This window comes from Oryctolagus cuniculus, chromosome 21 (genome assembly GCF_051225735.1).
Source record: "Oryctolagus cuniculus isolate XC-2025 breed Fujian yellow rabbit chromosome 21, ASM5122573v1, whole genome shotgun sequence".
Taxonomy (NCBI): Eukaryota; Metazoa; Chordata; class Mammalia; order Lagomorpha; family Leporidae; genus Oryctolagus; species Oryctolagus cuniculus.
In genome coordinates this window covers 36,176,177-36,320,355 of record NC_142887.1, presented here as the reverse complement: position 1 = coordinate 36,320,355, position 144,179 = coordinate 36,176,177, and the positions used below count along the sequence as shown (strand labels likewise).

General features: G+C 42.3%; 1 protein-coding gene, 1 long non-coding RNA gene and 2 pseudogenes across 10 annotated transcripts; 1 reads left to right on the top strand and 3 right to left on the bottom strand.

Moving 5' to 3' along the window:
- Positions 1–4,825: 4,825 nt before the first annotated feature.
- LOC149119933 (SWI/SNF complex subunit SMARCC1 pseudogene) lies at positions 4,826–8,240 on the bottom strand (annotated as a pseudogene).
- A 9,003-nt stretch (positions 8,241–17,243) lies between these two features.
- LOC149119932 (uncharacterized) lies at positions 17,244–50,103 on the bottom strand. 6 transcript variants are annotated; one of them, XM_089323611.1, is made up of 5 exons: positions 49,757–50,103; positions 32,612–32,747; positions 23,667–23,793; positions 23,332–23,424; positions 17,244–20,621 (listed from the first exon to the last, which is right to left on the bottom strand). In XM_089323611.1, the coding sequence occupies exons 2-5, from the start codon at positions 32,618–32,620 to the stop codon at positions 17,908–17,910; spliced, it is 2,943 nt and encodes a 980-aa protein (XP_089179737.1). In that variant the 5' UTR covers positions 32,621–32,747; positions 49,757–50,103; the 3' UTR covers positions 17,244–17,907. The 6 variants fall into 6 exon arrangements, with proteins under 6 accessions (XP_089179737.1, XP_089179736.1, XP_089179735.1 ...); XM_089323610.1 differs by having other exon boundaries at positions 49,761–50,103; XM_089323609.1 differs by having other exon boundaries at positions 32,612–32,716; positions 49,757–50,102.
- A 15,211-nt stretch (positions 50,104–65,314) lies between these two features.
- Positions 65,315–110,715, bottom strand: LOC149119931 (ATP-dependent RNA helicase DHX8-like; annotated as a pseudogene).
- A 7,214-nt stretch (positions 110,716–117,929) lies between these two features.
- Positions 117,930–124,449, top strand: LOC149119930 (uncharacterized). Of its 4 annotated transcripts, none has more exons than XR_016227513.1 (3): positions 117,930–118,175; positions 119,648–119,728; positions 122,834–124,449. It is a non-coding gene; the product is annotated as an uncharacterized LOC149119930 (long non-coding RNA). The 4 variants fall into 4 exon arrangements; XR_016227516.1 differs by lacking the exon at positions 117,930–118,175 and adding an exon at positions 119,215–119,512; XR_016227515.1 differs by lacking the exon at positions 117,930–118,175 and adding an exon at positions 119,216–119,554.
- The last annotated feature ends 19,730 nt before the right edge of the window (positions 124,450–144,179 follow it).

Below are 144,179 nucleotides of genomic sequence, written 5' to 3'. Positions count from 1 at the left end.
GCTGGTGTAGCCATATTATTATCAGTCAAGACTTTAATGCAAATCTGTTATAGAGACAAAGAAGGGCCTATATGTTGATTAAGGGATCAATTCAACAGGAAGATGTAGCTATTATAAATGTATATGTACCTAATTAGAGGGAAGTGGGCTATTTAAAAGATTTAAAAGATTATTTAAAAGATTTAAAAGATGTTAAGGGACTTGAAGGTAGACTTAGACTCCAATACAATAGTATTGGGGGACTTCAATACTCCACTTTCAGCAATGGACAGATCAAGGAGACAGAAAATCAACAAGGAAACAGCATATTTAATCGACACTAGGGACCAAATGGACCTTACAAATATCCACAGATCATTTCATCCTATAGTTGTAGAATACACATTCTTCTCAGCAGTGCACGAAACCTTCTCAGATTGACCACATACTAGGCCATAAAGAAAGTCTCAGCAAATTCAAAAAAAAATCAAAATCATACCATGCATCTTCTCAGACCACAATGTAATGAAGCTGGAAATCAGCTACTCAGGAATCTCTAGAACATATGAAAACAGATGGAGACTGAACAACATGCTCCTGAATGAACAGTGGGTCACAGAAGAAATCAAAAGAGAAACCAAAAACTTTCTGGAAGCAAATGAAGATAACAACACAACATATCAAAACTTATGGGATAGAGCAAAAGCAGTGTTAAGGGAAAGTTTATAGCAAAAGGTGCCTACATCAAGAAATTGGAAAGGCACCAAATAAATGAACTGTCAATGCATCTCAAGGATCTAGAACAACTACAGCAAACCAAACACAAATCTAGTAGGAGAAGAGAAATAAGTAAAATTAGAGAAGAAATCAACAAAATGGAATCCAAAGCAGCATTACAAAAGATCGGCAAAATGAAGAGCTGGGTTTTTTTTTGAAAAAATAAACAAAATTAACACACCATTGGCCCAACCAACCAAAAAAAGTAGAAAGCAGACACAAATAAATAAAATTAGAAATGAAAAAGGGAATGTAACAACAGACACCACAGAAATAAAAAAGTCATCAGAAACTACTACAAAGAGTTGTATGCCAACAAACTGGGAAATCTAGCAGAAATGGCATAGATTCCTGGACACACATACAACCTACATAAATTGAACCATGAAGACATAGAAAATCTAAACACACCCATAACCAAGTCAGAAATTGAATGAGTGATAAAGGCCCTCCAAACAAAGAAAAGCCCAGGACTGGATGAATTCACTATTGAATTCTACCAGACATTTAAAGAACTAACTACAATTCTTTTCAAACTATTCAAAACAACTGAAAGAGAGGGAATCCTCTCCAATTCTTTCTTTCTTTTCCTTCCTTCCTTCCTTGCTTTTTTGACAGGCAGAGTTAGACAGTGAGAGAGAGAGAGACAAAGAGAAAGGTCTTCTTTCCGTTGGTTCACCACCCAAATGGCTGCTACGGCCGGTGTGCTAGGCCGATCTGAAGCCAGGAGCCAGGTGCTTCCTCCTGGTCTCCCATGTGGGTGCAGGGCCCAAGAACTTGGACCATCCTCCACTGCCTTCCCAGGCCACAGCAGAGAGCTGGACTGGCAGAGGAGCAACCGGGACAGAACCTGCACCCCAACTGGAACTAGAACCCAGAGTGCCAGCATCACAGGTGGAGGATTAGCCTAGTGAGCTAAGGTGCTGGCCATCCTAAATTCTTTCTAAGAAGCCAGATTCACCTTAATTTCTAAACCTGAAGAAGATGTAGCAGGGAAAGAGAATTACAGACCAAATTCCCTGATGGGGCAAATGTAGATGCAAAAATTCTCAATAAAATTCTGGCCAGTAAACTGCAACAACACATCAGAAAGATCACCAACCCAGACCAAATGGGACTTATCCCAGGTATGCAGGAATGGTTCAACATTCACAAATCTATCAATGCGACACACCATATCAACAAACTGCAGAAGAAAAATCCTATGATTATCTCAATAGATGCAGAGAAAAGTATTTGATAGAATATAACACCTTTTAATGATGAAAACTCTAAGCAAACTGGGTATAGAAGGGATATTCCTCAATACAATCAAGGTAATTTATGACAAACCCATAGCCAGCATCAAATTCAATGGGGAAAAGTTGGATGCATTCCCACTGAGATCTGGTACCAGACAGAGATGCCCACTATTACAATTGCTATTCAATATAGTACTGGAAGTTTTAGCCATAGCCATTAGACGAGAAAAATAAATCAAAGGGATATAAATTGGGAAGGAAGAAAACAAACAATCCCTATTTGCAGACAATATGACTTTTCATTTGGGAGATTCAAAAATCTGCACTAAGAGATTATTAGAATTCACAGAAGAGGTTGGTAAAGTGGCAAGATATAAAACAGGGGCTGGCACTGTGGTGAAGTGGGTTAATGATCTGGCCTCAAGTGCCTGCATCCTATATGGGTGGCAGTTCAAGTCCCGGCTGTTCCACTTTTGATCCAGCCCTCTGCTATGGCCTGGGAAAGCAGTAGAAGATGGCCCAAGTCCTTGGGCCCCTGCACCCATGTAGGAGACCTGGGGGAAGCCTCTGGCTCTTGGCTTCGGATTGGTGCAGCTCTGGCCATTGCGGCCAATTGGGGAGTGAACCAGTAGATAGAAGACCTTTCTCTCTATGCTTCTCCTCTCTCTGTGTAACTCTGAATTTCAAATAAATAAATCTTTTAAAAAAGATATAAAATCAAAATACAAAAATCAAAGGCTTTGTATATGCAGACAATGCCACGACTGAGAAAGAACTTTTTTTTTGTACAAAAAACACATATTATTCTCCCCTCAAACAAACTTGGGTGGCTGTGATACAGAAATAAAATCAGGTTAAAGACAAGAAAAGAAAATGTCACTTATACTGAAACATAACCATGCTGAATTCAGTTATTCTGTAGAATTATTACCAGCATAGTAAAAGCATTTCCACCTGGATCTTGTAAATTGAAAGTGATCACATTAAAGACCTGAGGTTACAAGAGACCACAGTATGAACCAGAATTCCATTTTCCATAGAAGACTCCAGGGAAACAGGTAAGTATTTGGAATGAGTTTCCTTTGGAAAACCCTGGCCATTATCAAAAGGCACTGGGATCTTTCTGGAGGCAAATGTCCAAAACACACACACAACAGAAACAAGGTCTCCTTGGTTCCCGTAGTGCTCTGATGTGGATCAGGGCTACCTGGTTAAAGGCAGACCTGAGGGTTTGAAAGGCAAATCTCAATTGTGGTTTCTTTTTTTCTTTTTTTCTTTGCTTTCTGATATTAAGGAAAAAAGTCCCAGTGTTTTACAAATACCTCCCTATAACCCCTCATTTGTAAAGCTTTAGAAAAGATATTAGAAAAAGATACCAAAACAATATTCCACTTTGCATTCTAAACAATAAAACTGCCACTTCAGAGTGTGATGTGAAGAAGCCAGGCGCTTTGGAAACGAAGCTCTACCAAAAACACCCTTTCCTCATACATGGAAGGACAGAAGGGAAAAAGGACAAGAAGTGAAAAAACCAAGAACTCCCAAGTCAATCATCAGTAGGGGTAGCTCTAGGCTCAAATTAAGGCATCTTGTGGCTCCTCCTCTGGAAAGGCCTTGCACCTTTCCAGCCTGAGCACCCCACGCCTCAAAGCTTGACGTTCTGGCCACCAAGTGAATTCCTTGTTACTCTCAGCATCTCCTTGATAACCCTGTGATGGATGGAATATGAGATCTTCGAGAGAGGCAGGAGAAGCTACAAGAGGCCAATGAACCTGCCCTATTTTTTTTTCAATCCCATCTGGAGCCTGAAGTACCATTTCATGTAATTCCACTCACCCTGGCTACAGCAAGAGGTAGTTTGGGGACTCATACCCCCCACCAGCCATCCTAACCAAGTTCCAGGAGCTAAGGGTTTAACACTATCTACTTATTTTTTTTTCCTCTTTTAAAGTTTTTTTTTTATTATTTTTTGAAGAGAAAGAAAAAGAATGCATACAAGGCAGTGAATCACAGGCTAGATTCACAGAGGGGCCACTGCTCTAGACTGACACTTCAGTCCAGGGAATGAAGGATGCCACCCCAAAACCTAACCCTCAGAGCTCACACTGCCCTCGGAGAAACAAATACCCACCCCTAACCCAACAACCCCTCTGCATAGAAAACCAGAACCAGTGGCCTGGGGAAGGGGTCATGTGTATGGTTTATGCACTCCTCTGCTGTGTACCAGCTAGAGTGGTTGCTCTGCCAGGTGGGGTGGAGACCCTCACTACAGAAGATAATCAGTGGGGTCTCCTTTCCCATTTCTTATAATCTAGTGCGTGTTATGTGTTGCAAAGTCCCATGACACTTCACCGGCAGCATCGTTCCTAGCTCAGATAAGCAGAAATAAGGTCACTTATAATGCCTTCCATTTTATCCCCTGTGGCTACCCCCATCTGCCTAACACCATTTTTGGGGGGTTTCCTATTAACTTCAGGATGCTGTCCTTTACAACAGTAATGACAAGAAAAAAAGAAAGATAATGATTATAGAGCAGTATCTGCAGAAACCTAAGACAAAAACCAAAAACTGCAGGAGAGAGAAGATGATGAAGACACAAGATACCAATGTGGGCAGGACCTGCAGAACACATTGCCAACACCCCCACAGCAGGCAGGGGGACATAGGTAATCTTTAGAATGACCAGGGCACAATGGTACCACCGGCTTCCCTTCGAGGGCAGGCTGAAGCCCTGACACAAACAAGAGGTGTCAGAGCATGGAGGTGGTGACAAGAGGAATGGGAGACATGGACTGTGCTTGGGGCTGCGAGAAGAAAAATCCTGAAAGAAACCCGAGGAAGCTGAGGAACACAAGTCTTGTCTTGTCACCCCCATTCTGTGGCGGTAGGCGTGGGTGTTCCCTGCTTCTTCCACATTAAGGAGCTGCTGAGGCTGGTGGGCCTGGAGCAGGATGTGGAGGGACCCCGTCTGTGGGTGGTGGCAGTGGCTGTTGCTGCAGTGGAGGGGGATACATGCCATTAGGTGCTGTGAGAGGCACCCGGGGTCCTAAGATATTTCCTGGCATTGGAGGCATACCAGGGGGGGTAGGACCACTCCCAGAGGGATGGATGCTGGCTCCCATGGAGGGAATCATGCAGCCTGGCATGGGCTGCCCAGGCATCATGGAACCTGGGCCTGGTATCTGAGCTGGTTGGGGTGGATGAGGTGGTGGCATCTGGTGGTGCATCCGAGGATAGGGCGGGGGCTGCTGATGAGGCATCATGCCGGGGTGCCCTGCTGTGCCCAGTGGGGCCAGGCCAGGCTCTCCTGAGTGCTGGTGTGCCTGCTGAGGGTTCTGGCCATGCTGCTGCTGCTCCATTTGCTGCCGAGCTCATAATTCAGCATATTTCAGCTGTTCCATGTGGAAGTTCTGGCGCTCAGTAAGCAACTGCTGCCTCTGCTGTTCTAGAGCTTCTTTCTCTCTGTCCATGATAGTTTCCAGCTCCTCAAAATGTCGAAGTTTGATCTCTAACTTCTTCATCTGCGTCTCAACCAGGAGAGCTACCAGGGACTTGATCTTTCTCTCTTCCACAGCAGCCAGGTGCTTGGCTTTGGTAGCAGCTGAGGCAAGAGCGGCTGCTGCAGCTGTGGCAACATTTCCTTCAGAAATTTCGTGTTCTACTTTCTTCTTCCCAATCTCATTTTCTCTTTCTTTACATGTATCAGTGAGTTCCTTGTTCTCTTCAGTTTCCTTTTCATCTGATTTGGTATCCTAACTAACTTCACTGTCGGGCTCCTTCTCACCATGTTTCTCATTTTCTCCATCTTTATCACCTTCATCCACTTCATTTTCCACTTCATTTTCCACCTTCTCAGGCTGCTGACTGTCCACATCTGTTTCCACTTTCTCCTCTTCAGCTCCTTCAAGCTTCTCTGGCTCATCGGGCCCCGTGCCTGCAATACAGCTGCTTTCCAAGCCATAGGTGGGGTCCACCTTCCCAGAGACTCGCGTTGCTTCTTGTACTTTTCTGACATGAGCTTCAACCAATTCCAGTGGTACCTCCTTCCGCACCCAAGAAAATTCCTCCAAAGCTGCTTTAACTGCAGCAGATGCCACATGAGGGTCCACCACAGATGCCAAAAAAGCAACAGTACTCATGACTGGATTTCCTGACTGACTGAAGGGAACAGGCTGATAGGCCAGAGGACCAAGAGAAGCATCTGAATTTTCAAGATATGGGTCTTCAATGGGAAGCCTCAAAAAGTGAAGAATGCATTCATCCTGAGTGCGACTTCCAACATGTTCTGACACTTTGTTCCAATCATCGTTATACATCTCCAGAGCCTCCAAGAGTAGCAATGTCTCCTGTTCTGTCCACTCTCTTCCAGCACTAGCACCTTTACTCTTTGCTAATGTTTTCTTGGAGTAAATATCAGTGCGAAGGCCAAAGTTCTGCAAATCAATTGGTTTTTCTTTGTTTTTCTCAGGAAAATTTAACATCTGCTGAGCCGCAGGGACCTGAGGTGACCGAAGATGCAGAGGCACAAACCCAGAGGGGGTGTCAGCTAATACATTGAAAGGAGGGGTGGGAGGAGGCCCCATCACCATGGGTTGGCTTTCTGGATCAACTTGGTAATTAACGAGTCCCCATTGCTCTAAAAAGGCATGAACCCTCATCACAGCACACACATCTCCAGTCAAGTTCCTTCCACAAGCAGTACTGGTTAAATACTCTTGGGGATTTAGGTGGTTTGTGTTGATCATAAAATTTCGATATGCCAAGTAGATTTCTGGTGTCTTGGATTTGTTCTTTCCATTGAAAAACTCAGGAAGGGCATGCTGCTCAATCACATGAGTACAATTGTAATCAAACCATGATGCATAGCTAGGAATAATGATGTGATTGTTCTGCTCTGTTACATTATCTTCACCAGGGTCAACCGAACGACTTGGATCACCTTTGCTAGGATCTTCATCTTCCTTTCCTCCTGTTGTGACTGCTTCTTCATCTTGCTCATCTAGATCTGCTACAGTTCCTCCTTTAACAGGTGTATTTTCACTATCTTTCTTTGGATTTACATTTTTGGGAAGTACTACTTCCTCTATATTGGGTACAGGTGTTGGGTCTTCCATGTCCTTGGTGAGATCTTCCTGCTCATCATCTTGTTGACTTCTGCACTTCCCATAAAGACTAGCTTGGCCTTTCTTCCTGCTCTTCTTCCGTGATTCTGTGGGTGTGGGAGGCGGAGGTGAAGGTTAATGTTTCCTCTTTCCAGCATTAGCTGATGCTTTTCTATCTCTTCTTTCTGGACTTCTCACTGGCTCTTCAATCTTTGTAGAAATTCACTGACGAAAGCTCACTGGCTTTCTGTTGTCATCCACCTCATAATCCTCTTCATTCATCCATTCATTGAAAATGTCAGTGTCCAAAATCCATTTCACATGAACCTTCCATGGCTTTTCTGGAATTGGTGGATCCTCAATTTCAGCATCAACATCACTACTATGCACCCAAGTATCATAGCTGTCTGGGTAAAATCCCCAATGTACTAACACCTGCTTGTCTTTTCTCATCACGGGTCTCAACCACTCCTCATCCTCTTGTGAAGAGGGATATGGATAAATATGGTGGGAAGCTTTTGACTTCTCATCAGTAAATGTCCCCTGATACCGTTTGATGATACCTTTCAACTTGTTAGCCAACATCAGGTCAATGTCTGGAATGAGGTAGATGTTGGGTCTGGTCAGACAATTGTTCTGCACCAATGTTTTTTCAATGTTCATAAACATTTCCACATTACGATCCATTCGAGATGTAGGTCAAACCTTCACCATCCCTGTTCATTTTTATACTTGTATGCAGCCCCAAGAATGTGACACAATGTGCCTCCTGCTTTGAAATCCATGAAACACTTCGCAGGAAGTTTGGTGAAGGCCGGGTTGGTGACATGCTTCCCAAAGGCATCTTCCTGGAACTGGAGAAGCTGTATCACCAGCCCAGCCAGTGTTTTATTCGTAGGAGCATCCACATGAACATACTTCTTGTAGTGCTTGCCCAGCCAGACGCACACCAAATCCAGCTGGGACACTGTCTCCGGGCTCTCCCAAAACCTGCTGGCCAGACCGCCGTCCTTTCGTCGATAAACCGCCAGACCCGCGGCCGCCGCCGCACTCCCGAGCCCGCGGCACCTGCCGCTGCCCCAGGCCCGTCGCCGCCACCTGCTGCCACAGCCAACGTCGCCGTCAATCTTCCCCACCACATGGCCCGGCCCTCACAGCATTCCCCATTCGCACCTGTGCGCGCGCAGCCGCTGCTGCCGCCGCCGCTGCTGCTGCCACTGCCACCACCGCCACCACCGCCATCACCGCCATCACCACCATCACCACCGCCGTCCCTCAGTCCCGCGCAGCCAAGCCCTTTCCGGCGCGGAAGCCCGACCCTGCCCCGAGTTGGCCCCGGCGCCATAACCACCCCGAACAAGCGCCCATGCCTGCACAGTGCTCTGCCAGCGGGCCAGCACTGGAGAAAAGAACTTCTAAGATCAATGCCATTCACTATAGCTACTAAAAAAAACAAATACTTTGGAAACAACTTAACCAAGATTGTCAAAGAATTCTACGATGAGAATTACAAAATTTTTAAGAAAGAAGTAGAAGATACATCTCCCATGTACAATTTGGGACATGCTCAATCTGACTTGCCCCAAATGGTAGAGTTAGAAATGTGCCAGGGAACTCCAATTCAATCCCATCAAGGTGGCATGTATCAATGCCATCTCACTAGTCCAAGTGATCCATTTCAGTTCACAATTGATCATAATGATCGGACTAAGAGTCAATGGATCACATAAACAAGACTAGTGTCTGTTAATACTGACAGTATTAAGGAGAGGATGATCCAACATGGGAAGCAAGATACACAGCAGACTCATAGAATGGCAGATGTCCTAAACAGCACTATGGCCTCAAAATCAGCCCTTAAGGCATTCAGATCTGGCTGAAGAGCCCATGAGAGTATTTTAGGCATGGAAAGCCAAGACACTCTGGCAAAAAAAAAAAAAAAAAAAAAAAAAAACTAAATGAAAGATCTCTGTGAGTGAGATCCCAGTGGGAAGAATGAGCCATCAAAGAAGGAGGTACCTTTCTCTGAAGAGAGAGAACTTCCACTTTGACTATGACCTTGTCTAAATAAGATCAGAGTCAGCTTCCATAGCCTTGGCAACTCATGACAAGAGCCTACAGTGATTACTGATGCCAGAAGCAAGAGTGTCAATTTGTTAAGTCAAGGAGTCACTGTGCACTTACTCCTCATGTAGGATCTCTGTCCTTAATGTGTTGTAGATTGTGAAATAATGCTATAACTAGTACTCAAACAGTACTTTACACTTTGTGTTTCTGTGTTGGTGCAAACTGTTGAAATCTTTACTTAATATATACTAAATTGATCTTCTGTATAAAAAGATAATTGAAAATGAATCTTGATGTGAATAGAATGGGAGAGGGAGTGGGAAAGGGGAGGGTTGCAGGTGGGAGGGAAGTTATTGGGGGGAAATGCCATTGTAATCCATAAGCTGTACTTTGGAAAATTTATTTTTATTAAATAAAACTTTAAAAAAACTTGTATACCCTATAGTTACTGTACAATATTTCAACTCATATTTTCAACATAAAGTGATCAAATAAAAAAAGAAGATACAAAAATATGGAAAATCTTTTATGTTCATGGGTTGGAAGAATCGTTATTATCAAAATGTCCATTATTCCAAAAACAATTTACAGGTTCAATATGATATCATTCAAAATATCAACCATGCTTTTCAGATCTGGAAGAAATGATGCTGAAATTCATATGGAGGCACAGGAGACCCTGAATAGCTAAAGCAATCTAGTACAACAAAAACAGAGCCGGGGGCGTCACAATACCAGATTTCAAGACATGCTACAGGGCAGTAATAATCAAAATATCAGGAAATTGAAGAGACAACTGACAGAATGGGAGAAAATATTTGAAAATTATTCAACTGATAAAGGAATAATAACCAGAATCTACAAAGAGATCAAGAAACTCCATCACAATAAAACAAACAACCCACTTAAATAGAAGGGCTAAGGACATAAACAGACATTTTTTTAAAAGAGGAAATTCAAATGTTCAACAGACAAAAAAATTTTCAGGCTCTCTAGCCATTAGGGAAATGCAAATCAAAACCACTGTGAGGTTTCACCTCACCCTGGTTAGAATTGCTTACATACAGAAATCAACTAACAACAGATGCTGGTGAGGATGTGGAGAAAAAGGCACACTAATCCTCTGCTGGTGGGAATGCAAACTGGTAAAGCCACTGTGGAAGACAGTTTGGAGATACCTCAGGAATCTGAATATAGCTCTACCACATGACCCATCTCTCCTACTCCTCAAAATTTACCCTAGAGAAATTAAAATGGCAAATAAAAGAGCTATCTGTACCTCAATGCTTATTGCAGCTCAACTCACAATAGCTAAGACATGGAATCAACCTAAATGCCCATCAACAGACGACTGGATTAAGAAAATATGGGACATGTACACTGGAATACTACACAGTGCTTAAAAAAAATAATGAAATTTGCATATTTGCAACAAAATGGAGGAATCTGGAAAATATCGTGCTGAGAGAAATAAGCCAGTAACAAAAGGACAAATATCATGTTCTTCCTGATCTGACAACTGACACCTAAAAGGAAACGTGTAGAAGTGAAACTGACACTATGAGAAACAATGACTTGATCAGCCCTTGTCCTGAATGCTGAGGAAAAACTTATTATTGTATTCTTTCTAGTATTTTTTGTTCTACTTAATGCCATTGGTTGCACTCTGTAATTAAAACAGAATTATTTTTAAGTGTTTAAATCCAACTGAAAATTGATCCATTAAAAATAAGAGTGGGTATAAGAGAGGGAGAAAATGTATAGTTCAGCACACACTCCCTTAGACTGACCCTTAAGGTTAAAGCAAAAACTTGCAAGGGACTCCAAATCCCATTATGTTGGCAGGTACCAATGCCATCTTACTAGTTAAAGTGATCGTTTTAAATTCATAACTGATCATAAAGACAGGATTAAGTATCAGTGGGATCACATAAATAAGACCAAGTGTCTGCTAATAATAATAGAATTAAAAAGGAGAGAACCATCCAACATGGGAAGCAGGACACACAGCAGACTCCTAGAATGACAAGTGCCTTAAACATCACTCTGGACTCAATATCTGCCCTTAAGGCATTTGGATCCAGCTAAAAAGCCATTGAATGCATTTCAGGCATGGAAAGCCAAGACACTGTGGGGAAAAAATGACCTAAATGAAAGATCTCTGTGAGATCCCTGGTGGAAAGAAGGGACCATCAAAGAAGGAGGTACTTTCTCTGAAACAAGAAGAGAACTTCCCCTTTGATTATGGCCTTTTCTAAATAATGTCAAAGTTTTTGAACTCAAGAGGCTTCCATAGCCTTGGCAGCTCATGACAAGAGCCTCAGGTTAGCACTGACATCATAATTAAGAGTGTCAATTGTTAAATCAACAGGAATCACTATGCACTTGCTGCTCATGTAGGGCCTCTGCCCTTAATGTGTTGTACTATGAGAATTAACAGTAAAACTAATATTCAAACAGTACTTATACTTTCTATGTCTGTGTGTGTGCAAACTGTTAAAATATTTACTTAGTATACAGAGTATACACTCTGTCAAACACTGCAATGACCAGAACTTGAGAATACCAGACATAGCAAACCTCAGTACTAATGATTCAGACTGGGCTCCTGCTCTGATCCTCTCTAAGGCCATGGGTGCAGGCCAGAGTACTGATACTTAGGGAGAGGTGTGGCAGGCTAAGTGCCATGTACCTGGAATCATCATGGCAGGATCCAGTCTTCAAAAGGAACAACCCTTTACTGTACAAAGGCAATACGGGATAAAAGATCATGGCTTCCCCAGAACAGTGCTAAAATTTATGCTGATCACACTGAGACTGATGCTTAAAATAATGCTATAGCCAGTGTGTATGAGGGAGGAGTGGATCTACAATCTCTAGAGCTCCAGGACATTTTAGGCTATGGAATATCCATAACTAGGAGATGCCACCCATGTCACCAATGCTCTTAGGGTGGTCATGGTCACCTCTGACTCCTGCAGAAGAGCCTGGAAGGGATTTGTGCAGCCTCCTGGCTTCAGGAACATCCTTTGTACTGAATGCTTTTTCTCTGCTAGGGAAGTTTGAGCTGTGTTCCCCTATTGGATCCACCTGTAAACCTTCTGTGTAAAATGTGTGTAAAATCACATATGTGCATGTTCTACTGCTGAAGGTGGACATGTGTACTCCATGCCCAAGGCAAATTTCTTAGCACTTCAACCCAGAGTGCTAGCCTGAGATGCAAGTGGCAGTGGATGATGCCCAGTTTCAACACCCAAGTCTGGTCCATCTTAGGGGTGAGAATGCTGGCAGAGCAGAGAGCCCACCTCTAAAATATGGAATCAAGTGTTGTGTCAGGTGCTTGATGTGCCATGAAAAACAAGAATCTACACATCTGCAAAATGCCATGTCCTTGTGAGAGCTACTATTGAGAATGCTGAGTTAGATGAAGACCTCAGGCTAGTAGAGTTCAGAGACTCCAAGAAGAAAGCACTGACACCACTCACAGGCTATTTAGCTGTCACACTCTAATGGCAAGGTCTTGTGTTCAGTAATTGCAAGAAAGGATGAGTAGGACTCACCACAGGGACATTCTTAAGGCCCCTGGGGTGTCAGGTGGAAGCCCTTCCCATCTGTCAATTCCTCTGCATCTGCTGTGTTTACTAGAAATGAATCAACAGGTTATCAGGTTGAGCTTCTTTATGTGCTCCTTTCTTCCTCCTTCTGAGACCTCAAAATGACCCTTGTACTATCTTTTAATCCTTATCTGTGCTGTATTAACCCCAGAACCACCATTGGCCTAGATAAAGGCACATAGTCCTTAAGGGTTGCAGATAGAATCTTCTCATGTGGAGAGAAATCCAGGGTTTCCAGTCCCTGCTCCTAGTAGATATGTGGTTCAAGCCTTCTGATCCTGCTGTTAGTACTAGATCCCATCCAGCCCAAGCCTGCCACCTTTGTGCCTGTGGTTCCTATTGTGACTTCAAATTTGACACAGCACATGGACCAGTGTCCAGGATCCCGGTGGAAAATCAGTGGTGTTAAACTCTGCTTGATAGAAGCCATCAGCTTCCTCATGCCACAATTACTAGAGAAACTCCACCCTGAAAGGGAGAGAAGCCTCCTGGAACCCTCTAAAACTGCATAATCATTTCTAGCAGACACAAGAGATCCAACCACTTGGGATGTCCCTGAATCATCAGCTTCAACTGGGAGTTGCTGAGAAGAAAGCTTTATTTACTTGTGATAAGGAGAAAATGGTAAGGTGTATTTCCCTAAAGAATCTACTTCCCTGAGAAGCAGTATTCCAGGACTCTGTTAGCAAGGTTTAGGGAGTGTCAGTGTACAGAAAAGTGGTGAGGAGTGCTGTGGGGAGCAACTCGGACTAGACTAAGTTACTGGAATTAAGACTTATTCTATGCATCTGCTCTCCCACAATATGGCGCTGGGAGAGGAGTAAACAGCTTCTACGCAGCTGCCTCCAGTTCGACCAATAAACTGCAGGAGCTGATCCTGCTCCTGATTGGAGGAGAGCAGCGTACTTGGCGTGTGGGTAGCAGAGTTGGGATTGGTGGAAGAGGACTATAAAGGAGGATACAGACAACATGCACCAGGAACATCTAAGGGGAACATCCGGATAACATCTGAGCAGCCCCCGAGAGAGCCGGCCGGTGGTGTGCCGCTCCCCCATGGAAGTGGGGAAAGTGGCAGGGAGAGCCGCCCTTCCACGGAGGTGGGAGGGATCGGCAGCCAACCCGGGAAGAACCAGCAGCAAACCCGGGAAGGGACGAGCAGACAAAAGAACAGCACATGGTCTTGTGTCATTCCTCCACGAATGGGGGAGCAACAGAGTGCTTTGCAATGTAACCTATATTCAGAATGGAGGAAGAGAGAAGCAGTACAGCCCTTCTTATCCAAGCCATAGTTTCATACACTGTGTGTTGAAAGCTCTGGCTCAGAAATACAGCAGCATTCCTTGGTTAACTGATGCTCTGTTCCCAGTGATTACCGTGGTAGCAAGACCAGCCTCCATAGAATATTGTATGAGAAATGAACTCTAAGGAGTAAACTGTTTCAGGATATATGTCCCATTTCCTACATTCCATACCAATGTCTATATCCCACACTCTAGGGTACAATGAATACACTGTGTAATTATCAAAGAATGAGTACAGATAACTTAAACTTCTTCATTTTCCTTTATTTATTTATTATTTATTTGTTTGATAGGAAGAGTTACAAAGAGAGACAAAGGGAGTGGGGAGAAAAGGAATATGCATATTTATCCAAGATGGTGCTGGCAAGCAAGCTCAGGAAATGGTGGCGGATCCAACCTGGCAAAGGATCCTACCTAGCAACAGGCAGCGCTTGGTTATGGCATAAACTGCCCCTTGACTGGATTGGCTACCTTGGCTATATAAGCTGCTGCACCGAAATAAAAAAAATTCTACGAGCTGCTCACCTCTACTCCACTCCCAGTGTCTGTGTCATGATTCCATGCCCCTTGCCCCCATCATGCTTCTCCTCTCAGAATGAATCCACAGAAACACAGAGAGAGAGAATCTTCTATCGACAAATTCACAACCCAAGTTATCACAAAGGTCAGACATGGGCCAAAGCAATGCTAGGATCAAGAAACTTCTTCCAGGTCTCCCATCTAGGTACAAGGACCCAAGGACTTGGGACATCTTTGGCAGCTATCCTAGGCAAATTACTAGAAGTTGGATGGGAAGTAGAGCAGCCAGGACTTTAATTGAGGCCAATATGGGATACTGGTGCTACAAATGTCTGCTTGCCACAACACCAGCCCCTAAATTATTTTGAGGACTCACACCCTTCAGCTCTTTTGTGAAAGCAAGCCTCTGTAAGGGCTATTATGTAAAATTACAAATTAATCTGGAAAACTTACACAGCACATCTTTGCAAAGTTATGGAACAAAACTAAAAGTAATCACCCTTCTCAAAATTATGGCAGAAACACTACTGACCTAGAAAACAGACACTAAGGATAAGTCTACTAGTGATGGGCATTTGGTACATCATGTAACATGTTGTTTAGAGTTACCCCAACCCATACTGCAGTGGCTGTGGTTGGATTCTAGTTCAGCAATCAAATTCACCATCCTGATACTATAGGATTTATCAAATGATGGCTCAAGTGACTGGAAAACTGCCACCTATTTGGGAGAACTAGCTTGAGTTCCTGGCTTCAGGCTTTGACCTAGTTTAGCCCTGGCTACCATATGAATTGTAAATCAGTGGGTGGGAGATCACACTCTTTCTCAAAATCTATCTCTGCTCTTAAACCAAATGAAAAATAAATAATTGAACAAAAATTATTTTAGACTCAAGAAATACATTCAAAAACAAATGAAGGGGGTAAAAAGCTTAATAGTATCTCTTATGGGAATATTCAATGGAAATTCATAGGAAAGGTTAATTTTTTAAAAGATTTATTTGAAAGTCAGAGCTTCACAGAGAGGGAAGGATAGACAGAGAGAGGTCTTCCATCCAGTGGATCACTCTCCAGCTGGCCACAACAGCCAGAGCTGAGCTAACCCAAAGCCAAGAGCCAGGAGCTTTGTTTGGTCTTACCACATGGGTGAAGGGGCTCAAGGACTTGGGCCATCTTCTACTGCTTTCCAAGGCCATAGCAGAAAACTAGATTGGAAGTGGAGCAGCCAGGACTCAAAACGGTGCCCATATGTGATGCTGCTACTTCAAACAGTGGCTTCACTGCTACAGCATTGGCCCCATAAGAGTAATGTTAAAACAGGAATTCTCTACAAAGATTTTCAACCTCATAGATATATGATAGAAAACAGAGAAAAGAAACAATGTATTAATGTGGAGTCCTGGGGCTGGCACTCTGATGCAGTAGGTTAGTTATCCACCTGTGGCATTGGCATCCCATGGGGTACGGTTCTAGTCCTGGCTGCTCCTCTTCCAATCCAGCTCTCTGCTGTGGTGTGGAAAAGCAGGCTGCCTGCACCCATGTGGGAGACTGGGAGGAGGTGCCTAGCTCCGGGCTTCAGATCTGCACAGCTCTAGCTGTTGTGACCATTTGGAGAGTGAACCAATGGATGAAAAGCCTTTCTCTCTGTCTCTCCATCTTACTGTAACTCTACCTCTCAAATACATAAAATCTTTTAAAAAAATGTGGAGTTCTGATGTAAAGGAATAAAAATCTAGTTGAAAGATTGATAAAACAGCACATTTTTGTTCAAATACCATGTTAGAACTAACCCCTGCACCTAAAATCTGAACCAAAACACTAGTTCAGTGAAAACATGGATTTAACATCTGCTTAACTGTTATTTGTAACACATATAAGAAGCTATAAGTTGTTTGTATAATGTTTGTCATAAAGATCTAATGATTTCTGCTAGCTTGAAAAATCAACTAAAATTCAACTGAACACATAAAACAAGATTACTTATGATATTAAACCACTGTGAAGGACCTAAAAGACAGAATAAAAAAGCAAATTGATGAGGATGGGATGGATAAATGATATCATCTGGTCTTAGAAATGAAAGCTGCATTCACATTGCCAGACATCAGGGACTTCCTGGATGAGATTCTGTCCATTGGACTGCAGGAGGAGAAGCCTACAAGCTGGCGAGGAAATACAATGAAGCAGCCACAAGGCTGGGCCATCTCTGAAAACTGCTATGTTTACTGAGGTGATGGCAGTTTCTAGGTGGTGATGGCTTCCAGCACTATCATGATGGAAGTCTCCCTAGAGGTAACCAAGAAGGCTTTCAGAACCAAGGTGGAGACAGTGGTGGAGATGACTACCAAGGAGTTCACCATCAGTGTAGTTAATGAATACAACCAGATCTGCTGGGTCAACAATAGCCAGAGTAACAAGAACTCCAAAAATTAAGGCTGTTGCAATTTGGAAACCACAGCTTTCCAAAGGCATTACAGCCAGGCAACCTACAATCTATATGAATTTCATGGTGAGCAATGAGAGTTGAATTCTGGTATTCTGAGTAATTATATCCATAAAATTAATCCTCATGTGAATTCTCTTATGTTTGAAGAGGTGTGATTTACATCAAAAGGGTTTTTTTTTTATTTTTTGACAGAGTGGACAGTGAGAGAGAGTGAGAGACAGAAAGGTCTTCCTTTTGCCGTTGGTTCACCCTCCAATGGCCACTGTGGCTGGCACGCTGTGGCCGCCGCACCACACTGATCCAAAGCCAGGAGCCAGGTGCTTCTCCTGGTCTCCCATGCAGGTGCAGGGCCCAACCACTTGGGCCATCCTCCACTGCACTCCCGGGCCACAGCAGAGAGCTGGCCTGGAAGAGGGGCAACCGGGACAGAATCCGGTGCCCTGACCGGGACTAGAACCCGGTGTGCCAGTGCTGCAAGGCGGAGGATTAGCCTATTGAGCCACAGCACCAGCTCAAAAGGGTTTTCTACACTTGTTATCCTCCTAAGTTTCTCCCTTGTGTAACTGTGAGGGAAATTCTGTGTGAATTCTCTGATGTCTTAGGAGTTAAAATTAGTAGCAAAACGCTTTCCCACAATCATTACATTCATGAGGTTTCTCCCTTGTATGAATTATCTGATGAAGAGTTTTGACTTACAACCAAAAGATTTTGCATAGTCATTACATACAGAAGGATACTCCTTAACTGAATACTCAGATGCATTATGAGGTTAGATTTCTGGCCAAAGGCTTTTTCACAATCATTGCATTCATAAGGTTTCTGCACTGGGGGAATTCTCTGAATCATAATGAATTGTGAGTTCTAGCCAAAGGCTTTTCCACAGGGATTAGATTTATAAGGCTTATTCCCTGTGTGAATTCTCTGATGTGATCTGAGGTTTGAATTCTGGCCAAGGCTTTTCAAGTCATTACATTCATAAGGTTTCTCACCTGTGTAAATTCTGTGACATATGATTTGCTGTGACTTACTGGCAAAGGATTTTCCACAGTCATTGCATTCATGAATTTCTCCCTTGTGTGAATTCCTCAATATTTTTAAGAGTTGTGACTTACTAGCAAAGGCTTCTCCAGTCATTACATTATAAGGTTTCTTCCCTGTGTGAATTCTCTGATGATTGATGAGTTGTGACTTCTGGCTAAAGGCTTTTCCACAGTCATTACATTCATAAGGTTTCTCACCTGTGTGAATTCTCTGATGTTTGATGAGGTCTGACTTATGGCCAAAGGCTTTCCCACAGTCAGTACATTCATGAGGTTTCTCACCTGTGTGAATTCTCTGATGTCTGAGGAGGACTGACTTCCTGCCAAAGGCTTTTCCACAGTCAGTACATTCATGAGGTTTCTCACCTGTGTGAATTCTCTGATGTTTGTTGAGGTCTGACTTATGACAAAAGGCTTTTCCACAGTCATTGCATTCATAAGGTTTCTCACCTGTGTGAATTCTTTGATGCACTACAAGATATGACCTCTGGCCAAAGGCTTTTCCACATTCATTACATTCATAAGGTTTCTGACCTGTATGAAATCTCTGATGTTTGATGAGGTATGACTTCTGGCCAAAGGCTTTTCCACAGTCATTACATTCATAAGGTTTCTCCCCTGTGTGAATTCTCTGATGTGTGATGAGTAGTGACTTAGCAGCAAAGCCTATTCCACAGTCATTACATTCATAAGATTTCTCCCCTGTGTGAATTCTCTGATGTGTGAGGAGGACTGACATCCTGCTAAAGGCTTTTCCACATTTATCACATTCATAAGGTTTCTCCCCTGTGTGAATTCTCTGATGTTTGTTGAGGTCTGACTTATGGCCAAAGGCTTTTCCACATTTATCACATTCATAAGGTTTCTCACCTGTGTGAATTCTCTGATGCACTACAAGATATGACTTAAGGCCAAAGGTTTTTCCACATTCATTACATTTGTGAGGTTTCTCCCCTGTGTGAATTCTCTGATGTTTGATGAGGACTGACTTATAACCAAAGGATTTTCCGCAGTCATTACATTCATAAGATTTCTCCCTTGTGTGAATTCTCTGGTGTTTGATGAGGTATGACTTCTGGCCAAAGGCTTTTCCACTGTCATGACCTTCATAAGATTTGTCCCCTGTGTGAATTCTCTGATGTGTGATGAGTAGTGACTTAGCAGCAAAGGCTATTCCACAGTCATTACATTCATAAGATTTCTCCCCTGTGTGATTTCTCTGATGTGTGAGGAGGACTGACTTCCTGCTAAAGGCTATTCCACAGTCATTACATTCATAAGATTTCTCCCCTGTGTGATTTCTCTGATGTGTGAGGAGGACTGACTTCCTGTTAAAGGCTTTTCCACAGTCATTACATTCATAAGGTTTCTCACCTGTGTGAATTCTCTGATGTTTGTTGAGGTCTGACTTATAAACAAAGGCTTTTCCACAATCATTACACTCATAAGGTTTCTCACCTGTGTGAATTCTCTGATGTGTCAGAAGGACTGACTTCCTGCTAAAGGCTTTTCCACAGTCATTGCATTCATAAGGTTTCTCACCTGTGTGAATTCTCTGATGTTTGTTGAGGTCTGACTTATAAACAAAGGCTTTCCCACAATCATTACACTCATAAGGTTTCTCACCTGTGTGAATTCTCTGATGTTTGATGAGGTCTGACTTCTGGCAAAAGGCTTTCCCACAGTCATTACATTCATAAGGTTTCTCCCCTGTGTGAATTCTCTGATGTTTGACGAGGTCTGACTTCTGGCCAAAGGCTTTTCCACATTCATTACATTCATAAGGTTTCTCCCCTGTGTGAATTCTCTGATGTTTGATGAGTTGAGACTTACTAGCAAAGGCTTTTCCACATTCATTACATTCATAAGATTTCTCCCCTGTGTGAATTCTCTGATGTATGGTGAGGACTGACTTCCTGCTAAAGGCTTTTCCACAGTCATTACATTCATAAGGTTTCTCTCCTGTGTGAATTCTCTGATGTCTGATGAGTTGTGACTTCTGGCCAAAGGCTTTTCCACAGTCATTACATTCATAAGGTTTCTCCCCTGTGTGAATTCTCTGATGTCTGATGAATTGTAACTTAGCAGCAAACGCTTTTCCACAGTCATTACATTCATAAGGTTTCTCCACTGTGTGAATTCTCTGATGATTGTTGCCTTGTGACTTACTAGAAAAGGCTTTTCCACATTCATTATTTTCATGAGATTTCTCCCCGATGTGAATTCTTTGATGCGTTATGAGGTTTGTCTCCTGGCCAGAGGCTTTTCCACAGTCATAAAGTTTATGAGATTTCACCTCTGTGTGAATTTTCTGATGTATGATGAGGTATGATTTCTTGAAAGTAGCTTTTCCATGTTCACTATTTCTCTTTTCAATAATCAGTTTTGGAATATGGCTTAAACTTAAATTAAGTGTTTTTCTTAATTCAGCTCTCTTGCAAGTTGATGTCTTATTATTTTTCATTACATTCTGATTTAGATTTTTGTCCTGACTTTCCTGGTTGATCCTAGGCAGGCCATCCCTTTTTATGGACACTGAAAAAATTCAAAAAAAAAAAAAATCACTGAATCACATATAACTATTTCTTCCAGTATATTTATTTAAAGGGAATGAAGTTACTTGTTATCCAAGTGGCATAAGATTTTAACAAAATCAGTACAACATACTAATTTATGACCGTTATATTGTTTTTTTCTCCCTAACACATGGATATATTAATTTCTTCCAATACATATCCCAAAGTTCTTCATAATCTTGTTTACTACCTGAATTTTTTTTTTCAAAGTATGGCAGAATGGCTTTTGTGGCAACATGTGTTAAGTCACTGCTTGGGATGCCTGCATCCAAAACAGGCTACTCTGCTTCCAATACATCTGCTTATGTAAACTGTAAGGCAGCAAATGATGGTTCATGTGCTTGATACCACATAATACATAAGAGAAAACTAGAGGAATCCCAGGCTTTTGGCTTCAGACTTGTCACACTTAATTGTAGGCATCTGGGGAGTGAGCTAGTAGAAAATCTCCTCTCACTGACTTTTTGCTGTACACAGATGAAAAAAGTATATGTGATTGTAAAGAATGGACAAATATTTAGTAAAAATATTTATCCATTGTCTAGCAACCAAGTTTTCCCTATTCTTTTTCCTAGTTTATTTTTTATAAAAAATTGTGTATTTTGTGCTTCTCTGATATTGAAAGTATAAATATGGGAAGTTTTATTAGATCATTCACTTGCAGGTGCAAAAGAGTGAAATACATCTTTAAGCAGGAGCACATTTAAGGGACAAGATTTGAATCTATGGCTGTCTCATGTTCATTCTTCACTGGGAAATGGCATTTGTGGGATTTTTCAAATGAAAAACTGTTTTATTTGCACTCTATAACAGCAGACTCATATTCCTAAGGAAACCTGAACATCTTCGGTTTCTCAGAACTACAGCAGGTACAGAAAAATTCCAATGTACCATCTTGGGTACAGACTTATGTTGGGTATAGACTTATCAGAATTGTTTCTGCAACCCAGGTGTGTTTACTTTTTTTAAAAAAGTGTTTTCTAGTTCATTATGAAATTACCATCCTTGGTTATCTCCTCTCAATTCTTTCTATAAACACTCCTTTGTGATAATTTGAGTTTCTAAGGCTCTTGATCAGTTTTCTCTTATTTTCATAGAAAACTTCATTTCCTATGCCTTTCACATCTTTTTTGTTGTTTTTCAATGATAATGAAAAATTAGAAAATTCATACTTCAAGCTCTACTCAAACAAATATGAAACCACTGGGGCTGGCACTGTAGCACAGCAGGTTAACACCCTGGCCTGAAGTGCTGGCATCGATATGGGCACCAGTTTGAGACTGAGCTGCTCCACTTTCAATCCAGCTTTCTGCTATGGCCTGGGAAAACAGTGGATGATGGTCCAAGTCCTTGGGCCCCTACACCCACGTGGGAGATCTGGAGGAAGCTCCTGTCTCCTGGCTTCAGATCAACACAGCTCCGGCCATTGCATAAAATTGGGGAGTGAAGTATTAGATGGAAGACCTCTTTCTCTCTGGCTCTCCTCTCTCTCTGTAACTCTTTCAAATAAATAAATACAATTTTAAAAACATATAAAAATATGAAAACATGAAGTTACTTGACCTTGGGTAACTCAGAATCTCATGACTTTTTTTTTTTACAGGCAGAGTTAGTGTGAAAGAGAGAGAGACAGAGAGAAAGGTCTTCCTTTCCATTGGTTCACCAGCCAAATGGCTGCTATGGCCAGTGTGCTGCGCCGATCTGAAGCCAGGAGCCAGGTGCTTCCTCCTGGTCTCCCATGCAGGTGCAGGGCCCAAGGACTTGGGCCATCCTCCACTGCCCTCCCAGGCCAAAGCAAAGAGCAGTACTGGAAGAGGAGCAATGGGGACAGAATCCAGTGCCCCAACTGGGACTAGAACCCAGGGTGCCAGTGCTGCAGGCAGAGGATTAGCAAAGTGAGGTGCAGTGCCAGCCTCTCATGACTTTCTTAATGAGTCTAGAATCACTGGTTTTCATGCTTAGCTCCATGATTTTCATGTTTAGTTCCATAATTGCTGACATTACAGTATAGAGGCTTACTCCTGACCATCTTGTAACATTTACTTACTTGAGAATCAGAGATACAGAGAATGAGACACAAAGAGAATGAAACAAGGGGTTGTCAGCCACTGGCTCAATTCTCAAATGTTTCCAACAACTTATCATTTTCTTATTTATCTGAGAGTCACAGAGGAAAAAAAAATAAAAAAAGAGACAAAGAAAGAGAAAGCATTTATTGGTTCAGTCCTGAGATGCAAAATAGCAAGTTTCCTGCCTGGGCAAAAACATGATTGGAAACTCAATCTGAGTGATGAGTAAATAACAAAAGTTACCAAGTTAATGAGCACAAAAGGAATTAATAACCTGATGAAGGAAAGTGTATTGAAGAAGAAATTAGCATTTGAGGAATGTATCTAAACTAGAAAAATGCCTTAGTAACATCAGAAGAGGATTGGAAGGGTTTTGTTTTGGTTTGGTTTGGTTTTTTGAAATCAAAGAACATCTTCACCCAAGAACAAAAGAATTGGTGAAATACTGGTACCCCTAGATACTCTGTGTCTGAGTTTCTGGTGCACAAAAGCAGCTGTCACCAGGAGTAAGACTTGGTAATAATTCATGGAAAGAGCACCAGTCAAGACCTGTTGCACTCTTTCTGCCTTGGCCCCCCTGCCCATTATGTGCAAACTGACCTGGAGGGCTCTGATTTAGACATTCTTCCATCATCCATGGCTCTGCACCTTGCTCCAACTTGACGATCAAGTCAGGTTTGCTAATGCATTGTCCTATTAATGGAAACAATATAAGACTTTGTGAAATCTATCTTGGGTTAATTAAAGGAGTACAGCTTGGTCTAAGAGCTATGCAACAGATGTTTGAATATGAATCCTTTCCTCAATGGCAGGTACTCAGATTATTCATGGACTTAAATTCTATACCTGCCCATTATTAAATTTTATGAAGTGTTCACTTATTTGTCAAATAGCAAGAAAATATTACCATTCAGCTTGTGATGGAAGTCACTCACCCAAGGAGAACAGACTGCTGTAAGTCTCTAGCATCACATCCTTGTACAGGATTTTCTGAGCTTTGTTCATATTCTGCCATTCTTCCCAGGTGAAGTACACAGCAAGGTCTTCAAATGTTATCATCACCTGTGATAGAACACTTTTGATCAACATATCAATTCTGTCACATAAAGATATTGACCATTGTATATTTTCTATATGGGTATGAAGGAGGAAGAAAGGACATGGTTTCTTCTTTTTTTTTTTTTGAAAGAGTTATACAGAGAGAGAAAGAGAGGCAGAGGCAGAGAGAGGGGGGGGGTCTTCCATCTGCTGGTTCACTCTCCAGATGACAACAATGGCCAGAGCTGTGCTGATCCAAAGCCAGGAGCCAGGTGTTTCTTCTGGGTCTCCCACAAGGGTGCAGGGACCCAAGCACTTGGGCCATCTTCTACTGCTTTCCCAGGCCATAGCAGAGAGCTGGATCAGAAGTGCAGCCACTGGATCTCAAACTGGCATGCATATAGGATGTCAGCGCTGCAGGTGGTGGTTTTACCCACTATGACACATCACCAGCCCTAAGAATCTGGTTTAATCTTAGGCTTGCTGAGCATTGGGCAGCCACACAGAATCATTCAACAGGGAGTCAATTCTCTACTCTAAAGGCTGTAAAAATTACCCAAAGGAGGGAAACAGGAGTTTCAGGTCACAAACAGCCAGAATCTGTCAAGGGAGATTGCACAGCAGGCTGAAAGAGGCACAATATTGACTCTTAAATGAGCAATGCTAAGGAGAAGAATGTAGAATTATTCAGGGGAAAAGACAAGAAACCTTCATTGAAGCTATGAGGGGAATGAACAATGCTTGCAGCCCATATGTATGCCAGTTTGTGTATTAGTTGCTCCACTTCTGAGCCAGTTCCCTGCTATTATTCCTGGAAAAGCAGCAAAAGATGGCACAAGTATGTGCACCTCTGCCACCCACATGGCAGACCTAGATGCAGCTCTTAGATTCAGCCTGGCTCAACCTTGGCCATAGTAGCCATTTTGAGGAGTGAATCAATCGATGGAAGATCTCATAACTATTTATTTCAAATACACAAATAAATATTTAAAAGTTACTTATTTGAAAGGTAGAGTTCCAGAGAGAGAGAGAAATAGAGATCATCCATCTGCTTGTTCACCCCCAAATAGCTGCCATGTGGAGCTGGGCCAATCTGAAGCCAGCAGCCAGGGGTTTCTTCTGGATCTTTTACATGGATGCATAAGCTTGGACTTGGGACACATTCCACTGTTTTCCCAGACACATTACCATGGATCTGGATTGGAAATGATACAGCTGAGACATGAACCTCTGCATGAGATATACATCAACTTTCCCAGGTTCTCTATGCACTTATTCACAAAGTTTCCTGGTATAATCAGTAGTGTAAACAATAGTCTACCCTGGATTCCTACCGAATTTAAACAGGGTACTCAATACAAATTTTTGATCAGTTCCAAAATATATATCAGAAGAAAAATAATTTACATAGTACTGCCTAATTTCCAACAGTCAAATGCAGTCAAAGAATCTGACAGTTTGAAGAGATAGTCTAAAAGAATGAGTAATAAAATATAATTCATAAGTCAGAACTTGGCTAGGGAAAATAGGAATTCATAGATTCCCAAAATAAACTAATATGGCCTGATAAATGGAAACTCCATGTCTTCATGTATTAAATTTCATTATCTTAAAAATCTACCCAAAATGGATGTTTCTTCTGCATATTCTACATGAGTGCATAAGCTAAAGGACTTGGGACACATCCCATTGATTTCCCAGACACATTACCATGGAGCTAGATTAGAAATGATGCAACTGAAACATAAACCATTGCCCATATGGGAGGCTGGCAACACAGGTGGAGGCTTTAATTGCTACATCACAGCACTGGCCCCAATAAATCTTTTTAAAAATCTAGATAAAGCAGAAAAATGCAAAAGGTATAAACTACACTTGTATATATGTATATATTTCTAAAAAGTGCATAATATGATCCATTTGTAAATCTAAAATTTATTTTTAAATGCTATAATTAAAAAAAAAGAAAGACACTGATTCTTATTCTCAACAGTATGAGATATACATCAACTTTCCCAGGTTCTCTATGCACTTATTCACAAAGTTTCATAGGTGTAATCAGTGGTGTAAACAATAGTCTTATCCTGGGACCCTACTAAATTTAATCAGGGTACAAAATACAAAGTTTTGATAAGTTCCAAAATATGTATCAGAAAAAATAGTTTACTTGGTAGATCTCACTTTAACTATAGTATTGCCTAATTTCCAATAGTCAAGTACAGTCAAAAATCTGACAGTTGGAAGAGATAGTCTAAAAGAGTAATAAAATATAGTTCTTAAGTCATAACTGGTTAGAGAAAATAAGAATTCATAGATTCCCAAAGTAAATTAAGATGGCCTGATTAATGTAAACTCAATGTCTTCATGTATTAAATTTTATTATATTAAATGTCCATCCAAAATGGATGTAAATCTATGACTGTATACCATCAAATAATTAGATAACATTGGGGAAACCCTGCAAAACATTGGCATGGAGAACACTTCTTGGAAAAAACCCCAGAGGCACAGGCAATTAAAGCCAAAACTGATAAATGGGATTACATCAAATCGAGAAGCTTCTGTACTGCAAAAGAAACACTCAACAAAGTGAAGAGGCAACCTACAGAATGAGAGAAATTATTTGCAAACTATGAAACTGATAAAGAATCAATTACTAGAATAGATAAAGAGATCAAGAAACTCAACAACAACAAAACAAACAACCCAGTTAAGAAATGGGGAAAGGACTTAAACAGGCATCTTTCTCTTTTTTAAAAAAGATTTTTATTATATTTTATTTGAAAGAGCTACAGGGAGACAGAGAGAGAGAGAGAGGATTTCCATGGCCAAAACAGCCAGAGCTTCACAGATCCAAATCCAGGAGCCAGGAGATTCTTCCAGGTCTCCCACATGGGTGCAGGGGCCCACAGACTTGGGCCACCTTCTACTATTTTTCCAGGCCATAGCAGAGAACTGGGTTGGAAGTGTAGCTATCAGGTCTCGAATTGTCCATATAGGATGCCAGCACTGCCAGAAGCAGCTTTACCCATTATGCCACTGTGCCAGCACCCAAACTGGCATTTTTCAAAAGAGGAAATCCAAATGGCCAATAGACACATGAAAAAATGCTCAGGATCATGAGCTGCCAGGGAAATCAAATTAAAACCACAAGGAGGTTTCATATCCTCATTACAATGGCTCTCATTAGAAATCAACAAACAAATGCTGACAAAGATGTGGGAAAAAAGGTACCCTAATTCACTGTGGGTGGGAATGAAAACTGGTAAAGCCACTATCCATAGACAATATGAAGATACCTCAGAAATCTGAATATAGACCAGTCATATGACCTAGGCATTCTACTTCTGGGAATTTACCCAAAGGAAATGGAATCAGCATATAAAAGAGTTTTCTGTACCCTCATGTTTATTGCAGCTGAATTAACAATAACTAAGATATGAAATCAATACAAATGCCTTTCAATTGAAGACTGGATAAAGAAGTTATGGGATATTGACACCATGGAGTAATACACAGTGTTAAAAACAAGAACAAAAAAAAAATTGAGTTGCTTGCAGCAAAATGGATGAAGCTGGAAAATATACTGAGTGAAATAAGCCAGTCCCAAAAGGACAAATATATTGTTCTCCCTGACCTGTGATAACAAATAGAGCACCTAAATTGTAATCTATAGAAGAGAAATTGACATTTTGACTTTCAACAGCCCTTTTCTTGACTGCTGAGGAACAGTTAATTTTTTTTTGGTACTATTTGTTGAGCTCTTATGTGTATAAAGCTAATTAAAAAACAGATGTTAGTAAAAATTCAGACTGGGAAGAGGAGAGGGAGGAGGAAGAAGAGTGAGAGAGTGGGATGGTGGGTACAGTGGGAAGAATCAACATGTGCCTAAAGTTGTAATTATAAAATATATCAAATTAGTATTCTTTAGATAAATGTTTTCTGGGGAAAAATTATTACATTAGACTTAATTAATAAAAAGCACTTTACTCCAACTTTCACCATTTGCAAATTAATTTATCTGTTAAATCTGGAAAAATAAATGGCACCTCATGACAGATTACTAATATCTTAGTGTTATATGGCATCTATTATGTCTACAATGCCTCATATCTAATATTAACATATCTGATGCCTCTCAATAAATGACATTTCTTGGCTATTACAAGCATAGCAAATGTGTTTTGCTCAAAGCTTTTTGAAAAGCCCCTCAGGCTCAGTTTGCTTTCACCTTGAAAAGACATTTCTTCTAGGGTATACATGGGCACCTCAATGAGACTGGCATCAGACACAATTTTTACAAAGAATTTAACTGCACCCAACTTTTATTAGGAGCACAAGCATACATCCTTACTGAAGGAGACTATTTGACACACTTGTGAAGAACATACAAGGCTAATACCTTACAGTGCTTCTTGGGTTATGGTGCAATGCATGCCTCATTTCAAAAATTAATTGTCACTAATACTACAGATCAGCCCATCTTTTATGGGACCCTCTCCAATGAAAGGTATACTAAAATCAGTCAAAATAAATTCTATAGGTGCTATCCTTAGTGGTCTCTGTGTATTCTCCATTCTAGTGGCTCACATGGCTTCTAGATTACCTGGGACAAATGTGAAGTCCATTAGTTCTCAAGGCCCACCCATAAAAGGGACTTTGTACCAGATGGGTTCTATATCCTTGAACTACAAGAATACTATCATAGCATTAATGCTCCAAACTGATTCAGCTTCCTGCTAATGTGTTTAGGAAGGCAGCACAGGATGGCCCAAATGCTTGGGCTATTGAACCCATGTGAGAGAACTGGAAGAAGCTCCAGTCTCCTGACATTAGGGAATTCTCTCAAACTCCTTGATGAGACCAGTATTACCTCCATTCCAAAACCAGAAAAAAAATATACAACACAGAAAATATAGAACAATACCACCAATGAACATAGATGTAAAAATCCTCTTCAAAAGTACTTGCTAATTGAATCCAACAACACATAAGAAAGATCACTCACACAGACCAAGAAGGATTTATCACTTTGTATGAGGGAATGGTTCAATATATACAAAACAATTAATGTGATATATCACATTAACAAACTGAATGAAAACCGTATGATGATTTCAATAGATGCATAAAAAGTACTTGATAAAACACAAAATGCTTTCATTATAAAAATTGTAAACATATTGGGTGTATAAAGAACATTACTTAACAAAATCAAGGCAATATATGGCAAATGTTCAACAGCATCATATTGAATGAGAAAACTTGGAAGCATTTCCACTAAGAACTAGAACCAGATGAAGCTGCTCACTCTCACCACTGATATTCTCAAAGTTTTAACCAGAGCAACAATAAAAGAAAAGGAAATTAAAGAAATACAAATTAGAAAAGAGAAACTAAAAGTATCCCTGTTTGCAGATAACGTGATCTTATATATAGGGAAAACAAAAGACTCCACAAAGAGACTATAGGAATACATGCATGAATTAGAAAAGAATAAACAAAATTGAAACCAATAAAAGAACACATAAAAAAATCAGTGAAAGGAGTTGTTTTTTAAAAAACAATAAACAAAATTGATACATCACTGGTGCAACTAACAAAAAAAAGAACCAAATCTATAAAATCAGAGATGAAAAAGGAAATGTAACAGTTATAAAAAGAATCATCAGAAATTATTGCAAAGAGCTGTATGCCAACAAACTAGGAAACCAAGAAGAAATGGATAGAGTCCTAGTAAAATACAATCTACCAAAATTAGTCATGAAGATACAGAACATCTAAAGAGGCCAATAATCAAGATGGAAACTGAATCAGTAATAAAGACCCTTCAAAAAAGCAAAGTCCAGGCCAGCGCTGTGGCTCAATAGGCTAATCCTCCATCTGTTGTGCCGGCACCCCAGGTTCTAGTCCCGGTCAAGGCATCGGATTCTATCCCGGTTGCTCCTCTTCCAGGCCAGCTCTCTGCTGTGTCAGGAGTGCAGTGGAGGATGACCCAAGTCCTTGGGCCCTGCACTCCATGGGAGACCAGGAGAAGCACCTGGCTCCTGCCTTTGGATCAGCACGGTGCGCTGGCCGCAGCGTGCCAGCTGTGGCAGCAATTGGAGGGTGAACCAACGGCAAAGGAAAACCTTTCTCTCTGTCTCTCTGTCCACTCTGCCTGTCAAAAAAAAAAAAAAAAAGTCCAGAACCAGACGGCTTCCCTGCTGAATTCTACCAGACTTTTTTTTTAAAGATTTATTTATTTATTTGAAAGTCAGAGTTACACAGAGAGAGGAGAGGCAGAGAGAGAGAGAGGTCTTTCATCCAATGGTTCACTCCCCAACTGGCTGCAACAGCTGGAACTGCACTGATCCAAAGTCAGAAACCAGGAGCTTCCTCTGGGTCTCCCACACTGGTGCAGGGACCCAAGGACTTCAGCCATCTTCTATTGCTTTCTCAGGCCATAGCAGAGAGTTGGATCAAAAGTGGAGCAGCCAGGTCTCTAGCCAGCGCCCATATGGGATGCCAGTACTTCAGGCCATGGTGTTAAAGTGCTGCACCACAGCACTGGCCCCTCCACCAGACATTTAAAGAAGACTTTTGGAACTTATAAGAGTTTGGTGAAGTGGCAGGATATTTAGGTAACACAAAAAATCAATACACAGACAATGCCATGCATGACAAAAAACTTGTAAGATCAGTATCATTCACAATAGCGCTAAAGAAAATCAAATACTTGAGCCGGCGCCGTGGCTCAATAGGCTAATCCTCCACCTTGCGGCGCCGGCACACCGGGTTCTAGTCCCGGTCGGGGCGCCGGATTCTGTCCCGGTTGCCCCTCTTCCAGGCCAGCTCTCTGCTATGGCCAGGGAGTGCAGTGGAGGATGGCCCAGGTGCTTGGGCCCTGCACCCCATGGGAGACCAGGAAAAGCACCTGGATCCTGGCTCCTGCCATCGGATCAGCGTGGTGCGCCGGCTGCAGCAGCGGCCATTGGAGGGTGAACCAACGGCAAAGGAAGACCTTTCTCTCTCTCTCTCTCACTGTCCACTCTGCCTGTCAAAAAAAAAAAAAAAAAGTCCAGAACCAGACGGCTTCCCTGCTGAATTCTACCAGACTTTTTTTTTAAAGATTTATTTATTTATTTGAAAGTCAGAGTTACACAGAGAGAGGAGAGGCAGAGAGAGAGAGAGGTCTTTCATCCAATGGTTCACTCCCCAACTGGCTGCAACAGCTGGAACTGCACTGATCCAAAGTCAGAAACCAGGAGCTTCCTCTGGGTCTCCCACACTGGTGCAGGGACCCAAGGACTTCAGCCATCTTCTATTGCTTTCTCAGGCCATAGCAGAGAGTTGGATCAAAAGTGGAGCAGCCAGGTCTCTAGCCAGCGCCCATATGGGATGCCAGTACTTCAGGCCATGGTGTTAAAGTGCTGCACCACAGCACTGGCCCCTCCACCAGACATTTAAAGAAGACTTTTGGAACTTATAAGAGTTTGGTGAAGTGGCAGGATATTTAGGTAACACAAAAAATCAATACACAGACAATGCCATGCATGACAAAAAACTTGTAAGATCAGTATCATTCACAATAGCGCTAAAGAAAATCAAATACTTGAGCCGGCGCCGTGGCTCAATAGGCTAATCCTCCACCTTGCGGCGCCGGCACACCGGGTTCTAGTCCCGGTCGGGGCGCCGGATTCTGTCCCGGTTGCCCCTCTTCCAGGCCAGCTCTCTGCTATGGCCAGGGAGTGCAGTGGAGGATGGCCCAGGTGCTTGGGCCCTGCACCCCATGGGAGACCAGGAAAAGCACCTGGATCCTGGCTCCTGCCATCGGATCAGCGTGGTGCGCCGGCTGCAGCGGCGGCCATTGGAGGGTGAACCAACGGCAAAGGAAGACCTTTCTCTCTCTCTCTCTCACTGTCCACTCTGCCTGTCAAAAAAAAAAAAAAAAAAAAAAAAGAAAATCAAATACCTTGGAATAAATTTAACCAAGGAAGTGAAAGATATCTACAATGAAAATTACAAAACATTCAAGAAATAGAAGACATAAAAAAGTGGAAAAATCTTCCATGTTCATATTTACATTGTATCAATTTAAAAAAATAATATTAGAAAAAAAAAGAAGACCTGAAATCAGATTTCTGATTCATCACTAATAAAAGTATTATTCTTCACTTCTGGCTGACTGTATTTAGTTTTATATTTATTTATTTTATATTCTTTAAAAAGACAGATAAATTTAATGTCACCATTCCTAACAAAGCCATCCGGAGTCATTCTTTTAGAACCATTTTCTACAACACTATTAATTTATCATGAATTTATATCCATATCTTCTAAAAAATATGCTATGTATCCTAGAGAAGGGAAGTCAAATTTTACATGGAATTTAGTTATGTTTACATATCACCACTCTCAACAAGAGAACATTGTTGTCCATCCTGTAGCAAATTTGAAATTGGGCATTTGGCCAAGTGTTTAAGATGCTGCTATGGACACTCACATTCCACAATGCAGATTTGAGTGCCAACTCCACTCCTGATTCAATTCCAGTTTCCTGTGAAAGCACACCCTGAAGAACACAATCTGGGATCAAGTTGGTGGGAGCTTTAGAGACATGTTGGAGACTGAGGGTATATTTATTTTTCTAAATAAAATTACTTATTTGAAAGAGAGAGAGAGAAAGAGAATCTTCCCTATCTCCAAGTCTTCCAAGCTAAAGTTACTACAAATGTGATCTGCTCTGTACATATGCTTATTGTGAACATGACATATAATGAAGATGGGATCTATGTGTTATCTTACCAAAGAGCCTCCATCATTCAGAAAGGACAAGACCTTACCTCTCAGCCACACTCACCCAGAACATATTGCTGGCAACAGGTAACTGGAGAGAGAACAAATGAGGACGGATTGCCCCCCAATTGGCAGCTGACAGGAGAGGGGTCCTGGTGTTTCCATTTCACTGTGTCAGGACAGGGGAGAAGAAAGCGGACCTGTTTTTAGAGAGCATCAAGTCTCTTATTCTTATTGAATCTTAAATTTTCTGTGGTATTTCTTTACTTCTTATACATTTTTGGGACATTATTAGCTTCTTGTCTAGATTTTAAGTAATTCTCATAAATTTTACTAACATGTGTCCCTACTGTTATTCACTGGCATGCCTAAATTCTATGAATCATTCAAATTTTTTTTTGACAGGCAGAGTGGATAGTGAGAGACAGAGAGAAAGGTCTTCCTTTGCCATTGGTTCACCCTCCAATGGCTGCCACGGCTGGCGCACTGCGGCCGGCGCACCGCGCTGATCCGAAGCCAGGAGCCAGGTGCTTCTCCTGGTCTCCCATGGGGTGCAGGGCCCAAGCACTTGGGCCATCCTCCACTGCCTTCCCTGGCCACAGCAGAGAGCTGGCCTGGAAGAGGGGCAACCGGGACAGAATCCGGCACCCCAACCGGGACTAGAACCCGGTGTGCCGGCACCACTAGGGTGGAGGATTAGCCTATTGAGCCATGGCGTTGGCCTGAATCATTCAATTTTAATACTTACATGCTTAGCTAATTATTAATTATGCTTGTAATTGCAAAATACTAATGACAAATTAGCTAAACACAATCAAATGTCAGTCTTAAATTTGATTCATGTTATTATTTAGTTGTTTTGGAAACTATGAAGATGTTGACTACATGTATCATTATAATTTTTAAAAGTCCTGTAATAGGCAACTCCATGTTCACTAAACTGGTAAAATCCAATGCATGTGTTAAAAAACATACATAGTGATAAATTTAGAAAAGCTGTTAAGTCTATGAGTTGCTGTCAAAGAGCTGAAAAACCTACAATGACTAACTATGTCATTAATTTAATATATAATGTTGAGAAAAGTATTTGTTAAAATTTCTGCTACAATGCACTAGATTTATTATTTCCAGAATGTATCTTTCCAATGTGTACTGTAGTCCTGTGCAAGATTTTAGTACCAGAATTTATAAAATGTGAAAGGTTTTCTCTTTTGTTTTTTAAAGATTTAGTTATTTATTTGAGAGGCAGAGTTACAGACACAGAGATGAAGAGAGAGAGAACAGAGGTCTTCTACCCACTGATTCACTCCCCAAATGGCCACAACAGTTGGAGGTGGGCTGATCTGACCTAGGAGCTAGGAGGTTCCTCTGCGCTCCCACATGGATGCAGGAGCCCAGACACTTGAGCCATATTCCAATTATTTCCCAGACCATTAGCAAAGAGCTGGATCAGAAGTACAATTGCAGGGACATGAACTGGTGCCCATATGTGACACCAGTGCTACAGGTGGCGGCTTAACTTAGGTCACAGCATTGGCCTAGGAAAAGGTTTTAGGAAGGCATCCTTCATGTAGACTAGTGTGTAATAATGTAAGATAAGATTTAGGTTTTATTTCCCATACATCATTATTTATTCTTTAGCAACTATGAACACTGAATATAATATATATATGTATATACTATGGAACTGTAGATTTTGTTTTCATTCCTTCTAATTTGCTTCTTAATGTCTGCTAATAAGACAATCTTATGGATTATTGTATTGATGCTACCTGTACACAGCCATCAGGCATTTCCTCTGCAGTATGTGTTCATGTATACAAGTTTTTCTGTGTTTGTATAGGTACATGCATGTACAGCTTTTCATGAGATAGTATTGAAAGTAATACTGTGAAAAAGCCTAACATGAATTTCAAATTCTCTGTCCCCTCCAGAAATGGCTGTCTATGATGCAAAGCATAGGGCCCTTTTATGGTCATGGACTGAAATGTGCCTCCTTAAAAACTCATACCTTGAAGTGCTAACAACTAATGCAACTCTAAGACAAAGTGCTTTAAAGCAAATCAAGTGATATCATATGTGTGAGTCCCATCAGGAGAATGTCATATGGAAAAATCATGCCTGTTATGATTTTGATCTTAGAATTGCAAACTCCACAGCACTGAGAAGTAAATTTTCATGATTTAAATCATATCCTCTGTGGTATTTTATTAGTAAATCAATACATCCTCATTGCTTCCACCATGTCCTGCAGTCACATAGAAGGTCTAATTATCAGAAAAATGTAGAAACTAAAAACTACAACTTCAAATGGCCAAAACATCTAGAAACCCAAGAAAGAAATCAGATAAGCAGGTATTATCCTTCTCAAAGACCCAGAAAAAACAAGAATGAGACAAATCCAAGGGCAGTAGTGAAAAGTGAATAATTACCACAACAGAAGTAAATAAGGAAGACTCTTAAGCGTATTAAAATGATCCAACATGGGAAGTGAGATACACAGCAGACCCATAGAATGGCAGGTGTCCTAACAGCACTCTGGCCTCAGAATCAGCCCTTAAGGCACATGGATCTAGCTGAAAAGCCCATGAGAGTATTACAGGCATGGAAAGCCAAGACACTCTGGCAAAAAAAAAAAAATATATCTAAATGAAAGATCTCCGGAGTGAGATCCCAGTGGAAAGAACAGGTCATCAAAGAAGGAGGTGCCTTTCTCTGAAGGGAGGAGAGAACTTCCACTTTGACTATGACCTTGCCTGAATATGATCAGGGTCAGTGAACTCAAAAGGCTTCCATAGCCTTGGCAACTCATGACAAGAGCCTAGGGTGATTACTGATGCCATAAACAAGAGTGTCAATTTGTTAAGTCAACAACAGGAGTCACTGTGCACTTACTCCTCATGGAGGATCTCTGTCCTTAATGTGCTGTACATTGTGATTTAATGCTATAACTAGTACTCAAACAGTATTTTTCACTTTGTCTTTCTATGTGGATGCAAACTGTTGAACCTTTACTTAATATATACTAAACTGATCTTCTGTATATAAAGAGAATTGAAAATGAATCTTGATGTGAATGGAAGGGGAGAGGGAGCGGGAAAGGGGAGGGTTGTGGGTGGGAGGGAAGTTATGGAGGGGAAGCCATTGTAATCCATAAGCTGTACTTTGGAAATTTATATTCATTAAATAAAAGTTAAAAAAAAAGAAAACATTTTAGATAAATGATGATATAGTTATATGACAAAATGTTATGCAATCTTTAAATACAACATTATAATAATACATTATGATGTGGAAAGATATTCTGATGTATTTATGAAAGCAGAAACAATTCAAAAATATTTTGTACAGTGTAACATTGTTTATGATAAAATATACATTTAAAAAAACCAAAAGAATAATATAAAATGTTATCAGTGGATATCTTTGGGTGATAGGATTGAAGTGATTTTTATGTATTTATTTGCGCTTATCTGTACTTTTCAAATTTTCTGCATGAAATACTTTTGTAATAAGAGAAGCACACTAAAAGCATTCTAAATTAAAAAAAAGATAAAACTGAAGAGCTGATTCTTTGAAAAGAAAGAATAATTCTCTAGCTAGGCAAACAAAAATAGGAAATAATTCAAATGAATGAAATCAAAGAGAAGAACGGTATCTATTCAAACAGGAAAATAAGAATTCAAATTTATATTTCTTGTTATAGATAATATAGGTCTATTAGGAGATTGGAGAACTGGAACTGATAAATGGATTCAGTAAAATTGGCAATACAATATAAAAAAATCAGTAGGACTTTTGTACATAACATTGAACTCACTGGAAAAAATTATAAGAATATATTTACAATTATGACAAGAACATAAAATATCTTACAATAAATTCAACTAAGGATTTGAAAGCCTCCTACAATAAAATCACAAAGCAATGATGAAAGAAATTAAATATATAACAATTGGAAAGATGTCCCATGTTCCAATATTGAAAAAACTTGTATTATTGAAATTTTTATACTGTCCAATATAATGTATGCTTTTGATGCAATTATCATCAAAGCATCAATGAAATCCTTCATAGAGGGCTTAGCACCATGGTACAATGTGTTAAACTACCACTTGCAATGCCAATATCCCATAACAAAACAAGTGTTCAAGCCCTGACAGCTATACTTTTATCCAACACCCTGTTGATATGCTTGGAAAAGCAGCAAAAGATGACCCAACTTCCTGGATACCTGCCAACAATGTGGGAGATCTAGGTGGAGTTCCAGATCCTGGATTTGACCTGGCTCAACCCCAGTAATTGTTGCTATTTGGGAAGTGAAATAGCAGATGCAAGAACACTTTTACTGGCGCCGGCAAACTGGTTCTAGTCCCGGTCGGGGCACCAGATTCTGTCCCAGTTGCCCCTCTTCCAGTCCAGCTCTCTGCTGTGGCCAGGGAGTACAGTGGAGGATGGCCCAAGTGCTTGGGCCCTGCACCCGCATGGGAGACCAGAAGCATCTGGCTCCTGGCTTCAGATCAGCGCGGTACGCCGGCCACGGCGGCCATTGGGAGGTGAACCAAAGGAAAAAGGAAGACCTTTCTCTCTGTCTCGCTCTCTCACTGTCCACTCTGCCTGTCAAAAACTAAAAAAAAAAAGAACACTTTTACTATATCTCTGTCACTCTGCCTTTCAAATAAATAAATCTTTTTAAAAAGAAAATAAATTCTTCACAGAAGTAGAAAAGCAAACTAAAAATTCATTTGAAACCAGAAAACCCTCAAATGGTCAAAGCAATCTTCAAAAACATAATAAATCTGAAGGAATTACAATATCTGATTTCAAGACATATTACAGAAACATGAAAGCACTGGCATAAAAACAGACACATAGTTCAGTGTAGTAGAATAGACAGCCAAGAAATAAACCCACATTTCCACAGGCAACTCATCTTTAACAAAGGAATCAAAATGCCCTGGAAAAAGAATTTCTTTAGCAAGTAGTAAAAAACCTGATTATCCATATACGGAAGGCTGAAAATATACCCCCATACCTCTTACATTATATAAAAGTCAACTTATGGTGAGTTAAAAATCTAAATATAATACCATGAGATTCCAAGTTGGCAGAATAGGTAGGGAGCTTACTGCTCTAGTCTAGGGGAAGAAAGTTTAAGAAAAGTAGAGAGAGTACAATCTCAGGGAAGAGTTAAGAAGAAAATTACAACAGCTTGTATCCACAAGCCCAGCAACCAGCTGAGAGGAGGAACCTGAGTCTGGCTGGGAGGACTGACAGGGGATTGGCATACCCATGTAAGACTGTGAGACTGTGAGGTGCCCCAAGACTCCAAGAACATCACAGGCTCCGGGGCTTAGGCTGACTGGGCATTCAAGACGAAAGAAAGACAGAAAGACAGACAGACAGACAGAAAGAAAGAAAGAAAGAGAGAGAAACAGAAAGAGAGAGAGAGAGAGAGAGAAATAAATTAGAAAAATTAAAAAAACAGGATGGAGATTTATGGGATAATAATAAATGACCAAAGATATGGGTCTTAGGAGTTCCTGAAGGTGTGCAAAGACAAAATGGATGACATTTTAGTGAAATAACTATAAAAATTTCCACAATTTGGAGAAAAAAAATGTGCAAGTATAGGAAAAACATAGAACTCCTAATATACATGACCAGAAAAGATGTTCACAACACACTGTAATCAAATTTTACACATTAAACATAAAGATTCTAAAATGTGCACAAGAGAAACACCAGATGACTTTCAAAAGTATTTTCAATTAGACTATCAGCAGAATTCTCATCTGAATCCCTACAAGGTAGGAAACAATGGTGAGATATAGTCCAAATCTTAAGACAAAATAAGTGTCAATCCAGAATACTAGATCCTAAATGCTTTCATTTCTGAATAAAAGTGAAAAAGACCTTCCATTACAAGCAGAAATTGAAACAATATGTCACCACACATCCAGTGTTAAAAAAAGCCTAAGATGTTCTACACACAGAAACATGGTCATCACTGTGAAAGAATGTCCAGGCAGAGGATCTCCCAGTAAAATTATAAGGAAAATCCAAAGTAAACAATGAAAATATTTATGAAAAATGGCAGGGACAAGTCATCACTTATCAATAGTATCCTTGAATATAAATGGTCTCAACTCTCCAAAAGAGGCAGACTGGCCAAATGGATTAAAAAAACAATACCCATCTATTTGCTGCCTACCAAAAAAAAACACATCTCACCAAGAAACCCACAATCAGAAAGTTAAAGGATGCAAAAAGGTATAACATGCTTATGGAAACCAAAAATGAGTAAGTGTAGCCATCTTAATTTCAGAAAAAATAGACTTTATCACAAAAACCATTAAAAGGGAAAAATAGGGGCCAGCGCCATGGCTCACTTGGTTAATACTCCACCTGTGGTGCCAGCACCCCATATGGGCACCGGGTTCTATTTCCGGTTGCTCCTCTTCCAGTCCAGCTCTCTGCTGTGGCCCCAGAGGGCAGTGGATGATGGCCCAAGTGTTTGGGCTCCTGCACCCACATGGGAGACCGGGAGGAAGCACCTGGCTACTGGCTTCAGATCAGCATAGTGCCAGCCATAGCAGCCATTTGGGGAGTGAACAAATGGAAGGAAGACCTTTCTCTCTGTCTCTCTCTCTCTTTCTCACTGTCTATAACTCTACCTGTCAAATAATAAAAAATAAATAAATAAAATAAAAATTTTTAAAAAAAGGAAAAACAAGGGTACTAAGATTAAGGGGTCAATTCAAAAGGAAGATGTAACTATAATATACATACACCCAATTATAGGACACCTGACTATATAAAAGAGATGTTAATGGATCTAAAGGGAGACATTATAAAAATAATGTTTGAGGGCAGAATGGTGATTCTGCAGCTTAAGCTATTGTTTGCAATGCCAGCATCCCATAACAGAAAGCCTGATATCAGTCCTGGCTACTCTTCTGTTCCAGCTTCCTGGTAATCCAGCTTCCTGATGATGCACCTGAGAAGGCAGCCGAAGATGGCCCAAGTGCTTGGATCCTCACTACCTGTGTTGGAGACCCAGATGGGGTTTCTTGTCCTGGCTTCATCCTGGGCTCCCTAGATATTACAACCATTTGGGAAATGAACCAGTAATTGGAGATTTCTCTCTCCCTGTGTCTACCTTAAAAAAATACATGTTTAGCAATAATGCACATACTAGCTATTAAATACTGCAGAAGAGCCTAAAATAAAAACATTACCCCCTTTTTTCTATACTAGTATATATTTCCAAGAACACATTACTCTTTTTTTTTTTGAAAGATCTACTTATTTACCTGAAAGTCAGAGTTACACAGACAGACAAAGAAAGGCAGACAGAGAGAGAGAGAGGTCTTCCATTTCCTGGTTCACTCCCCAACTGACCTCAATGACCGGAGCTGAGCTAATCTGAAGCCAGGAGACAAGAGCCTCTTCCAGGTCTCCCATGTGGGTGCAGGGGCCCAAGGACTTGAGCCATCCTCCACTGTTTTCCCAGGCCACAGCAGAGAGCTGGATCAGAAGAGGAGCAGCTGGGACTAGAACCGGTACCCTTATGGGATGCCGGCACTTCAGACCAGGGCTTTAACATACTGCACCACAGCACCGGCCCCCCAGAACACATTACTCTTAAAAGTCTCCTATATTATCATCTGAGACATCTATATGCATATAAACAAGGGCACTTTAAAGTGTCATGAAAAAAGTCTGTTTTGCTGTAATAAATTTTGAAGTCCATGCATACAAGAAGGTTTCAAAAACATTTATGTAGTATGTGTCATAAAAAAGAATGAATTTCAATATTCACACAAAAATAATGTCATCTTTTAACTCCATTTTCCATGAGCCTTTTGAAGCGCATTCATAATATACACATTCAGGGAGCTGGTATGGTAGTATAATGGGTTAAAATAACTTCTTTGATGCTGGCATTCCTTATGGGCTCTGATTTGTGTCTAGCTGCTCCACTTCTGATCCAACTCCCTGCTAATGTGTCTGGTAAAGCAGTGAAAGATGGCTGAAATCCTTGGTTCCTGTACCTATGCGGAAGACCCAGTTAAAGTTCCTGGCTCCTGGCTTTGGACTGTCCAAGTCCCAGCAATTACATTCATTTTGGGAATGAACTAGCAGGCAGAAATCTCTTCCAGCCTGTCTCTCTGCCATATGAATGAAATGAAAGTAAGTAAATAACATTTAAAATGAGGTATATACACATGTGTCTTTTTTTCTTTAGAAGGGGGCATTTTTTCTGTACCTTGCTTTACATAAGCAATCTGTCTTTAAATCATTTTTCAGAACAATTGCATATTTTAACATTTGATTGTATGGGTTTATCAATTCCTTATCAATATACATTTAGGTTGTTTCTGTTTTATTCCCATCATGAACAGTATTACAAACAACTTACAGTCTTTATGTATTTGACCAAATATATGTAAGATAAGTTTCTGCAGTTGAATCATACTAAGGGACATTTGCATTTCAAGTATTTTGCAGAGAGATCTCCCAAATTATCCTCCAAAGAGACTCTACTGCATTACATTCTTACCAATATGAATGCAAGAGCCTGTGTCCCCACGCCTTCAACAAGTCTGCGTGACCAGAGTCAGAATTCCTTCAGATGCTTCCAATTTCTCATTTCTTCTGATCTCTATCTTCAAATTTCCCTTCCTGCTTTTTAGCTCTCTGATCACACTTGGCTTTCTTACCAAACTCCTCTCTGAATGTGGTCCTGCACTTATTTCCTCTATAATTACCTTCTATGCTGCCTTGTTTCACACCTCCAACCTCAGTTTTCCTGCTCACAAACTGCTTGAATAGCCTCCTGAAGCTCAGCACAAGTAAACAGAAAATAGGTACTCTTTCCCTGGTCTCCCCACCTGCCATCCTCCTGAACCAACAGAGAATGTTAATCAAGAAACATGGAAATAATTCATCTGGGTCACATTATAAGGAGAAATAAATTCCTACTGGTGTAGCCATGGGGAAAAGTCATCTAGAAGAATTCTGTATTGTCTTTTGTTAAAATAGAATCTGGAGCTGCCACCTGCAGTGCTGGATTATATATGGGTGCCTACTCCACTTCTAATCCAGTCCTGGCTAATGAGCCTCAGAAAGAAGCAGAGCATGGCTTAGGTGCTTGGGTCCCTATAACCATATGAGAGACCTGGATGTAGCTCCTAGCTCCTGGCATCAGTTTAGGTGTGCCTTGGTCATTGCGGTCATTTGGAGCAGTGAATGAGCAGAGGGAAGATCTCTTTCTGCCTCTTCCTCTTCCTCTGCCTCTCCCTCTCTGTAACTCTGCCTTTCAAATAAACTAATCAACCTTTAAAAAAGATAAAGAAGTTACAAGTAACTTAAAAATCAATGCAGGGGCCAGTGCTGTGACATAGCAGGTAAAGCTGCCACCTGCAGTACCGGCATCCCCTGTGGGCGCTGGTTGGAGTCACAGCTGCTCCACTTTTGATCCAGCTCTCTGCTATGGCCTGGGAACACAGTGAAAGATGGCCCAAGTGGTTGGGCCCTTGCACCCATGTGGGAGATCTGGAAGAAGCTCCAGGTTGCTGGCTTTGGATCGGTGAAGCTCTGGCCATTGCAGCCAACTGGGGAGTGAATCATCAGATGGAAGACCTCTCTCTCTCTCTCTCTCTCTCTCGCTCTCCCTCTCCCTCTCTCTGCCTCTCCTCTCTGTTTAACTCTTTCAAATAAATAAATAAATCTTTTAAAAAATGGAATCTTTTTCTATATTCCATACTAGACAATATTCCTGTTATTGAGTCAATAGTTCATGATAATCATTCATTATTCCTTCTTTGGAACTGTGAGTAATCAAAAATATGGATGAAAGAAAGGAAAAATTGAAACATCTAAAGTACTAGATTGAAAGTAGGAACAAATGGACAGGAAGGCTGCAGGTAAGAGGGTTAAGAATAAAAGCCAACTTCTTAAATCCTTAAAAACAGAAAGGAAGGAAGAAGGAAGAAAGAGGTAAGGAAGTATGGTTATGTTCTTGGAATTGTATCCATGAAAAATACGGAATCTGTTCTCTTTATATTAATAAAAATAAAACTGTTTAAAAATTAAAAGGTTTTTTTTTGGTCTTTTATTGTGTCACTACTATCTCATCCCAGCACTCTAAAAACAGAATCCCAAGGCAGGCATGAGTTGCAGGTTGGGGCACAGTGGAGGGACCAGTGATAGCCCTATTTCTCTAACAGCAACCTCCACATCCCAGCTTCAGATCTAGCCAAGGTTTACCGACTGCCCAGAATCAGCTTCATAAAATAAACTAGTTAGGGGGAAGGCTCAGAAAAAAATCAATGACCTCACTGTCTCCTTGCCGATGACACATCTTAGGAATTAGCATGCTGCTAAAGGAAGTGAGAGTATGGCCAAGTTATGTATAAAGAACACAAGAATGAAAAGTTGGGAGGCATTTTTGTGGTTTATGAGCACTCGCATTGAACTACAGATGATGAAAGCAGATGGATCCCAGAATGGGAGCTAAAGTAGCCCGCCCAGACAGCAGTGGTCAACCAGCCTTTAAGTTGAGATTTATGAGTATTTGCAAACTGTAAAATGAGTTCTACATACTGTAACAGTAATTTTTCCCCCTTAGGACACAAGGAAAAACATTTTTATCCCAATTTTTATCCATTTATTTTTTCATTTCATTTGATAGGCAGGGAGAGAAGGAGAGGGAGAAGGAGAGGGAGAAGGAGAGAGATTTCCATTTGCTGGTACATCCCAAATGCTCACAACAGCCGGGAACGTACCAGCCTGAAGCCAGGATTCTGGAACTCCATCCAGGCCTGGGTGAGTTCAGCTGATCCTGAAGACACACAGTCCTCAGTGATACCTACTTTTATATAGATACATCTCAGTATAAAATAACATCCCTTCTTGAACGGTTGTGAGATCTCATCACAGATGAGAATAAAACATTATTCCAAAGGCTGATGTGAATCAACAGGTTTCCTACCTACCTAAGAATCAGCCTGATCACCAAGTAAACCAAGGAAAGAGGCCCAAGCAAAGCCACTTGTGACCTGTGCAGAGTCCATCTCTGGAATGAGCAAGAAGGCTATGCCAGTTATGGGCAGTTCTGGGCCCCTTTGACCCTGGAGTGGGTACACAAACTAGCTAACTCACATTTAGGCTGAGGGAACAGACCAGTAGGCTGGCCAAAGATTGTCTCACCAATTCAGGAATCTGGACACAGCAGTGGCCTAAAAAGAACCATCACAAAGAGATGCACAAAACAGGAGTTAGCCAGAGTACTAAGGGGGTAATAAAGGCACAGATTCTAGCCCAAGATAGCAGATAATGCCAACCTTCTCTTTTGTTGTAAACTTCCCATCCGTTAATTTAAAGGCCTTGGGAAACATATCTGTTAACACTTTGTCTGTAAAACATACATGGACTACTCATAATTGGACTATAAATATTATCATTATTTCTCTGAGCAATGACCATCAGGAACTACCTCAAGAAGGGACAGTCAAAGGGGATTATTTCAGTCCCATTCATAGTTATGCATCCCCAAGGAACCTCTTTTTACAAGCAACTTCTCTTATACACTTAACCCAAATTGCTGTATTTCACTCTACACACACACACACAAAATGAAACCTGAAATAAAGAGCTCCAGTCTGTCAGTCCCCTAGTTCAAGTGAAGGGCACATGTGCATTATTCCAGGTCTGCACCCCCTTTGACTGTGCTCACAGGTGGACTATTTGCACAGGAATGTGGAGTGTGAGTCAGGAGTAACTGCAGCAGTGAAAGTGGTCAGTGTTTCCATTAAAACTGATTTCAGTGACCTCAGATGCAATCACAAAACTTCTGCTCCTAGCAAAGGACACACGCACAGCCATATTCAGCCCTTTCCTTACAAAACTCTGTTGCATGCTGTTTATTTAGGATTGTCTTTTCACATTTAATTGCACCAGTTCTTTACTGCTTATAGAAATAGCAATGTAAGAATACTGAAAAGTGAGTCAACTATATCAAACTACTTTAGAAATTAACTCTAAATTTAAACAAATTTAAAAACCCTAAAAGATAGAAGTTTAATTTTGGCAACCTGCACAAATGACCTATGTCTTATCTGTGCTTTTGAATATTCCCGATCTCCCTTCTGACCTTCCCCTCACCTCCTTTCTGCATCAACTGCCCCTCGTTTCCCTGAAGCCTGCTCCCTTTGGAGCAGTCCTGTAGACTGCCATTCAATCATGTGAGAAATGTTACTTATTTCAAAATGACTCAGAAAGACAGGGCTGAACGCCATCTAATGGCAATACGCAGGCCTTCTAATACCCTTAAATATGTTGCCAGCATATGTGGGGCCAGCATTGTGGAATTTTAGGTAAAGCCACTGCCTGTGACACTGGATTCCACAGGGGCTGTGGGTCATGTCCTAGCTACCCTACTTCTAATCCAGCTCCCTAGTCATGAGCCTGGAAAAGCACCACAGAATAGCCCAAGTACTTGTGTCCCTGCTCCTTCAAGGGAAACTTGAATGAATCCTCAGCACTTAGTGTTGTGATCACTGAAGAAGTGAACCAGTGGATGGAAGAAAATCTCTCTCTCTCTCTCTCTCTCTCTCTGAGTGTGTGTGTGTGTGGAGGAGGGTGTCTTTCCCTCTCTTCAACTCTGCCTTTCAAATAAATAAGCTTCTTTAAAAAAAAAAAAACTTTTAGGGCCATCCATGGATCATGCATCACATAAAAGACATGGATGGAGTCCTAGGCTCCAGGCTACCAACGTGCCCAGCCCTGTTCACTGTGGCCATTTGAGGAGTGAACCAGCAGATGCAAGATCCCCAGCCTTCCGTCTTTCTCTGTAAATCTGCCTTTAAAGTAAAAATTTTAAAACTTACTAAAAAAGGGGGAGGAGAGGGTAAAAAGGAGTCACATCCAAATAGCAGAGCCAGGCTACAGTTGTGCTGTCCCTCAGCAGCCTTCTGCTCCAAGTGGGAAGTCTCCAGCTTACAGACACTGACATAAAAGACACACTCACAGCACATTTCAAAATAACAGAGGAGAGGTTTTCAAGGCAGGTTGGTTTTAGGATGCCTTCTAGTGAAAACTTATGCTGAGTGTAAGCAGAAGCTTTTTGGTGCAGCCAAGTTATGCCAGTGCCTAATTCGAGGAGTCAGCCTGTGCTGACAGGGGAGAGAGCTGAATCGTCCCCATTGCTCTTCTTGGCATCATAAAGAGAAGGAGAAAAGTGTGCTCGTGTCTGTGGTTATAAAGAAGGTGGAAGCACAAGAATTTCAGAAGCGAGAGAGCAAAGCTCAGATATAGTTTTCTTAAGAAAATAAAATGAAGTAAGTCTCAGAACATAACGTGGGTTGGAAAACACCATCAGTTCATCTGCTCTCACCAGGATCCAGGAAAGCTGCCTTGTCTACCCTCAGACCAAATATTTTAAAACACATTTTCTGATTAAATGTGTGCAGAAGATCGCTACACTCAGCAATATGAGTCTTCAAATGCCAAAAAAAAAAAAAAGAAAAAAAAAAGTCTTAGTTTCCACTATGGGCAGGGGTAGTCCAACCAGGCTTTTCCACAACAAAGAATGTAAATATGAAGCAGTAACACAGGAAAACAGTTTCTAGAGCTAAATGTGAGCCCCAGAATAAGCACACAGCAAAGCTTGCAGTCCCAAGGAAATCACAACTACTTAAAATGCTTTATGGTAACTGAAAATACTTTTTTCCTTCTCTGAAGAATAGCCTAATGTGGACAAGGGCTGAGAGTTAGGAAAATAGAACCACATGCAGTCTACTAGATGTGAATCAATGGAAAAACCTGAAAATGATCCCAACACTAGACAAGTATAATGAGAAAAGCAATGAAATGAGGGATGGATGAGTTTCTTCAGCCCTTTTCCTCCATCAAATTCCTTAGAAGCCTACATTTGCTAATGTAGTGTCATTCACTCCACTGACAAAGGGTTGGATGGCAGGACAAGTTGTCCACCTTGAAGATGACCAATCAGTCTCTTTCAATGCCCACTGTCACACAATAGTCTTCCTAAGAAGGCAGGCCAAGTAGCATTTTAGATCAAGGCAGTGACTACTGCTGGGGAATCATCCCCTTTGCAGACCAGCAGAAACAGCAAAGAGAAAGAGGGGGAAGAAAGTCCAGAGAAAAATATGGAAACTCCACGTGGTACAGACTCCATCTTTCTGACTTACAAATGCTCAGCCAAGAGCCACCACAGGCCTTAAGAACCACTGGGCAGTAGCAACACTCCACGGTCACTCAGAAAAATCAGACAGCTTCTTGCTATCTGTACATAGCTGACTTGGGTCTGTACACATTCTGGGTGAAATGCACCCAAGTTAAGCAAAGAAAAAGACTTATAAAACCTTCAAATATAATATTTCATGGGAAATGAACTTTGCAAAGCCTAGTCACCCAATAGAGTAGGTGGAGGAATCTATATTTTAAAGAAGCACCGGCCGGCGCCGCGGCTCACTAGGCTAATCCTCCGCCTAGCGGCGCCGGCACACCGGGTTCTAGTCCCGGTCAGGGCGCCGGATTCTGTCCCGGTGCCCCTCTTCCAGGCCAGCCCTCTGCTGTGGCCAGGGAGTGCAGTGGAGGATGGCCCAGGTGCTTGGGCCCTGCACCCCATGGGAGACCAGGAAAAGCACCTGGCTCCTGGCTCCTGCCATCGGATCAGCGCGGTGCGCCGGCCGCAGCGCGCCGGCCGCGGCGGCCATTGGAGGGTGAACCAACGGCAAAGGAAGACCTTTCTCTCTGTCTCTCTCTCTCACTGTCCACTCTGCCTGTCAAAAAAAAAAAAAAAAAAAAAGCACCACTCAGGGCAGGCCTCATATACATACAAAGAACAGTTTTGAGCTATGCAATTTCTTCACAAATGCATTGTCTCTTCTCTCTATATAATGTGCATTTAGAAAAGAATGTCTGTACATACGAGTTGGTACAAATTGTATACATGGATACCTCATGCACACTGCATGCACAAACATGCATCTCCATATGCAACCTAAGACTGTTTCCAGAAACAGATTCTATGTGAGCTAACGGCACATGCCTATCTCATCACACAGGATTCCCATTTCTGTCTTCTAAGAAGGAATAAAGCCATTTCAACAACATGCCTGGCATCTCTGGCAGTATGTAGAAACACAATCGATGTCTGGAATGTGTTGTCTAGAAGTGTCTGTCTTTCACAGGATTGGTAATTGTAGTTATTCATTCACTCTTAAACATATTTGTAAGTTGCCCTGGATTTGCCATTAACATTTTGCAGGGGTGGGAATGTTTTTTCTGCCAAGGCCATTTGGAGATTTATAACATCATTCATGGACTATACAAAACCACTGAATTAAAAATTAGCATGCTGTAGATTGATTATCCAATCCAACATGCAGTTGCTTTGGCAGGTGCAGAACAAATGATTTCATGGACCCCAAATGGCCCACAGGCTTGATGTCCCCATCCCTGATTCAGAGTAAAATACTAACTGAGGTTCTGACTTCTTACTCTTCACTTACTGGCCCGGTCAGAGCTGATGTGCAATAAAGGCCCCTGGAACCAACTGCAGTTAGAAGAAACTGCTTTCCACTTCCTTGTAACTTTAGGTTGTGCATTTTCATAGCCACTGGCCCCACCCAAAATGTCCATTGATGGGCTAGTATTATAGCACAATGTGTTAAGCTATCTCCCACAATGCCAACATCTCATATGAGCACCAGTTCAAGTCTCAGCTGCTCCACTTCCAATCGAGTTCCCTACTAATATGCCTGGGAAAGGCAGCAGAAGACAGCCCAAAACTTGGGTCCCTGCCACCCACATGGGAGTCCCAAACAGTGTTTGAGGCTCTATCTAGGAGTCACTTTCTAGTTTTACTTCCTAGATGGCTGCATTATTCTAAATGAGTTTCATAAATTAGTAATCTGGTGACAAACCATTCTAATAGAACACTTGAATCACTCAAAATTATTGATGTGAAAACTTCATTACACTAAAAGTCAGTCAGCAATAGTTTTCAAGGCCACATCTTCTACTCCATTATGCGGGCAACTCTGTGGGGGGAGAGGGGTACTTCTTTTTATTCCTCTTCTTACCCTCCTCACATTAGTGACTTCCATGGATGTTTCCACAGACCACAGTCATTATGAAAATGTGGAACTAGTATCCTCCCATGTCAAAAGTGTCATGGGCTTAAACACAGAACCCAAAATAAGACAAGGCCCTCTTAATTAAAACCGTGTGGACTGTAAGATAGTCAGCTTGGTGGGGCATTGGGTGACTGTAAAGAACGGGGCAGAGAGTGTTATTTTTTTACACGTATGCTTTCATAGTTCTTCACTTTATGCAAATACAGATTAAACTAACTCCACGTTATTGACACACACAGATCTGCATTAACTTCAGTTCACTTCTCATTTTGCAAAGGGATCAGTGGCAGATAACAGTTGACATCCTTGCTAACAGGAGAACAAAGAAAGCCTGAAGACAGAAGTCGAAAAGCAGCCAAATAAATCATCAACTATGATTCCATGACCTCTAACTCCAGACTGAAAAGTCTGTTAACTTATCAAAGAGGGGTCAATCCACAAAGCTACTGCACACTCTTCACGCTGCTCCCATCAGGAAAAAAACAAACACATAGGACCACAGCTGCCAGATGCATTCGCCAGGGACCCCACAGGGCCAAGAAGAAACAGGATGGGGTCCCTGGAGCAGATCCTAGCCTGATCCTCCTTCCCCAGCCCCCTGCTGCCTCAGGCTCCATGCTTTAGGCTTCGAAGCCCCGCCCCGCCAGAAGCACCCCAGGGACACAGCCAGAGGCTCAGCCTGAAGGCATTCAGCGACCCACCCAAAGTGGGAACTGAGCTTTTTTAATGTAGAGAACTGGAATCTCTGCCTTCCTTCCCGGTCCTCTCGCCTGCCCTGCTAGTGCACTTCCCCCCACCAGCGCCTTCTCTTGTAACCACTAAATAAAGCACATTCAGGAAAACTGGAGCAAAGTAGCCCGCAGGACTGGCTGGGCGCTGGGGGCTGGGAAGCGGCAGTGGGAGACAGGGCAGCAGGGTCCCAGCCCGAGCCTTGCCAGGAAAAGCTGCCAGGATCGCTAAGAAACAAGGGAGCCCCGTCTGGGAGCCGCCAGCCACCTCACACCAAACCCCTCCCCCGCGAACACACCCCTCCATACTTGCCGTGCACAGTCCCGGGAGCAGGTCTCCTTTCTTCAGGACACACGTGGAGTGGAGCGCAGTGTGCGGGGCAGTAAAGTCCCCGGCACGTGGCCCGCAGGCGGCAGAAGCTGCAGCACAGACGCAGCGCGTGGCAGGCTGGGGCTTCGTGCGCTCAAACTGCCGGGTCGGTTACTGCCTGGAGAGACACAGTGAACGCGGAGAACCAGCACCGCGACCTCTTAGGGCTGACTCTGGTCGCTGAATGAACTTCCTCTGGCCCAAACTTGGAGCATGCGCATTCGGAGCACGTAGTTCCTCAGCTCACCTGGCACTCTGGGAAATGGAGTCCAGGGCGGGCTTTCCCAGAGACCAGATGGGCCTCCCCAAGGACTTCTGTCTGCAGCAGATGGAGACAGACAGGAGAACAGGGCATTTGCGTTTGCTTACATCCCTCCTTCCCTTCCTTCCCATCCCAAAAATCTCAAAGATCAGTTGGAGCTCCGTCTTTCCTGAACCAAAATCTTAAGCAATGACACCCACTGCTGCTGACACCCAAATCCTTGCTCCTTCAGAACTCTGTCTCCTTCCAGAAAAATCTTACTGCTGCTTTGTTCCTGGAAGTGACTCTTAAATAATAGATGACTATGAATACAGTTTAACTTTTAGCAGAGGTGTAGAGGGCATAGTGTAACATCCAGATTTGAGAAAATAATTTTAATTTATGTTTTATTGATGCTTATAGTTCCTTGCAAATCATTCCACACAATTCTTAAATCACCAAATACAGAAACAAACAGGGGAATTGGATCCAGAACTAACATTGTTGAGTATCTTCTGGGATTCAGGTTAAGGGACTAAATGCCTTACATTGCATCATTTATACCTTAGATTAATTCTGGAGACAGTATTATCAGGAGTTCACAAAGACAAAACTGAGGTGCAAAAAGTTTAGTGTTTGCCAATGGCAATATCATTAAAAGTCTGTTAACAGAAGTCATTGTGCACTTACTCCCCATGTAGGACCTCTGTCCTTTATGAGTTGTACTTTGAGAATTAACTGCAAAACTTGTTCTCAAACAGTACTTTTTATGTTGTGTGTGGGGATGTGTGCAAACTGTTGAAATCTTTACTTATTTTACAGTTGGTCTTTTGTATAAAAAGTTGATTAAAAATGAATCTTAAAGAAGAATGGGATGGGGGTAATTTAATAGACACTATTGCAGTGGAAACAAAGAAGAGACAAAGCATTACAGTGAGATCTAAAAGGTAGAATCAACAGGATTTCAACATTTTACCATGGTATATCAAGGCAGAAGGAAAAGTCACGTGTAAAGTTTAATTTTTATTTTATTATTTAAAAGACAAGATGTTCTCAGTACACTACTGTTTATCAGTAATAATATTTTATTTCTGGGGCTGGTGCTGTGGTGCAGGTAAATCTGCCACCTGCAGTGCCAGCATTCCATATGGGTGCTTGAGGCCCGGCTGCTGCTCTTCTGATCCAGCTCTCTTCTATGGCCTAGGAAAGCAGTGGAAGATGGTCTAAATTCTTGTGCCCCTGCACCCACATGAAAGACCTCGAAGAAGCTCCAGGCTCCTGGTTTCAGATTGCCCTAGCGCTGGTCTGGCCATTGCAGCTATTTGGAGAGTGAGCCAGTGGGTGCAAGATCTCTCTCTCTCTCTCTCTCTCTCTCTCTCTCCCTGTGTGTGTGTGTGTGTGAGAGAGAGAGAGAGAGAGAGAGAGAGTATCTGTCACTCTGTCACCTCTTTCAAACAAATAAATCAATCTTCAAAAAATAGAATAAAAAAATAAAAAGCTACTTCTAGTCAGTTTATAAATTTTCTGCAAATCCAGGACACAATTTCATGGGTAGATGCTATCAATAAGCCCTATGTCAATCATCAAACCAAGCATTTTTAACTGTGACCAAATACAATAGTCCTCATTATGATGCAGTGACTTAGAAACTAGAAACCATAATCAGTGTCTATAAGGACAATCTAAGTGAAAAAATTAAGTTCAAAAACCCAGAAATCAAAGCTGAATATGGACTACGTCATTAATTCATGGTAGGTGTGTCCACCAACCTGTACCCAAAGCACAATGAATCAGGAAATAAGTAAAAATTTCCCAGAATTGCCAACATACACATTATTAAGTCCAAGTGAGGGGTCCTGCCACTGGCTCAGCATCATGGCTCTAAAATAAACTCACTCTGTGTTGGCTGCTCTGATGCGAGTGGATTCACACAAACAGAAGAAAGTAGTAGGTGTGAACAGTGAATAACTGGAAAGATCAGCAACAATACCACAGAGCTCTGTGGCCCCTAACTGAATGTAATATGGAAGCAGGCATCTTCTTGACGTCTGGGACACTGCCATGCTCTCATTGTCATGAGACCATAAGTACTGAGCACAGTCAGAGCATTCAAAGACAGCACACAAATCTTACTTAGTGATAGTGGAGCACAGAAGCTTGGATTCATGGATGCTGTTAAGCCTCACTCATTTGCTACATCATCCTGTTTGGAGCCACTGGAACTGCAGAGCACATGAGCTCAGGGCAGGTAGAGGAGCATGGTGTGTAGGGTCTCATGCTGGTTGTAGCTGTGCAGGTGCATGGGTGGAGGAGGAGGAGGAGAAGAGCAAGAGCTCTAGCACTGTAGGAGTGAGGAACAGATGATGGAGGAAGTTAAGGGTGACTTGTCTGCATTATGCCTGGTACTCCCCTGGATATAATTGATACAACATGAATGATGTGAATCTAAAGTTTACCCTACAGGCACTTACAGGCATGGAAGACAGATGGCAAGGACATACACAAATAAAAAACAATGTGACAAACGCTGTAGGTGCACAATAGAATCACCTACATCATTTGTGTATACCATGTCTTGAAATCTGGTGTTGTGATGACTCTGGCTTTGCTTTTGTTGTATATAATTGCTTTAGCTATTTGGGGTTTCCTGTTTTTCCATATAAATTTTGGCATAATTTTTCTATGTCTTCGAAGAATGTCCACGAGGTTTTGATTGGTATTGCAGTGAATCTGTAAATTGCTTTCAGTAGAATGGACATTTTGATGATATTGATTCTTCTAATCCATGTACACAGAAGATTTTTCCATTTCTTTATCTTCTTCTATTTCATTCTTTAATGTTTTGTAATACTCATCATAGAGATCTTTTACATCCTTGGTGAAATTTATTCCAAGGAAACTTGACTTTTTTGTAGCTATTGTGAATGAAGTTGATCTTAGAAATTGTTTCTCAGGACCGGCGCCATGGGTCACTCGGTAATCCTCTGTCTGCGGCACTGGCATCCCATATGGGTGCTGGGTTCCAGTCCCAGCTGCTCCTCTTCCAGTCCAGCTCTCTGCTGTGGCCCAGGAGGGCAGTGGAGGATGGCCCAAGTGCTTGGGCCCCTGCACCCGCATGGGAGACTAGAAGAAGCACCTGACTCCTGGCTTCAGATTGGTACAGCACACAGGCCGTAGCAGCCATTTGGGGGTGAACCAGTGGAAGGAAGATCTTTCTCTCTGTCTCTCTCTCACTATCTAACTCTGCCTGTCAAATAAAAAAAATTCTTTCTCATCTGTGACAGTGTCTGTGTATACAAAGGCTATTGATTTTTGTGTGTTATTTTATATCCTGCTACTTTTCCAAACTCTTCTATGAGTTCCAATAGTCTCTTAGTGGAGTCTTTTGGATCCCCTATATATAGACCGTATCATTTGCAAATAGGGATAATTTCACTTCCTCCTTCCTGATTTGTATCTCCTTGATTTCCTTTACTTGTCTAATGGCTCTGGCTAAAACTTGCAGGGCTATATTTAAAAGCAATGGTGAGAATGAGCATCCTTGTCTGGTTCTGGATTTCAATGGGAATGCTTCCACTCTTTCCCCATTCAATAGAATGTTGCCTTTGGTTTTTCATAAATTTACATGATTGTGTTGAGAAATGCTCCTTCTACTCACAATTTGCTTAAATTTTCATTATGAAAGGGTTTTGAAATTTTCAAATGCTTTCTCTGCATCTATTGAGATAATCGTATGATTTTTGTTCTTCATTTTGTTAATGTGATGTATCACATTGATGATTTGTAAATGTTGAACCATCCCTGCATACCAGGAGTAAATCCCACTTGGTCCAGGTGAATGATCTTTCTGATGTGTTGTTGGATTAATTGGCTAGAATTTTCTTGAGGATTATTTTGTGTCTATGTTCATCAGGGAAATTGTCTGTAGTTCTTTATTGTAACTTTTTCAAGTTTAGAAATTAAGATTATGCAGGCCTCATAGAAAGTATTTTGGAGGATTCCCCATCCCTTCAATTGTTTTGAATAGGATGAGAAGAATTGGAGTTAGGTTTTCTCTAAATGTTAGATAGAATTAAGTGGTGAAGCCATCAAGTCCTAGAATTTTCTTTGTTGGGAGAGTCTTTATTGTTGATTTGATTTCTGTCTTGGTTATTGGTCTGTTTAAGTTTTCTATGTCTTCTTGGCTTGGTAGGTTGTGTCATGTTTTGTTGGCATACAGCTCTTTGTAGTAGTTTCTGATGGTTCTTTTTATTTCTGAGGTGTCTACTATTAACTTTCCTTCTTCATTTCTAATGTTATTAATTTGCGTCTTCTCCCTCTTTTTGGGGTTACTTGGGCCAATGGTGTGTCAATTTTATTTTTCAAAAAACTAGCTCTTGTTTTCTTGATCTTTTGTATTGTTTATTGGTTTCAATTTTTGCTAATTTCTTTTCTTATTTCAATTATTTGTTTTCTTCTAGTTGTTTTGGATTTGGTTTGCTGTTGTTTTTCTAGGTCCTTGAGATGCATCAATAGCTCTTTTATTTGGTTCCTTTCCAATTTCTTGATGCAGTCACAAATACCTATAAACTTTCCTCTTAACACTGCTTTTGCTGTACCCCATAAGTTTGATATGTTGTATTGTCATCTTCATTTGTTTCCAGAAATTTTTGGATTTCTCTTTTGATTTCCTCAATGACCCACTGTTTGTTCAGGAGCATGTTGTTCAGTCTCCATGTGTTTGCATATCATCTGGGGATCACTGAGTTGTTGATTACCTACTTCATTCCATTGTGCTCAGAGAAGATGCATGGTATGATTTCAACTTTTTTGAATTTGCTGAGACTTGCTTTATAGCTTAGCATGTGGTCAATTTAGAGAAAGTTCCATTAACTGGTGGGAAGAATATGTATTCTACAGCTGTGGGATGGAAAGCTCTGTAGATATCCATTAGGTCCATATGGTCTGTAGTGCTGATTAATTATGTTCTTTCCTTTTTTGATAATCTGTCCATTGTTGAAAGCAGGGTATTAAAGTCTCTCATTACTATTGTATTTGAGTCTGTGTCTCCCTTTAAATCCATTAACACTTCTTTTAAATAGTCAGAGCCTTGTAATTAAGTCATACATTTATAATTGTGACGTCCCTCTGTTGAATTGATCCATTAATCATTATATAATGCCCTTATTTTTCTCTTTCAACAGACTTTTGTGTTAAAGGCAATTTTGTCTCTTATTAGCACGACTACCCTAGCTCTTTCTGGTTTCTGTTAGCATCTGCAAATATTGTTGGTGAGATGTGTTTTTTGTAGGCCATTTACATTCAGGGTGACTGGTTAAATTACGACATTGCCATGCCATTTTCCCATTAATATTCCTGATTTTTTCCTTTGGATTTCCTTTGCATTTTTACTAGCAGATATTCTGTCTTCACCTTCTTTCATAGTGATGTCCCTGTTTCTGTGTCTGTGTGTAGCATATCCTTGAGCGTCTTCTTGTAGCATTGGTCGAGTTATAATGAATTCTTTCAATTTCTGTTTATTATGGAAGGTCTTTATTTCACTTTAATTCATAAATTAGAGCTTTTCAGAGTGCAGTATTCTGGGTTGACAGTTTTTTTTTTCTCTTAACTATTGGAATATATTTCACCATTCTCTTCTAGACTGTAGGGCTTCTAATGAAAACTCCACTGTGAGTTTAATTGCAGATCCTCTGAAAGTAATCTGGCATTTCTCTCATGCACATTTTAGAATATTTTCTTTATGTTTTACTGAGGAGGGTCTGATTACAATGTGTTATGGTGACGATATTTTTTGGTCACGTCTATTGGGAGTTCTATGTGCTTCATACACTTTAGGGAAGTTTCCTGTTATTATTTTATTGAAAAGGCCTTCTAATCCTTTTTCTCTATCCATGTCTTCAGGAATTCCTGAGACACATATGTTGGGTCATTTGATAGTATCTTACAGATCTCCAATAGTGTTTATTAGTTTTCTAATTTCTTCTTATTGTTTTTGATCTGAATGTAAAATTTCCAGAGATTTGTCTTCTAGCTCAGATATTCTTTCTTCTGCCTCACCTACTCTGTTGTTAAGACTTTCCAGTGCTTTTTCTATTTGATCTATTGAATTCTTCATTTCTAGTATTTCATTTTGATTTCTCTTTATTATCTCAATTTCATGGAAAAATTTTCATTCATATCAAATACAGTTTTCTTTAGTTCATGAATTTGCTTCTGATTGCTTCTAAGTTACCCAACGATTAGTTTTCTAAATTCCATTTCTGGCATTTCCTCAATCTCTTCATCTTCATCTTCTAATATTGATATATTGTAGTGTTCCTTTATGGTCTCATAGTGTCTTCCTTATTCTTATTTTTAAATTTTTCCTTTTTATTTTGCATTTGTGTAGTTTTTTTATTGTATGGTGGTTTTTATCTTTGGTCTGTGTCTCTATAGCTTAGTGGGAAGTCTATAATTTCAGTGATTACCAAGAGGTGTGGGCTGGGTATGGCCAGAGTGCTGTGTTCAGTATTCCAGGGTGGGGAAGTAAGTAAGGTAAGACCTCCACTGGGCTTGGTAGCTCTCCTCTGGTTAATTGGATGGAGAGGAATGGTCATCTCAGTTGGTGTGACCCACCTTTCTCACAGTTGTGAGATACCCTGGTGTTAGTCCCCAGTGTGCTCAGCACTCATCTGCACTGCTTAGTGAACTGCACATTTGATCTTTGGAGTTTTTCCTGTGAGCAGGGTTCCCTGTGTTATGAGCTAGTATACTTAACCAAGGACCTCAGAGGGTACAAAGAAATGTTCTGTAGTTGCCCAGAGCCTAGCCACATTCTGTCTCCTCTTATGTAGTCACTGTTTTCTCAGACAGCTCCCAGGGCTCTCTGAGCTGTAAATTGTCAGTGGTGCCACTCCACCCCACTAGTAAGTCCTGTCTAAGGAAACTAAGGTGTTCCCAGAGCCACTGTCTGTGTGGTCCTCCCAACCAGCTTTGGTGTCAGTGGGAAGGGGTGGGTTTTCTTTTTCTCTTATTAGGTCTGCAGATCACAGGTGCTCAAAGCACCTTCCCACTTCAGCCTCAGTCACTTCTTGATGGTGTTGGGTGGGTAGGAGAGTCCCATAAGTGGGCCTTCCCCTCCATAGGGGTGTCCCCCCTACTCTCCCATTGTTAGGCAACTGGCATGGTGCAACTTTCATGGAGAGGGAAGGAATTCCCCTGAATCATTGTGGCCCTCACCGTTTGGGTGGCGGGTGATGCCTATTATTGCTGGGCATGTGCACAGGAGGCAGGGGCAGGAGCTGCTGCAAAAAATAGCCTGATATTTCCCCTGGCTAGTTGCAGATCTCCACTATAGCAGGTGGGGGAGAGGAGAGAGATGCACACCTTTTTGTTTCTCTTCCTGCCTCTGTTGTCTTGGGGGCCCCTGTGGAGCTCTAAAAGCAGTTCACGAAGCTCTGCCTCCCACTGTGTCAGCAAGTCATGGGCCCATGGATTCCCCCTTCACCTGGTTTGCCCAGGCAGGCACCGTCCTTGCTGGGTCCAAGCTTTTATTGTATTTTTGTTGTGTATTTGCTCTTTTGGCATGGTATGGAACATTTCTCTTGTTTTCACTGGGTTTCCTGCTGAGGCTTTCCCACAATTCTGTTCTAGGAGTGTGCTTTCTCCTCTTTTTAAACAGTGACAGTACTGTCATTATTCTGCCATCTTGGAACCCCCCAGTTATCTGTTTAACCACTGAAATACATCTGGATTCCTTACAAGTTTTAGCCACTGTGAATAAACTGCTGTTTATTTATTATTTTCATGATACTTTGCATATGGGTGTAAGATTTCACACCAGCTGGGTAAATATATGTGGGTATGTTTGCTGTATATCATGTATACCATATTTGGTGTTCTAGTAACATGTCAAGATGCTCCATAAAGTATCTCATTAGCAATTACAGGGTTTCTTGTTATTCTATGTATTTGAAAAATAGTGGTAGTGTCATGTTTTCACTATAACAAACCTAATCAACATGCATTTTATCCATCTCACTGATGTTTAAGTGCTTTTCTAGGATTAGTGCTTAGTGCAGTAGTTAGAATACTATTTGAGATATCCACATCCCATATTAGAGTGTCTGAGTTAAGTTCTGGCTCTGCTCCCTATCTTAGCTTCCTTCTAATACTTCTGATAACTCAAGTAGTTGGGTCCCTGTCACCTGCACAGGAGGCATAGATTTACTTCCTGAATCCAGGATTCATCCTGGCCCATCCCTGGCTGTTGACTCCACAATTGTGGGCATTTAGAAAACGAAGGAACAGATGGTAAATATTCTCCCCCTCTTCTTTCTCTCTGTGGGTTTCTCTGCATTTCAGGTATGTCTCTGCTTTTCAAATAAATCCAAATAAAGCAATTTAAGGAAGTCAATGCTGTGGCATAGCAGGTAAGACCACCGCCAGCATCCTATAAAGGAGACCTGGATGAAGCTTCTGGCTTTTTGCTTTAGCCTGAACCAACTATAGCTGTCGTAGCCACTTGTGGATTGAACCAGCAGGTGAAAGATCTCTTTCTCTCTCTTTCTCCCTCTCTCTCTCTCTCCTTCTCTCCCTCTTTTTCTTCTTTCCATTACTCTACCTTTCCAATAAATAAATAAATCTTTATAAAAAAATCTTAGATGTTTTTGTGCAGTGGATTAAGCTGCTATTTGGTATGCTTTTTCTTAATGCACAGTGCGTTACTTTTTCTCACAATTCCCTAGTGTTCAGTGTTTCAGGTCCTTTTTTTTTTTTTTTTTTTTTTTTTTTTTTTTTTTTTTTTTGACAGGCAGAGTGGACAGTGAGAGAGAGAGACAGAGAGAAAGGTCTTCCTTTGCCGTTGGTTCACCCTCCAATGGCCGCCGCGGCCGGCGCGCTGCGGCCGGCGCACCGCGCTGATCCGATGGCAGGAGCCAGGAGCCAGGTGCTTTTCCTGGTCTCCCATGGGGTGCAGGGCCCAAGCACCTGGGCCATCCTCCACTGCACTCCCTGGCCACAGCAGAGGGCTGGCCTGGAAGAGGGGCAACCGGGACAGAATCCGGCGCCCCGACCGGGACTAGAACCCGGTGTGCCGGCGCCGCTAGGCGGAGGATTAGCCTACTGAGCCGCGGCGCCGGCCTCAGGTCCTTATTTATTTCTGATCTCTACGTATTGTATTTCAGGATTCATATATTTTTTCCAGGTTTTAAACTAGGGGATTTGTTTTTTTGTTGTTGAGTTTTACAAGTTCCTGATAGATTTTGCATGCAATTCCTTAAGATATGTATTTTCTGGGGCCAGTGTTGCATAGAAAGTAAAGTGCTACTGCCTACAGTGCCAGTACCCAATATGGGTGCCAGTTCAAGTCCCAGCTGCTCCACATCTGTTCCTGCTCCCTACTAATGTCCTGGAAAAGCAGCAGAAGATGGCCTAAGTGCTTGGGTCCCTGCACTCATGTGGAAGAAACAGTGCAGAGAATAGGGTAGGAGGTACATGCTCAGAGGAGAAGAGGAGAGAAAGCTGCCCAGGAAGCCCCATGGGAGGAGGGGAAGCAGCTTGAACCAGGTGAGTGTTAACATGCACCAAAAGAACCACAGCCATGGAGAGCTTGAGCTGGTGGCATTTTTGAGACAATGTGCGGAGGTCTGTCTATACCAATCCATGGGGATAGAGCCAGAGAGAGCCTGGTGTGGGTCTGGACTGGAACCTAGCTGCTTGTGGTCATCTGTGGTTTTAGTGGAAGTGGAGGGGGATGGCTGATTCAAACCAACCTCTCTGAAACAGAACCTGCAACCTAGTCAAGAGAAGAAGTGGGAACCATTTTAAATCAGTACTACAACTCAGAAGCCGACAGACATGCACGTAACAGCTCACTGAGATGGGTCACATGAATGCAGCACTGACAGCAGTGTCGGGCAGGCATTAAACCAGGGGTTCTAGTGTGCACGGAATCCAGAGTTAACAGTGGAGAGAATGGCCTGCAGCCCCCACTGCCTCAGAGCTTGGCGGGAAGGTGGCTGGGCAGCTGTGAGAGAGAGGCCCTTGCACCAACAGCACCTTTTGTTCTCAGTATCTATGGGGAGACTTATGTGCTAAGAATGTGGGGCCTCTGTGGCTACACAAAAAAGTATACAGCATAGCTGGCTTTGGAGTTCTACCATGCCCAACCTTGGTGTTACACTGGAAGCTTGTCCCACCCTAGAGAATTGGCCATAGCCACCAGACCACACCCACCAACACCTCCTGGTATTCACTGAAAGGTCAGACATTGAATGAAGCCACAGAAGCATAACCCCAAAGGTGAAAACCAACATTCTCCACAAAGGCCAAAAAAGGGGTCAAAATTCAAGAAACAAGAATAAGAAAGTCAGCATGACTCCCCAGAGGAAGATAATATTTCAGTATTAGAATGCAAAGATGAAGAGATTGAGGAAATGCCATAAGTGGAATTTAAAAAATTCATCATAGGATTACTCAAAAAAATCAGAAGCAAATCCATTACTTAAAGAAAACAATACATTACACACATGAAAACATTTACCAGGAAATTGAGAATATAAAGGGAAATCAAAATGGAAATTTAGAAATGAAGAATTCAATGGATTAAATAAAAATGTGGTGGAAAGTCTTAGCAGACTTGAGAGGCAGAAAAAAGAATAGCCAACGTAGAAGATAAATGTTTGTAAATCTTACAGTCAGACAAAAAAAAAGAAACAAGAAGAAAATAGACAACTTAAAAACAGTGTTGGAGATCTATGGGATACTATTAAACAACCCAACATACAGCTCTCAGGAGTTACTGAAGGAGTGGAAAGAGAGCATAGAAAGCCTATTTAGTGAAATAATTACAGAAAATGTCCCAAATTTGGAGAGAGAAGGGATGTTTAAGTTGAGGAAGCACACAGAACTCCTAATAGACATGAGCAGAAATGACCCTCACCACAACACATTGTAGCCAAACTTTCCACAGTAATACATAAAGAAAACATTCTAAAATGGCATGAGAGAAATGCCAGATAACTTTCAGAGGATCACCAATTGGTCTTAGAGCTGACTTCTCATCAGAAATCCTGCTGGCCAGAAGGGAATGGCAAAATATAGTCCAAGTCTTAAAAAAAAAGAAAAAAACATCTGGGTTGGTGCCACAGCTCAATAGGTTAATCCTCCACCTGTGGCACCAGCACCCTAGGTTCTGGTCCCAGTCAGGATGCCGGATTCTGTCCCAGTTGCTCCTCTTCCAGGCCAGCTCTCTGCTGTGGCCTGGGAGTGCAGTGGAGGATGGCCCAAGTGCTTGAGCCCTGCACCTGGATGGGAGACCAGGAGAAGCACCTGGCTCCCGGATTCAGATGAGCACGGTGCGCCAGCCGCGGTGCGCTGGTCGCAGCGGCCACTGTGGGGGTGAACCAACAGAAAAGGAAGACTTTTCACTCTGTCTCTCTCTCACTGTCCACTCTGCCTGCCAAAAAGAAAAAGAAAAAAAGAAAAAAAAAACCTGCCAACCCAGAATACTGTACCCCACAAAACTTGCATTTATGAAAGAAGACAAAATAAAGACCTTCCATAACAAATAGAAATTGAAAGAATTTGTTGACATCTTTCCAGCCTTACAGAAGATGTTTAAGAATGTGCTTCATGCAGAAACACAGAAAGATAGCTATCATTATGAAAGAATGAGGAGGCAAAAAAATCACCAGTAGAAATACGAAAGAAATCCAAAGTAAACAATAGAAACATTTATGTTAAAATGGCAGGGCCAAGTTTTTAATTATTAAAAATCACCTTGAAACTAAATGGCCTCAGTTCTCTAGTTAAAAGATACAGACTGGCTGAATTGACTAAAAAACAAGGTCCACCTACTTGCTGATTACAAGAAACACATCTCACCACAAAGATACAACAAATGAATATTGTCATATGTAACCTATGGGTTACAACGAAAGCAGTGTTAAGAGGGAAGTTCAGTGTCTACATGAAGAAACTGGAAAAGTACCAAATAAATGAGCTATCAATGCATCTCAAGGGCCTTGAATATCAACAACAAATCAAACCTAAAATGAGTAGAAATAAATAACTAAAATTAGAAAAGAAATAAACAATTGAAACAAAAACTACAGAAAATCAGTGAAATGAAAAGCTGTTTTTTGATAAAACAAACAAAATAGATACACCATTGGTGCAATTAACCAAAGAAGGAAAAGACTCAAATAAAAAACATCAGAGATGAAAAATAAAATGTAACAACAGATACCAGAGGTAAAAGAATCATCAGAAATTATTTTAAAAGCTGTATGCCAACAAAGTAGGAAACCTAGAAGAAATGGATAGATTCCTAGAAAGATTCAATCTACCAAAATTAAGTCATGAAGATACAGAAAATCTAAACTGACAAATAAACAAGATGGAGATTAAAGCAGTAATAGAGCCTCCCAACAAAAGAAAAACCCCAGACCCAACAGATTCACTGCTGAATTCTACCAGACATTTAAAGAACTAATTCCAAATCTTCTCAACGTATTCAAAACAATTTTAAAGGAAGGAATCCTCCCAAACTCATTCTTAAAAGCCTGCATCACCTTAATACCCAAACCTAGAAATGATGTGATACAAAAAGAGAACTATAGAAAAATTTCCATGAAAACATAAACACAAAAATCCTCAACAAAATATTAGCCAATTAAATCCAACAACACGACAGAAGGACCATGAACCCTGACCAAGTAAAATCAAGGTGATACATCACATTAACAAATTGAAGAAAAAAACCATATGATTATCTCAATAGACACAGAGAAAGCATTTGAAAAATTCAACACCCTTTCATGATGAAAACTTTAAGCAAATTTTTTAATAAAAGGAACATTTCTCAACACAATCAAGGCAATTTATGACAAATCCACGGCCAGCCATCCTATTGAATGGAGAAAAGTTGGAGGCATTCCTACTGAGATGTGGAAGCAGATAAAAACGCAGACTCTCGCCATTGCTTTTAAATATAGTCCTGAAAGTTTTAGCCAGAGCCATTAGGTGAGAAAAAAAATGTAAGGGATGCAATTTGGGAAGGAGGAAGTGAAACTATCCCTATTTGCAGAAGACAAGATCTTATATATAGGAGATCCAAAGGACTGCACTAAGAGAGTATTGAAACTCACAGAAGAGCTTGTCAAAGTAGAGGATATAAAATCAATACCCAAAAATCAATAACCATTGTATACACAATGCCGCAGCAGAGAAAGAACTTCTAAGATTAATCCCATTCACAAAAAAATCAAAATACCTTGAAATAGATTTAACCAAGGATGTCAAAGATCCCTATGATAAGAATTGCAAAACATTAAAGAAATAAAAGAAGATATAAAAAATGGAAAAATCTTCCATGTTCATGGATTAAAAGAATCCTGTTGGCCACAGGAGCCTGGCACCCATGCCCGATGGCATCATGCCCAGCCAGGCCGCGCTGGGATGGCAGCCCCCAGCTCCTCATCTGAGCCTCCTGGGTCACAGGGCACTACGGCCCACCAGTGCAGTGGGGCGCTCCCTCACACAGACATCTTGGTGGCCCCCACAACAAGGAAGATTACAGATGCGTGGGGGCAACACCGGCCTCCTTTTCCCGCTTATGCCCTCCAGAGACCCCACTCAGCCCATACCCGCAAGTTGCCACCTGTCTGGGGCAGCTCCAGGTCCCTGGAAGGGGTGCCATCCCAGGCCCCAGGGCCTGATGTGGCAGGGGGTACCTGTGCAGCAGATGTTGGCCTCACCCACTCAGGCCCAAGTTTTCCAGAGGTAGCTGCAGCCAGCAGCCAGCCAGTGGGGCTCTCAGCTACTGAGCCCTGTCGCCCTGCCCACAGTGGAGACTGAGCCTGCTGGATGAGCAGCTGTCCAGCCAGAGTTTGGTGAGATGCCTAAAACTTCGGCAATCTGGACGGCTGTGAGTAGGGCTCTCAGGCAGGCCCAGAGCCAGTCTTCAGCCAGCACGAATACCATGCTCTCCTAGACCTACTGAAGACCTCCCCACTGCAGCAAGTTTAGGGGATGCCAGGCAATATGCGTTTGGGCACAGGGGCCTCTTTCCTGAAAGAAGTGTCCAAGATGGTGGGGAGCGTGTGGCAGGAGGGGTAGGTGGGAGGGTTGTTGGGGTAGGGAAGGGGAGAGAGTCAGACGGCACCAGAGCCTCCAGGATTCTGGGGCTCAAGGAGCCAAAGGCCATGGATGGTGTCACACCTAGGGGGTTCCAAGGTCAGGGAAAATACATGGCCATCTGTGGCCATACATGAGGTCCAGGACCCGGCAGGTGCAGAGCACACTGCCATGTCTCCTGGAATGTCTGTGGGAAGACACACCTTCCTGGGCCCAGGAGGTACCTGGTGTGGAAGCCAGGGAAACCCAGCATGGGGGCAATCAGGGTGTGGAGAGTTGTCAGTGTAGGGTCAAGCAGCGGGAGGACCTTCCCTCTGGTGATGACCACTGCCAGGGGTGTCTGTAGCCAGGATGAAGCCCTCAGAGAACCAGGGAAGGGAGGAAGTCTGCTCGGGCTCGGGCTCCCTCCATCTCTCCCTCCCTCCCTCTCTGTCTGTCTGTCTGTCTCTCTCTCTCTCTCTCCCTCCCCACCCCCCAGACAAACACACACGATCTCCACATCACCCTGAATCTCTTTTCTGGCTCCAGTCCCCAGCCTCCTTCCCAGAGCAGTGGCTGGAAGCCTGCAGGCCCACGTTAAGGCTTGGGCAGTCAGCTTCTGAGTAGGCCGTGGCTTTGCCTTCTTGTGCTACCTAGTGGCCACAAGCAAAGTTCTGAAGCCAGCTGTAGGTTTGATGCCTGAGCCCAGTTCACTGCATGGAATCCCAAGAGTTCAGCTCCCACTTTCACTGGAAGGTAGACCTTGGATCATATTCTCCATCACCTTCTGGAAACCAGGTTCTTCACCAGGTCTGCTGGGTGCCCCGACCATGGCCCTGCCACACTACTTCTCTGAGATCATAGAAGAAAAGCCCCATTCCTTGGGAACAAACAGACAAGTTGCCCCCATATCTATCTTACGTCTCTCCCCATCCCCCACCCCATTACACATCATCGCCTCCTCCCCTCCACCGCACTCTCCACTCCCCACTCCCACCCCAGGACAGGATTGCTGTTCTCCTGCTCATCCTGTTGCCAGCAATACATGGAGGTATCCTTACTGGTCACCACACCAGTGATGTTGCAAAGTCCTTAAGCACACGCATTGGAAGTGGGTAAGGGCATCCTGGTGCCCCACTTGCATGGCCTGCCTTGTCGCTCACCAGTGGCTGTAGCCGACAGCGTGATCTGTGGTGGCCAAGGTCATTGCTAGGTCCCAGGACCTTTGGGTGATACACAGGAAACCACCTTCATGCAATCACTTCTTCACACATCCCTCGAGTAGATGATGCAATCCTGTGGACTTTGCCCAAAGGATCCCTTCCCACCCAAGCACACAGGTCTCCCTAACAATCCCCCTGCCTGCCTCCCTGCTGTTCATCCTTGCATTTCTGCTTTCCTTGCATTTTTCCCATGCCCTCACTGTGACCTTAGAGGTTGCTGTGCTGGTCTCTAGATCCAAATGTCCCACCCAAAACTGACCCCAGCCCAGCCCACCCACCCCACCAACACCAGTTGTGCAACAGCTCTCTCTGTCTCTCTGGCTCTTGCTCTTTCTCTCTTTACTTCTCTTTCTCTCACACACACACAGGCACCCAGATCCATGTATTTCAGTTTATAAAAACATGCTGGGGTATCTGTTTAGTGTAGCAATCAAGAAACTTGTGTTCCATATTGGAGGGCCTGGGTTCATTATATGGTTTTGATCCCAACTCCAACTTCCTATTAAAGAAGATCTTGGGAAGCCACGGTGATGGCTCAAGACCAACATGGGAAACCTGGATTGAGTTGCCAGCTCTTGGGTGTAGACCTAATCTCTGCCTGGAATTTGTGAGCATTTGGGAAATGAACCTGTGAATATGAGTTCTTTCTTCCTTTCAGTGTCCTTTGCTTTCTCTGAAGTAAAATCTTATAAAATGTAATTCATCAGACAGAAAGAGCAACACAGCTTTGGCTGTCAGACCACGTTAGGAAAAGATTGAAAGCAGTTGAAGGTACGGCAAAATATTTACTTTTTTATTCCCATGTGATCTAATAGATAAGAGTTTATTAAATTGATAATATCAATAATTAACAGGGTTACAATTTCTGATAGCTAAAAAGGATGACAGAAATTATATGCAGTATAGAAGAGTTGAGAATATTTATTTACAAGATATTTTAGCTTTTCAAAAATAATGTTTTTGAAATTTAACACAGATTACTTGAAAATGTGTACTAACAAATCCAGTGAAATTACCCAAGCAAAAATTGAGAAGACACATATGCTTCATATCTTAAGAATGGAGAACAAATGGAATCCTATGTTATGTTCAGTTAGAAGGAGAAGAGGGGGTGGGCATTTGGCATAACCATTAATCATTTGAATTATACTGTTTTATTTTTATTTTTAGTTAATAATTGTGCAAATCATGGGGTACAGTGTGATATTTACCTCTTTGTGTGCACCAAGAATCACTTCATAAATTTATTTTTTTAAGATTTATTTTTATTTATTTGAAAGACAGAGTTACAGAAAGAGGCAGAGAGAGAGAGAGAGGTCTTCCATCCACTGGTTCACTCCCCAGATGGCTGCAACAGCCAGAGCTATGTCGATCCGAAGCCAGGAGCCAGGAGCTTCTTCCAGGTCTTCCACATGGGTGCAGGGGCCCAAGGACTTGGGCCATCTTGTACTGTTATCCCAGGCCATAGCAGAGAGCTGGATCGGAAGAGGAACAGCTGGGACTAGAACCAGCAGCCATGTGGGATGCCAGCACTTCAGGCCAGGGCTTTAACCCGCTGCACCACAGTGCCAACCTCTTCATACATTTATTTTAAAATATATAATCCTGACACTGGGGTGGTACTGTGGAGTAGAAGGCTAAGCCTCTGCCTGCAGTGCTGGCATCCCGTATAGGTGCTAACTTCATTAATCACAATAGAATTAATATTACATTAATATTACATCCTGAAGGAGTTTACATAAAGAAAATACTAATTATTGTGAGATTATAGAACAAAGAGTCATCTCATTTAGGTCTAGTAAGAATTTAAATTTGAAAAAAAAATTGAAAAAGAATTTCAGGATACTTTTTAAAACTAAACATATCCATATGTAGGGCCTAGCAGTTCCTCCCCTAGATATATTCCATTTCTTTGCAACTGGTAATTTAAAGAGAATTGTCTACCTGTAGCATAAAACATTTATTAATTAATTTCACTATATGAAATATAACACAGGCTATGTGGCAGGAATTTTTCCTGAGCTGTGGATGCAGCAGTGAGTGAAATAGTGGGATGCAGCTCCTGAGTTATGCTCAAGGTTGGCAGCCCTTGACTTCCTCTTCCTCTTCCTCTTCCTGAGGGTGGTATTTTGTCCTGGTGGTGATAAACCCACTTTTGCCCAGGCATGATCTTACAGGATACAAGGCAAGATTATAGATGGGTTCTGTGCCCCTGGATCTATTCCACGGGAGAAAACTGTCCAACCTCCCAGGATTGGCTACAAACGAACTTTGATATATGACAGAGATGATTTCAGTTACTAAAGCTATTGTTATTTGGTCTCTGCTAAAGCAGCCAATTCAATATTTTACTATATAATTTGTAAATTAATTACTATTATTACTATGTGTACATGAAAATATGATTGATAAATATGTCTCCTTATCTATGTGAATTAATATTAGAGAATTATTTATATAATCTCCCTCAACTTTGAGCATACAGCATTTAAAGAGAAGTATAAAGCTTGTAGTATAAAGTTTAATTGAAGTGAATTTCTCTACCATCACACCTTGTTCCATATGCTAATTTATTTTGTGATAGACTAGAGTAGCACAGAAAGCAGCCACTCTACTGAGATGAAGTCAACACAATACAGGTTGCTGGTTACTGGTCATAGATTCTACCAAACCCTAATTAAGGCCATTACAAGGAAAATTAACTGTAAAATGATCAAATTCTCTAATTCCTTTTTTTTTGACAGGCAGAGTTAGATAGTGAGAGACACAGAGAGAAAGGTCTTCCTTTTCCATTGGTTCACTCCCCAAATGGCCACTATGGCCGGCATGCTAATCCGAAGCCAGGAACAAGGTGCTTCCTCCTGGTCTCCCATGTGGGTGCAGGACCCAAGCACTTGGGCCATCCTCCACTGCCTTCCCGGGCCACAGCAGACAGCTGGACTGGAAGAGGAGCAACAGGGACAGAATCCAGCACCCCAACTGGGACTAGAACCCGGGGTTCAGGCGCTGCAGGCGGAGGATTAGCCTGTATTTCCTATCACACTTTATAGGCAAATATTGTAAAAAGATGAACTTGAATTTTATTCTGATTGTAGTTTTTGTAATTGCTTATTTTCATATAGATTGCAACAAAATTTTATTAAAAGCAAAAGAATCAGTATTAAAAACAACCATTGACATCAGGATTTGAAAAAAAGTACTATTTACATTTATAATTATTTGGTGAATAATTTTGAATCCTTACATATAGATTATGATATTTGATAAGGATTTATGCTTGCATAGCCCATCTGATCAAACCTATTTCTGATTGAACTTGAATATTTATATCACTATTAGCAATCTCAAAAGAAACATTGGGCATCCCCATGCCCTGTATAGTTACACATGGCTTATGTAGCAAAGCACTGGGATTGTGACTTATCTAAACCATTAGCTATGGTTTGACAGAGGCAAATCAAGTTTCTCTGGAAAATATAGTGCCTTTTGGAACATAGGATTACAATTAAGGAAAGCTAGAAATTTGCATAAACATTCTGAACAGAAATAGGCCCTCAAAAAGTGATAGGAATATTTTCCTTGGTAACGCTGAAAAGTCTGCACTGCTGAAGATAAAAATGATGAAATACAAACACTGGATGTGAGAAAAAAACTGTTTTTAAAGATTTATTTATTTTATTTGAAAGTCAGAGTTAGACATAGAGAGAAGGAGAGGCAGAGAGAGATAGGTCCTCCATCCACTTGTTTGCTCTCCAATTGGTCACAATGGTCAGAGCTGTGTTGATCCTAAGCCAGGAGCCTGGAGCCTCTTCCAGGTCTCCCATTCAGGTACAGGGGCCCAATGATTTGGGCCATCTTCTGCTTTCCCAGGCCATAGCAGAGAGCTGGACTGGAAGTGGAACAACCAGAACTCGAACCAGAGCCCATATGGGATGCCAGCACTGCAGGTGGTAGCTTTACCTGCTAGGCCACAGTGCCAGACCCAGAAACTTTTCTTTCTTGTCCCTCTGAAGTTACTTTATATAAATAGTATTGTCTTTCTTTTATCCAGACATTATTGTTGGTTTTGTTGTTCTTCCTCAGTGTACTAAGGATGAGAACTTTTGTTTGGTGACTGCAAATTCCCATATTGTGCTTAGTAAATACTGGGTGTCCAAAAAAACTGTGATGAAATCAAATTGAAAATTGATCCCAGTAAAAAATAAGACTAGGAATAAGAGAGGAAGGAGGTGTACAGTTTGGCACGTGTTCCCACAGACTTACTCTTAAGTGTGAAGCTAAAATCTTGCCATGGGACTCCGAATCCCATTAAGCTGGGTGAAACTAATGCCATCTTACTAGTTAAAGTGATTATTTTAAGTGTCCTGATCATAAAGATAGGAATAAGTGTCAAAGGGATCATAATAAATAAATAAGACCAAGTTTCTGCTAATAACAATAGATAAAGTTAAAAAGGAGAGAATGATCCAACGTGGGAAGCAGGCCAAACAGCAGATTCAGAGAATGACAAACGCCCTAAACAACACTCTAGGCTCAGAATCAGCCCTTAAGTCATTTGGATCTGGCTAAAAACCCATGACAGCATTTCAGGCATGGAAAGCCAAGATACTGTGAGAAAAAATGGCCTACATGAAAGAACTCTGATAGTGAGATCCAAGTGGAAAGAAGGGGCTATCAAAGGAGGAGGTACCTTTCTCTGAAGGGAGGAGAGAACTTACACTTTGATTATGGCCCTGTCTAAATACTGACAGAGTTTGTGGACTGAAAACGCTTCCACAGCCGTAGCAGCTCATGACAGGAGCCTTGGGTGATCATTGACATCATAAATGAGAATGTTAATTGTTAAATCAACCACAGGAGTCAATATGCATTTGTTCCCTGTGTAGGACCTCTGTCCTTAATGAGTCGCACCATAAGAATTAACGGTAAAACTAGTCTTCAAAGAGCACTTTATACTTTGGGTGTCTGTGTGGGTGCAAACTGTTGAAATCTTAATATAGAGTTGGTCTTCTGTATATAAAGATAATTAAGTAATTAAATATTAATCTTAATGAAGAATGGTATGGGAGAGGGAGTAGGAGGTGGGATGGGAGTGGAGGTGGGAGGGTGGGTACGGAGGGAAGAATTGCTATATTCCTAAAGCTTTATCTATGAAATTTATATTTATTAAACAAAAGCTTTCTAAAATATTGTTATTGACTGAATAAATGGATAAATAACATTTGCATCTAAGAATTATTACTTATAATAAAGTCAAAAAGGACTTACCCTGTTTTGATGATATCCCAATGGAGAAATAGGTATTACACTAAGAGTTTTTCATTTTATAATATGAAAAAAGAAGATAACTATCTCAAATAACTATATGGAAAACTGCTTGATACTTTTTTTATTCTTGTAGACATATTTATCTAGTCTGGCAGTAGTAAAATCCTTCATTTTGCAGAACAATGACATTAGTTGCAAAGCTATTTGAATTAACATGATTCATGAATATATGAACATATGTTTAGAAATGTCACAAATTTCTTACACAATTTTGAAGTTAACATAGAAAATTTTAAAAATCTCCAAAATTATAACAAATATTGTATAGAAGAAAAACTGAATGATGGAATTTAATGTTTATGATGTTCTGCACTGCTGAAAGGTGAATATTCTTGACTGTCATGAGAACCTATTCATGGGAAATTCCATGAAAAAGGAATGCAGTTTCACCAAACATGAATTTTAGTTTACTTCCAGTAATTTTAACAATTTCAATTGACACATATTCAAAAATGGGAATACCAATTTGTGTAGAAGCAGTTCAATATGCTGTTTAAGGATATGGTTTAGGGACAAGATTTATATTTGCAACACAGAAGTAAAACAAATCATGTAACATGGTGAAGCAACGAGTCTTCATTTAACAGATGAGTTATCATAAAATGTGTCGGATCCCCCCAGAGTGTAAATAACACAGATTTGACAGCTACATTTGTTATCTAATGTCTTATTACCACTCATATGTTTACACAGCATGGCAGATTTAAAAATACATAACAAAAAGGAAGTTTTTCAATGTAATATATTATAACCTGTTATGCAGCTAAAGCAGGTGTGTACTGTAAATATTTTTTCTTAACAATATTGAGAGTAATTTCTTGATACCACAAACTACAAAAAAGAAATACAAATCATATTATAAGGCAGAGATACCTGAATTAAATATTGGATCGTTTAAAAGATCATTTAAAAGACCTATCAGGAGACAGGTTTCATACTGGGTTGCCTTTCAGTACTTTCACAGGCTGTGATATTTGTAAGAATCTTGTTACAGTAAATGCTAGGATACTCTGGAAATTCTTAGGCTAAATAGATGAAATTTCTTACTGTAAATGTTTTAATGAGTTTATGCTCTCAGTTGTTTATCAGCTCATGTTAAATTCTGCAAGTTCATCAAAGCTAAGAACTTGTCTACTATTAGGCCCTTTGCTGAGTGGGGCTAGTTTTGGAATCAATAAGGAATAGGGATGTTTTCTCTTTGTGTTAATAGCTTAAGAATAATTTTGGTGTGATCTAAAAACCACGAGTTCTAGGAAGATGCTTATAAATGAATGTAGTTCAATCATTTGCCTACAATCCTTTTCAACAACCTAGCCTGACCTCCACACACTATTGTGCATGAATAATTGCCATTTTTGGCAAAGACGACCCAGGAAAGGGGTCAGAATTCATCTTAGAGTTGCCAACCTCTAATACTCATGTCTCCTGACTCAGAGCAAGTGCATCCAATTCAAGATCACTTATGATTGAGTTTTCAATCTGGCATAAACTGAAGCCCTCAGAAACCACGAGTGAGGCTGGTACACTTGGAGCAGTCATTGTGCCAGCAGCTTGATCCTCATTGGCATTTTGTTTTAAAGATTAATTCTTTTATTTGAAAGGCATCTGCTGATTCACTCCCCAAATGGCCACAGGGTGGGAGCTGGGGTGTTCCCAGAGCCAAGAGCCGGGAGCTTCTTCCGAGTCTCCCACATGGGTACAGGGGCCCAAGGACTTGGGCCATCTTCTACTGCCTTCTTAGACCATAACAGAGAGCGTGACCAGAAGTACAGCATCTGGCACTGGAACCAGTGCACATATGGAGTGCCGGCACTGCAGGCAGCAGCTCTTCCCATTATGCCATAGCGCGGGCCCCCCTCATCGGCATCTTTTCTGGGCATTTGTTTAAGCTCAAGGTCTCTTTTTCTGCCATCATCTTCTTAGAAAGTGTTTTGTTCTCACAGAAAGTGTAATAAAGCAGTGGAATTTACGGTTGTGAACAGGGGGTCAGGAAATGTAAAAACGGTGCATTAGTGGTAGATCCAGATGTTTGGTAGCTCCTAGGTGAAGGTGTATAGGGAGGCCAGGTGCAGGAAGACAGTAGGACCCTGGCTAAATCTCCAACCAGTTTCCAAAGGTGGATCTCTTCGTTGCTAAGTGACTCCAACAGGGCTAGCTACAGACCTGCCTTCCCGTGGTGTACATTTCCCTGGGCCCTCTGCAGAGATACGGGGCCGTGTGAGGAGAGACTATACCTTCAAACTAGGACTCCCAGCAGGCAGAGGGCTGCCTGTGAGTGCGCATTGTGACTGCCAGGCGAGAGGGAGGGAAAGCCTGGATGATTTCATTCCGGAGTGCTGCTGGTGGGAGGTGCCGGCGGGTGCCAGTGAGCACTTAGGCCCTGCCTGCCCAGCAACTTACTGCCCAATGCCCATAATAGGTATGTGGGTGCCTGCAAGGTACAGCCTTTTTGAGCTACCCTGTGCCCGAGTGCGGCGTAATGCTGCACCTCGACCACCGGGGACCCCTGGGTTCCAACAGCTGACACCTATAAGTGACAGCGGGGAAAGTGCTTGGTCCACAGCTGTGCCACCAGACTGCGCTCCATTGCGCTCACAGGATGCCTACTGCCCGCCTCGCTGAGGTCCCAGAGAATTAGTATGTCCTGGTTCCGCAGCCTGCCCCCTGAGCACAAAACAGGGTACCCACCGAATCCCACCCTTCCCGGGATGCAGGGGTGCCACTGCACCCTCAGAGGGCCAGGCCAAGTACCGCAGCCCCCGTACTGTGTGGCCAAGTCTACGCGGTCCCTTTCTGAGGTCAGCTGCCTTTCAGCTTAGGATAGATGGGGAGGAACCTGGTGATGAGGGCTGGAATTAGAGGAAACCCCTCTGGGTGCATTTAAACTTCTGACTCCCTCAGATCTTTCCTTTGAAATTTACCTTTCAAGGTCTGAGATGAAAGAGTAAACAACACAGAGATTAAATCTACCTTTTGCAAAAATGAATGAACAATTAAAAAACCAAAATGACATAAGCACAGTTTTGTGAATGAAACTTTGGACAGTGGTTGTTTATAAACACTTTCAAGAATAAGATTTGCAAATGAACTCTTCCAGGGCTGTTAGGTCAGAATTAGTTCAATGGTTACTCTAGAAAATTAGTGGAAATGCAAAATATGTTTAGAGAACATGGTTGTTTAAAGGGTTTCATTGATGCAGAGATGTGGAGTAGTTTATATTTTGAAGGCTTAGTGAGAGCCAGGAGCCAGGAGCTTCTTCTGGGTCTCCCACGTGGGTTTAGGGGCCTAAGGACTGAGATAGTTCTCCACTGCTTCCCCAGGCCACAGCAGAGAGCTGGATCAGATGTGGAACGCCCAGTATTCAAACTAGCACCCATAAGGGATGTGGGCACTGCAAGCGGTGCCTTTACCCACTACACCACAGTGCCAGGCCCTAAGGTAGATTTTTAAAAGTGTCCTTTCTGGGTCCAGCACTGAGTTGCAGCAGGTTAAGCAGCTGCCTGCCGTGGAGTCACAGACACTCCACTTCAGATCCAGCCTCCTAATAATTACCCACAGCAGGAAGACCCAGATGAAGCCTCTGTCCCCTGGCTTCAGCTTGGCCTATCCCTGGCTGAGGCAGCCGTTTCGGAGTGAATAAGCCAGTGGAAGTACTCTCTTTATTTCTGTCTCTCTCTTTCTCTCTCTCTGTCTCTCTCTCAACTCTGCCTTTCAAGTACATAAAAATAAATCTTTTTTTTCAAAGTGTGCTTTCCTTGATCACAGGTATCATTTTATATGGTACAACTACATGTGTACTGCAATATAAAAGATTAAATCCACACCTCCCCTTAAGATACATACATTACATATGAAAGCCATGTGCACAGTGTACAATAAATTATTTTATTCTGCTAGCTGTGTTGGCTCTGTCAGTGTACACATTTCATTAAGGATCTGTCAGTTTAGGACTTGGGTATGTTGAGTAGTGTTAAAGGTAGATGGGTATTAAAACAATTGAATGGAAGCTGCAGTAATGGACTTTGAGTTTTTGTGACTAAACTTTGGAGCTAGGAAAGGCATCATAATATTTAGCCAGTGATCAGCTGGAGATCAAAATATATACAGTTGGAGATTTTTTTTCTTATATTAAATTTAGAAGTGCTGCCTAGAGCTTGTCCCTTTCATGCCTATGTTCTCCTTAATTGGTACAACTTCCTAGTACAAATCATTTTCTTGCACTTTATCTAAATCCTGGCTTACTTTTGAGGAAAAATAAATAAAAAAAAGATGAGTTCCCAGAAGACTTCAATTCAATAAATCTGACTTTCTCAAAACTGAGGATTCCCTTCTTGGCATGGAGACTATTTCAAAAGCACATACATTTCCTCCTTGGACAGCTACGGAAACACAATTCTATTGGAGTTGGTAAGAAATTTTTCATTTGTGAGAAGTGTAAAGAAGGAATTCAAAGTAATATAGGGCAAAAAAAAGACCAAGTAAAGAAAATTCAACTCAGAAAAAAATGTAATTTGGTTACCTCTGTTAGTAATATATTTGTATATTGTTAAAGCACCAATTATTTGTGTTTAAAATGAAATTTAATGGTAAACTATGAGATGTCTTAAATCTTCTATAGAACTGCATTTTGATATTTGAGTAACATATTTAAGTGCATGGTTATGCATGTACAGTGTTGACAGTACTAACATTAAAATTCAACATCTTATACCTTTTAAGATTTTTCATTGTTTAAAATTCCAATAATTAGAATATAGCCCCTTCTACACCTTGTTTAACTTCATATCGTTTATAGAGGTTATGTGTCTGCTTATACTGATCTACCCCCACAGTAATTCTTGTTTAGTCTTTTATATAATATAGCAATTATGCATATGCTGTTCAAAAAGTGAGAATTCTATAAGCTTATGAATATTGCTATCATCAGGAATGTTTATGCCCATATCTTTTCACTTACATATGTAAAAGCACGTATAAAATTTTATCACTGCTTCTAAATGATTTTGAAGTTTGCTAGACTTTTCAAATTGTCCAGAAATAAGTTGCCCTAATGTACACTCCTATCTAAGGGTTCTACTATCACAGCAAGGCAGCAAAGAGCTGTTCTGCCCCTCTTAGGCTGAAAATTACCCAAAGACATCCTTCCCAGGACTGCTTCAGCTTGCGATAGCAATCCACTGACTAGGTACCCCCATCCCCCACCTCCCTCTCACTCCAGGTGTGGCATCTTTCAATTCACAAGCTGCACAACTGTCCTTGGTGCCCCCTCTGGTAGGCTTCATAACCGCACCCATTTGCCTTATATGTGCCGTCACATGTTTTTATTTTTGCCTTTCTTGAAGATAAAAACAGTATGTATTTTAATTTTTAAAATGAATTTACAAAGAAAATGTCACTCTTCACTTTTTCATGCCTTAGTTTCATAAAGTAGACTCAGTAATTGAACATTTATTGTGTGCCTGGTACTGTGAACAAAATGTAAAATTTCCCTGCATGGCGAATGTGCAATGTAACTACTATTTGCACACAAGTCTACGTATTTTTAAAGTCTATGAATGTGCAGATTTTACAGTCTCTTAATTTATATTGCTGTTGAATATCATGTGTATTGTCCATACTTTAGACTGAAAATCAGATGTCTTTCCACTGAAATTAGTTTCTATATTGAATTTCTGTAATTGTTTTGCTTTCTTCTTTAAGTGTTATTTGGGGAGTACTTTTTCTAACCATCACCTTTATGTGCTTTTGGATCCATTACTGCTCCTACCTAGTTATCAGTTTCTACTCTGAATAATCACTTTACAATATATAATAACATATACATACATTTTTATTTTTCATTTTGCCTTTAAATTATTACTGTCACCTGTATGTATCATTAATAAATTCCTTGACCTCGGTTCTAGTCTAGGGACACTGTGGCCATGTGAGTTTGCTTTTTCATTGTGAGGTCATCAGCTTTTCTGTAAATCCTGCAATTGGTCTTAGCAACCTCCACACTCACCACATCTATGAATCATCTTGGACTAGTGGTCGTCAACTTTCTCTAAATGCTGATTCCATAAAACTTGAAGTTAACTTTAATTTTGGAAAGTTAGTTTTTGTTGTTGTTGTTGTTCTTTGAATTCATTGAGCCCAGTATTTTTTTTTCCACAACCCCAGTGAACCTGTGGCTATGATATTTTAAGTTTTCATTGTGAGTTCTTCATCACCCCCATCATTCAATAGGTGCCCAGGAAACTATCAGGTATACAATGTCTCAGATCCATCTTAACCAAGGGTAATCATTCTTTCTCTTCAAGGTAATGGATACATATACAAATATATGTAATTATATATATATTTATAGAACTTAGAATTATTTATTCAATTTTATTAATTATTGAAATGTTCTGTTGGTCTAAATACTGGTACATGCCCTGACAATTGTGTGGGTGAGTGGCAAGCTCTTGATTTCATTTTAATGCTAGAATTATATTTATTTATTTATTGTTTACTTAATATCAGAAGTTGGTAGGAAGGGACACAGAAGAACAGATACTGTGAGTTAGTTTGGTGGTTCCCTCCCCATTCTGTAATGACCAGGATCTAGATTGCTATGGAATACTGAGCTGTCCTTTCCTAATGATATATAAATTATATATATATATGTATATATATATATATAATTTTTGAAAGTGTAGCTGTAGATACAAACATCTTTGCTTTAAAGTTTTCCTGGTTATTGACAGAATTATTTTATTTACATTCCTCAATTTTTCTTATTTTCTCTTTTAATGTACACAAAGATTCTTATATGTACTTGTCACATTGTTACCATCATGTAACTGAGGTCTACTCACGATAATGAAAGTATTATCTATACTGTAACTGGTACACTTCTCTGGCATATTTTGTCTTTGAATTTCTTTCTTTTTTCATTTGCAAGGCAGAGTTACAGAGAGGGAGAGACAAAGAGATCTTCCACCTACTGGTTTACTCCTTTGATGGTTGCGATAGCTGGGGCTGGGCTAGGCCAAAGCCAGGAACCAAGAGCTTCTTGCAGGTCTCCTCATATGAGTGCTGGGAGCCCAAGTACTTGGACCATCTCTTCCTGCTTTCCCAGGACATTAGCAGACATCTGTAGCAAAAATGGAGTGGCTAGAACATAAATTGGAACCCATATGGAAGGTTGGCCTCACAGGCAGAGGCTTAACCTGCTATATCACAACACTGACCCTTATTAATTTGTTCTGACCACCTATGTATATGATTAGCAATCTAATGAAAGCCCATCCTAGAACCAAACTATCAGTATATTGCTTGACTTTTACATTTAAAAGTCATCAGCATACTCTAAATTGTGTTAATTTTCTTTTATGTCATTATGGAATACTACACAGTGATAAAAATGAAATCTGGTCATTTGCAACAAAATGAATGAATCTGGAAAACATCATACTTAGTGAAATAAGCCAGTCCCAAAGGTCAAACACCATATATTCTCCTTGATCTGCAATGACTACTAGAGTACCTAAAAGGCAATCTATAGAAGTGAAATTGACACTTTGAGAAGCAATGACTTGAACAGCCCTCGTCTTGACTTGAGGAACAGTTTTTATTTCATTTTATTTTCTTCTTCTTAAAACTATTTGTTGACCTCTACTTAATATAGAGTTAATCATATGTGTATAAAGTCAATTGAAAATATATCTCAGTAAAAAATAAGAGTGAGAATATGAGAGAGAGGAGGAAGTTTATAACTGTAAAGCTGTACAGTTTTTTTTTATAGGCAGAGTTAGAGAGAGAGAGAGAGAGAAAAGTCTTCCTTTTCCATTGGTTTACCCCCAAAATGGCCGCCATGGCTGATGCACTGCGGCCAGTGTGCTGCGCCAATCCAAAGCCAGGAGACAGGTGCTTCCTCCTGGTCTCCCATGTGGGTGCAGGGCCCAAGCACTTGGGCCATCCTCCACTGCCTTCCCGGGCCACAGCAGACAGCTGGACTGGAAGAGGAGCAACTGGGACAGAATCCGGTGCTCCAACCAGGAATAGAACCCGGGGTGCCAGCACCATAGGCGGAGGATTAGCCAAGTGAGCTGTGGTGCCGGCCAAAGCTGTATAGTTCTGCATACATTCCTGTGGACTTACTTCTAAGGGTACAGTTTAAAAACTTGCCATGAGACCCAAATCCTATTAAGCTGGGTGGTAAAAATGCCATGTTAAGTGTTAAAGTGATCATATAGATAGGATTGTTAAAATGATCATATAAATAAGATCAAGTGTCTGATAATAATAATTGATAGAATTAATAGGGATAGAATGTTCCAACATGGGAAGCAGTTCACACAGCATACTCACAAAATGACAACCACTCTAAATAACACTCTGATCTCAGAATTAGCCCTTAAGGCATTCTGATCTGGTAGAAAAAGCCAATGAGATCATCTCAGGCATGGAAAGCCAAGACACTGTTTCAAAAAAGTGTCCTATATTAAGGATCCCTATGAGTGAGAAGAATATGTTACAAAGAACCAGAAAATTTCAGTTAAGTATAATGAGAAAATAGTAAGGAGATATTAGATTATGGGAGATATTACTTAGCCATGAATTAATAATAAAACCCTAGAATAAAAATAAATCAAAAGACCAAATACCTTGGTTGGTGAATTGTAAATACAATTATAAAATAATCGATAGCAATATTATCAAACATTCCAGAAAATTAAGAGAAGGAAAAATTCCTAGTTGATTTTATGAGATAAGGAGCACCCTGATAAGAAAGTCAGGTAAAGCCACTAGAAGGAGGAAACCAAAAATCAATATCTCCTGTGAATATTGATGCAAAAAATTTGTACAACATAATACCAAAATAAATACAACAGTTTTTTAAAAGATTTTACACAAAAGCTTTATTCTTGTAAAGCAAGTTGAGTTAAACAGGTAAAAATAAATCATTGCAATAATGCCACATTAACAGACTGAAGGGAAAAATATGATCCTTTAAACTGATGCAGAATAAAAGATTTGTCACAACATGCTTTTGTGATAAACAGACTCAACAAATTGGTACTAAAAGGAAACTATCTAAACACAAAAAAATCACTATATGAAAAAAAAATTCAAAATTACCATCAACCATAATGAAGTAAAAATTTTTTAAGATCAGGGACAAGGTAAAATGTCTATTTTATTTATTTATTTATTTATTTATTTATTTATTTATTTATTTATTTTACTGGCAGAATGGACAGTGAGAGAGACAGACAGAGAGGTCTTCCCTTTTCCATTGGTTCACCCCTCAATGGCCACCACGGCCAGTGTACTGTGGCCGGTGCACTGTGCTGATCTGAAGCCAGGAGCCAGGTGCTTCTCCTGGTCTCCCATGGGGTGCAGGGCCCAAGCACCTGGGCCATCCTCCACTGCACTCCCGGGCCACAGCAGAGAGCTGGACTGGAAGAGGGGCAACGGGGACAGAATCCGGCATCCCGACCGGGACTAGAACCCGGTGTGCCGGCGCCACAGGGGAGGATTAGCCTAGTAAGCCGCGGCACCGGCCAAAATGTCTACTTTCAACATCTGTATCTACATAGTTCTGGGAGAACTAACCAAAACAATTACTCATAAATGAAAACACACCCAAACTAGGAAGAAAGATGTCTTTATCTACATATGCATGCACACATATATTTACAAAGATAAGCATGTTTATGCTTATTAATCTGCATTATGACATAGATAATTTGAAAATCTTCAGTAATCATCCAATTGTTTACAAGCTGGTAATTAAAAAGTGGTTAACATGTGCATTAGATTATGCAGAGTGCCTTGGAGCCCACAAGGATGGTGTGGGAAGATCTGTCCTGAGGCAATAGTGGCAGGCACATGGGCTGTGGAGACACAGCATCTCTGGATGTCGGACTGGGCAGAGCACCATGGCAGCACGGCAGACACGTGCATCTTCACTGGTAATCTTCAAAGTGAGTTGCACGAGAAGTATCTTGAATTCTTATTCTACAAGAAGGGCCACATCTGGGAGATGGAAGTCAAAAATCAAAACACTTTGTGTCCTTCACCTTCATGAGTTTTGAGGACCCTGGAGTATACAATTTATGGAATTAACGATTGAGATGACGGACAAGTCAGCTTCAGGTGGAATGCCCTCTGCTTACCAGGTTTGGGAGAGTTGGCCCCATAGTGGAAGGGATGGGCTGTCTCTAAGATATGATTTCTGAGTTCTAGATTTAGTAATCCTTCCATCAGGAAGTTAGCAGGACCTGAAGAATCACGTGCAAGAAGAGGAAGTGTCAGGGAATTGTGGCTTAGTAGGTTAAACCTCCCACCTGCAGCACTGGCATCCCATAAGGGTGCTGGTTCCAGTCCTGGTTGCTCTATTTCTGATCCAGCTCTCTGATAATGGCCTGGGAAAGTAGCAGAGGATGGCCCAAGTGCTTGGGCCCCTGAGCTGCATGGGAGACCCAGAAGAAGCTCCTGATTCCTAGCTTTGGATCAGGTCAGCTCTGGCATGCTTTGATGTGGAGAGTCGCAGCTCAGCTCTGGCTGTTGTGACCTTTTGGGGAGCAGATGGAAGACCTCACTCTCTCAGGCTCTCCCTTTATCTGTAACTCTGACTCTCAAATAAATAAATAAATCTTCAACAGGGAAGAAGAGATGTCTGCATGAAGATGTGCAGAGGATAGAATGGAGATTATCAAGTGTCTTAGAACACAAAACACAGAATATGTCTGGGGTAAACTGGATAACACCAAATTCTGCTCCTGTGGGGGTGTGACTTCCTGTATCTGAGTTTATTCAGAGAGAAGCATCAGCAATGGCTACTCACTGTCTCTCAGGGACAAGGAGCTGTGACTCTCCAGAACAAAGCAGGCATTCCCCAAAACACTTCTCTTCTTCAAGGCTCTACTAACATAGGAATTTTTTCTTTATTTATTTTAACTTAGTTTTTCCTCAGAATGTGCTATCAAGATTGAAAATTTAGGAGCTTAGGAATTTCTTTTTAGATTTTTTAAGGGAATAAAAAAAGGCTTTCATAATTTCTACAAGGGCTATATTAGTAGTGAAATGTTTAAATTTGCATAAATTGTAGTTTTAGTCAGAAACAAGTACATTTTTCACTCATAATTGTGGAGAAAATAATCAGTGATGTGTCTTTTGTGGATTGCCTTGCTATGGACATCAGCATTACTGTGACTTATTTGACCATGTCTTTGCCCACACTTTTTTAAAAAAAATTCTTTTAACTTTCACCAATTTTGCAAAGCATTTTCTGTCCTACGGCTTCTCACTGTATTTATTTTGGATTTTTCATCGTACTTTACTATACATTCCTTAATAAATACTCTAAATGATCTCTGATCATTTATTCAGATAAATTTTCTTCAAAGCATGTACGTAAGAATGCAGGTTGTGAATTGTCATAACCACCTAAAATTACTGAATGCAGACTTTCTTCTGAAAAATAAATATATATAAAAGGAAATGTTTCATGGGATTCAAACATGGTTGAATAGGGAAAAGAGGTGCTGATTCTGACCAGAGGAAAATAGCAGAAGGAAAGCAGAAGTAATGTGTTACTAGGAGAGTGTTGGAGAGAAGTGGAGCAGCTTGAACAATAAAGATGCAAAGTGAAGACACCACACATAAATCCCACAGATGAGGCTTGAGGAAATACCAGGTTCTAAAAATAAGGTGAGGGCACACTGTGGCAGCTTGTGTCACTGGTGATATAGCATGAAGGAGAACCCTGCAGACTACACTGACTTTAAATCCAGCGTGGAGCCCTAGGGAGGGGCAGAGTATCCACCTAATCTAATAAAGGAAAACCACATTTCTTTCCTCCCACCCCCACACAAGGTTGTTGGATACTGCTGGGGACAAGGTGCCATTTTCACACCAGTACAGGCTGTAATGGCTCTCATGTGCATGGCAGTTTACAAGATAAAAAGGTCATCCTCCCCACTGACTTTGAGTGTGGCTGGGAGGGTAGAGAGAGGGGCCTGGACACAGACACCATTTAGGATTGAGAGGTGCCCCCAGCCTCTCAAACTACCACAGGTTCTGGGGCTCAAAGCGACAATGTGGAGTACCCAGAATCAGCTGACTTTGGAAATAATTTTGCTCTCTCCATGGACAGGGCAATCTCATGGGGCAGAGAGAGGATGCTCTGTACTCCATGACTGTGGGAAATCTGGGACTGAAAGGGTATGGGGCCTAGCTGGGTCCCTGGGCAATCATTGTGCCTGGCTCAGAACTCCCTGATTGCCTGGGATAAGTCTCTGCTCAGGGTTCCATGCTCATTCTGAGGACTGCATATCTCTTTTTTGCAGTTCATGCCCACTGTGGGACAATCCTGGGCACTGATCAACTAGAAAGAGAGATGAGGTGGAGATTATGGCAACAGGCATGATAATACCCTCCCACTTGTTGACAATAGAGATATACAAGCCCAACTTGAGTATCATCATGGATTCTTGCCCAACCCTTGAGCACTGACCAGAGCTACCTGCCTCTGCCCAGCACACACCTCTTGGTATTCACTGAAGGAACAGGTACTTCAGTAAACCACAGAGGCATAGATCAACGATAAAACATACCACTGAAGAAGTTATGAGGGATACCAATCAAATTTTGAAAATATGAATGTACATTTTTCTCAAAATATATCTGGCTCATAGTTGTACTTAAAATACAGCAAGCTGATTTATTTGATTGAAGTCAGGTGTCAAACTGAACGAGTAAGATACAGAGAGTACATGGAAAAATGGCACTGGAAATAAAAGCATAATACAAACAGAAATTAGGGAAATCTAGACACCCAAAATGACTTGTAGTCTTCAGAAACAAGAACACATTTATTCAAGCAATCTTACTATATGACACATTATTTTTTCTAAAACACAAGTACATTTCCATATTAAATAATATATTGATACAACTCTTCATATCTGAAGATGAGAATGGTGTTTTCAAAATGTTGCATTTACTTTTCTAAGCAAAACTTGACCATTTGGTGGCTGAGATAATTTATATCTCATATATCAAGAATAATATTAACTTGAACCTAAAAAGTTGTTTCCTTTTTCAATGATATTCAGAGGATACAATAAAATATTCAAAGACAAACTAAGAGAATCCAGACAAAAAAAAGAAGAGAATGAGGTGGGCTTTGGGACAGCTAGCCTTTGTCTCCAGCCCATCAGTGAAATGTTAATAGATATGTGCAGCCGGCGCCACAGCTCACTTGGCTAATCCTCCGCCTGTGGCGCCGGCACCCCAGGTTCTAGTCCTGGTTGGGGTGCCGTTCTGTCCTGGTTGCTCCTCTTGCAGTCCAGCTCTCTGCTGTGGCCCGGGAAGGCAGTGGAGGATGGCCCAGGTTCTTGGGCCCTGCACCTGCATGGGAGACCAGGAGGAGACACCTGGCTCTTGGCTTCGGATAGGCCCAGCATGCCAGCCGCAGTGCGCTGGCCATGGTAGCCATTTGGGGGTGAACCAACAGAAAAAGAAAGACCTTTCTCTCTGTCTCTCTCATTGTCTAACTCTGCCTGTCAAAAAAAAAATAGGTATGTGCAAGACTAAATGAAAAAGACAGGCAGAGTGAATCCTGCAAATTTTCCTGCTTTGTTCCCTGAACATGTCTGATATGTGGAAAAATTGAAGTAATCATTGACCATTAGATGAGACAGAAATACACTGCTGAACAAAAATAAATACTATTAATTCATGAAATCAGGTAACAATGGTACACAAGAATGTTGTCATATTGGAGAAAAGCATACTGTATTATCATGATTAGATCTGGGATGCTATGAGTCTAAAATACAAAGAGAATATGTATTATAAAAACTGCATAAATTTATGTATTTTTATACAAAAATGAACTTGCCTACTAATTCCATTTTTGCTAAATATTTTTAAAATTCCCTTGTGTATGTATGTCGATAAATCTTCTTTGAATACCAGATTGCTTTTGTACCATTACTCAAATTGACACTTATTTTTCTTTTTTAAGGCTGTACAATATGACTAAAAAAGAATATAAAATTTCACATCTACAATTCTTACAATTGAGGGCAGGGGAGGGGAGGTGGATGGGAAGGGAGAGGAAAGGGGGAGAGGGGAGGGGGGAAGGGAGGGAGAGGGACATGGGGGTGGTAGGGACCCAAGCACTTGGGCCATCTTCTGCTGCTCTCCCAGGAGCCTGATCTGATGTGGAGTAGCCAGGACTCGAACACTTGAACTGGTGCACACATGGGATGCCGTGATGCTGGTGGCACTTAATCCACTGTGCCACGATGCTGGCCCCCTTAGAAACTTTCTGAAGTGACCCTCAGCTGCACCTCTGCCTGGACAAAAGGACTATAACAGGATGGAAAAGCTTCAGGAAAAGTGTTACATGAGCAGCCAGAGTACAGGTGTCTGCAGCTACAGGTGCATATGGTTACTTAAGGAGACAAACTGATACTCAGGGAGCTGCAACCCAAACACAGGAAGTGCCCAGATTCCTGGCTTACCTGTCCATTATGCCTAACATCTGTTTTCAAATGTCTTGAGCTTGGCGCAGGGAATGAGCCTGGATAAAGTTCTCATAGCACCAGGGGATAGAGAATTTGTTGTTCTTCCAGGAGTTGTACACAGCCAGCAGAATGAGGTGGTCCCCTTCAGTCTGCTGGGATTTGGCCTTCTTCTGATCTTTGAGGGCTTGTTCATCCTGAAGAGCAGTCGACAGAAGATCACTTTCCACCTAACACTTACTCACTGAACATCCTGCAGTTTTAGGGAGTCCTCCACACCCTGTTAAAAGTGTCCATAGCAACAGGATGATTTCCCCCAAGTCCATGGCCCCACTATCTGAATGTGGGCCTGAACTTCCTACCTTGGGCCGGTAGAAGACATTCTGCACAGACAGCATGGATACGATGGTCAGCATTTCCTCATTGCACCCCAGATACACAGACATGATGAGCAGTTTGCACAGCATGGGCTTCAGAGGGAACTCTGCCATCTGGAGGGAGAAGAAGAAACTGCAGTTGCTTCCCTGTGGAAGAGCCCTGTGGAGCACTCACAGGTGGACATCCCGGGTGTTTCCACCTTTTAGTTATGAACAACAGTCTCAGATGTAAAAAACACTCCTCCAGAATGACAACTCATACAACTCAACAACAAAATGATAAACAACCCAATTAAAAATAGGAAACAGGGCCGGCACTCTGGTATAGTAGGTGGGGTCACTGCTTGCAGTGCCAGCATACTATGTAGGCACCAGTTAGAGTCCTGGCTGCTCCACTTCCGATCCAGCTCTCTGCTGTGGCCTGGGAAAGCAAAGGAAGATGGTCCGAGTCTGGGCCCCTGCACCCACGTGGGAGACCCAAAGAAGGCTGCAGGCTCCTGGCTTTGGCCTGGCTCAGCTCTGGCCATTGCAGCCATTTGGGGAATGAAACAGTGGATAAAAGATCTCTCTCTCTCTCTCTCACTGTCTAACTCTACCTGCCCCCAAACAAAATAAATAAATAAAAATAAAAAAATAAAAAATTTAAAAATAAGGTAAAGATTTGAATAACCATTTCTTTAAAGAAGATACACAAATGACACTGGGCATGGGGAAAACAGACCACGCAAAGTGTGACAACATAGGCTGGCTGTCTTCGTCAGAAAAATGTTGTTGCTTTCTTTCCTCCCAAATAAACCCGGCAGAATGTATGTAGCCAAGAACATCACTACCACTGGGGTACATGGGAATTGTGCAAACATCTCCTAAAATTAAAGACCAGACTCCACAATCTAAATGTATCCTGAGGTAAAACTAACTGAATAGAATCTCTTTTTCTGTAAAGAAACGGTTTAAAGTTTTGGTGGAAAGTTCAGGTTAAAAACAAGGCATCTAGAACTCATTCAGGGCCTCAGAGTTTGATTTTGCAAAACCACAGAATACAGAAGGCTTGCGAGTCTTTCCAAAAGTGCAGGCAGTGAGTTCTGTCTTTACGCTGTGGCCCAGGTGGGTGAGAAGGCCTCGTCGTCCAGGGCCCCCCGTGTGTACAGCTGCTCCATGGCTGTGATAAGGTCTCCTTGGGTGGGCATCCATGAAGTCAAAGGAGAGCAGGTCATTGATGCCCATGGCCTAGAAGAGAAGAAAGCACGGATGGGAGAGTGCAGCTCGTCAGTGTTACCACGGAGGGAGGTGACTTGTGTCTTTCCTCCCTGATCCTTCAGCTGTAATTAAGAATCACCAGCGAGAGCAGTGGTACCACCCAAGACTAGGTTACACAAAACTCAGTGGCGTAAGCCACTCACTGCCTGTACATCAGCATCCCATATGAGTGCTGATTGCAGCTGCTCCAGTTCCAATTCAGCTCCTTTTAATGCATCTAGGAAGGCAGTGTAACATAGCCCAAGTGCTTGAGCCCCTGTACCCACACAGGAGACAGGAGACTCAGATGGAGTTCTAAGCTCCTGGATTTGGGCTGTTGCAGCCTTTTGGGGCGTGAACCAGCAGACAGGAGATCCCTTTCTGTCACTCTGCCTTTCAAATAAATTAAATCATTGGCAAGAATGGCAGAAATGGGAAACCTTCGCTGTTGCTGGTAGGTCTGTAAAATAGAGCAGCTACTGTGGGAACAATTTGGTGATCTTTTTTCAAGATTTCTTTATTTATTTGAAAGTCAGAGTTACAGAGAGAGAGAGAGAGGGAAGGACAAGGTCTTTCATCTGCTGGTTCACTCCCCAAATGGCTGCAACGACCAGGGCTGGGCCAGGCTGAAGCCAGTAGCCAGGAGTTTCACCCAGTCTCCCATGTGTGTGCAGGGGCCTAAGGACTTGGGCCATCCTCCACTGCTTTCCCAGGTGCATTAGCAGGGAGCTGGATTAGAAGTGAAACAGCCATGGGGCCGGTGCTGCAGCGTAGTGGGTAAAGCTGCCACCTGCAGTGCCAGCTTCCCATATGGGCACCAGCTCTAGTCCTAGCTGCTCCACTTCCGATACAGGCTCTGCTAAGGCCTGGGAAAGCAGTGGAAGATGGCCCAAGTCCTTGGGCCCCTGCCTCTGCAACCGTGTGGGAGACCTGGAAGAAGCTCCTGGTTCCTGGCTTCAGATTGGCACAGCTCTGGCCATTGCAGCCATCTGGGGAGTGAACCAGTGGATGGAAGACCTCTCTCCCTCTCTCTCTCTCTCTGCCTCTCCTCTGTGTAACTCTGACTTTCAAGTAAATAAATAAATCCTAAAAAAAAAAAAGTGAAGCAGCCAGGACTCAAACCAGCACCCACATGGGATACTGGTACTGCAGGCAGCAGCTTTACCCACTATGCCACAGCCAGCACTGGTTGGTAATTCTTTAATAAGTTACACGTAGAATCACCACATGGCCAGCAATCACTCCTGTATGTGTATGCCTATAAGAACTGAAAGCAGGGACTCAGAGGTACTCATATACTGAAGTTCACAGTAACGTTATTCATAACAACCAGAAGGTAGAAGCACTCCCAAATGCCCATCAACAGATGAACTGAAATACAACGTGCTATATTCACACCATGGCGTGACATTTAAAAAAGAATGAAATTCTGGTACATGTTACATGCTAGGTGAAATCAGCTAGATACTAAAGGACAAACACTGTGATTCCATGTCTATGAGGCATGTAAAACAGGCAAAATTATCATAGAGACAGAAAGTAGAACAGTGACTCTCAAAGGCCACTGGGAGAGGGGAAGGCAGAGTTATTGGTTAACAGGTACAGAGCTTCTGTTTGGGATGGTAAGTTTTAGAAATGGATAGTGGTGATGGCTGTACAATACTATGAATAATACCACTGAATTATACACTTAACAAAATGATAATGGTATATTTTATGATGTATTTTACAATGGAAGGGCAATACACCAGCTCTTGCATAAATATACTATCTCTTGCATACGTTATTCCTACTGTACCTTGTATGATGTTAAGGTGGTAGGGGTATAATGATGACTAAGGGGACAGGCATGGTGGCACAGTTTAAGATACTGCTTGGGATGCCCACATCCCACAGGAATGCATGGTTCAAATCCCAGCTACTCCATGTTCTTTTGCTTTTAAGCAAAACAAATTTATTTATTCTAAGTTTTAAGTGACACAGGCATGAAGACCTGAGGAAGTGGTTACACCTGTATGGTTTTTTTTTTTCTTGCTACTCTATGTCCTGATCCAGGTTAGCCTACAACACAGAAGGTAACGGCCCAAGCACCTGGTTCCCTGCCACCCCACCTGGAAGATCCAGATGGAGTTCCTGGATCCTGGCTTTAGCTTGGCCTAACCCCAGGTGTTATGGACATCTGGGAGTCAATCAGTGGATGGAAGACACCTCTCTCTCTCTGTCACTCTTTCAAATAAACACATTTTTCTTACGGACTTATTTATTTATTTGAAAGACAGAGTTAAAGAGAGAAAGAAATAGAGAAATATATTCCACCTGCCAATTTACTCCCCAAATAGCTGTAGAGGCTGGGCTCAGGCCTAGAACTCCATTCAGGTCTCAAATGTGGGTGGTAGGGGCCCAAGCACTTTGCCCACCTTTCACTGCTTTCCCAGGTGCATTAGCAGAGAGCTGCACTGGAAGGATCAGCCAGGACTCAAACCAGCAGTCATAAAGGATGCCTGCACTGCAGGCTGTGGCTTAACCCACTGCACCAAAATACCAGCCCCTGAATGTATACATCTTTAAAAAAATGATTCAGGTAGGGTCCTTCCTCTCAAAGGGTTTACAACAGTGAGCACTGTTAACAAAGCCACAACCCAGTGTGATCTCCATGCCTGGCACGTAACAGGTGTTCACCATGTGTCAGCACATATGATAACTAAGAGAGGACTGAATGATGCACCATTCGGGTGTGGATAATGGGTGATGTGCTAGGATCTAAGCTTGCTTCCTTGCTTTCTCATAAAGTGACTGTGACCACAAATGGAAGTGTTTAACAAATGCTTACTGTATGAATAATAACTATGAGGAATTTTGTAAGCAATTATTAAGCACTGTGCCAAATGTCTTTATCTGCATTATTGCACTAATCCTTAAAAAAAAGATTCATTTACTTGAAAGGCAGAGTTTGGGGCTGGCACTGTGGCATAGTGGGTAAAGCCATCACCTGTAGTGCTGGCATCCCACATGGGCGCTGGTTCAAGTCCCATCTGCTCCACTTCCCATGCAGGCTCTGCTATGGCCCGGGAAAGCAGTGAAAGATGGCCCAAGTCCTTGGGTCCTTGCACCAGCATGGGAGACCTGGAAGAAGCTCCTGACTCCTGGCTTCAGATCGGCACAGCTCTAGCTATTGTGGCCAATTGGGGAGTAAACCAATAGATGGAAGACCTTTCTCTCCCTCTCTCTGCCTCTGCTTTTCTCTGTGTAACTCTTTCAAATATTATTTATTTATTTATTTATTTATGGACAGGCAGAGTGGACAGTGAGAGACAGAGAGAAAGGTCTTCCTTTTCCGTTGGTTTACCCCCACAATGGCCGCTGTGGCAGGCACAGCCGGCGCACCATGCTGATCTGAAGCCAGGAGCCAGGTGCTTCTCCTGGTCTCCCATGTGGGTGTAGAGCCCAAGGACCTGGACCATCCTCCACTGCACTCCCGGGCCACAGCAAAGAGTTGGACTGGAAGAGGAGCAACCGGGACAGAATCCAGCGCCCCAACTGGGACTAGAACCCGGTGTGCTGGTGCTGCAGGTGGAGGATTAGCCTACTGAGTGGTGGCGCTGGCCTATTTATTTATTAATAAATGAAATTTATTTATTTATTTATTTACTTGAGAGTCAGAGTCCATCTTCTACTGCTTTCCCAGGCCATAGCAGAGAGCTGGATGGGCAGTGCAGCATCCGGGTCTCAAACCGGTGCCCAAATGGCATCCATATGGGATGCCAGTGCTTCAGGTCAGGGCGTTAACCCACGGAGCCACAGTGCCAGCCCCGTAAATAAATAAATCTTTGGAAAAAAAAAAAGGCAGAGTTACAGAGGGCTGGGAGGAGAGACAGAGAAAGAGCTCTTCCACTTGCTGGTTCGCTCCCTAAATGGCCGCAAAAGCTGGGCTGGGCCAGGCTAAAGCCAGGAGCCTGGAGCTTCCTCCTGGTCTCCCACATGGGTGCAGGGGTCCAAGCAGTTGTGCCGTCCTCCACTGCTTTCCCAGGGGCATTACCAGGGAGCTGAGTCAGAAGTGGAGCAGCTGGGACTTGAACTGCTGCCCACATGGGATGCCGGTGCTGCAGGTACCCACTAAGCCACAGTGCCAGCCCCTTCACTAACCTTTACAACAGATACCATTAATAGGCCCCATCTGAGACAGACAAGTGTGGCCGAGGTCACCCAGTCTGGGGCAGGCATCAGAGCCACAGATGCCTCCCTACTCGTGTCCCAGAGACTGGAGCTGTTTTTTGCCTGAAGCTCTGTTTTAGTCTCCTTACAGGGAATGAATAATTGATATCAGAGCGTTCTGCACCAGGAAAGTAGCAGGCTGCAAGGCACATCGGTGTCGGGGGAAATGCCATCAGCTGGGATATTACACATGCCGCTCCTGCTGCCAAGACACAATGATGGTCTTCACTAAGCACTGAGAGGAATTCAATGACTCAGAATGAAAACTGAGCCCCAGAGGATCACTCTGCTCCCTTGCACAGTTTCTGGACAAGGAGGATTTTCCTCTCCTTCTGAAACAATAAAACTGCATGTGAATGATAAAGAGGTCAAGCATATCTGTCCACAGTCTGGCACTGACTTTTTCTAATTTCCTTTACAAAGCATTCCTAACTGAAACCTTTTACAACTAAATCTCCTACTGGTCATTATGGTAAGAAACATGTGTGGTCACAGCACACATGCCAACTTAGCCCCAGGCTGCCAAGGAGAGGCCATTGTGAGTGCTGTTTGCATTTCACTCAAAGGGATGGGTTCCATGAGGTTACTGAAGTATTTAACGAGGTTCATAAAACTGAGATTCACTGAGTAACGCCTAGGATTGAACTATTCCATCAACCCATTCTAACAAGACAATGATTTCTACCTTGAGCAACAGCACTGTGCTCACTAAGTTGGTTCTCTAGATTTCTGACCCGCTGGTGGTCAGCATTTCATCTCAGTAGGCACGTTCCCTGGACCTGTTCTCCCAGCTCTGCCAGCTCATTGCTTTGCCTGAGCCTGGAGGGGTGGGCACAGAAAATTAACATATCTGGTAAATGTTGCTTCACAGCTTAGCTGGGAAGTCAGTAAAAAGTGGAGTACGTAGTAACCTGCAGAGTCAGAACTGAGGTGCACTTCACCTTCTTTACACCATTTCTTCGACTACCAGTGCTCTCACTCTTACCATCCCCTCTCCAGACTTCACACTTCAGGGAAGTTTGTTCAAGGGAGGCAAATACAAGCAGGGTAAATGGAAGAAAAGTAGAAAATTTAAAACAAGATGACAAACAGGACCAAAATGGAAGTGAAATAAATTAACTGTTAACCACTCCAATGATGACTTTGTAGCCAATTTAAAAATCAGGTTTACAATGGTTAGTGACAGTGGAAAAAAAGTAAATTATGAAACAACATAATACTAAATTTGTAAGGAGTCTTTATGTGTATATATAAACTAGTAGAAGGGAATGACTAGGAAAAAATACCTAAAATGTTTATAGTGGTTACCTCTGACAGCAGGCTTGCAGTTGAGTTCTATTTTCCTTATTATTTACCAAATATTCAATAATGAACATGTATTCTTTTTTAAGGCTTTGCTTATTTATTTGAATGTCAGAAGCAGAGAGAGAGAGAGAGAATCTTCCACCCATTGGTTTACTCCCCAGATGGCTGCAGCAGCCAGGGCTGGGCCAGGCCAAAGCCAGAAGTCAAGAGCTTCTTTCAGGTCTCTCACATGGGTAGGAGGGGCCCAGGGAGTTGGATCAAAAGTGGAGCAGCTGGGGCACAAATTGGCACCCATATGGGATGCCAGTGTCATAGAAAGTGGCTTTACCCACTACACAACAATGCCAGTCCCCAAATATTTATTATTTTAATAGTCTGTAAAATTAAATCTGTAAAAAATACACAAAACTGCATACTTAACTGACTACTAGAATTAATTGTAATCACAACAGAAACAAAAATAAGATCAGAAAGAAAAATCCCAAAATGATGACAATGGTGGCAATAGAATTATGGTAATTAAAAATGCTTTCTTCTATTTTCTGAAAACATTACTACTTCTGGACTTGGGGGTAAGGAGGTAGGATGCTAATTTCTTAAATGGAAAAAAAAGCAGTTTAGTTGTAGGTTACCAGTAGCCACTGAAGAGCAATCTGAAGAGGGTCATTTTCTGACAAAGCCATCTGTTGTTACAGACAGTACGATTTACAAATTGCTAAGCCAGCTCCAACCAAAGAATGGGGTACGAGAACAACTAATTAATGTATTATGTTCTGTATTAAAGAACTGGAAGGCGGCTGGCGCTGTGGCACAGCGGGTTAAAGCCCTGCCCCAAAGCAACAGCATCCCATCTGGGCACCGGTTCCAATCCTGGCTGCTCCTCTTCCAATCCAGCTTTCTGCTATGGCCTGGGAAAGCACTAGAGGATGGCCCAAGTCTTTGGGCCCCTGCACCCGCGTGGGAGACCCAGAAGAAGCTCCAAGCTCCTGGCTCCTGGCTCCTGGCTTTGTATTGGTGCAGCTCTGGCTGTTGGGGCCATCTGGGGAATGAACCAGCGGATGGAAGACCTCTCTCTCTGTAACTCTGTCTTAAAAAAAAAAAAAAGAACTAGAAGAGAGGATCTGGTAGGCTCCAAACACAAAGAAAAGATAAAGACACAGAGAAGCTGTCTGGTTTGATTGGTTTATGCTGTGTATATAGGTTGGGGTATTGCACTGTACCTCAAAAGTGTATAGCACTACATGTTAATCGAAGTTCAAAAGGACGACTACTCACACTAACCCAGGCAGCAACCATGCACAGTGGTGGCACACACCAGCATGCTGCCAATGTTTCTCCAGGTCAGCAGAGGTGGTGTAACTAACTTCCCAGTGACCTTGGGCATCACACCCCACCTGGAGCAGGGTGCAGAGCACACACACCACAACCAGTCCAGACTCCAATCTTGCCATTACCAGCTGTGTGATGTTAGGCAAGCCACTGCAGCCCTCTGTGCCCCAGCCTCATCCGTGAAATGAGGATAATATCTACCACACGGGACAGAAGTGAGACTGTACTGAGTCAGTGTATGAAAGTACCCAGGACAGTGTCAGGCACTTAGGAAGTACCCTGAGCTATCCACTATTATTGCTCAAGTCTCAAACTGGAGATAGTCTTATGAGGGGTTTTACAGATTCTGAAAGTGACCCATATGCCCTGTAAGAGATGAGGCAATATGGAAGAGAAGAACCTGCACATCCCTCAGCAGCACCGGCCAGAAAGAACCTCGCTAGCTGCAAGTTTTCATCCTGGGCACGCCTCACTCACACAGGCGCTGCAGAAATCCACACCGTCTAATTCTTAAGCCAAAATTAAATTGCACCACTCATGCTCTTTTTATAGCTCACTTTTTCAAATAATGTATCACAGTTACATTAAATATAAATACACAGCCCCATGTTAATGCCATATGACGTTCTACGGCATGGATACATCATATTTTACTAAACTGCTTCCCTTCTGGAACTCATTTAGAATTTTACCAGGTTTCCCTAATATGAACAATGCTTCCATGAAAACCCTCTTCCATTCCTCTGGTTATGTGTTCAATCATTCCTAACTTTCTGATTTATCCCTAGAAACGGGTTAAAAAGATGAACTTTTCAATTTTGGACACATTATTTCCAAACTGCCCTGAACAAGCTGATTAGATGATTCATTTTTAAATAGAATTTAGGTAGGAAATTATTTCATAGTTAACAAATGCATTTCATACATGATCATTATCTGAGGTAAATAAGTAGTATTAAAAAATACATTCTTCCCACCTAAATTGGGTAATCTAGTGCCTGGATTCAAATATTCTTTGAACTTCAGGTTTTATAGGGTATTTTCATGTTGAAACACTACTCTAAAAACTAGAAACAAACAATATAAAGCCGTCCCTTATCCCAGTAGATGAACTTTCAAAAGTTCATCTTTTGAAAACAAAGTTCAAAATATAGAATCATAAAAAATTTCAAAAAGCCCTACTGAGGCTTTTCAGGAAAGCTACTGGTAAAAGCTCCCATACCTGGGAAATAGGTGTTACCACGGGCTGGTCGACCCCTGTCTTGGAATTGTAAACTTTCTGCTTCACGAATCCAGGGTCCATCACGTAGCAGATGCCATCAATGGTCAGTGACGTCTTTGCAATGTTGGTGGCAATCACAACCTGCAGGCAACAGGACCACAGTCAGCATGTGATGCCCAAATTCAGCCTCACCATGAGAAACAGGGCTCCTGAACTCAGACATATTCCCAAGGGAGTGTGCAGCCTTCTCTCCCTCTACAAGGTTGGGACACTTAACCCTACTCAGCCTCCGATGAGCAGAAGAGCAGCTGCCTTCATTTCAAAGGCTAGGTGGGAGAGGGGTTGATACCTGAGAGAAACGAAATAGGAAAAAGCTAAGGCCAATCAAAGCCAATTTCATTTGGTACAAATGGCTACATATCTCATTGTCTAGATCCAACGCTATTTACTACAATTTTAATTTTCTAGCACCCTGGGAGAGCTGAGATTTCCTGGCATCACATGTGCCAGTGTGAAATGAGATTTTTCTTTCCTCCATCAAGACATCTGGACTACAAAATGAGCTGTTTGCATATTTGTGAGAAGAGGAAGATTTTTTTATTCTGATCATAAAACAAACCATGAGACGACAGAAGAATTTCACGGTGTGCGTGTGCCCAACGGTGTATGTGATCTCGAAGATTATTAGTCTCAGCTTGGTACTGCCACTGTTCCTCTACCAGGAACAGAGGTTCAGCTAATAAAACACAACTGCCTAGGAAAATCATGCGAGGAGGCACCAGAACACCCTGCACCATGCCAGCAGCTGACTGGCCCTGAAAGGCTTTGACCTGGCAGTCTTCTCCCCCAGACCTGCTCGACTTTCAATTCCCTCCTCAGCACCATTTTCCATGCAGCCACCTGTGCCAGAAGCCCAGGGGTCACTCCTGACTTCTTCATCAGCCTTACCTCCTGGCACCCACCCTGGCTTGTCCATCCCACCTGTCCCCCCCCCCCAGGTATATACCCAAGACAAATGAAAATATGCGTCCAAATAAAAATTTGTATACAAATGTTTTTCCATAGCAGCATCATGCATGATAGCCCCAGTAGAAATAACCCAAACGTGTACCATCTGATGAATGGATTAACAAAATACAGTACATCCATACAACAGAATATTCAGCAATAAAAAGAACTGGGGTACTGACACATGCTACGACATGAATGAACCTTGAAAACCTGCTAAGTGAAAGATGCCGGTCACAAAGGACCATCTACTATATAATGTAATTTGCATGAAATGTCTAGAATAGGCACATCTCCACAGAGATGAAACTATACTGGTATTTAGGGGCTAAGCAAAGGTCTGAACAAGGGGATGACTGTGCAGGGTACAGGGTTTATCTCTGGGGTAATCAAATTCTTCTGAAATTGACAGTGGTAAAGGTTATATAATTCTGTGAATACATTAAAAACCACCCAATTGTACACTTGTTACTACGGTTGACTGTGTCACCTGAAGTTCACATGTTGGAAACTTAAACCCAATGCAACAGTGTTGAGATGGGACCTTTAAGATGTCATAGGTCATGAGGACAGAATGGGTTAATACTATGTGCAGGAGTGGGGAACTGACACTCATAACAGGATGAGTTCAGCCCCTTCCTTTTTCTTTCTATCTCTTGCCCTCCTGCCTTCTGCTGTAGGATGATATAGTAAGAAGGCCCTTGACAAAGGCAGGCCCCTGACCCTGGGCTTGCTAGCCTCTAGAACTGAAGAAATAAAACTGTTCTTTAAAAATCACCCAGTCTCAGGTATTCTGTTAAAACAGGCTAAGAAACTAGAGTACTTAAACTACAACTGAGCCGGCACCGCGGCTCACTAGGTTAATCCTCTGCCTTGTGGCGCCGGCATACCGGGTTCTAGTCCCGGTCGGGGCACCAGATTCTGTCCCTTTTGCCCCTCTTCCAGGCCAGCTCTCTGTTGTGGCCAGGGAGTGCAGTGGAGGATGGCCCAAGTACTTGGGTCCTGCACCCCATGGGAGGCCAGGATAAGTACCTGGCTCCTGCCATTGGATCAGCGCAGTGCGCCAGCCATGGCAGCCATTGGAGGGTGAACCAACAGCAAAGGAAGACCTTTCTCTCTGTCTCTCTCTCTCTCTCACTGTCCACTCTGCCTGTAAAAAAAAAAAAAAACTACAATTGAATCACACTGCTCTTTTTTTAAAAGTCCATCTGTCCCCTTTCTGTCATTCCAGCTACTGGCACCACGCAGCTCTACGAACTGGCCTCCCTCACTCACCTGTCACTAAGACATCACAGGTGGTTCTGTCTCCTAGGAATACACATCCCCCTGCTCTTAAAGTCCTTCAGAACCAACTTAAATAAGACTGGGCTGGGCACCCCACTCTGGGAATGCAGAGCACCAGTGGCACTCTGCAGCATGCTACAGGCCTCTACGCAAGGATGCCCCAACAGCTTGCCCTCACGCTGCACTCCAATGTCGAGCCCTAAGCCTGTACGTGCTCAAAATATGTTAGTTGAATGAAGAAGGATCCAGGTCTTAGCTATTGTGAATTGAGCTGCAATAAACATTAGGCTGCAGACCGCTTTTTTGTTTGCCGATTTAAATTCCTTTGGGTAAATTCCAAGGAGTGGGATGGCTGGGTCGAACGGTAGGGTTATCTTCAGGTTTCTGAGGAATCTCCAGACTGACTTCCATAGTGGCTTGACCAGTTTGCATTCCCACCAACAGTGGGTTAGTGTCCCTTTTTCCCCACATCCTCGCCAGCATCTGTTGTTGGTAGATTTCTGCATGTGAGCCATTCTAACCGGGGTGAGGTGAAACCTCATTGTGGTTTTGATTTGCATTTCTCTGATTGCTAATGACCTTGAACATTTTTTCATGTGCCTGTTGGCCATTTGGATTTCCTCTTTTGAAAAATGTCTATTGAGGTCCTTGGCCCATCTCTTAATTGGGTTGTTGGTTTTGTTTTTGTGGAGTTTCTTGATCTCTTTGTAGATTCTGGTGATTAACCCTTTATCTGTTGCATAGTTTGCAAATATTTTTTCCCATTCTGACGGTTGTCTCTTCACTCTCCTGACTGTTTCTTTTGCAGTACAGAAACTTCTCAATTTGATGCAATCCCAATAGTTAATTTTGGCTTTGACTGCCTGTGCCTCCCGGGTCTTTTCCAGAAACTCTTTGCCTGTGCCAATATCTTGAAGGGTTTCTCCAATGTTCTCTAGTAACTTGATGGTGTCAGGTCATAGATTTAGGTCTTTAATCCATGTTGAGTGGATTTTTGTGTAAGGTGTAAGGTAGGGTGTGGGGAGCAGCCCGGACTAGACTGTTACTGGAATTAAGACTTATTCTATGCATCTGCTCTCCCACAATATGGCGCTGGGAGAGAAGTAAACAGCTTCCGCACAGCTGCCTCCAGTTCAATCAATTAACTGTAGGACTTGCTCCTGATTGGAGAGCAGCGTACTTGGCGTGTGGGCAGCCGAGTTAGGATTGGCGGAGGAGGACTATAAAGGAGGAGAGAGACGGCATGCACCAGGAACATCTATGGGGAACATCTAGCTGAAGGAACACCTGTGCAGCCCCCGAGAAGAGCCGGCCGGCGGTGTGCCGCTCCCCTGCGGAAGTGGGGAATGCGGCCAGGGGGAACTGCCCTTCCACGGAGGTGGAAGGGATAGTAGCCAACCCGGGAAGAACCAGCAGCAAACCCGGGGAGGGCCGAGCAGATGAAAGAACAGCGCAGGGTCCTGTGTTGCTCCTCCACGAAGAGGGGGAGCGACATAATGGTGCCGTGACTCGGATTAGGAAACCTAGCTCGGATAGGAAACCTGACTCGGATAGGAAACCTGACTCGGATAGGAAACCTAACTCGGATAGGAAACCTAGGACGGATAGGAAACTTAGGAGGGAAGAAACGGGAAGAACTGGGAAAATATCGGAGAGAGAAACTAGCAAACAGCCTAGGGAAAATATCGGAGAGAGAGACTAGCAAACAGCCTAGGGAAAAGCCGGACGAAAAGGGTGCCGGAAGAAGCTATTGAAAGCCTAGGCATAGACTCAGATACGGACTACGGGGGGAAGCTGGGAGAAATCTCTAAGGTCGAAAGCGAAAGTGAAAGCTAGAACAAACAGACTCGGACGCGGACTATGGGGAGAGGCCAGGAGAGGTGAGGGAGGAATATTGTTGGAAGAAAGCTTGGGGAAACATACCGGGTAGAGAAAAGTGTTGGGGAAATTGAAGCCGTGGGGGGCAGGCCGAGGCGGATACGAAAGCCACTTTGGGATTCTCAAGTTAGCCCGGGAATAGGGGGCGAAAAGTTGAAGCCAGAAGCTGAAATGTGAGCCTGGTTGGGATCCGTCTGATTAGCCCGGGGAGCAAAGGACGGGAAGCCAAATCATGGGGCGGAGACGTACGCTGGGTTGAATTCGCCAGGCTAGCCCGGGGAACTTAGATTGAATGCTAGTGGTGGACACGTAAGCTACGCTGTGTTACTCGCGGAAGCCGCCGCGTGCAGAGAGAGCACGGGGCGTGAATAGATAGGGAACGGGGCTGGCGTAGGCCGTGGTTCAGACGCGAAAGGGTTAAGCGTGGAGACCGCGGAGCGGCGCAAAGCCGGGAAGCCGCCGCGGGGCGGGCGCCGGCGGGGCGAGGCGCCGGGAAGCCGCGCAGAGCCGTGAAGCTACCGCGGGGCGAGGTGCCGGGAAGCTGCGGGGATAAGAGAAACAGAAGTTTTAGAAGTAAAGTGAGAGAAATAGGAATGCTGGAAGATAGAAGTGGAATGGGAGAAATAGAAATGCCCGGAGATAGAGAAATAGAGAAAAATAAGGCCTCCCCTCAACATGGCAACGAGAAGGCTTGGATTCGGTCTGCCTAATCAAGTGAGGCGATGAGCACCTGCGGGCAGCTAGCAGCTTATGCGCCACAGGTCACCGAAGACAGGCACGAATTAACATCAGTAAGGCTTCCCCACAATACAACAATATTAGGCTTGGATTCGGTCTGCCTGATTTAAGGCGGTAAGCGCCAGCAAGCAGCTCGACCAGAGTATGAGCTGCAGGTCACCGAAGATAGGCACAAACCAACACTAATAAGTCTCCCCCACAATACGGCAATGAGAAGGCTTGGATTCGGTTTGCCTGATAGGTTTTGTAAACACCTGCAGGCAGTTCTAGCAGAGCAGAGCATGCGCTGCAGGGCACCGAACACAGGCACGCATCAGCGCCTAAAAACCTCCTCACAACATGGCGAAGAGAGGACCCGGATTCGGTTTTCCTGATTGATAGGACTTGTAAGAGCCTGTGGCAACTCTAGCAAGTAGAGCAGAGTGTGTGCCGCGGGACACCGAAGACAGGCGCGTATCAACGCCAAAAAATAAAAAGAAAGGGGGATCTGTGGGGAGCAGCCCGGACTAGACTGTTACTGGAATTAAGACTTATTCTATGCATCTGCTCTCCCACAATATGGCGCTGGGAGAGAAGTAAACAGCTTCCGCACAGCTGCCTCCAGTTCAATCAATTAACTGTAGGACTTGCTCCTGATTGGAGAGCAGCGTACTTGGCGTGTGGGCAGCCGAGTTAGGATTGGCGGAGGAGGACTATAAAGGAGGAGAGAGACGGCATGCACCAGGAACATCTATGGGGAACATCTAGCTGAAGGAACACCTGTGCAGCCCCCGAGAAGAGCCGGCCGGCGGTGTGCCGCTCCCCTGCGGAAGTGGGGAATGCGGCCAGGGGGAACTGCCCTTCCACGGAGGTGGAAGGGATAGTAGCCAACCCGGGAAGAACCAGCAGCAAACCCGGGGAGGGCCGAGCAGATGAAAGAACAGCGCAGGGTCCTGTGTTGCTCCTCCACGAAGAGGGGGAGCGACAGTAGGGGTCTTGCTTCATGATTCTGCACGTGGAAATCCAATTTTCCCAGCACCATTTATTGAATAGACTGTCCTTGCTCAAGGAATTAGTTTTAGATCCTTGATCAAATATAAGTTGGCTGTAGATGTTTGGGTTGATTTCTGGTATTTCAATTCTGTTCCATTGGTCTATCCATCTGTTTCTGTACCAGTACCATGCTGTTTTGATTACAACTGCCCTGTAGTATGTCCTGAAATCTGGTATTGTGATGCCTCCGGCTTTGTTTTTGTTGTACAAGATTGCTTTAGCTATTCAAGGTCTCTTGTGCCTCCATATAAATTTCAGCACCAATTTTTCCAGATCTGAGAAGAAGGTCTTCGGTATCTTGATTGGTATTGCATTGAATCTATAAATTGCTTTTGGGAGAATGGACATTTTGATGATATTGATTCTTCCAATCCATGAGCATGGAAGATTTTTCCATTTCTTGGTATCCTCTTCTATTTCTTTCTTTAAGGTTTTGTAATTTTCATCGTAGAGATCTTTAACGTCCTTGGTTAAGTTTATTCCAAGGTATTTGATTGTTTTTGTAGCTATTGTGAAAGAGTCAAAGGGAGCACATAAGCAAGTCTAGTACCTGCTAACACTAACTGATAGAATAAATAAAGGGGAGAGTGATCCAACATGGGAAGTGAGATACTCAGCAGACTCATAGAATGGCAGATGCCCTAAATAGCACTCTGGCCTCAGAATCAGCCCTAAAGGCATTCAGATCTGGCTGAAAAGCCCATGAGAGTATTTCAGGCATGGAAAGCCAAGACACTCTGGCAAAAGATCTCTGTGAGTGAGATCTCAGTGGAAAGAACAGGTCTTCAAAGAAGGAGGTACCTTTCTCTGAAGGGAGGAGAGAACCTCCACTTTGACTATGACCTTGTCTAAACAAGATAAGAGTCGGAGAACTCAGAGGGCTTCCATAGCCTTGGAAACTCATGACTGGAGCATAGGGAGATTACTGATGCCATAGACAGGAGTGTCAATTGGTAAAGTCAACAACAGGAGTCACTGTGCACTTACTCCTCATGTAGGATCTCTGTCCTTAATGTGCTGTGCATTGAGATTTAATGCTATAACGAGTACTCAAATAATATATTTCACTTTGTGTTTCTATGGGGGTGCAAACTGTTGAAATCTTTACTTAATGCATACTAAACTGATCCTCTGTAAAAAAAAAAAAAAAAAAAAAAAAAAAAAGAAAAGAAAAGAAACTATCAACTCCCAACTTGACTCTCACTGGGATTAAACATGACAATAGGTCTGATCTGATTTCATCATCATTAAAAAAAAATCATCTATTATTTTTCACTTTATGTTTCTGTGTGGGAGCAAACTGTTGAAATCCTTACTTAATGTATACTAAGCTGATCTTCTGTATATTAAGATAATCGAAAATTAATCTTGATGTGAATGGAAGGGGAGAGGGAGTGGGAAAGGGGAGGGTTGTGGGTGGGAGGGACGGTATGGGGGGGAAGCCATAGTAATCCATTATTCGTACTTTGGAAACGTATATTCATTAAATAAAAGTTAAAAAAAAAATAAATAAACAGGAAAAAAAAATGAAGAAGGAGAAAAAGACCCTCCTCCCTAAATAAACTGCTTGAACCACTCTCTAAAACACAACAAAAATCACAAACACCTTAAACAACTCATACCACATGACTCCAGGACTCACGGGAGCTTCCAGTCTGCCCAGTGTTACCTTTCTGCTGCCAGGTGCAGCTGGATCAAAGATCTGGGTCTGCATCTCACTGGGAAGAGCAGAGTACACTGGGAGGATGATTAGGATCAGGTCCCAGCAACTTCATCCTTTCATACAGGATCTCACAAGCAGTATCGATCTCTTCCTGACCAGTCAGGAAGACCAGGATATCACCTATGGGGAGAAGAGAGTACTAGGATGTATTTATTTGAAAGGCAGAGTTGGGGGGAGGAAGGGAGGGAGAGGCAGAGAGAGCAGTCTTCCATCTACTGATTCTCTCTTCAAATGCCTGCAACAGCCAGAGCAGGGCCAGGCCAAAGCCAGGAGCTTCTTCCTGGTCTCCCACATGGGTGTAGGGGCCCAACCACTTCCATCTTCCGCTGCCTTCTCAGGTGCATTATCAGGGAGTTGGATTGGAAGTGGAGGAACTGAGACTCGAACCAGCACTGAAGTGGGATGCTGCTGCTGCAGTGGCAGCTTAATCCACTGTGCCACACACTGATCCAATAATTTACTCTCTAACTGGATTTTCTACAAAAGCTACAGCAACATGAATAGATCTCCATGGAACAGAAAACATTCACATTCTGACTGCTAAATAAACCAAGAAGTTATCATTTATCCATGTTTAAACTGGAACATTTAAACCCTGTACACGTTATTTATAGTTCTACCACCACCATCTTAAACATGCAATCCTGAGACAGAGGGACCACTCATTCAAAGGCATTTTTGGAAAGCTAAGCAAAAAAAGATATGCACATTGGGATCTAGAGCCTAAGAGAGAAGAGCGCTCTTGCCTTCACCTGGCTTCTCTGTCAGGTGGATCTGCACGACGGTGACCAGGTTGGCATCCAGGTAATCTGTCTCAGGCTCCTTTGTGTACAGTATCTCCACTGGGTAGGTCTGACCTGGGATGCTGATGATGGGTGCCTCATAGAAGTACTGCGAGAACTTCACTGCATCCAAGGTGGCTGAGGTGACAATGAGTTTCATGTCTTGCCATTTCTGAATGGTCTAAAGGAAAATGCAACGTGGCTTACTAAACAGGACTCTCCCAAAGGACATGGGTACTCCAGTCCAATTCCCAGAATTCAGGCTCCAACAGGCAGAAGGATCACTAGACTGGTTACCTTTTTCCAACAATCCAATGAGCACATCAGTGTGAATTGTCCTCTCATGTGCCTCGTCCAACATGATGATTGCATTCTGAGTGAGGTCGGGGTCGATCAGGCACTCCCTGGGCAACATCCCATCTGTCATGTACTTGATGACTGCTTCGGGGCTGGTGCAGTCCTCAAATCGAATGGTGTAGCCCACCTAAGGCAGAACAGAGTGGAAAACCTAAGACGCAAACTCTCCTTCCTGCAACTGCCAGGCGAGATGTCAGCCCAGTCACACTATTGTTCACAATCTTAACAGATAAGAATCTGACCAATCTTCCATATATAAAGTCAATTAAAAACAAATCTTAATGAAAAATGGAATGGGGGGAAGAAACATTATATTCCTAAAAGCTGTACATATGAAATTTGTATTCATTAAATAAAAACCTTCTAAAAAAAGAATCTGACCAAGATGTACAGTGACTTCCTCCAGTAAGATCGACCTCAGATGTGATGCTGAACAGATCAATGAGGATGACAAGAAACCTGCTCCCTCAGGAGAAGCTTGGAAAAGGGTAGTATCGCTCCCATTTTATACATAAGGAGATACAGGCTGTTACACTTTCCTTCCTGCACTTCTAGAGTAGCTACCCAATTACCACTTGGCCTAAGCAACAACCAAACTCCTCTGACACCCTTTTGGCCACAGACATGGCTGCCACACTTTGGGGTTGGGTACACCCAATCTTGCCCCTGGACGTGTAGCCTGCCTCCACCAGGTACTGGGTGATCTGTGTTGTCTTCCCAGATCCTGTCTCTCCAACAACATTCAGGATCTGATTGTCATGGACAGCCTGAGAGTAAAAGAATATAAATAATGGCCATTAAAATGTACCACACATCACTTTAGAGTAAAATAATTGATGCTTACCTTCTAACACTAAACGAAAAAAGGGAACATATACAAATAGTTAATGAATTCAACAGTAAATTTAAAAGATAAAACATATTTCTTTCCCACCACCACTCCTAAATTTCTAAAGCCTCTCCCTTAAAAGTGACCTTATTTCTACTCTACACTATCTGTTACAGTAAAGGATTATAATCACCCTACATGTCTATTACTACAGGACTAGTTAAATAAGCTGGAGCATATCCACATTAACAAAGCTCTAAAGTCATTTAAAAAAAGGACTATCTCTGATACATCATCAAAAGGAAAAATACAGAATAGTGTATTTAATGTGCTGCCAAAACCATAAACACACAGAATGGGCATGGGCATGTATCTGTATTTGCTTAGATACATGCATGGTACTGTTCCAAGATCACTGGAAGCTAGTATATTTGGTTACTTTAAGGAAGGTTTGGTGGTCTTATAATCAGTACCTGAAATAACATCCTTGCCTGTGTGAGTTCACTGGTCAAATATCCCGGTTTTCAATTACTGACCACAGCAATACAATACTTTGCCACCTGGAATTGCTCTTGAATCCCCAATTCAAATAGATGTATTTCCTTGCGAGGACAAAGAAATGTGTACACTAATACATGTATTTATTAAAAGTACTTAGAAACATTTTCTTACCCCTTTTGGAAGAGCCATTTCAAACATGCACACACTTGTCCAGCTAACTTCAGCTTTAAAATAAAATGCCATCCCTCTTGCAGGAAACTCCCCGACACCCCCCCACCCCCGCCCCGTACATCATAGAGGGGCCACTCACCTGGACCAGCTGCTCCTTCAGCTTGTAGATGGGCAGGCTTTCCCTCTGCTCATTGACATCTGGATCTTTTTTCCATAAGAAGCTTTGTTGCCCCCAAAGGCATGCTTCTTCCACTCGGGGATGTCGTTGGCATCATCCCAGTGCCCCTCATGTTGGCAGCAATCTGCCTGCCTTCCCTGGGAGGGAAAACAGACGACTCAGTAGTGTCCTCGAGCTACGTCAAGACGTACCAGGGGAGAAATCAAAATGGCAGGTAGGTGTCTCAGATCCTGACACTCACTCACTCCCTCACTCAGAAACACAAAAGCATGTAAAGAATACAGAGGCTAACGAGGGGTGGGGAGAGAGGACAAGAACAGAGCAAGTGGTACCACATGTGTGACCTCTGCTGAGCTCTTAAACTCAACTGCATACCTGATGCCTCAACTAGGATGTTTCCAAGTACTTTAGACACAAGTCCAGGACTGCATTCACAATCTTCCCTTACAGGTGCTCATGGGAGGAATCTAGACGTCACCTTTGACAGATCCTATTCCCCTTTTCCCTGCATTCAACAAATCACATTTCTCAGGTACAACCCTCCTCTCGGCTACCTCCCCGTCCAAGGCATCGTCCTCTCTGAACTTTCCTAGAAGCATCTCACGTGTCTGCTCCTGCCCATCCACCTCAGCCCGCAGGGCATCCTGAACAATCCTTTGGCAATGCAGCTGTGATTACGCCACTCCCCTGCTCGGAACATTTTCATGCTTAACCCTTCACAGCAGCTCCCAGGGCACAGAGAAAGAATGCCACCTACAAAGTCCTGGCCTACCATGCCCACCTCATCCTCCGCCCCTGCCCCGTGCCGCTATGTACTCCAGCCACACAGACCTCCTTCCCCGCCCTGGCTCCAGCACAGGCTCCTCCTCAGCCTGCAATACCCTGTCCAATCCCCTTGACAGACCAAGTCTCATTTATCTCACCCTTCAGGTCCCAGACACAGTTCATGCATAACAATAATTTAATAACAGCCTCAATGGTTAATACTTCTTGAACATCGCCACAGGCTGAGTACTCCGCTACAAGCTTTCCATGGGTTGTCTTCATGTTCCTAACAATAGCCCTCATAAGCAGGTGCCATTATCGCTCTGATTTACATCAGAGGCTGAGAGTCAGAGACATCAACCTACCCAATGATAACTGGGGAACCCAAGCCCAGACCCCAGGCCGTCTGACTGGAGAGCCCACTTGCTTTGGGGAAACGTTGAAACAGAACTAAGTCACATGGTATTAGGCAGTCTATGCTCAAAAAAGCTTATCCCACAATAATTAGTGTATCTACACTGCAAGCCATCATTAGTTTTTTCATCTTTAAACTGATTTTTATTTATTTGAAAGAGAGAAAGAGACAAAAGATCTTCTGCTGATTCACTGCCCAAATGCCCACAACAGCCAGGGCTGGACTAGGCCAAAGCCAGGGGCCAGGAACTCAGTCTCGGTCTTCCGCGTGGGTGGCAGGGACTCAAGGACTTCAGCCATCACCTGCTGCCCTCCAGGGTGCATATCTGTAGGAAGTGGCGTGGGACTCAAACCCAGCACTTGAATATGAGATGAGGGCATCTAAGCAGCGTCTTAACTATTGCACCATAAGACCACGTTTTGTTTTTTAATGTTCATTATTAAATGAGGGCATCGTTAAATTAATGGACTATCAAAAATAGCTGTTAAAGGGCCAGCGTTGTGGTACAGCGGGTTAAGCCTCTGCCTGTTATGCAGGCATCCCACGTGAGCGCTGGTTCCAGTCCAGGCTGCTACATTTCTGATCCAGCTTCCTGCTAATGCACCTGGGAAAGCAACAAAAGAAGGCCCAAGTGCTTGGGCCCCTGCCAGCTATGTGGGAGATACAGGTGGAGCTCCTGTCCTGGCTTCAGCCCCAGCAGTTGCAGCAATTTGGGGAGTAAACCAATAGATGGAAGACACCTCTCCCTCTCTCTGGCAAGAGAAATGTGAACTAAAATATACTGGCTGAAGGGCAACTTCCTAAGTGCAATCTGGGAACCCTGCGAAAATTTCATCTCACATCAGAGAAGAAACCCAAGGTCACACACCTATCCTCCTCGACCCCTTCCTGTCACAAAACCCTTCCATTCAGCTCTCTTAGCGACTCCCTCCTCTTGATTTACAGAACAAATCCAACGGAGCTCTGGCCAGCCTCTAAACTCTTCCGCATGCACAACCATTCTCTCTTCCCTATGTCCTCTTCCTGTGACAGGGCGGGGAATGACAGCACCTATCAAAAGCAAGCAACCTGTGCCTCCATCCCGCCCATCATCTCCAGGGCCCAAGACTTTCCGAGGGACTCTGCGCGAGTCTCCAGATGCAGTCTGCACCTCACAGCTAACGACTGGTGCTTGCTATCTCACAACGTGGCGTTGAGACCAAGGAAGACACGGAATTAGAGAGCTGGGCAGAACAGGTGGCACAGTGGGCGCGCCCAACGACTGTCGGCAACCCCCATCATCACCACCCTGGCCGCCGCTGCTGCTGTTAAAGCTGTTCAACTATTCGCAGCTGGAAAAAAAAAAAAAAAAAAAAAAAAAAAAAAAAAAAAAAAAAACACCAAGCGGAGTGGCTCGCCGGGGGCTTCCCGGACAGCTCTAACAGGTCGGCTCAGCGGGCTCCCAGACTCACTCCCCGGGCCGAGGACCACGTGAATTGGAGAAGCGGACTCACACCCACACACACCCTTCTCCTTCGCTCCTCTGCACCCCAAGCCCTGGGGCCGTAGGGACCTGCCCGGCTAACCGAGATCCTGGTCGTTGATCCCCAAGTGGCTGTCCAAGTCGGTGCACACCTTCGACACTAACGACAGCTATTAGGGTTTGGCGAGCTCTTCCGCGGGGCCCTGGCCGTAGCCACAGCCACAGCCGTGGCTACAGCTTCCTCCAGCCTCCTCCTCCTTCCTTCCGGCCGGCCTCACTCCCACTTTCACGTCTGGGTCGGCGCAGGTCCCTTTTGGTTACGTCGAAAAGTTCAGGAACTTCTCTAGCCGCAAACCGGATGGATCATAGAGATCAGGCCGGAAGTACTTGAGGAAGGGCGGGCAAGAACGGGTTCCAGAGAGCGCTGACCAGGGCCCTCTAGAGGCGAGAAAGAGCTTCGCCCGCTTCCCACCCGGAAACGCTCACGCCCTGCGCGCTACCGCCCTGCGTCAGCAGAGGGCGACCGCGGTCTACACGCAGGGAGTCCGTCTTCTCAAGAGAACCAGGCAAGGTTCCAATGTGTGTATTGTTAACTGTGCTTTGAGTACTACATGTATGTTTAATATAATAGCGGATAACGGTAATTGCTTGTTATGATTGGTTAGCTTTACCGCCACAAAAAGGCACTAAAACAGCCTACACTGTCCCTACCCACACTTCCACCCGTGCTGGGTAAGAAATTATTTCCCATAACCATTCTAGTACTGTTGTGCGCAGATCGTTAGATCCCCACAGAGACCCCCAGAGAGTCAATCACACCGAACTGCAAAAGCAAGGTTTGTTCCGGAGTACAAGCCATGACAGGGACCCCATCCAACCAACCAGTGCACCGGAGGAAGGAGTGAGGCCCCGGTCTTTTTTGGGGGAGAGTTTTTAAAGGAAAAAAAAAGGGTTACATCAGCAGGAAAAAAAGGGTTACATCAGCAGGAAAAGAAGGGTTACATCAGCGGGGGCTTACAGCACAGGGGGCTTACAGCTCCTGTGTTTTTGGTACAGGGAGTTACTCTGTTCAGCAGTCTTTACTGTGCTGTCCTTTGTCTACCGAGCTAGCTGTCCCTGATAAGCTTTGATATCTCCAGAATGCCTGAATGCCTGCTTTTACAAGGACTCAGGTCTGCTATGGGAAATGGAGGCTGCTTTTTTATTGTTTTGAAATGGAGTCACTTTGGCTCTTCAGTAGTAACCACGGTGTTGCTTTTATGCCTATTGCTAGATTGTAGTGTGTGTTCAACCCAGTCATCAATTCCCACTAGATTGGTAGTGTGTGTTCAACCCAGTCATCAACTCCTACAATATTTCCTTTTCTAAAAAAGACTTATTTATTTATTTGAAAGCCAGAGTTATAGAGAGGCAGAGGCAGAGAGAGAGGTCTTCCATCTGCTTCAACTCCCCAGATGACCGCAACGGCCGAAGCTGCGCTGATCTGGAGCCAGGAGCTTCTTTCAGGTCTCCCATGTGGGTGCAGGGGCCCAAGGACTTACTCCACCTTCCAATGCTTTAACAGGCCATAGCAGAGATCTGGATCCAAAGTAGCTGGGCCTCAAATCAGCACTCATATGGGATGCAGGAATTGCAGGCGGTGGCTTTACCCACTTCTCCACAGTGCCGTCCCTGCAGTGTTTCTACTCTGGCCCAGAGTCTGTTCCCAGATGCTGGCATTTGGGTAAGAATTGGGGGGTTGGGAGGAGGTAGACAGCTGGGAAGAGAGGACTGAACCTCTTAGCAACCCTAAATCAGGGGAGAGGATAGAAGTCATCTAAGGGTATCTTGGGAGAGCTGGTGGGAAAAATCATCAGAACAAAGCAGTCTTGCTGCAATCAAGAGAGTCCGGGCCTTTCCTGCTGGGGTCAAACTGGGGTCTTAGGAGGGGTACCTCTGCCCTTAAAGGCGAACTGGGGTCTTAGGAGGGGCACCTCTGCCCTTAAAGGCAAACTGGGGTCTTAGGAGGGGCACCTCTGCCCTTAAAGGCGCAGTCAGAATAATTTGCTTCTAAGTGTGTGACTGCAGAAAACAGCTGCTGTCATTCATGCCAGGAGAGTGCACTGGGCCTGGGAGCTGGTGAGAGTGGCCACGCCCCCTCACCTGAGGCCCTGCTGCAGAGACTGGGAGCAAGCGGGATCTCCCTCTTCTCATTCCCACTTTCCGCGTTCAAATTAACATATGAAATTTCTACTGAACTTCTACTCTGTGCCTAGGCACCGTGGTCGGTTCTGGAAAGGTTCACAAGAGAGGAGAGCGGAAAACATCACAGAGGAACCAGGGGACTCATCTGAGGGCTTCATGTGTGGCTGCCACACTGCTGCCCAAGCATGAGGGCAGGTCTGCTCCCTGTAATCAGAGGGCAGCTGGGGGAGGGCCAGCCCATCCTGCTGCGAGCCATTACTTGTCTTCTAATGCCCTCATCTTCCAATGCCCAAGTGCAGCTCAGTTTTGCACAAAATGTTCCTGACCTAGAATTCTTTCTCTTCTAAGGCATCAACCTGCCACCAATCATAATGAGTGCTTTAGGCTCCAAGTTTTCCAAGGCAAAGACGTTCCTCCTCAGCAGGCTTTTTCTTGTTAGAGTTCTCTTTCGCTTTAAGGCTGCCTTTAAAATATCAGGCCACAGCAAAAACAGATTCAGGTACCCAGAGGCCATCTTGATGTGCACTTGTAAAGAAAACGTTCTCTCCCACACTTGCCTCCTTACCTTCTATGGGAATGGCAAGGAATTTTCATTTATCTGTGTGTTTTTCATCTTTTTATGAATATTTATTTACTTATGGGAAAGGCAGTCTTACAGAGAGATGGAAAGAGGTCTTCATCCACTAGTTCACTCCCCCCATGGCCACCACAGGCAGGGCTGAACCAGGATGAAACCAGGAGCCAGGACTCCCATCTGGGTCTCCTGCATGGGCGCCAGGGGCTCATGAACTTTCCACTGCTTTCTCAGGTGCTTTTGCAGGGAGCGGGTTTAGAAGCAGAGCAGGCAGGACTTGAACTCACACTCTGATAAGGGATACAGGTGTCGCAAGCCATGGCTTAACTCACTGCACCACAACGCCCATGCCTAGTTTGGTCTTCAAACAGAAAGAAATTTTGATCGCTATGTCAAGTATAGATGAAAAAGTAGGGCTTTTTCTCTCTCTAATGGTATTTGGCCTTCACTTCTGTTTGTAGCCTCTGATTTGTTTGAGGTCATCCTTTAGGAACTTTTAAGGCTTTCTTCTGGAGAGATTCAGATACCAAGCCAAACCAAGAAGTGTGTGCACGGGAAGAGGGGAGAGAAGGGGGACTGAGGCTCTGTTGACACTCTGTTTGCAAACCAAGCAGATCAACACCTAATCAGCAAGCCCAGGGTCAAAAGTCCATGTTACACAGAAGTTACTCCCCCAGGAATTCCCAGGTAAAGGAGAATGGGTTCCCAGCATGCCTTGCACCCCACATCCAAGCGGTCCCCGCAGAACAAGCCAAGTGCAGCTCCTTCCCCAGTGCCCCAGCTCCGAGCCTCAGGTAGGACAGCTCTGGTGGTGGCAGAAGCTGCTGCCCTTGTGCCCGAAGAGCCACGTTCCGTCCTGGGATTACAGTAACTATGGTGATTTATGCCTCCAGAGTGAGAATTAGCAATTTGGTGAGATAACTAAAAATGAATGCATCTCTTCTCAGAGTTCACTACACCCAGCTGAGCCTCCAAATAGAGCCAGCATATGGGGCAATTAGTTGGCCAAACTCTTGTTCTCGGAACACAGCAGAAAGACAGAGTTCAGGGGCCTGGGTTCCCCTGCCTGGTTCAGTGATGATTACAAGTCCCTAACAAGCGTCCTCTTTGCTCAGAATAGTGTGCAGAGTCTGAGTCCTCCCATAAACACAGCCTGTGGTTCAGCTTTCAAAGTAATTGGTTCCAGAACATCATCATGTTACTGATTTTTTATTGCACAGTGGCTGATGGAGAGAATGGGGGAAGTGAGGGTAAAACTCCATCACATTGGTATATGTGCGGCAAGGTTTTTTTTTTTTCCTTCTTAGTCATATATTTACTTTTACATGACCCAAAAAGACTCTGTCTTCCTGGACTCCCACAGCCAACTTGAAATGTTGATGTGAGTAGAATTCCTATAAGAGTGTGTGGAAGATACAGTGGCCTGATACTATTGATCATCCTCACTCCAGGAGCACATACAGAAATTCCCAAGATAGTATAAGTCCACCCCCATGGACTGGGACCTAGACAGGTTTGTTGTGGCATACAGATTAATTCAGGTCACACTGTCAGTTACTTGGAAATTTGTAAGTAGACACAATATTCATTCACTTGTATTTCTCATAGTTTCAGAGTTGAAATAAGAGATAATGGAATGAAATCCTTGCATTAGAGTCTATCATTATTTGAAATGGTTTCACTCCCAGATCTCAGCGTATGAAGTTGTTCTCACTGAACTTCCTCTTCTTTTTCTCTACCATTGAGTCTCTTGGTGTCTCTACATCTCTCTACCCTCTCCTCTCCAAACCATCAACACTCTTAATTTCACTTACATTTCCTATTGTTCTAGACCTTATGCTAAGCCACTTGGAAATTTGCAAACAAATGCCAAGGAATTCTTCCCTCTATGGTTTTCTGCTGTCCCTCCTGTACTCGCCCCACACAGTTCCTAATGCCCTGTTCCCCTCTCCCAAGATCCTGCTGACAGGACTGGCACGGATTCACAATCAAACCTCACCTGAGCACTGTGCGGGCTTTTTAAGTTCATTGTATCTCTCTCTCTCTCTCTCTCTCTCTCTCTCTCTTTCTCTTTCTCTGTGTGTGTGTGTGTGTGTGTGTGTGTGTGTTTTAAGGTTGATTTATTTATTTGAAAGGTAGAGTTACAGAAGTGAGGGAGAGAGAGAGAGAGAGCAAGCTCTTCCATCTACTTGTTCACTTCCCAAATGGCCGCAACAGCTGGGGCGAGGCCAGGCCAAAGCCCAGAACTCCATCCAGGTCTCCCACATGGTTGACAGGGACTCAAGCACTTGGGCCATCTTCGGCTGCTTTGCCAGGTTCATTAGCAGGGAGCTGGATCAGAAGTGGAGCAGCCAGGACTGAAACCAGCAGCCAAATCGGATGTGAGTATGACCTGCTGCATCACAATGGCCCTGACTTGAGCTCTTGTTAATGATGGTTTTCCCTACAGTTGACCCAAGACTACTCAGCTCTCAAGTCCAAAACCCTACCAGACTCATTCTTGGAAATCTCACCTCCTACTTAAAGGGAAGCTGGAGGCATCCAAGAATCCCCCAGCCTCACCCCTGCCCTCACCTCCATCACACAGTTAGTGGGTGTCTCCAGCTGAGTCCTCTTCTGTCTCTAGCAACGTGTCTCTTTTCAAAGCTCATGCCTCTAGCGGGCTCTTCATCTTATTCCCTCCCTAACAACGCTTCTTATTGCTCACCATCTGCACCCCTTTCCTCTCGCTTGACTCCTCACCCTCTTCCTACAAGCATGCTCGCTCCCCACCAACCTAAAAATAGGAAATCCTCTCTTCCTCTCTGTCTGCTTCTCCCTCCAGCTACGGTAGAGCCAGAGTTTGCCAAGAGTGATCTATACTCAAAGCTCTACTTCCACCCCAGCCTCCAGCTTATCCCCTAAACCATTTGCTTCTACCTCCATGATGTCATTCATTTATGTACTCATTTATGCAACAACTGTTTGTTGAGACTCACTGTGTACTAGTAATTGTTGAAACCTCTCTCAGAGAGTTTGCCAGTTACCTCCTAACCAGGTGGTTCTCAAACTGGGGTTTCACATCGGGGTCACGTGGGACCATTTAAAACAGACTGGGAAGTGCCTGGGTTTGATTCCCTGCTTTGGCTCTTCATGCCAATGCAGGCCCTGGGACGCAGTGGAGATGTCTTTGGTAGTTAGGTTCCTGCTGCCCAAGGGAGACCTGATTGTGTTTTCCAGCTCCTGGCTTCATACCCAGCCCAGTCCCAGCCACTGTAGGCATTTTGAGAATGAACCAGTGGATAGGAACTTTGTCCTTCTTTTTGTCTGTCTCTGTCTTTCAAGTGAATAAATTCTTGAAAAGTAATTAATTTTTAAAAATAAAAACATGGATACCTGATGCCTGCCCTGAGATAGTCTGCATTTATTGGTGTGGGTTTGACCTTGGCATCAGGACTGTTTTAAAACTCCACCAATGGTTCTGAAGTGCAACAAAGTTTGGGACCATTGTCCTAACCTCCTAATGTACATTTATCAGCCTCAGTGCTGTCAACATTTGAGTCAGGATCATACTTTGGAGTTGGGGTTTTCCTGTGCATTGGAATGTTTAGCATCTTCCCTGGCTTCTGTCTAGATGCCAGCAGCAGGAACACACACACACACACACACACACACATAACTGTAATGTAATGTAACTTGTCTCTGTGCTTTTCCAAATGTCCCCTGGGGGGCAACCTCAGCCCTGATTGAGGACGGCTGCCCTCCTGCCTTCTGTTCTCACCCTGCTTGGCCAGTCTGTAGAGTCATGAAACCCCTTTTGCAAAAGGCTCTCCTTTCATTTGGACTTCACAACGTTGTGCTGTGTGACTCAGTTTGTGAAGACATATTGATGTTCAAAACATGTTTACCGAATGGACCTAGAAATTAATCACGTGTCACATGTCTTTTTTCACCTTTCATGCCACTTATCTGAAAGGGACCATAGAAACATAAACTTTACGGTATGCAGCTGGGTGTTTAGCCAAAGACCTGTGTTACTGTACTTTCAGCTCTAGCTTCCCCCACACTTTCTTCTTGGGCTGAAAGTACAGATATTTTAGTGATGAGCCACTTTTGACCATGGAAGAAAAGGCAAGACCCTGAGCTCAGTGGGACAAACAGGTAAGAAGAACCTGAGTCTCTCATTCCCAGAGCCACTGTACCAGCTTCCACCTGAACTACGTGAGAAAGGAATACACATCTGTCTGAAGTCACCATTACTTGGGTGTCACTAATTTAAGAGCTGCATCTACAAGCTGATAGATCCAAATAGGTTCAACTATCTCTGCCAGCAACTCTCAAATCTTCATCTCAAGCCCCTATAACCTCAAGCTCCAATCCTACATTTCAGCTACCTGATCGGTGCTCCAGCTGGATGTCTAATGAGGATCTAGAATTTAGTTATCTGTAAAGCCAAGATTGGGTGGGCTTTTGTCACAGTGGTAGAGATACCACTTGAGATGCCTGCATCCCTTACTAGGATGCCTGGATTAGATTCCCAACTCCACTTCCAAGTCCAGCTTCCTGCTAATGGTACCCAGTGAGGCTCGACTACTTGGATCAGTGCCACGCACAGACCTGGATTGAATTCCAGGTTCTTGGCTTTGGCCAAGCCTCAACTATTGTAGGATTTGAGGAGTGAACCAGCAGATGAAAGATATCTCTCCCCCCCCACCCCACCCCAGTCTGTGTGTCTCTCTCACTTCTCTCTCTGCCTTTCAAATAAAATGAAAAGAAATTTAATTTTTTAAAAAAAACCTGGGGCTGGAATCTCCTTGGTATCCTTGATAGGCATTCAAAAAAAATCAAAATTACAAATTCTTTGGATTTTGATATTTTCAGTTTAGCCCCTGGAAATATCAAAGGATATATGTTTCTCATCTTGCAGAGACACCAACTAATCAGGCTATTAGGATCATATTACAGGTACTGTCAAGATGTGAGTGGTGTTAAATTTTAACTTATGATAATGTAAAATGCTACAGACACAAAAGTGTAATGATCCTGTGTTACCCAACATGGTTATCTCGATGAGAAAGGCCCATACTATACCTACCATAGACTTCTAGTTTAGACCATCAGAGATTAGAGATGGGACTTGAGCACCCCCTTGACTTGCATCCTCGTAAAGGCTGCCTCCATGGTCTCCTTTACCAGAAACCAGGAAGGGGTGAAGAGGAGCAAGCTAGGCAGCAGGAGCAGTGTAAGGCCAGGTGCCAGGCCAATTAATGGCTGCTTCACACAGTGATCTGCCATCAAGGAGACCCAACAGGCCAGTCTACTGCAAAAGGCATTGGTTTTCAATGTAGAAATTTGGAGCTTCAGAGGGACACAGAAGTCAGCCTTTGGAGAGCCCTTAGCTCTGCCAGCTAAGAATTGGGTCCCTGGAGACAGAACTGCACTGGAGTCAGATGCCCAGATCAGAGCCGCAGACCTTGTTGGCTCTAAGCTGAAAAGCCCTTCACTCTGCCCAGCTTCCAAAATAACCACCGTTGCTGGGTGGACGGCCAAGTAGGGTCAACAACATTGCAGGCAGGATTGTAAATTTCCTGTTAGGCCACCTGCCTTTATCTGGCCAGCTCTCCTCTCAGACCAGATAAGTCAATAGGGTGCCTTCCCCAAGGAAGTTCACACTTCCCATGTGAAGAGATAGGCATGTCTCGGCCTCATAACTGGCAAGGCCTTAAAGCCCACTGGATTATTTTCAAGCCCCTTCTGTCAGTTTCTATTTGCCTCTCAATTGGAAAACTTAGTCATGGTTTAGAAGCAGCTCTCTTAGGTCCTCTAATAATGACTCTGTCCTTTGTTGTAGACCCTGTCTAGCCCATGTGGGGCCTCATTCCTTTGTAATCATAGCCTCTACTCTTACATCAATGGCCCTGCTCCCAACTCGTGTATATTGATGGCCCTTTCCCCATTTAATGTATGATTGTTCAGAATTGTTCCATAGGCAAACCCCTCTCCCCACAAGAGACAAGCAGCCTTTCTCCCAGTCTTGGCTGGGATCAGCTTCGCAGCCTTCCTCTCCACAGTAGTCATCTCAGGAACAGCTTTGGGCCACAACGTGATCTCTACCAACCAACTCCAAAACAACTCCAACAGTTACAAGAGGAAGTCCCTAGGTCCATTGAGACCACAGCTGACACCATCCAAGGTCCTCATAGCCAAATCACCTCCAGTGTTTACAGGAGGTGATGATGGAATGAACCAAAGTCTTCAGCAACCAGGCAGTCAACCAAATGCCACTACTACAGGGATCTACTGGGCTCCTTACCCAGGACATAACAACTTCAGACATAACCCCATGCCAACAGAGAGTAACTCATTGCCCCATATCAGCAGGAAGGAGCTCTAGAGGATAGGTCATTATCCCTCCACCCCTCCTGGACTTTTGGTGCCGATGTAATCCCATACAACACTCCCTTTATAAAAAACCAAAAGGGGGGAATGTTAGTAAAATGGTACCGTCTTCCTAAGCCAAGCCTGGCTTACTAGAAGTCAGGTGACCAAATGGCCTAATCACAAGCATCAGCTCCACCCCCACCCTAACAGGATTTGCCACTCCCACTTCCTTACCTCTGTAAAATTATATAAGACCTGTTCTCCCAGTACAGGCTGTTATTCTCTCTTGCACAGGGAGGCATCCTGTTTGGCTTCCCCCAGCTGATAATAAGGGCAATAAGCCTTTTCCCTTAAAAACAAAAACAAAACAAAACAAAACAGGGCCTGCACTGTGGCATAGTGGGTAGTAAAGCCACTGCCTGCAGGGCCGGCTGCTCCACTTCCAATCTCACTCTCTGCTATGGCCTGCAAAAGCAGTGGAAGATGGCCCAAGTCCTTGGGCCCCTACACCCACGTGGGAGACCCAGAAGATGCTCCTGGCTTCCAATGGCCTAGCTCAAGCTGTTGAAGCCATCTAGGGAGTGAACCAGTGGATGGAAGCCCTCTCTCTTTCTCTCTCTATGCCTCTGCCTCTGCCTCCCTGTAACTTTGCCTTTTAAATAAATAAATATTTTGTTAACATTTATTTAGCAAATATAAATTTCCAAAGTACAGTTTATGGATTACAATGGCTCCCCCCCATAACTTCCCTCCCATTCCCACCCCTCCGATCTCCTGCTCTCTCTCCCATTCCATTCACATCAAGATTCATTTTTGGCTGGCAGCAAGATGGCGGAATAGGAAGGGAGCACACTGATAGTCCGGGGAGAGACAGTTTAATAAAAGTAGAGATACTGCAGGTTCAAGGAAGAGTAGGGGAAGAAACAGCAGAGGAAACTCTTCTGGAACTAGTGATTCACAGTGGACCTGCATGGAGAGCGTGGGAGCCCACAGTTCGGGACACCAGCTGCAGACCCAACACACCAGCACTGGAACGCAAGGTGAGCCGAACCTCAATAGCCTGAGACACCAGCAGGCAAGCGGAAAGAGACTAGAGGGAACGACCCCGTGGGGAAAAGTTCACCAGGCTAACTAGAAGAGAGAGAGAGAGAGAGAGAGAGAGAGAGAGAAAGTGACCGATATGGACACAACTTTCTCTTTCTCCGCTCACCTCTCAAAGGCGAACAAGACAAAGAGCAGGCGCCATCTTGGACATACGTCATAAGCAGGGTGACCTCAGGTCTGCACCGGCCCTGAGCCTAGCAGAAAAACCTAACTCTGGGGGGGAGGGCGTGAATTAACAGGAGATTAGGACCTAGTGAATGTGTGGTGCTACTGAACTGAGACTGTGAAAAAAGAGACGATGGGGGAGAGAACTCATGGAATTCACATGAGTACTCTCCAAAGACGCTACAATTCGGTAACCTTGGCATCCCAGTGGGAGGCTGCAGGAGAATTTGAGCCCACACTGAGGGCAGGACAGATTCCTTGTGTGGTCCTTGGGAAAGAGCTTCTGATCTCTGGCTCCTGTGGGTATATCATTTGCCTGCTAACTACCTCCAATTCCATTCAGCTGTGCGGAATTACTTCCCTTTTGAATCGAAAAAAAAGAAAGAAAGAGAGAGAGAGAGAGAGAGAGAGAGAGAGAGAGAGAAAGAAAGAAAGAAAGAAAGAAAGAAAGGGAGAGAGAGAGAGAGATTTACCATGCCTAACCGGGGAGTGTCACCTTTGGCACACCCTTAACCCTGAGGAACCAAACAGAGCTCTCAGGCCACACCCATCTCAAGCCTCTAAGGCTCCATCAAAAACAGACAGTCCACTTAATCTAGAGTCATAGTATAACAAGAAAAAACACCACAGTGAAGAAACCAAAGAATATCTCCAATATGCCAAACAACAAACACAAAAACCGAGGTAATAAGAACAAGGAAGACACTATGATGCCCCCAAATGAAAAAGACACCCCAATTCAAGATTATGAAGATGATGAGATAGAAGAAATGCAAGAAGCGTGTCGGGGAACGGGACAGCCTGGCCAGCTGTGCCCCTCCCGACATGTACAAGCACAAGAAGTTTAGTGCTGGGCTTTTTCCACCCTGCCCGTTGCTAATTGCAAGATCCTGTTTTGACTTTAAGCATCCTGTTATTGCATGTTTCCCACACTTACTCTTGCTGAGTTGGTAACATGTTTTCCGTGAAATATATATAAATAGGTGGACGGTGGGCGGGAGTAATGAATGAACGCTGGTAAAAGGCGGAGTGATGAATGAACGCTGGTAAAAGGCGGAGTTGTGAATGAACGCCGGTAACAGGCGGGAGCTGTGAATGAACGCCAGTAGTAAGCGGGAGTGGTGAATGAAGGAGTTGTGAATGAATGCCGGTAACAGGGCGGGCATTCGCGACATGTAACGCGAGTCTGCTGAAAAATAAAGTGGAAGCTGAAAAGCCAATAAACGCGTCTGGTGTCTCCGAGGTCTCGCCGGCATTAACCTATCCGGAAGGTGTACGCCTGCAAGTGGTGCCGTGACTCGGATTGCTGCAACGTGGAAAGAAGGTAAGAAAAAAAAGTCTATAGATGGGAGTCTAGGGGAAAAAGCCTAGGAATACCGCGGTACAATGGGGAACACACAGTCCACCACGAAAATGCACCTATTGATTAGCCGCCTTTTAAAGGCAACAGGGACGCCCGTAAAGAGTGTAGCTGTGTGCAATTTTATGAGGATACTATATAAAACTTGTCCTTGGTTTGTTGAAGGAGATTTATCACAGGTTCGGTGGAGACGGGTGGGACATGAATTGCGAAACGCTGGAGTTGAGGAGGGAGTGATCCGCTTGTGGTATCTGATAGATACTGCTTTACAGTTGGAGGATGACCAGATCGGGGAACTCTTAGATGAAGGCTCTGAACTACTGGAGGAGCTCAGCGAAGACTCCCATGATAGTAGCAAAAAAGGAGATAGTATAGAGGAACAAAGGATGGAAGCAAGCGGAGGAGCCCGACCAAAAGCGAAACATCCTCAGACGCTGGGATCGCTTCCACTATACTCAGAGTTGCCCTTAATGCCCTCCGCTCCTCCTTACAAACCACCCCGTCATCCTATGTGCTGTTGCTGTTTTGCTGGCAATGCTTCCAGTGAGATGAGGCCCATAGTTTTAGAGTCTGGGCCGGAGAAACAGACTAGAAGGCAAATGCTTGAAAACGAAAGTGCTTGTAATGACGATGAAGCCGCTTTTTTTATAAATACTGGGGATTCAACTCCCCACCCACCGTGGCGCCTGAAACCAAATTGGGCAGAGTTCTTTAACCCCCATCAGATCTTTCCAGTGACCGAAGACCGCCAAGGAAATCGCGGGTGGACTCCGGTTGACTTCACAGCATTAAAAGAATTGCAAAAGGCAGTGACTCTCTATGGGCCACATGCTAACTTCACCAAAGCTATCCTAGGAACCTTAGGCACTCAGGGCCTAGTCCCTGAAGATTGGAGAAATGTCTGCAAGGCAGTCCTTTCAGGGGGAGATTATCTCTTATGGTCAGCCGCTTATAGGGAACTAGCTCGTACTCAGGCGGCACAAAACCGAGCTGATGGGCAACCTGCCTGGAATGAGGACATGTTAAATGGAGAGGGAGCATTCCATGCAGAAGCGGTGCAAGCTCGGTGTCCCCGGGAGGTATTACAACAAATAAGAGATATAGCCTTGAGGGCCTGGAAGGTAGTGCCAAAAAAAGGGGAAGTTAAACACAGTTTGACTAAGATAATACAAGGACCAACAGAGCCTTATGCAGATTTTATTAACCGCCTTTATGAAGCTGCAGGCAATCTGTTTGAGTCTCCTGAAGAGGCCGCACCCTTGCTGAGACGACTGGCATATGAAAATGCTAATAAGACATGTCGCTCTGCGCTAAGGCCTTGGCAACATAAGGACATCCCTACCTTTATGAAAATTTGCAGAGATGTCATGGATGATGTTGCCTCTGGGGCTCATGCTGCTATGGCAATGGCTAAGGCCATTAGAGCGAGTGACCGCAAATGTTTCACTTGCGGCCAACCTGGACATGTAAAAAAGGAATGTAGACAACATAAACCCAACAAACGACAGCCAGGATTATGCCCTAAATGTGGGAAAGGTAATCACTGGGCCAGTGATTGTTATTCTAAGACTGATAGAGCAGGAAACCCCATTCCCCAAGAGTCAAAAACGGGAGAGGGGCCCCAGCACACCGGGGCCCGAAGCAAAATTGGGTGTGCCAGCAATCAAAAAAGGGGGATCAGGAACAGTAAGCTGTTTCGAATTGCGGCCAACGGAGTCTCAAATATTAACTCCAGCTATGGGTCCTCAAATCATTGATGTAGCCCCTACTAAAAATTCTCTTCCCAATACTGGCTTTGGACTAGTGATTGGACGAGCCACTAATTTTCAGCACGGACTCCAAATTCAGCCAGCAATAGTAACTTTCCCCACATGCAAACCTAAAGTTATCGTTCAAGCCACCTTAGGTGCAGCTATCATAGATAATGACAGACCCCTAGCACAACTACTATGCTGGGAAAAAATTAGAGATCAGAGAGCTAAACAAGGAAGTAATTTTGCAGCATTCTCCTTATCATTGGAAAACAGACCACTTTGGCCTCTTGTCATTCAGGGAAAAACAATACAAGGCTTGTTAGAATCTGGGGCTGATGTAAGTATTATAGCCGCAGATGACTGGCCTCCCTCCTGGCCAACACAAGAGTCAGAGAATACACTGGTAGGGTTGGGTACTACCCATGCTCCACCTAGGAGTGCCAGCATCCTCACTTGGACTGACAATGAAGGCCATTCTGGACAGTTCCAACCATATATCTGTAAGCTGCCAGTTACCCTGTGGGGACGAGACGTCCTACAGGAACTAAGACTTACCTTGACTAATGAAAAGGGAAAACAACAAGGATCACAGGCTGCGTGGAACATCATGACGCGAATGGGATATAAAGGTGGAGGCCTGGGAGCTAGGGAACAGGGTATTACAACGCCCATTAGTCCAAAAGGAGAAAAGGACAGGCATGGACTGGGTTTCCAGGAGGGGCCACCGCACCGCAGCCAATCCCTATAACTTGGCTCTCCTCTAAGCCAGTGTGGTTTTCGCAGTGGCCCCTTACAGAAGAAAAATTGGCTGCTGTAAAAACCTTAGTAGAGGAACAATTAGGGGCAGGACATCTTCAGCCATCTACTTCTCCTTGGAATACTCCTATCTTTGTGACCTGCTTATACTTCTAAGGCTTTTGCTGAGCTTTTAGCAACTTTTCATATCTCTCATTTAACCGGCATCCCATATAATCCTACTGGACAAGCCGTTGTGGAACGCACTAATCTGTATCTGAAAAACTTTGTATTAAAACAAAAAGGGGGAATAGGGGCACTATCCCGTTCCCCTAAAGACATTCTCAACCTTGCCTTACTTACCATAAATTTTTTAAATAAAAAAGCTGATGGTCTCACCCCAGCAGAACGTCATGTAATCTTGGAGCAGACCCCCAATAGTAATAAACTCCATGAACCGACAGAAACTCAGCCACACGTTAGAAAAATGATTATGTGGAAAGACCCACAAGATAACAAATGGAAAGGCCCATACCCATTAATAAGAAGGGTACGAGGCGCTGTTTGTTTTCTCCCACAGGAAGAAAAAAATCCAATCTGGACTCCAGAAGACGGACAAGAACAATAGAGTGGCAAGATGATCGTGATCCTACTCCTACTAATAATGACGCCACTGTCACCGACGATGGCCAAGCTGGATGAGTATTGGGGTCTCTTGAGAGCCCTACCTCTCCCTCTCCAGTTGTGTATTTGCCTGAGAAGGACTTCTCTATGGTTGTTCAACACAGGAGAGACTTTGGAGTCACCGTGGTCGTCATTGCAGTAATTGTGGCGTTATCAGCTTGTTAGGCCGCTATTGGCATGGCCATGAGCCAAACCTCCACACTGGCCATACTTGATAGCATCACAAGATCTACCGCCCAGGCACTTGATGATATACTGCTATTCAGCTGTTAATGAACGGATTTATTGCAAGATTAGGCCTGGTTGGCATACCCTGTGTTATTCGATCTACTGCAGTTTGTGTTACCACTTACCCCTACAACCACTTTTCATTTGCCTCTAATCAGTCCCGTCTTTTGGGTAGCATGTTAAATGGTAGTTGGAATCCAATTAAACAATGGGCTGCCATTATAGGGTTGGCTCTTATTGTGCTTATAACAGGATCAATTACTGTTCAGATCTTGCAAGGGCTGTTAATACGCAAATGGTGGTTAAACAAGCCAGCTAACATTCAATAACCAGTACCCCATGCAAAATGGACAGATTCAGGTGTGGCTGAATCTGCTGGAATGGTAGTCAAAGACGGGTAAGTTCTGAGAGGTCTTCAACGCAACCTAAGACAGGGCATGAACGCTCCCTCCACACCTCATGTTCATGTGCCAATGACGGGTAAGCCCGATAGATGCTCTTGGTCACCTAAGACAGGCACAGTACCACTCCATTTTGCAAAGAAATAAGGGGGAGATGTCGGGGAACGGGACAGCCTGGCCAGCTGTGCCCCTCCCGACATGTACAAGCACAAGAAGTTTAGTGCTGGGCTTTTTCCACCCTGCCCGTTGCTAATTGCAAGATCCTGTTTTGACTTTAAGCATCCTGTTATTGCATGTTTCCCACACTTACTCTTGCTGAGTTGGTAACATGTTTTCCGTGAAATATATATAAATAGGTGGACGGTGGGCGGGAGTAATGAATGAACGCTGGTAAAAGGCGGAGTGATGAATGAACGCTGGTAAAAGGCGGAGTAATGATGAACGCTGGTAAAAGGCGGAGTGATGAATGAACGCTGGTAAAAGGCGGAGTTGTGAATGAACGCCGGTAACAGGCGGGAGCCGCCAGTAGTAAGCGGGAGTGGTAAATGAAGGAGTTGTGAATGAATGCCGGTAACAGGGTGGGCATTCGCGACATGTAAAGCAAGTCTGCTGAAAAATAAAGTGGAAGCTGAAAAGCCGATAAACGCGTCTGGTGTCTCCGAGGTCTCGCCGGCGTTAACCTATCCGGAAGGTGTACGCCTGCAGAAGCGGTTCTCAAAAAATTGATAAGAACATTAAGAAGTTCTCAAAAACAAATTCTTGAACTACAGAAATCCTTAATGGACAAGATAGAAAATCTTTCTTGCGAAAATGAAATATTAAGGAGGAATCAAAATGAAACGAAACAACTAGTAGAACATGAAACTGTGATAGTGACGAGAAATCATAATGAAATGAAGAATTCAATAGATCAAATGACAAACACATTAGAGAGCCTTAAAAACAGAATGGGTGAAGCAGAAGAGAGAATATCGGACTTAGAAGACAGAGAACAGAAAAGGCTACAGTCAAACCAAAGAAAAGAAGAGGAAATTAGAAATCTAAAAAACATTGTGGGGAATCTACAGGATACTATTAAAAAACCCAACATTCAGGTTCTAGGAGTTCCTGAAGGCATCGAGAGGGAGAAAGGATTAGAATGCCTTTTTAGTGAGATAATAGCAGAAAATTTCCCAGGTTTGGAGAAGGACAGAGAAATCCTAGTACAGGAAGCTCATAGAACCCCCAATAAACATGACCAAAAGAGATCCTCACCATGACACACTGTAATTAAACACACCACAGTGAAACAGAAAGAAAAGATCCTAAAATGTACAAGAGAAAAATGTCAGATTACTTTCAGAGGATCTCCAATTAGACTCACAGTAGACTTCTCATCAGAAACACTACAAGCTAGAAGGGAATGGCAAGACATAGCCCAGGTACTAAGAGAGAAAAACAGCCAGCCCAGAATATTATATCCTGCAAAGCTATCATTTGTGAAAGAAGGTGAAATAAAGACCTTTCGTAGCAAACAGAAATTGAAAGAATTTGTCACCACTCGTCCAGCCCTGCAAAAGATGCTTAAAGATGTGTTGCACACAGAAACACAAAAACACGGTCATCAATATGAAAGAAGGTAAAGGAAGGAAACCTCACAGCCAAAGATCACAGGGAGTTCAAAACATATATTAGAAAATATCTGTGGCAAATGGCAGGGCAAAGTTACCACTTATCATTAGTCACATTGAATGTTAATATCCTGAACTGTACAGTTAAAAGACACCGATTGGCTGACTGGCTTAAGGAATGAAACCCATCTATTTTCTGCTTACAAGAAACACATCTTTCCAACAAAGATCCATACAGATTGAAAGTGAAAGGCTGGAAAAAGATATACCATGCCAACAGAAATGAAAAAAAAGAGCGGGCATAGCCATCTTAACATCAGACAACATAAACTTTCACACAAAAACTATTAAGAGAGACAAAGAGGGGCACTATATAATGATTAAGGGATCAATTCAACAGGAAGATGTAACTATTATCAATGTATATGAAACTAATTACAGGGCACCAGTTTATTTAAAAGATATGTTAAGGGACTTAAAGGGAGACTTAGACCCCAATACAATAGTAATGGGGGACTTCAATACTCCACTCGCAGAAATAGACAGATCAACAGGACAGAAGATCAACAAGGAGACAGTAGATTTAAACGACACTATAGCACAAATGGATCTAACAGATATCTACAGAACTTTTCATCCTACACAGAAAGCATTTACATTCTTATCAGCAGTACATGGAACCTTCTCTAGGATTTACCACATACTAGGCCATAAAGCAAGTCTCAACATATTCAAAAGAATTAGAATCATACCATGCAGCTTCTCAGACCATAAAGGAATGAAGTTGGAAATTAGCAACTCAGGAATCCCTAGAGCATATGCAAACACATGGAGATTGAACAACATGCTCCTGAATGAACAGTGGGTCATTCAATAAATCAAAAGAGAAATCAAAAACTTTCTGGAAGTAAATGAGGATAACGGCGCAACACACCAAAACTTATGGGATACAGCAAAAGCAGTGTTAAGGGGAAAGTTTATAGCAATAGGTGCCTACATCAAGAAATTGAAAAGGCACCAAATAAATGAGCTTTCAATGCATCTCAAGGATCTAGAAAATCTGCAGCAAACCAGACCCAAAACTAGTAGGAGAAGAGAAATAATTTTCAGAGAAGAAATCAACAGAATTGAATCCAAAAAAAATTTAAAAAGATCAGCCAAATGAAGAGCTGGCTTTTTTAAAATATAAACAAACTGATACCCCATTGGCCCAACTAACTAAAAAAAAGAAAAGACCCAAATCAACAAAATAAGAGATGAAAAAGGAAATGTAGCAACAGACACCACAGAAATAAAAAGAATCATCAGAAATTACTACAAGGACTTGTATGCTGGCAAGCAGGGAAACCTATCAGAAATGGATAGATTCCTGGACACATGCAACCTACCTAATTTGAACCAGGAAGACATCAAAAACCTAAACAGACCCATAACTGAGACAGAAATTGAAACAGTAATAAAGGCCCTCCCAACAAAGAAAAGCCCAGGACCAGATGGATTCACTGCTGAATTCTACCAGACATTTAAAGAAGAACTAACTCCAATTCTTCTCAAACTATTCAGAACAATCGAAAAAGAGGGAATCCTCCCAAATTCTTTCTATGAAGCCACCATCACCTTAATTCCTAAGCCAGAAAAAGATGCAACATTGAAAGAGAATTACAGACCAATATCCCTGATGAACATAGATGCAAAAATCCTCAATAAAATTCTGGCCAATAGAATGCAACAACACATCAGATAGATCATCCACTCAGACTAAGTGGGATTTATCCCTGGTATGCAGGGATGGTTCAATGTGCGCAAAACAATCAATGTGATACACCACATTAACAGACTGCAGAAGAAAAACGATATGATTATCTCAATAGATGCAGAGAAAGCATTTGATAAAATACAACACCCTTTCATGATGAAAACTCTAAGCAAATTGGGTATGGAAGGAACATTCAATCAAACAATCAAAACATACAATCAAAGCAATTTATGAAAAACCCACGGCCAACATCCTATTGAATGGGGAAAAGTTGGAAGCATTTCCACTGAGATCTGGCACCAGACAGGGATGCCCACTCTCACCACTGCTATTCAATATAGTTCTGGAGGTTCTAGCCAGAGCTATTAGGCAAGAAAAAGAAATTAAAGGGATACAAATTGGGAAGGAAGAACTCAAACTATCCCTCTTTGCAGATGATATTATTCTTTAATTAGGGGATCCAAAGAACTCTATTAACAGACAATTGGAACTCACAGAAGAGTTTGGTAAAGTAGCAGAATATAAAATCAATGCACAAAAATCAACAGCCTTTGTATACACAGGCAATGCCATGGCTGAGGAAGAACTTCTAAGATCAATCCCATTCACAATAGCTAAAAAAACTGTCAAATACCTTGGAATAAACTTAACCAAGGACATTAAAGATGTCTACAATGAAAATTACAAAACCTTAAAGAAAGAAATAGAAGAGGATACCAAAAAATGGAAAATCTTCCATGCTCATGGATTGGAAGAATCAATATCATCAAACTGTCCATTCTCCCAAAAGCAATTTATACATTCAGTGCAATACCAATCAAGATACCGAAGACATTCTTCTCAGATCTGGAAAAAACGATGCTGAAATTCATATGGAGACACAGGAGACCTCGAATAGCTAAGGCAATCTTGTACAACAAAACAAAGCTGGATGACCGGCGCCGTGGCTCATTAGGCTAATCCTCCGCCTAGTGGCGCCGGCACACCAGGTTCTAGTCCCGGTTGGGGCGCCGGATTCTGTCCCAGTTGCCTCTCTTCCAGGCCAGCTCTCTGCTGTGGCCAGGGAGTGCAGTGGAGGATGGCCCAGGTGCTTGGGCCCTGCACCCCATGGGAGACCAGGAAAAGCACCTGGCTCCTGGCTCCTGCCATCGGATCAGCGCGGTGCGCCAGCCACGGCGGCCATTGGAGGGTGAACCAACGGCAAAGGAAGACATTTCTCTCTGTCTCTCTCTCTCACCACTGTCCACTCTGCCTGTCAAAAAAAAAAAAAAAAACAAAGCTGGAGGCAACACAATACCAGATTTCAGGACATACTACAGGGCAGTTGTTATCAAAACAGCATGGTACTGGTACAGAAACAGATGGATAGACCAATGGAACAGAATAGAAACACCAGAAATCAATCCAAACATCTACAGCCAACTCATATTTGATCAAGGATCCAAAACCAATCCCTGGAGTAAGGGCACTCTATTCAATAAATTGTTCTGGGAAAACTGGATTTCCATGTGCAGAAGCATGAAGCAAGACCCCTACCTTTCACCTCACACAAAAATTCACTCAACATGGATTAAAGACTTAAATCTATGACCCGACACCATCAAATTGTTAGAGAGCATTGGAGAAACCCTGCAAGATATAGGAACTGGTAAAGACTTCTTGGAAAAGACCCCAGAAGCACAGGCAGTCAAAGCCAAAATTAACATTTGGGATTGCATCAAATTGAGAAGTTTCTGTACTGCAAAAGAAACAGTCAGGACAGTAATGAGGCAACAGACAGAATGGGAAAAAATATTTGCAAACTATGCAACAGATAAAGGGTTAATAACCAGAATCTACAAAGAAATCAAGAAACTCTATAACATGAAAACAAACAACCCACTTAAGAGATGGACCAAGGACCTCAATAGACATTTTTCAGAAGAGGAAATCCAAATGGCCAACAGACACATGAAAAAATGTTCAAGATCACTAGCAATCAGGGAAATGCAAATCAAAACCACAATGAGGTTTCACCTCACCCCGGTTAGAATGGCTCACATTCAGAAATCTACCAACAATAGATGCTGGTGAGGACGTGGGGAAAAAGGGACACTAACCCACTGTTGGTGGGAATGCAAACTGGTGAAGCCACTATGGAAGTCAGTCTGGAGATTCCTCAGAAACTGAATATAACCCTACCCAGCCATCCCACTCCTTGGAATTTACCCAAAGGAAATGAAATTCGCAAGCAAAAAAGCTGTCTGCACATTAATGTTTGTTGCAGCTCAATTCACAATAGCTAAGACCTGGATCAACCCAAATGCCCATCAACAGTAGACTGGATAAAGAAATTATGGGACGTGTACTCTATAGAATACTATGCAGCAGTCAAAAACAATGAAACCTGGTCATTTGCAACATGGTGGAGGAATCTGGAAAACATCATGCTGAGTGAACTAAGCCAGTCCCAAAGGGACAAATATCATATGGTCTCCCTGATCGGCGACAACTAACTGAGCACCAAAGGGGAAACCTGTTGAAGTGAAATGGACACTATGAGAAACAGTGACTTGATCAGCTCTTGTCCTGACTGTTGATGTACAATGTAATACTTTATCCCTTTTAGTATTTTTTTTGTTCTAGTACTATTGGTTGAACTCTGTAATTAACACACAATTATTCTTATGTGTTTAAATTTTAACTGAAAGTGATCCCTGTTAGGAATTTGGAAACATTATGCTGAGTGAAATAAGCCAGTCCCAAAGGGACAAATATCATATGTTCTCCCTGATTGCTGACAACTAACCGAGCACCAAAAAGGAAACCTGTTAAAGTGAAATGAACACTATGAGAAATGGTGACTTGATCAGCCCTTGCCCTGACTGTTGATGCAACTTAATACATTATCCCTCTTAGTAGTTTTTTTGTCTGTTCTACTTAATATGACTGGTTGAATACTGTAATCAATACACAGTTATTCTCAAGTGCTGAAACTTAACTGAAAAGTGATCACTGTTAAATATAAGAGTGGGAATAAGAGAGGGAAGAGATGTGGAATTTGGGACATGCTCAAGCTGACTTGTCCCAAATGGTAGAGTTAGAAACATGCAGGGGATTCCAATTCAATCCCATCAAGTTGGCATGTACAAATCACTAGTCAAAGTGATCAGTTTCAGTTTATAATTGATCATCATAATGATAGGATTAAGTGTCAAAGGGACCACATAATCAAGACTGGTGTCTGCTAATACTAACTGATAGAATTAAATAAGAGAGAACAATCCAACATGGAAAGCGGGATGCATAGCAGACTCATAGAATGGCAGATGTCCTAAACAGCACTCTGAGCTCAGAATCAACGCTTAAGGTATTCGGATCTGGCTAAAAAGCCCAGGAGAGTATTTCAGGCATGGGAAGTCAAGACACTGTGGCAAAAGAAATGATCCCAGTGGAAAGAACGGGCCATCAAAGAAGGAGGTACCTTTCTCTGAAGGGAGGAGAGAACTTCCACTTTGACTATGGCCTTGTCTAAATGAAATCGGTGTTGGCAAACTCAAGAGGCTCCCATAGCCTTGGCAGCTCATGACAAGAGCCTCGGGTGATTACTGAAATCATAAATAAGAGTGTCAATTGTTAAATCAACAACAGGAGTAACTGTGCTCCCCATGCAGGATCTCTGTCCTTAATGTGTTGTACTATATGAGTTAACAGTATAACTAGTATTCAAACAGTACTTTATACTTTGTGTTTCTGTGTGGGTGCAAACTGTTGAAATGTTAGTACTTACTAAATTTATCTTCTGTTATAAAGATAATTGAAAATGAATCTTGATGTGAATGGGGTGGGAGAGTGGGAAATGGGATGGTTGTGGGTGGGAGGGTGGTTATGGGGGGGAAAAGCTGCTATAATCCAAAAGTTGCATTTTGGAAATTTATATTTATTTAATAAAAGTTTAAAAAAAGCAATTGGTATGTGATAAATCATCATTCTGGTATCATAGATAAGCATTGTGCTGTCATAATTAATTGTGATATCATAGTCCTACAGTTGTGCCATCATAACCCATCATCATACTGTTATAAAACACAATGTGATATCATAATGCATTTTCAAATGATGAACCACTATTCTGATATAAGAATTCCCTTTTGCCAATATAATCAATTCTTATGTCAAAATCCTGCTGTTAGGCCGGCGCCGCAGCTCACTAGGCTAATCCTCCGCCTAGCGGCGCCGGCACACCGGGTTCTAGTCCCGGTCGGGGCGCTGGATTCTGTCCCGGTTGCCCCTCTTCCAGGCCAGCTCTCTGCTGTGGCCAGGGAGTGCAGTGGAGGATGGCCCAGGTGCTTGGGCCCTGCACCCCATGGGAGACCAGGAAAAGCACCTGGCTCCTGGCTCCTGCCATCGGATCAGCACGGTGCGCCGGCCGCAGTGCGCCGGCCACGGCGGCCATTGGAGGGTGAACCAACGGCAAAAAGGAAGACCTTTCTCTCTGTCTCTCTCTCTCACTGTCCACTCTGCCTGTCAAAAAAAAAATCCTGCTGTTGTGCTGTCATAAAGTAATGTGATGTAATCAGCCAGAGCATTATGCCATCATAAGTAATTTTGATGCTGTAAATCACCATTTCATAAAAAATTTTGATGTTATAATCAATTGCTATGTGATAAACCATCATTATGATATAAAATACCATTGTGATGTCAGTCAATTGCTATGTCATTAACCTACCATTGTGCCATCATAAAAGTTCTGATGTTATAAAACAATCATTTTGCTACATCTACAAATTTTAATGTCATAAACCACTGTTGTATTGTCATTTAACATGTTTAAAGATTAAAATGTTTGTTGTGTTAAACCTCATTTCTGTTCTTATGAGCCTGTCATTGATATCATAATTATGTTATCATAATGAAAAAAATATGTGACCATAATAAATTGTTATGTCACAGATCAACATTATATTGTCATAAAAACATTGCAGTATAATCAAATGGTATGAGTAAAAAACTATTCTGATATCATAAACCTACATTTGTGATATTACCAAAAGCGATATCATCTTTTCTGCCTTCATAACCAATTTTGATGTCATGTACCACCTTTATTGTCATAAAACACCATGATATAATGTATTGGTTTGTGATAAGCTATCATTCTGATACCATAATTTTACATTTTTGATTGTGATGTCAACAAATCTGATGTCATATCTCATACTTTGTGATGTCATAATTAATGAATTCATAAATCTGCCACTGTGATATCATACCAATTCTGATATGGTTGTGATGTCATAATAAATTTTGATATTATAAACTTACCATTTTGGTGTCCTAATTGATTGTGATGTGATAATCCAAATTGTGAAATCATAGTTAATTTTAATGTCAAAAATCAGTGTTATATTTTTATAGATGCAATGATATCATAATTGTTTGGTTTCTGATAAACATTCATTCTGATATCATAAACCTACAATTGTGAAGTTCTAATAATTTGTGATGTCATAATCCGTGTTTTATGACATCATAATGAGTTTTAGAATCATAAATTGCCTTTGTATTATCATAAAAAACATTGTGTTGTCATAACCAGTTGATACATGATCAATTATAACTCTGATATCATAAACATACCAGTGTGCTATTGTAACAAATTGTGATATCATAAACCTACCATTGTTCTTTCATAAATAACTCTGGTGTCATCATGATATTGTCATAAGACACATTGTGAAATTGTTATCAGTTTTTATGTAATAATCTATCATTCTGATATCAACCTAACATTCTGCCATAATAATCCTCTGTAAAAAAAAAAAAAAGAAATTATCAACTCCCAACTTGACTCTCACTGGGATTAAACATGACAATAGGTCTGATCTGATTTCATCATCATTTTAAAAAAATCATCTATTATTTTTCACTTTATGTTTCTGTGTGGGAGCAAACTGTTGAAATCCTTACTTAATGTATACTAAGCTGATCTTCTGTATATTAAGAGAATCGAAAATGAATCTTGATGTGAATGGAAGGGGAGAGGGAGTGGGAAAGGGGAGGGTAGTGGGTGGGATGGACGGTATGTGGGGGAAGCCATTGTAATCCATAAGCCGTACTTTGGAAATTTATATTCATTAAATAAAAGTTAAAAAAAAATTTTTTTTCTGATGTCATAATTAGTTGTGATGTCATAAACATTATGCCATATAATCAATTTGGATGTAATAAACCCCCTTTATATTGCCATAATAACATAATATCATACATTCTGATATCAGAAACATATCCTTAATATGTCAATGTCATAACATTGTTCTATCATAATCAATTTAGATGTAATAAACCCCCTTTATATTGCCATAACATAATATCATACATTCTGATATCAGAAACATATCCTTAAAATGTCAATGTCATAACATTGTTCTATCATAATCAATTTTGATGTAATAAAGCTACCATTTTGCTTCCATAAATTTTTTTATTAAATCATCAAACATTGTGTCATAATAAAATTTTATGTCACAACTACCATTGCTTTGTCAAAAAAATGTTGAAATCAAATGTTAAATGATAAAATACCATTCTGGGGGCTGGCGCTGTGGCACAGTAGGTTAATTCTCTTCCTGTGGTGCTGGCATCCCATCTGGGTGCCCATCAGAGTCCTGGATGCTCCTCTTCCAATCCATCTCACCGCTATGGCCTGGGAAGGCAGTGGAAGATGGCTCAAGTCCTTTGGCCCCTGTACCTGCATGGGAGACTGAAAGAAGCTCCTGGCTTCTGGCTTCAGATCGACTGGAGTTGCAGCCATTTGGGGAGTGAACCAGTGGGTGGAAGACCTTTCTGTCTCTCCCTCTCATTGTCTGTAACTCTACCTCTTAAATAAATAATTAAAATCATAAAAAAAACTCACCAGGGGCTGGCACCATGGCTCACTTTGTTAATCCTCTGCCTGCAGTGCCGGCATTCCATATGGGTGCCGGGTTCTAGACCCAGTTGCTCCTCTTCCAGTCCAGCTCCGTGCTGTGGCCCTGGAGGGCAGTGGAGGATGGCCCAAGGGCTTGGGCCCCTGTACCCACATGGGAGACCAGGAAGAAGCACCTGGCTCCTGGCTTTGGATCAGTGCAGCGCCGGCCATTTGGGGAGTGAACCAGTGGAAGGAGGACCTTTCTCTCTGTCTCTGTCTCACACTGTCTATAATTCTACCTGTCAAATAAAAAAAAACATTAAAAAAATCCATCATTCTGCTATCATAAAACTGTCTTTATGATCTCATAATCAGTTGTGATTTTATAAACAATGTACCATAATAACTAATTTTGATGGCATATACTTTCTTTGCATTGTCCTAGAAAAAATCATGGAGGCAGGCATTGTAGCATAATGGATTAAATTGCCATGTCAAGCAAAACATCCCATATGGGCACTGGTTCAAGCCCCAGCTGTCCCAGTTCCAATCTGTCTCCCTGCTAATGAGCTTGGGAAGGCAGCAGAGGACAGTCCAAGTCCTTGGTCCCTGTTCCCATGTGAGAGACCTGGATAAAATTCCTGGCTCCTATCTTTGAACTGGCACAGCTTTGGCCATTTTAGCCACGTGGGGGATGAACCAGTGGATAGAATATCCCTCTCTATGTCTGCCTTTCAAAAAATTAAATAAATCTTTTTTAAAGTTGTGATATAAGTCTATTATTTTGGATAAGCTACCCTTCTAATATCATAAAGCTACTTTTTTGTTGCCATAATCAAATTGTGATGACACAAAAATACCACATGCCATCATAATCAATTTTGGTGTCATAAATGACCATTATATTGTCATAAAACACTGTAATGGGATTTTTTCCAACCTTAGCCTCCCTCACACCCACATTCCCACACTTCTTCCTCTTCTCTATGCTATTTCTATTCTGATCTTTTACAAAGATCTATTTTCAATTAACTTTATTTTTAAAAAATTTTATTTATTTGAGAAGTAGAGTTACAAACAGTGAGAGGGAGAGACAGAAAGGACTTCCGTCCTCTGGTTCACTCCCCAAATGGCTACAGTGATCAGAAGTGGGCCAATCTGAAGCCTCATGCCATAGCCATAGCAGAGAGCTGGATTGGAAAAATGAGCAGCCAGGCCTATAACTGGTGCCCATATGGAATGCTGGTGCTGCAGGTGGAGGATTAGCATACTGCACCACAGCACCAGCCCCTCAATTTTATACTCATAAGATTAACCCTACAATATAAAAGAGTTCTACAAATAGTATGGAAAAAAAACTATCTCTCAACAATTTGACAAGAGATGTTGAAAATCATTTCATCTAAAAGTGGTAATTTTACTTATATAGATTACTTTTAGGTACTCTATTAGTTTCCACAGATCAGGGAGAAAATATGGTATTTGTCCTCTTGGGGCTGGCTTATTTCATTAAGTATAATGGTTTCCAGTTCCATCTGTTTTGCCATGGGTGTTTTTTTAAATCACTGTGTAGTATTCCGTAGTGTATATATAAAATAATTTCTTTATCTAGTCTTTAGTTGATGGACATGTGTTGATTTCATATCTTAGCTATTATGAACTGAGCTACAATGACCAAACATTTTGCCATTACAATCAATGTGGATGTCATAAACCATGATAGTCTGTCAGAAAAAACATTGTGTAGCCATAATCAATTGTTATGTGATAAAACAACGTTATCATATCATAAACCATTGTGTAATATTTGTCAGTTGTGCTGCCATAAAAATACTACCATGCCTCTTGTGCCATCACAATATATTGTAATGTCATAAACCAAGGAACCATCGTGAAATCATCAATATTGATGTCATTAAACACCACTGGATTATAATAAAAATTTTGATGTCAAATCAGTTTGTGATAAACCACCATTCTGATAACATAAAACTACCTCTGTGATGTCATAATGTATTGTGTTGTCATAAAAACCACTTTGTCATCATAATCAATTTTGATACCATAACCATCACTGTAATATCAAAGTCAACTGTGGTGCCATAATACCATTGTGATGCCCTAATCAATTCTGATGTTATAGAAGATTGTTGTCATAAACTAATGTTGAGATGCCACAAGTTATCATTGTCATAAACCAACCATTGTAATGTCATAATCAAATTTGAAATAAAAAAAGTTGACATAATCAATTTTGATGTGTTAACCATCATTGTGATATTTTAGCCAATTGTGATGACATAAAAACCATTGTGATGCCATAATCAATGTGAAGTCATAAAAACCATTTTGATGTCATACACTAATATTTAGATGCAATATGCAACACTTTGTCATATAATAAACTGTTTATTGTGAACACACAAAAAAACTGACATCATAAACTTACCATTGACATCATAAACTGAGCATTGTGATGACCTAAACCAATGATTGTTATTTCAAAATGAATTTTAAGTCCATAAAACCATTGTGATTTAACATACCATTGTGATACCATAATCAATTGGGTTTTATTCATTGTGACATCATAAAAATTCCCATTGTGGTGTTACAATAAATCATGATGTCATAAATTATCCCTTTCAATGTCTTAAAGGAGTATTGTGATGCCATAATACAATGTGATGTCATAAAGCCATTACAATCCATAAATCTGCATAATTTTGAAGTCATAAAGCACAATTGTGATTTTTTACAGCTAATTGTTGTGTCAAAAACCATAGTAATGTCATAAACTAAAATTGTGATGTGATAAACCTACCCTTGTGACATCATGTTCAACTTAGTGTGTAAACCATAATTTTCATGTCATATACTTACAATGTGATACTATTATAAATTGTGATGCCATAGAAACATATGAAATGTCATAAACTCACCATTGTGGATGTCATAATCTGCTATCAATTCATAAGTTACAAGTGTGATATCATGAATTGTGATCAAAGACCCATATTGAGATGCATTAAATCAACCACCATTATGTCATAATTCAATCAATTATGTCATAATTAAGTGTAAGTTCCTAATACCATTATGAAATGATAAACTATGGTCAAGTCTTAATAAATTATACGCCAAATTCTTCTATGAGCTCCAATAGTCTCTAAGTAGAGTTCTTTGGATCCCCTAATTAAAGAATAATATCATCTGCAAAGAAGAATAGTTTGAGTTCTTCCTTCCCAATTTGTATCCCTTTAATTTCTTTTTATTTTTTGCCTAATGGCTCTGGCTAGAACTTACAGAACTATATTGAATAGCAGTGGTGAGAGTGGGCATCCCTGTCTGGTGCCAGATCTCAGTGGAAATGCTTCCAACTTTTCCCCATTCAATAGGATGTTGGCCGTGGGTTTTTCATAAATTGCTTTGATTGTATGTTTTGATTGTTTGATTGAATGTTCCTTCCATACCCAATTTGCTTAGAGTTTTCATCATGAAAGGGTGTTGAATTTTATCAAATGCTTTCTCGGCATCTATTGAGATAATCATATGGTTTTTCTTCTGCAGTCTGTTAATGTGGTGTATCACGTTGATTGTTTTGCACACATTGAACCATCCCTACATACAAGGGATAAATCCCACTTAGTCTGAGTGGATGATCTATCTGATGTGTTGTTGCATTCTATTGGCCAGAATTTTATTGAGGATTTTTGCATCTATGTTCATCAGGGATATTGGTCTGTAATTCTCTTTCAATGTTGCATCTTTTTCTGGCTTAGGAATTAAGGTGATGGTGGCTTCATAGAAAGAATTTGGGGGGATTCCCTCTTTTTCGATTGTTCTGAATAGTTTGAGAAGAATTGGGAGTTAGTTCTTCTTTAAATGTCTGGTAGAATTCAGCAGTGAATCCATCTGGTCCTGGGCTTTTCTTTGTTGGGAGGGCCTTTATTACTGATTCAATTTCTGTCTCAGTTATGGGTCTGTTTAGGTTTTCGATGTCTTCCTGGTTCAAATTAGGTAGGTTGCATGTGTCCAGGAATCTATCCATTTCTGATAGGTTTCCCTGCTTGCCAGCATACAAGTCCTTGTAGTAATTTCTGATGATTCTTTTTATTTCTGTGGTGTCTGTTGCTACATTTCCTTTTTCATCTCTGATTTTATTGATTTGGGTCTTTTCTTTTTTTTAGTTAGTTGGGCCAATGGGGTATCAGTTTGTTTATATTTTAAAAAAGCCAGCTCTTCATTTGGCTGATCTTTTTAAATTTTTTTTGGATTCAATCCTGTTGATTTCTTCTCTGAAAATTATTTCTCTTCTCCTACTAGTTTTGGGTCTGGTTTGCTGCACATTTTCTAGATCCTTGAGATGCATTGAAAGCTCATTTATTTGGTGCCTTTTCAATTTCTTGATGTAGGCACCTATTGATATAAACTTTCCTCTCAACACTGCTTTTGCTGTATCCCATAAGTTTTATATGTTTATTTGTTATCCTCATTTACTTCCAGAAAGTTTTTGATTTCTTCTATGACCCATTGTTCATTCAGGAGCATGTTGTTCAATCTGCATGTGTTTGTATATGCTCTAGGGATTCCTGAGTTGCTAAGTTCCAGCTTCATTCCACTGTGGTCTGAGAAGCTGCATCGTATGATTCCAATTCTTTTGAATATGTTGAGACTTGCTTTATGGCCTAGTATGTGGTCAATCCTAGAATAGTGTACATGTACTGTTGAGAAGAATGTAAATTCTTTAAGTGTAAGTTTAAAAGTTCTGTAAATATCTGTTAGATCCATTTGGGCTACAGTGTCGTTTAAATCTGCTGTTTCCTTGTTGTTCTGTCTTGTTGATCTGTCTATTTCTGCGAGTGGAGTATTGAAGTCCCCCAGTACTATTGTATTGGGGTCTAAGTCTCCCTTTAAGTCCCTTAACATATCTTTTAAATAAACTGGTGCCCTGTAATTAGTTTCATATACATTGATAATAGTTACATCTTCCTGTTGAATTGATCCCTTAATCATTATATAGTGCCCCTCTTTGTCTCTCTTAATAGTTTTTGTGTGAAAGTTTATGTTGTCTGATGTTAAGATGGCTATGCCCGCTCTTTTTTTTCATTTCTGTTGGCATGGTATATCTTTTTCCAGCCTTTCACTTTCAATCTGTATGGATCTTTGTTGGAAAGATGTGTTTCTTGTAAGCAGCAAATATATAGGGTTTGTTCCTTAATCCAGTCGGTCAGTCCGTGTCTTTTAACTGGAGAGTTGAGGCCATTAACATCAATGTTACTATTGATAAGTAGTAAATTTGCCCTGCCTTTTTCCCAAAGATATTTCTAATATATGCTTTGAAGTTTCTGTGATCTTTTACCAGGAAGTTTTCTTCTTTTACCATCTTACATATTGATGGCCATGTTTCTGTGTTTCTGTGTGTAACACCTCTTTAAGCATCTTTTGCAGGGCTGGACGAGTGGAGAAAAAAATTTCTTTGAATTTCTGTTTGCTATGAAAGCTCTTTATTCCACCTTCATTCACAAATGAGAGCTTTGCAGGATATAATATTCTGGGCTGGCAGTTTTTTTCTCTTAGTACTTGGGCTATATCTTGCCATTCCCTCCTAGACTGTAGTGTTTCTGATGAGAAGTCTGCTGTGAGTCTAATTGGAGATCCTCTGAGAGTAATCTGACATTTCTCTCTTGCACATTTTAGAATCTTTTCTTTATGTTTCACTGTGGTGAGTTTGATTACAATGTGTCATGGTGAGGATCTCTTTTGGTCATGTTTATTGGGGATTCTATCTTGCTTCCTGCACTTGAATGTCTCTGTCCTTCTCCAAACCTCAGAAGTTTTCTGCTAGTATCTCATTAAAAAGGATCTAATCCTTTCTCTCTCCATGCCTTCAGGAACTCCTAGAACCCGAATGTTGGTTTTTTTAAATAGTATCCTGTAGATTCCCAACAATATTTTTTAGATTTCTAATTTCCTCTTCTTTTCTTTGGTTTGACTGTATACTTTCCTGTGCTCTCTCTTCTAAGTCTGACATTCTCTCTTCTGCTTTACTGATTCTGTTTTTAAGGCTCTCAAATGCATTTGTCATTTCTTCCATTGAATTCTTGATTTCATTTTGATTTCTCTTCAATATCACAATTTCATGTTCTACTAAATTCCTCATTTAATTTTGATTCTTCCTTAAGGTTTCATTTTCATGAGAGAAATGTTCTATCCTGTCCAGTAAGGATTTCTGTAGTTCATGGATTTATTTTTGATAACTTCTAAATGTTCTTATCATAAATTTTTTGAAATCCATATCTTGCATTTCTTCTATCTCATCATCTTCATAATCTTGTATTGGAGTGTCATGTTCATTTGGGGGTATCATAATGTCCTACTTGTTCCTGTTTCCTTGGTTTATGCATTTGTTGTTTGGAATTGTGGAGATATTATTTGGTTTCTTCTTTTTTTTTCCTCACTGTGGTGGCTTTTCTCATTATACTATGACTCTAGATTAAGTGGACTGTCTGCTTTTGGTGAATCTCTAGAGGCTTGTGGTGAGTGTGGCCAGAGAGCTCTGTTCAGTTCTGTTCATCAGGGTTAAAAGTGTGCCAAAGGTGACACACCCAGGTTTGGCATGGTAAATCTTCTCTCTTTTTTTATTCAGAAGGGAAGTTATTCCACTCAGCTGAGCTCTTCTCCTTGAAGGAAATCTGTGCCTGAGTGCTAGCCCCAGTGGGTATAATATTCATCTGCTCTGTCCCAAGGACCACACAAAAGATCTGTTCAGCCCTCAGTGTAAGCTCAGGTTCCCCTGAAATGTCTCCCACCAGGTTGCCAAGGTTACTGAGTTTGTGGCATCTCCAACCGAGAGTACTCACATCTCAGGCACTCCATGAGTTCTCCCCTACACCCTCAGTAGTTTTTTTCACAGTCCCAGTTCATAAGCTCCACTCGTAGAAGAGTTTGGCAAAGTAGCAGGATATAAAATCAATGCACAAGCCTGCGCCGCGGCTCACTAGGCTAATCCTCCACCTTGCAGTGCCGGCACACCAGGTTCTAGTCCCGGTCGGGGCACCGGATTCTGTCCCGGTTGCCCCTCTTCCAGGCCAGCTCTCTGCTGTGGCCAGGGAGTGCAGTGGAGGATGGCCCAAGTACTTGGGTCCTGCACCCCATGGGAGACCAGGATAAGTACCTGGCTCCTTCCAACGGATCAGCACAGTGCGCCAGCCACGGCGGCCATTGGAGGGTGAACCAACGGCAAAGGAAGACCTTTCTCTCTGTCTCTCTCTCTCACTGTCCACTCTGCCTGTCAAAAACAAATCAATGCACAAAAATCAGCGTCCTTTGTATACACAGGCAATGCCACTGCTAAGAAAGAACTTTTAGATCAATCCCATTCACAATAGCTACAAAAACAATCAAATACCTTGGAATAAACTTAACCAAGGACATTAAAGATCTCTATGATGAGAATTACAAAATCTTAAAGAAAGAAATAGAAGAGGATACCAAAAAGTGGAAAAATCTTCCATGCTCATGGATTGAAAGAATCAATGTCATCAAAATGTTCATTCTCCCAAAAGCAATTTATAGATTCAATGCGATACCAATCAAGATGCCGAAGACATTATTCTCAGTTCTGGAAAAAAATGATGCTGAAATTCATATGGAGGCACAGGAGACCTCAAATAGCTAAAGCAATCTTGTACAACAAAAACAAAGCCAGAGGCATCACAATACCAGATTTCAGGACATACTACAGGGCAGTTGTAATCAAAACAGCATGGTACTGGTACAGAAACAGGTGGATAGACCAATGTAACAGAGTAGAAACACCAGAAATCAATCCAAACATCTATAGCCAACTTGTATTTGATCAAGGATCTAAAACCAATTCCTGGAGCAAGGACAGTCTATTCAGTAAATGGTGCTGTGAAAACTGGATTTCCACATGCAGAAGGATGAAGCAAGACCCCTACCTTACACCTTACACAAAAATCCCCATGTAGGATCTCTGTCCTTAATGTGTTGTACAATGTGAATCAATGGTATAACTTGTACTCAAACAATACTTTACACTTTTTGTTTCTGTGTGGGTGCAAACTGTTGAAATCTTTACTTAATATATACTAAATAAATCTTCTGTATATAAAGATAATTGAAAATAAATCTTGATGTGAATGGAATGGGAGAGGGAGTGGGAGATGGGAGGGTAAAGGGTGGGAGGGAAGTTATGGGGGGAAAAGCCACTGTAATCCAAAAGCTGTACTTGGGAAATTTATATTTATTAAATAAAAGTTAAAAAAAGAGTCAAAGGGATCACATAAACAAAACTAGTGTTTGCTGATACTAACTAATAGAATAAAAAAGGAGCAAATGATCCAACATGGGAAGCGGGATACACAGCAGACTCATAGAATGGCAGATGTCCTAAACAGCACTCTGGCCTCAGAATCAGCCCTTAAGGCATGTGGATCCGGCTGAAAAGCCCATGAGAGTATTACAGGCATGGAAAGCCAAAACACTATGGAAAAAAACCCAAATGAAAGATCTCTGCAAGTGAGATCCTAGTGGAAAGAACAGGTCATCAAAAAGGAGGTACCTTTCTCTGAAGGAAGGAGAGAACTTCTACTTTGACTATGACCTTATCTAAATAAGATCAAAGTCGGCAAACTCAAAAGGCTTCCAAAGCCTTGGCAACTCATGACAAGAGCCTAGGGTGATTACTGATGCCATAAATAAGAGTGTCAATTTGTTAAGTCAACAAAAGGAGTCACTGTGCAATTACTCCCCATGTAGGATCTCTGTCCTTAATGTGTTGTTCAATGTGAATTAATGCTATCACTAGTACTCAAACAGTATTTTACACTTTGTGTTCCTGTGTGTGGACACAAACTGTCAAAAACTTTACTTAATAAATACTAAATTGATCTTCTGTATATAAAGAGAATTGAAAATGAATCTTGATGCGAATGGAATGGGAGAAGGAATGGGAGATGGGAGGGTTGTGGATGGGAGGGAAGTGATGGGGGAAAATAGCCATTGTAATACATAAACTGTAATTTGGAAATTTATATTTATTAAATAAAAGTTAAAAATAACTATCTTAAATGTAAGTGGCTTAAATTAAATATTAATATTATTAAATTTATTATTAATAAATAGAGTGCCTGGATGAATTTAAAAAAACTGCCTACAAGAAATCACCTTGAAGCACACTCATAAACTGAAAATGAAGGAAGAGATGGAAAATTCCATGTAAATTCAAATGAAAGTTGGTTTAGTCATACTTAGGTCAGATGAAATAAATTTAAAATTAAAGGTAATAAAAATAAAAAGGTCATTTCATAATAATCTAAAGGTTTGTCCAGCAGGAGGAAATAATACTTGAAAAATATATACACACCCTGGGGCAGGCATTGTGGTACAGATGATTAAGCTTCCAACTGGGATGCCAGCATCCCATGTTAGAGTGCTGGTTCTAGTCTCCACTACTGAGATTTTGACTTCACATCAAAGGAAACAATCATCCAGTAAAGAGATAATCAAAAGAGTAGAAAAAATATTTGCAAGCTATTTGTAAGCTATTCATCTGACAAAGGAATAAAATCCACAATACTGTAGGAACTCAAGGAAATTTTTTTAAAAATTAAGGAATGAGAAAAGGATATGAATATGCATGTCTCAAAATAATAAATATAAGTGGTGAAAATATGTATAAAACTATCATTATCCATCATCAAAATTCAAGTCAAAAGTACAATGGGACATTTTACATCAGCTAAAATGGACAATACCAACAAGACAAAACAAAAAGTCTAGTGAAAGTGTAGAGAAAAATTAACCTTTATACATTGTGGGTTTGATTGCAAATTTGTATAGACATTAGGAGGATGGTATGGTTTCTCAAAGAAACGAAAAACAAATCTATTATGTGACCCAGCTCTCCTGCTTGTCTGTATATGTAATCCAGAGGTAATGAAATCAGGATTTGGAAAAAACACATGCACTCCCATATTCACTACAGCACTATTAGCAACAGCCAAGATTTATAATCAATCTAGGGGTCCATCAATGGATGAAAAGGTAATGTGGTATATACACACATAGAATTTTGTTCAGTCACAGATACGAAAGAAATCCATGAGGGCCAGTGCCGTGGCTCACTTGGTTAATGCTCCGCCTGCGGTGCTGGCATACCATATGGGTGCCAGGTTCTAGTCCCAGTTGCACCTCTTCCAGTCCAGCTTTCTGCTCTGGCCCGTGAAGGCAGTGGAGGATGGCCCATGTGCTTGGGCCCCTGCACCCACATGGGAGACCAGGAAGAAGCACCTGGCTCCTGGCTTCGGATCAGCATAGCTCCAGCCATA

Bases quoted from the DNA above. Each gene is read 5' to 3' on its own strand.
- LOC149119932 (XM_089323611.1), bottom strand. The intron at 23,425-23,666 runs GTGAGTGACTTC...TTCCATTAATAG, and splicing joins CAGCAGTCTGTTCTCCTTGG to GACAATGCATTAGCAAACCT. The intron at 20,622-23,331 runs GTCAGTTTGCAC...GAATTTTTTCAG, and splicing joins TCTAAATCAGAGCCCTCCAG to TGTCCATAAAAAGGGATGGC.